A 144,179-nucleotide genomic window follows, 5' to 3' on the forward strand; every position below is an offset into this window, starting at 1 on the left:
CTCTCTCTCTCTCTCTCTCTCTCTCTCTCTCTCTCTCTCTCTCTCTCTCTCTCTCTCTCTCTCTCTCTCTCTCTCTCTCTCTCTCTCTCGGCCCACGATGACACCCAATTGGTAACGCCCCCTAATGCATTACCAATGCAATATTGGAAAATGAGGCCCTATATGCATTACCTTGCACTTGTCCACATTACATTTCATCTGCCATTTTGATGCCCAATTTTCAAGCCTCACAAGGTCTTCCTTCGATTTATCACAATCTGCTTGTGATTTAACTACTCTGAACAATTTTGTATCATCTGCAAATTTGATTACCTCTCTTGTCGTATTTCTTTCCAGATCATTTATAAATATATTGAAAAGTAAGGGTCCCAATACAGATCCCTGAGGCACTCCACTGTCCACACCCTTCCACTGAGAAAATTGTCCATTTAATTATATTCTCTGTTTCCTGTCTTTTAGCCAGTTTGTAATCTATGAAAGTACATCACCACCTATCCCATGACTTTTTATTTTTCCTAGAAGCCTCTCATGAGGAACCTTGTCAAATGCCTTCTGAAAATCCAAGTACACTACATCTACAGGTTCACTTTTATCCACATATTTATTAACTCCTTCAAAAAAGTGAAGCAGATTTGTGAGGCAAGACTTGCCTTTGGTAAAGCCAAGCTGACTTTGTTCCATTAAACCATGTCTTTCTGTATGTTCTGTGATTTTGATGTTTAGAATACTTTCCACTATTTTTCCTGGCACTGAAGTCAGGCTAACCGGTCTGTAGTTTCCTGGATTGCCCCTGGAGCCCTTTTTAAATATGGGGGTTACATTAGCTATCCTCCAGTCTTCAGGTACAATGGATGATTTTAATGACAGGTTACACATTTTTACTAATAGGTCTGAAATTTCATTTTTTAGTTCTTTCAGAACTCTGGGGTGTATATCATCCGGTCTAGGTGATTTACTACTCTTAAGTTTGTCAATCAGGTCTACCACATCTTCTAGGTTCATCGTGATTTGGTTCAGTCCATCTGAATCAATACCCATGAAATGATTCGCCTTTAAGTATTTTAGGGATGGTTTAGGCTTGTTTAATGTATAGCCGTATCCCTGGATGCAGGCCAACTAATGCGCACACGTGGGGCCCACATGCCAGTTTAAAGGTTACCATCCCGGGGGACTGGTCGTGAAGCTGAGAGGACAACTAGCCGCCCTGGTTCCAGTCAATGAGAGTGAAAACGCTTGCTAATTACCAGCTTTTTGCGAGCAGTGAGTAGCAGAGGAGAAGGCTAATAACATCAGCTGTGCCTGAGACTGACGTCATCACCAGGAGACTGGGTTTAAAACCCGAGAGACGCTGGCATACCAGTGGGGTCTGGTCGTGAAGCTGAGAGGACAACCAGCCGCCCTGGTTCCAGTCAATGAGAGTGAAAACGCTTGCTAATTACCAGATTTTTGCGAGCAGTGAGTAGCAGAGGAGAAGGCTAATAACATCAGCTGTGCCTGAGACTGATGTCATCACCAGGAGACCGGGTTTAAAACCCAAGAGACGCCGGCATACCAGTGGGGTCTGGTCGTGAAGCTGAGAGGACAACTAGTCGCCCTGGTTCCAGTCAATGAGAGTGAAAACGCTTGCTAATTACCAGCTTTTTGCGAGCAGTGAGTAGCAGAGGAGAAGGCTAATAACATCAGCTGTGCCTGAGACTGACGTCTCAGGCACAGCTGAGTCTCAGGCACAGGAGACCAGGTTTAAAACCCGAGAGACGCTGGTGCGCTGCCTAAGCCGCGCGTGCCAAAGGCGCGCGCGGCTTAGACCGGCTTTGACTGGGATTGATACGGCGCATGATAGAGGAATTGGCCTTGTTAAGATCTATGGGTCGGAAAAGAAAGGCTAAGTTTACAACATCATCGCCTTCTACGATTAGAAGCGGCCCATTGGATGCCCACGTGAGTCGGCAGGGACTGCCAACAATAGACAATTTGCGAGACTCGTCTGAGGCCTCACTTAGTCCAGGCAACCAGCCCACCCCCCCTCCAACCACAAACAAGTCTGTTAGAAGTCCAGCAGGACGGGAAGGATTCATCACACGTGAGTGCAAGAAATTTGCAGGAAGTGGTAGATGAGCCTGAACCCTCTACGAGCCTCAAAAGTGTTTCAACTGAGGCACGAGAGGAAAATCTTACTGTGACTCTTGGGGATACACAGATTAATTCTGTAGATCCTACCAAGGTAACTATCGGATTTGTGGAGGGTTCTGGTGAAGCTTGACTTGAATTTGACTCAAGTTAACTCATCTCTCTCATCATTAGTTAATGTTAATAGAGTGTCGATTGTGGAGCAGGGTAAGAAATTGAGTTTAGTAGAAACTACACTTAATGAAATGTCTGAGAAAATTAATAGTACACAAAATATAGGAAATGCATTGGTTAGAGATAATGGGGCGGATTTTCAGAGCCCTGCTCGCGTAAATCCGCCCAAAACCAGGCGGATTTACGCGAGCAGGGCCCTGCGCGCCGGGAAGCCTATTTTACATAGGCCTCCCGGCGCGCGCAGAGCCCCGGGACTCGCGTACGTCCCGGGGTTCTCGGAGGGGGGCGTGTCGGGGGCGGGGCCGGAGCGCGCGGCGTTGCGGGGGCGTGTCGGCAGCGTTTTGGGGGCGGGTACGGGGCGTGGCTACGGCCCGGGGGCGTGGCCGCGCCCTCCGTACCCGCCCCCAGGTCGCGGCCCGGCGCGCAGCAGGCCCGCTGGCGCGCGGGGATTTACGTCTCCCTCCGGGAGGCGTAAATCCCCCGACAAAGGTAAGGGGGGGTGTAGACAGGGCCGGGGGGGTGGGTTAGGTAGGGGAAGGGAGGGTAAGGTGAGGGGAGGGCAAAGGAAAGTTCCCTCCGAGGCCGCTCCGATTTCGGAGCGGCCTTGGAGGGAACGGGGGGAGGCAGCGCGGCTCGGCGCGCGCAGGCTATACAAAATCGATAGCCTTGCGCGCGCCGATCCAGGATTTTAGTGGATACGCGCGGCTCCGCGCGTATCTACTAAAATCCAGCGTACTTTTGCTTGAGTCTGATGCGCAAGCAAAAGTAGGCTGATCGCGCTTCTTTTAAAATCTACCCCAATACCTCTATACACATTGAAATGGAAAACCTGGAAAATATGTTTAAAGTTAAAAATTTAAGATTGGTTAACTTTCCTATTACTAGGTTATCTCCAACAGAGATGTTGGTTAAGTATTTAAAAGAAATTCTCATGTATGAAGATAAAGATATTCCAGGTATCTCCAAGATATTCTATTTTTCATTTCGGAAAAATAATGTGTTAAATGAAGAAAATAGTTTAGGTATTACCACCTTTTTAGAAGAATCCATAGACATCATTAATAGTAGAGCTACACTCTTTCTATCCTTTATGTCTGAGAGAGATAAGGAAATTATGCTTGAGAAATTTTTCAGGAATAAAGATATACAGTTTTGTGGGCAAAAGATTTATATGTTCCCTGATGTAGCCAGGGTAACACAAACACGTAGAAAGCAATTTTTGACACTGAAAAGTAAGACTCTAGTGTTACGTCTAGTAGTCAGATAATAGTGGAACCACAGTTTAGACCGCTTACCTGGGGATGTAGGAGTCTGGACTCAGGAGGAGAGCGCGGGTATCGGTAGGTAGTCCGAGTAAGGGCAGGCTGTAGACAGAGTAATCCAGAGGCAGTCCGAGGTCGGGGCAGGCAGCGAGCAATCAGGAACCAAAAGCAGATAATCCGAATAGACAGGCAGCAGGCAGAGTAATCCAGAGGCAGTCCGAGGTCGAAGCAGGCAGCGAGCAATCAGGAACCAAAAGCAGATAATCCGAATAGGCAGGCAGCAGACAGAGTAATTCAGAGGCAGTCCGAGGTCGAAGCAGGCAGCGAGCAATCAGGAACCAAAAGCAGATAATCCGAATAGGCAGGCAGCAGACAGAGTAATCCAGAGGCAGTCCGAGGTCGGGGCAGGCAGCGAGCACTCAGGAACCAAAAGCAGATAATCCGAATAGGCGGGCAGCAGACAGAGTAATCCAGAGGCAGTCCGAGGCAGGTCAGAGGCAGCGAGACAGCAAGCCAACACAAAGCGATGCTCCCAGGAACAATCGTGGCCGAAGCAAAGAACAGGAGAGCTACTGCTGTTTAAATAGCCCCTCTCTCCCGCGCAAAGTGGCCTCGGTCGGCGTCTGACGTCAGGGGGCGTGGCCAGTCCGAATCGCGTGAGACCTAGTCCTGCTTTCGCGCGCAGATGCCGGCGTATCACAGGGAGAAGCGCCATTCTTGCGCTGCTGACCCGCGCCGCAGCCGCCACAAAGCGCGCCATCACACTCCGTGCCCTGCACGGGTCCTCCCGCGCGGCGGCACGCCGCGCGCCCCGATCGAGGTAACAGTACCCCCTCCGCAAGGCCCCCTCCTCCGCCCCTGAGGACCAGGCTTAGAGGGAAAGCGACGATGAAAAGCCTGAAGTAACCGAGGCGCCTGGAGATTATGGGAGGGCTCCCACGTATTTTCCTCAGGACCATAATGTTTCCAGGAAATGAGATATTGGAGCTGCCCTCTGACACGTCTGGAATCTAATATAGCTTGTACTTCATACTGATCAGTCTCTGGAAGAACAGGACAAGCGGATCGCCGCGGTCGATGCGGCCAGGTTAGGACTGCTGGCTTCAAGAGAGAGATATGGAATGCATTATGGATCCGCAAGGAGGAGGGTAAACACAGGCTATAGGTGACCGGGGTGAGTCGTCTCTGGACGGCGAAGGGTCCAATGAAACGAGGAGCAAATTTAGCAGAGGGTAAGCGTAGGCGAAGGTGACGAGTGCTTAACCAGACCAGATCCCCGCAATGAAGATCAGGAGCCGGGGTCCGTAGCTTATCGGCCTGATGCTTCATAACCGCGGCGTTCTTGATCAGCAGAGCATGAGTCTCAGCCCACAAACGGGACATGGAGGAAACGGTGGCGTTGACCGCCGGACAATTGGAGGAGGTGCTGACAGGTAAAGGAAAGTGCAGATGTCTTCCATACACCAGAAAGAACGGAGAACTGCCGGTGGCCTGATGGACAAGGTTGTTATGGGAAATCTCGGCCCAGACTAATAGAGACGCCCAATCATCCTGTCGTTGATTCACGTAGGCACGAAGAAATGCCTTAACAGCTTGATTAGTCCTCTCTGTAAGGCCGTTGGACTGCGGATGATAGGCCAACGAAAAATCAAGCCGTACCCGGAGGAGTCGACAGAGATTAGTCCAAAACTGAGCCGTGAACTGAACACCTCTATCGGAAACAATACTTAGGGGAAGTCCATGGAGGCGAAAAACATGAAGCAAAAACAGACGAGCCAATTCGGGAGCGGAGGGCAACCCGGGAAGAGGAATGAAGTGTGCCATCCGAGAAAAACGGTCCACCACCACCCATATGACCGTATTCCCAGCCGAGGGTGGAAGATCAGTGATAAAGTCGGTGGCAATATGGGTCCACGGAGACCGAGGAGGGGGGAGCGGATGTAATAAGCCGAGAGGTCTCCGCCGGGGCGTTTTCTGAGCTGCACATACAGGACAGGAGTCCACAAAATTCTTAACGTCCTTTCCCCAGTTGGGCCACCAATACTGACGGGAGAGGAGTTCCTGGGTACGAGCAACTCCCGGATGTCCCGCCAGATGGGAGGAGTGGGCCCACCGAAGAACCTTTAGGCGCAACCGCTTGGGAACGACCGTTTTCCCGACGGGTACCGTGAAGGTGGCGGCCAACTGGATGTGAGCCGGGTCGATGAGGTAGCGAGGGGGATCCGGGTCATCCAGAGAGTCAAAGCTCTGAGAAAGAGCGTCCGCTCGAACATTCTTCTGTGCAGGACGGAAGCGGACAAAAAAATGAAACCTGCTAAAAAATAGTGCCCACCGGGCTTGTCGTGGGTTGAGACGCTGGGCAGTAGCCAGATATTCAAGATTCTTGTGGTCTGTATATACCGTAACCACATGACGAGCCCCCTCTAACAGGTGTCGCCACTCTTCAAAGGCCAACTTAATGGCCAATAATTCCCGGTCACCAATGGTATAATTTCGTTCCGCAGGAGTAAATTTTTTAGAAAAAAAAGCACATGTTATCCACTGCTCCTCTGCGGATTTTTGGAGAAGAACCGCCCCCACTCCAACGGCAGAGGCGTCCACCTCGAGGGTAAAAGGTCGTGCAGGATCCGGTCGTCGGAGACATAAATCAGTGGTGAATTCAGTTTTTAAACGATGAAAGGCCAATCGTGCCTCTTCCGGCCAAGATACCTTAGAAGCTCCCTTCTTAGTAAGCGCCGTGAGAGGTGCCACTAAAGATGAGAAATGGGGAATAAACTGCCTGTAGTAGTTGGAAAAACCCAAAAACCTTTGTAAGGCTTTTAACCCCACCGGTTGGGGCCAGTGGAGGATGGCATTAAGTTTTTCAGGGTCCATGGATAATCCCCGGTTCGAGACAATGTAACCAAGAAAGGGCAATTGTTGTTGATGGAAGACACACTTCTCTAGTTTGGCGAACAGTTTATGATCCCGAAGGCGTTGCAGGACTTGTCGGACATGGAGCACATGTTGAGACAATGATTGAGAAAAGATCAAAATATCGTCCAGGTAGACAATTACATGGGAGTACAGATTGTCACGAAAGATGTCGTTAATCATATCCTGAAATACCGCGGGGGCATTACAAAGGCCGAAGGGCATGACGCAATACTCATAATGACCATCATGAGTATTGAATGCGGTTTTCCACTCGTCCCCCTCCCGAATTCTTATCAAATTGTAGGCCCCCCGTAAGTCCAACTTGGTAAAGATTTGTGCCCCTTTAATCCGATCGAACAATTCCGAAATGAGAGGAATAGGATATTTATTCTTTCTGGTAATGGTGTTAAGGCCACGGTAGTCAATGCAAGGTCTTAATGACCCATCCTTCTTCTTCACAAAGAAAAATCCGGCGCCTGCCGGGGAAGTGGAAGGTCTGATAAATCCGCGCTCCAAATTCTCCGCAATATACTGACGTAGGGCCAATGATTCAGGTTCCGAGAGGGAGTAAATGCGCCCTTTGGGAGGAGTCTTTCCAGGTAAAAGTTCGATGGAGCAATCGTACTTGCGGTGAGGTGGTAAAATCTCTGCATACTGTTTGTTGAAGACGTCTTGAAAATCCTTATAGGGTAGTGGAATGCCATTAACAAGTCGTGTGGATTGCAGAGGGATCTTAGGCAGATTCTTTATGCAGTGTTGAAGGCAGAATGGACTCCACTCTGCAAGCTGTAGCGAAGCCCAATCAATGCGAGGCTGATGCATGCGTAACCACGGTAATCCCAGAATTATCTGGTTCACTGATGAAGGAAGTACAAATAATTGAATGCTTTCTTGGTGAAGTAAGCCGGTGTGAAGCAACAAGGGTTTGGTAATATGGGTGATAAGCATACCCACAGCTTGCCCTGATACTGAGGTTACCGACAGGGGAGTGGACAATGATTCCACCGGAATTTGATATTTCTGCACGAGCAGTTCCTGAATGAAATTACCCGCCGCCCCTGAGTCTATGAAGGCCTGACAGTGCAATGGCTCGCGGTTGAAGTCAATGGTTGTGGGTAATAACAGTTGTGGAGAGGGAATGGTGGGACCCAGGGAGGCCTCTCCTACCCGACCTAGGTCCGGGAGTTTCCCGGTTTGTTAGGACATTTGTTGAGGAAGTGCCCCGCTCCCGCACAATATAAACAGAGGTTCTTGGCACGTCTCCTATTTCGTTCCTCGAGAGTCAGACGAAATCTATCAATCTGCATCGGTTCTTCTAAATCTCCTGATGCCTGACCGGCCTGTGGGGCGACCATCGGTTGTTGAAAAGTCGGAGCCAACCGGAAATTTCTTCGGGTGGCAGCTCGTTCTCGGGTCCTCTCCTGAAATCGTAGATCCAATCGAATGGCTAATTGGATTAAGCCCTCCAAAGTCTCTGGGGGGTCTCTACCAGCTAATTGATCTTTAATATTCTCCACCAGGCCTTGACGGAAGATCGCCGTAAGACTTTCCTCACCCCACGCCAATTCAGCGGCTAAAGTACGAAAGTGAATGGCGTACTCCCCGACAGTTCATGCGCCTTGCTTAATCTGAAGTAAGTCATTCGCCGCAGAGGATGAACGTCCTGGCTCATCAAAGATCAGACGGAATTCTTTGAGAAATCGATCCAGAGAATTGAGGATAGGATCATCTCGTTCCCACAAAGGAGAAGCCCATGCTAAGGCCGGACCTTCTAACAAGGACAGGAGAAAAGTAGTCTTCGTCTTATCGTTGGGGAACGAGGCCGGTTGTAGAGAAAAATGCATCCTGCACTGGTTGATAAAACCTCGACATAAGGCTGCTGTTCCATTGAAGCGCGGCGGGGGTGGTACCCTGACAGGAGCCGGGGTAGCCACCGCGCTGGGCACGGACCCGGTAGGCAGGTGGGCTAAGGCATCCATGCGTGCGACCAATCGATCTAGGACCCCTGTAACCTGATCCAACACCCCCTGCTGTTGTTGGATCTTATTAGCCATTCCGGGAATGGCTTGTAAAGCGGTCAGATCCACTGGTTCCATGGCTTCGGCCAACTGTTACGTCTAGTAGTCAGATAATAGTGGAACCACAGTTTAGACCGCTTACCTGGGGATGTAGGAGTCTGGACTCAGGAGGAGAGCGCGGGTATCGGTAGGTAGTCCGAGTAAGGGCAGGCTGTAGACAGAGTAATCCAGAGGCAGTCCGAGGTCGGGGCAGGCAGCGAGCAATCAGGAACCAAAAGCAGATAATCCGAATAGACAGGCAGCAGGCAGAGTAATCCAGAGGCAGTCCGAGGTCGAAGCAGACAGCGAGCAATCAGGAACCAAAAGCAGATAATCCGAATAGGCAGGCAGCAGACAGAGTAATCCAGAGGCAGTCCGAGGTCGAAGCAGGCAGCGAGCAATCAGGAACCAAAAGCAGATAATCCGAATAGGCAGGCAGCAGACAGAGTAATCCAGAGGCAGTCCGAGGTCAGGGCAGGCAGCGAGCACTCAGGAACCAAAAGCAGATAATCCGAATAGGCGGGCAGCAGACAGAGTAATCCAGAGGCAGTCCGAGGTCGGGGCAGGCAGCGAGCACTCAGGAACCAAAAGCAGATAATCCGAATAGGCAGGCAGCAGACAGAGTAATCCAGAGGCAGTCCGAGGCAGGTCAGAGGCAGCGAGACAGCAAGCCAACACACAGCGATGCTCCCAGGAACAATTGTGGCCGAAGCAAAGAACAGGAGAGCTACTGCTGTTTAAATAGCCCCTCTCTCCCGCGCAAAGTGGCCTCGGTCGGCGTCTGACGTCAGGGGGCGTGGCCAGTCCGAATCGCGCGAGACCTAGTCCTGCTTTCGCGCGCAGATGCCGGCGTATCACAGGGAGAAGCGCCATTCTTGCGCTGCTGACCCGCGCCGCAGCCGCCACCGAAGCGCACCATCACACTCCGTGCCCTGCACGGGTCCTCCCGCGCGTCGTGCCGCCGCGCGCCCCGATCAAGGTAACATCTAGAAATTGGGGCAACCTTTTATTTGAAATATCCATCAAGATGTTTTATAAATTTCAAGGGAAAGAAATTCAGTTTCAATGAGCCTCTACAGTTAGAAAATTTCCTGAAAGATAAATCTAGTCTAGCAAGTAACCAAGAATCAATCATGGGTGAGGCTATAGAATTGAATGAATGAAGTTGTCCTTTCATATTATGTTTGTTATGTAAGTAAAGTATTCTTTAAACAGACCCCCCTCATTATTAGTTCCTAACTTGGGAATTTTGTAATTTAAGTTCAGTCTTATTGGGAGATTTATGATTTTCAAAGGAAGGATTGCCTAATTGTGATGTAACATGTCTTATGTTAAATACTTGTTAAAACTCTCAATAAAGATATAAATTAAAAAAAAAAAAGTTACCATCCCAAAGAATATATTTAGGTACTAAAGAAATATTTAAAAAAAAAGGAATTTAGAGTTTGAGAAAACTCCATTCCAGTCAAAAACTGTTAATCCAGTCCGGGTTTTTCCTAACTTGTTAGCATAGCTCAGTATGGTTCAAACAGCTACTTGAAGCTGTTGCAATAGTAACCTGACTGTCTCGTGGCAGGGACAAAAGAGTAAACAGTGAAGTGGCCAGCAGAAGAATGCTAAGGTAGGGCAGTTTCTGAGGCTTTTACAAACATTTTTAGCGGCATAAAAAGTTTTTACAGACAGTCCTCACCTGTAGCAGGGGGTGCCACTGGTTATAGAGTTAGCAAGGATTGGACTTGCCGGTCTAAGCTACTCTGCTGCTTCCTTGCTGCTGCTGGAAGCTCTCTCTGCCCTTCGGGATATTTCTCTAATCTGGGTACCCACTCCTTGGAGGCCCTGTGCTTTCTTTCAGGTACCTATCAGGGATCAGGTACTTGCTCCTCGAGGGCCTGCTCTCCCTACCTCGATGCCTGTATTCAACTACTTCTGCCTGCTGGGATCTCCATCTATACAGCTACCAACTTAGTGAGTAATCTAACTTTGTCAGTCTGTCTCATCTACATATCAGCACTGGGAACCTGCATCCTGCACTCCCTATACTATCAGTGTGAGATGGGGGCCCCTGGACTGCTACCTCTGGATCACCTCACTACTGCCACCTCTGGTGGTATTACTCTGCTGTATATAAAAGACAAATCTCTGTCAGGCCGATACAGTAAAGTCCGCCCGCTCTCTTGGCGCGTGCTCTCCCGGCATGCGCTCTCCCGCCTGCTCTCCTGGCGCGCGCGATTCTGTATTTAAATTAGGCCCGATGGTAAAAATGGGCAAAAGGAGGCGCTAGGGACACTAGCGCGTCCCTAGCGCCTCCTTTTTGACAGGAGCGGCGGCTGTCAGCGGGTTTGACAGCCGATATTCAATTTTGCCGGCGTCGGTTCTCGAGCCCGCTGACAGCCACGGGCTCGGAAACCAGACGCCGGCAAAATTGAGCGTCCGGTTTCCGGCCCGACAGCCGCGGGCTGAATTCAAATTTTTTTTTTTTTAACTTTTTTTACTCTTCGGGACCTCCGACTTAATATCGCCATGATATTAAGTCGGAGGGTGCACAGAAAAGCAGTTTTTACTACTTTTCTGTGCACTTTCCCGGTGCCGGAAGAAATTAGCGCCTACCTTTGGGTAGGCGCTAATTTCTGAAAGCAAAACGTGCGGCTTGGCTGCACATTTTACTTTCTGTATCCCACGCGCATACCTAATAGGGCCATCAACATGCATTTGCATGTTGAGGGCGCTATTAGGTGCCGCGGGTTGGACGTGCGTTTTCCTCCCCTTACTGAGTAAGGGGTAAGGGAAAATGCGCGTCCAAGAGCAGGCTAACAGTGCGCTCCATTGGAGCGCACTGTACTGTATCGTATTTGTGTGCCTAGAGTCTAGCCTGTACTGTATCATATTTGTGTGCCTAGAGTCTAGCCTAGTACTGTGGTTCCTCAAAGGGCTCCTCCCCGTGGGAGTGGTCATCACCACAGTACCCAAGAATCCACTCCAATACCTCAAAACCATAAAAGCCTCCTTGCTAGCATGACCCCCTAATTTGTTTATTGTATAGCGCCCCCCTTGCGGGCGCCATGCGCACATTAAGAAAGCAGGCCCTGAAAAGTCAGTGCCTGCTTTACGCATATAATATTGCATCTGCCCCATAGTGTTAGTATTTCGCTTGTTTCACAGACTCATCATGCCTTTGTCGACCTGCAATGATCAGCAGAGGCCTCCTCTAAACTCCAATCAGAGCTATCCAAGCCATCTCCTCACTAGTCTTCTGTATCAGCCTCTAATGCAGCCTTCTCTCCACCATGGGACCTCAGCAAACTTTATCTCCAGCCTTACCAAGCTCCTGCGTTCACACATCCAAGCTCCAGCCCTATGTAATCCAGCTTTGCCATTTCACCCTTGCCTCTTCATAGAGTCACCCTTGGTTCTCTGGCCTGGCCCTTGTTTCCTTGCTCTATGCCTTGTGGCCTTCGGGACTTCTTTTTGAACCTTATCTTGTGGCCTACTCAGGCCTTACCTTGCCTTGTGGCCTCTGGATCTGCTCTATCCTTTTATCCTGCCGTGTGGCCTATCCAGGCTTCTTTCTGCACCAAGCCACCTTCAGGCCTATAGCCTAGTGGTCTACAGGCCTTCATCTTCGCTGCCTTCTGGCTTTTATATATCTTGCTCCGTGTTGTCTTGCCTTGTCCTTGTCCATTCTTGTCCTGGTCCATGTTGTCCTTACCTGTCTCTGTGTGGTCTTGTCATGCCCAGCCCATCCTGTTCCTGGTATTCATTCCCTGTCTTGTCAGTACATTGTCCTGCCCCAGCCTGTGTCTAGTTCCTTTTCCTCTCCTGTATACTGTGTTGCTTCTGTCTCTCTCATACCTTGCTTTGTCCTTGTCTATACCCAGTCCTTGTTTTGTGTCCTGCTCCAGCATCTAGTCCAACCCTGGACCAGCCTGTACCAAGCTTTGCCAAACCCAGCTTGCATTCCATGTCCAAGTCCAGCCTGTATTCTATGTTCAAGCCTAGCTTGTACCTGTGTCCAGAATTACCTCAGAGTGACCAGCCTTACTCACTCCAGTCTGTCAGCTTTACCTAGCTTGTCTTGCCTTGGAATCACCATGTTATCCTGCCTCAGTAAAGATCTATTGACCCCAGAACCCAAGGGCTCAACCTGCAGGGAAGGGGGGCTGACTAGCTATTGTCCTGATCAGCATCCAGCCTTGCAGTCCTGTACTGCTGCCAGGATGATCTACCCAGACCCTGAGCAGAGAAACTATGACACATGGCCTCACAAAGACTGGGGAGACACTCACTGTCCCGAAAAATTATCCTTGAAATTTCATAGGAACAAAATGTGTTTGGTTTTTTTTTCAATTGCTTTTATATTGTTGCGACTGCGAGGCCTATGGATCCTGATGCGGACACGGCCTAAGGCTGGTGTTGAGAGTGCGGTTGCTAAGCTCATGGGAGAGCGTGAGCCCCTGGACCACGGCACGACTGAGGGAGGAGCCCCAAGGCACACTGTGGGAGGTGAGCACATGCAAGCATGGGTGGAGCAGGAACAAGCAAGACTGGAACTAAGGCAAGGAACGTCAAAGCAGGAACAAGGCAGGGTCAGCCCTCTGCTGGACCTACACACACCAGTGTGACCCAGCAACACAATGCTGGTCACAAGTGTAGCCCTCCGACCACTCGGTAGCCCTTTCGGACTCGCCGCTTGGGAACGACGAGTGCATGAGGCCAGATGGAGGCTGAGGGCAGGAACTGGACAAGACAGGAACTCAGGAACTAGGAAGACTGGGATGAAGACTCAGGTTACTCGGAAGATTCAGACTCAGACTTGGATACTCAGAAGACTTGGACAAGGATTCAGGTTACTCAGAAGGTCTCTGGCAAGGATTCAGGATTCAGACGAAAGTACTGGATGAGAACTGCATCACAGTGCGCCCTACACAGCCTCCCATGGCTGGTCGCGGACCACGCTGAATGTGAAGCCGACTCCAGGCGAGGAAGTGGAACTTGAGACTGGAACATGACGAAGATTCAGTAGAGGCCTGCACCGGAGCACGCTCTATACAGCCGCCTGTGGCTGGTCGCGGACCATGCTAAATCGGAGCAGGTTCTGGCAGAGTCTTAGGCATGGACAGAAGCAGGCACAAGGGACTCCGAAGACCAGGACAGGATTTAAGACTCAGGATTCCCAGAAGCAAGGCATTAAAAACAGGAGTCTTCCGGAGGCTTGTGCTGCAGACGAGAAGAAGGCCTTGTACCACGAGGTGCCCTACACAGCCCCCCCATGGGCTGGTCATGGACCACGACGATGGGACACAAGGAAAGGTGGACACAAGGAATCTGGGAACTGGTTGCAGAGGCGAAGACAAGACATCAGGACCAGAACATCAGGAACACAGAACATCTGGACATCTGAAACATCAGGATATGGAACATCAGGACTTTCAGGAACGGAACCACAAAACATCAGGACATCTGGAACATCAGGACATGGAACAGGCAACGAAGGAGCTCCGATGAAGGACAAGACCAGGAACATCAGGATGAGGAGACCAGGAACATGGAACGACAAGCCATCTAGACAAGTGAAGACCATGGAGGACCTTGACCCAAAGAGGAACACAGACAACAGTGGATTCTGGATACAAAGGCCCTGAGGAACAGGAACTGAACCCTTTTATAGGGCTGAAGCAGGAAGTTAACAGAAGCTGACATCTGGTGGGGCCACGGGCTTTTCCCGCTGCTGGCCCTTTAAACCAGAAGAAGAGGCACGCAGCGGTGCCTAGAGGAGGGCCCAGGGAGTGGAGCAGGACCAAGGACAGCGGCAGCCTCCAGGCCACGAAGAACAGGAACAGGCAGGCGTCGGAGGCGGCCACTGAGCCACAGGATAGCATCGCGGTGGCAGTGGCTTCCCTTGGCGCTCATGGAAAGCAGGAGCAGGCCTTGGAGGCGGCACTAGGCCGCAAAGAGAGGACTGGTCTACGGCTTCCTGCCGCATAAGAAGGAAGTGTGCGGCAGCTTGCCGCGAAGAATGAAGAAACAGCAGCCTCCCTGTTGCTCAGGGAGGGGGAGCTAGGCGGCCTCCCACCACGGGATGGAGGAGCAGCAGTGGCCAGGCCACGAAAAAAGGCAACATCAGGAGCATGGGATATTCTTGGTGTTTGGGTAATTGCCAGGATCTTGTGGCCTGGTTTGACCTCTGTTGAGCTTGATGGACCCTTAGTCTGACCCAGCATGGCAATTTCTTATGTTCTTATGTTCTCTGGGCCACACAAAGATGACTTCGGCAATGGTGAGTGAGGGCCTGCTCGCGGGATGAGCTCCGCAAGCAGGATGGTAACATATATTGAGCTAAAATGTTTAAAGATAATGGACTCTGAATGACTGCTAGGTTCAACTGTCAGTCTAACAGGATCTTTATAAAAATATCATTGTTTAAAACAATATTCCTGCAAAGGCACAACAAGACAAATTAGTTTTCAAAACTGAGTCCTCTTATGAATGCTGTATTTTGCAGCTTTTAACAATAGAGAGAGGAAATTTTAATGTGCTTTACAATACCAAGATTTTAAATTAAAAGTAAAATGAACTTACTCCACCATTTACATTTCTCTTCTCAGTGATTTGTATTGGATTATTGTTTGCATCATGTTATGTTCCCAGGATGGTCAATAGATAAATTTTCAGCACATGAGGTACTTAATGAGTTCCTTTCCAATGCAGTATGGCCAAGCATACATCCTGTAATAAAGGGGACTGTAGCATTCTCTTTCATAGTAATGGAAGGCGCCCCAGCACAATTGTGTGGGTGCCGGGAATAACAGGATGCCCACTGCATCCGTGTGGGTGCCGCCACCGCCGCGCCAGGCTTACCGGATGTGCACGAAGGGAGGGGATCCCTTTTCCCCCCTCCCGCGGCGGATGGCTGAATGGCGTGGGTAGCGTTTAGCCAGCGCCACGAGTGGGCACTCCTCCTTGTCATGCCAGGGAGCTGCTCGTGATATCACTCCCTCCAGTTGGTCCAGCGTCAGGTGCAGTGATGTCATCAGGATGTGCCCCAACACCAGGCCACATGATTGGCTGGGGGAGCAACATGATGACGTGGCAAGGGGGAGAAACGGGCAGGAAACTTAAAACCCACCGGCTTTCCTTTGTTTGGTCTCTTCCTCCTTGGCTCCCGGCACTGCGTGGCGTGATTCCCTGCCCAACTCACCTTTATTAGGCAGTACGAATTGTTAGTTAGCAAATTATGGTTGTTCATTGTTATTCTGTCTCGGCGGCGGCAACCAAGACCTGGAACGACTATTGTAATGCTGGAGGCTGTAAAACGAAGCTGGGAGGTGCTGGTAAGGAAGAGATGGGCCTTGGAGCCACCACCAGGCGATTGGCCATGGATGACATATGTCGGGCCCAGGGATTGGACCTTGACGAATCATTGGACAGGCACATTTGAGAGGGGCTCTGGCGGGGCCTGCTGCATGGCGGCCTGCCTGGACCCCTCCGATAACGGTACTCCGATGCCAGTCAGGGGCTCGTGAGGCGCAAGACTGCCTCCTTCTGTTTCCACTTGTGCAGAAGGAAACGGAAATATCGGCACCTGCCCTGTAGTTGAGATTAGTGTTAGCACTCACCCCGCCAGGATGGCGGAGTGAGCAATCTGATAGCGATCAGCTCCTCCCGAGATGAGGAGTTGGTAATCTGATAGGCTGGGAGAGGTTAGCAATCTGATAGTGCTCTGCTCCCCCAGAAGGGAGGAGTTGGCAAAATGTTATGCTTTGTTCCTGTAGAAAGAGTTGCCAGCAACCTGTATGATCTTCATGGGGAGTAGGCTATCTGATATGGTCAGATGTGGGTTGGCTCCCACAGAGTGGCAGATGATGATACTGCTCTATTAGTGTAAGGAGAAACACTTAGTAGAAATAGTGAGTCCCTGGACCGATGGCAGATGACAGCACCCTCAAGTGGAGATCCTGAGAGGGACCACCGGTTAGGCTGGAGTATTGAGACAAACACAGATAGTTTTTTATTAGACTGGAAGTAGAACCACCAGAGGTGGCAGTAGTGAGCTGATGTGCCCGGCAGGGCTGAAGTCCTTCAGATACTGGAATTACGATCTCTGAGTTGCTGAGCTGTAAGGAGAGACTATAGGTAGTGAGTAGACAGGGTATGCTGGACATATAGCCAGTAGTAGAAGATACACGCACACCTGTATATATCTGTAATGTCTTCTAATGCAACAGAGAGTCTTCAGTATTCAGGAACAGGAGCCGCAGGCAAATACTGGTTCCTGTAGGCAGTCTGAAATAGAACTTACAATAACTGTGTATGGGATGGCTTCTGGAATAGAAGAGAGGCTAGGAGAGATTTAGGAACATAGGCCCTCGTGGAGCGAGTGCCAGTTCCTATCTGTAAATCTGTAATAGTAATCCATAGGATATAGGTATGCGATATCTTCTGAGGAAGAAGAGAGTCTGAGAAAGGTATTAGGAACTTAGGCCCTCGTGGAGCGAGTACTGGTTCCTATCTGCAATCTGCAATGGTAACTCACGATCTCCGTACCTGCGATAACGTCTTAGACTGAAGGGAGTCCTAGAGATTAGGATCATGAGCCCTCGTGGAGCGAGTACCAGTTCCAGTCTGTAATAGGACTCCCTGTGTTCACGTCTGCGATCGTCTCCAGGCTATGGAGTCTTCTGAGTATTCGGGAATGTAGGCCCTCGAGGAGCGAGTACCGGATCCCGTCCATCAATCTGAAATCAAGAAGAGAAAGAGCGGGGCCCCCGAGGAGCGGGTACCCCTAGGTGAGTCTGTAGAGGCAGAGCAGCAGAGAAAGAATTCCCCGAGAGTTGCGAGGAAGGGGTTCCTACCCTTGTCCTTGCTAACTCTATTTGAATTAGCAATCAAAGACCTTTTATGGTGGAAGCGGATGACGTCACTACGGAGGGACGCCCCCGAGGTTCGCGCCCTTGGTACAAAGTCTGGAGCACGCATGCACGCACGCACGTGCCCTTACGTCATCAGAAACATGGCAGATCTGTAGTGTCATGCCATCCCAGGGATTCCAGGAAGAAAATGGCGAAGAGAAGCCGTGACCACATCTGTCCGTCAAACCCGAAGGGAGTCGCCACAAAGTAGAGAGGGTGGAGCGAGGGCGAGAATAGGCACGATCGCAACAATTAGGCAGTGATGGCAGGACTTGGCCCCTAAATTAGACTTCCCCAGAGGCATACCTAGAGTATTTCTATTCCTTCTATTGTTTTAGTGTGCACTATTTGGAAATAATATGTACTATTTCCGAAACCTAAGAAAACAAAACAAATTGGGGAAAAAACTAAATAACACAGAAATTGGCTGCCAAATGATATGAAATAGGGAGAAGGTTGTCCAATTTTATTAGTGGGTAAATTAATGGAATCATTACTAACCTAAAGGATGGTAGATTATCTGGGATTCAGCAGATTATAAAATGCTAGGCATCATGGTTTTATCAAATAGAAGTTGTCAAACAACTCTGATTGCTGTGACTAGGTTATCAAGGGGTCAGCAATGCTGAGATGTGCTTTGTTTTTTTATACCAGGTCAGGCTATGGGTTGGCCAACCCGTGGGAAAACTTCGTTTTCCATCGGGTCGTTTTTTTTTTCTCGGCAGTTTTCACCAAAAAACCCAAACCCTTAAAATTTTGTTAATTACAACCCTCCCACCCTCCGGACCCCTCCAAAACTTGCCTAAAGTCCGTGGTGGTCCAATGGGAGTCCCGGGAGCGATCTCCCACTCTTGGACCATCGGCAGCCAGTAAACAAAATGGCGCTGGTGGCCCTTTGCCCTTACCATGTGACAGGGGCTACCGGTGCCATTGGTCAGCCCCTGTCACATGGAAGGAGCAATGGATGGCCCGCACCATTTTCTAAGATGGCGCTGGCCGTCCATTGCTTCTTTGAAGTTCGAATTTTCCCCGAAGTTCGAGGAAAATTTGTCTCGGGATTCGGTTCCTCTGACCCATACCGAATTGGACTATTTCTTTGAAATTTTCCAATTCGGCAAAAATGATTGCACTTGTATTTAGCTTTCAGTATGCACTGCTCCAATCAGGAGCCTAGGAATAAGTAGCTTAAGGGTGGGTCCATTTCTAAAATAGTAAAGTGGGTTAGAAATTGGTTGAGTGATAGTCTACAAATAGAAGGCAAAGTCTGTCTATTTGCGGATGATACTAAGACATGCAACAAGAGTGAACATGCCTAAAGGAGTAGAGAAAATGAAAAGTGATTTAAGAAAGCTTGAAGACTGATTGAGGATATGCCAAGAAGTACAGTCCTGAATCTGGGATTCAGTAATCCAAAAGAGCTGAATGTAATGGGCAGTGAAAGACTAATAAGGTAGATTTTTTTAAAAAATGCACGGGAATCCGTGTGTGAGCTGTTCCCGGCACGCGCACATGTACACAGCTATTTTATAACATGTGCACATCGGTGCGCACATTATAAAATACGGTTCCCGCACGCACATGCACTCTGGATTTTAATGTCCGCGTGTGCATGTGCGGGCAGGTGGCCTTTCCCGCAAGCAACAGGGGGTATTTTAAAAAAATAATGCCGGCGACGCGAGTAGGGTTTTCCCAGTTCCTTCCCAGTCCGCTCCAATTAAGGAGCGTACTGAGAGGGAACTTCTCTTTTCCCCTAACTACCCTTCCTACCTTTTCCCCCTCTCATCCCCAAACCCTTACCTCTACCTAGATAGTTACATTTTTTTGTTTTAACACATTGCTCCTTCAGAGCAGAAGTAACTTCCCCGGCACAGGACCTAATGGCCGCTGTCCCGGTTGGCCCCTGGCCTGCCCCTTTTGCATGGCCCAACACTTCTGAGCTACCCTTAACAGAAATATGGGGGTTACCTGCATGGGGCAGCAGTTACTACCATAAGAAATTTGCTGGTTAGACTGGATGGACCATTTGGACGTTTTCATGACAAATTGTCACATCTAAACAAAAAGTCCTAAGAAATGAGACTAGAACCAGGGCAGTAACTTTTAAATGAGTGTGCAGCCATATATGCACATTTGTGAGCACGCACCCACATATTGTACACATGAATCTTATATCATGCACACAAGTGCACGCATATTATATAAAATATGCCTAGTGCAAATTATGCTCAAGGACAGTAACTTTTAAACAACCGCATCGGCGCGTGCATGTTATAAAATATGTTTTCCACATGCATATGTAGAAAACATATCCCTATTTTTTAATTTTTGTACTTACTGCTCCTCTGGAGCAGAAGTAAAGTCTGCATGCCAGCCGGCTGCCGGCACGCGATTCCCCAGGACAGCATCTAATAGTGCTGTCCTGGCCCGCCTCCCACCAATCCCCTCCCCTCCCCCACCCCCAGCCTGCCCCTTTCAGCAGGCCCGGCATTTGTGCACGTATTGGGGGTTACGTGCGTGGCCGTGCCCGTTCTAAAATGTGTGTGGTGCAAGCAAGGCCTGGCCACATGCATAACCCCTGATTTTTACTCACATGAGCCTTTTAAAATTTGAGCGCTAGTGTACATATGTGTGTTCCTAATTTTAAGCATTTACATGAGCAACTACTATTCATGCATTTTCCTTAGGAATTGACAAATTTTATACATGCAAGTGAACTCATTTTATAACATGCGCGTGTGAAGGAAATGACCAGTTTTATCAGTTAGTCCACCAGTTTGCCCAGTCTTTCTTTAGGGCATCAAGACTCCCCCTTGTTCTTCAGCCTGCACTCCCCTCGGTTTACCTAGAGCCCTCACGCTGTCCATATTTGGCTATAAATAGTTTTATGCAGACTTCTACCTGATAAACAGCAGAAGTAAATATGTGCAGGTTCGAGCTGCATGTGCACTGCATATATGTTGGCCCTGCCCCAGAATACCCCTGACCTACCTCAAATCCATCTTTTTTTTTATGCATTCAAAAATATTTGAGGTAGGTCTTAAGTAAGTACGCGCGCGCGTACTTTTGTTCGCACAACCGGTGCGAACAAAAGTACGCCGGATTTTATAAGATACACACGTAGCCGCGCGTATCTTATAAAATCCGGGGTTGGCGCGTGCAAGGCTGCGCAAAATCGGCAGCCTGTGCGCGCCGAGCCGTGCAGCCTGCCTCGAAGGGAACTTTCCTTCCGCGTCCCCCCATCTTCCCCTTCCTTCCCCTATCTACCCCACCCCCCAGCCCTACCTAAATCCTCCCCCCTACCTTTGTAGTGCAAGTTACGCCTGCTTGAAGCAGGCGTAACTTGCCCGCACTGCCTCGGCATTGCCCTCCCGGCTCGCCCCCGAGCCGTTGCCATGCCCCCTCTTGCCCCTTTTACGAAGCCCCGGGACATACTTGCGTCCCGGGGCTTTGCGTGCGCCGGCAGCCTATGCAAAATAGGCGTGCCGGCGCGCAGGGCTTTTAAAATCTAGCCCTTTGTGTATCAGTTCTTGCGTGCGTATATATAAGGTTTATAAAATAGCCTCAACGCGAATAAGCGCTACTTGCACGCCCATCTCTTTTAAAATTCATCTTTAAATTTGAACACTCCAGAAGAAAGAAGCGTGAGGGAGATTATGATATAGACATTAAAATATCTTAAATATATAAATAATGCACAGGAGGCAAACATTTTTCAGTGGAAAAGAAGTTATAAAACAAGAGGCCAAATGGTGATCAACTTGGGAGTAATATTAGAAAATATTTCTTTATGGAGAGATGATAGCTGCATGGAATGACCTTCTTATGGAGATGGTAGATGCAAAAAAAAAAAAACCAAATTCAAAAAAGCCTTGGGTAATAAGCACAGAAGAAAGCCACAGACCAACTATAGACTATGGCATTATAACAATAGGCAAATTATGCTGCCTAGTTGGGCCTTACTTGTCATCATAATCTATGTTTCTATGATAAATTCAAGTTTTTAAAAAGGTCAGATGAAGTTATACTGGGGCAATAAATTCTTTCTTAACAGTTTTAAAACTGGGACGAAAATGAAACAGTTTTATTTTATTTTATTTTTTTGCAAAATTGATATTCCATTCCATAGAAAGTCTTTAAGGAAAGTAAACAGAGAACACATAATTCTAGGCAATACATATAGACCTGCATCTCTAATCTCCATAGTGATAGAGTTGCAGGACTGCAGGTCAGTATTGTTTGCAAGAGATAATGATTTCTCCAGTGGTTTTATCTAGCAAACACTTTTCTAGAGCAATTACCCTCCCTTACAGTTAGTCTTTGCTCTCCAAGAATGAGGAAGGAGATACAAGGGAGACTATACTCATGATTTTTTTTTTTTTTGAAGAGCATACAGAGAAAGCTGACAGCAAATGGAATATAAAGTGTTGCCAGATAGATCTTAGAGGGACACATAGGGGAAAATATAGGGAGAACCTTCAAACTAAAGGGAAAGATTTCAAAAAAGGTAGTGAAAAGAAGCATTGTTTTGTTTATTGTTAACTATATGTCTGGGGAGTTTTGTGGGAAAAGTTATTATTTTATAATGAGACTTTGGTATTTTTATTTTGTGTATTATTTATTTTTTTAAAAATACACCATACCTAACTAGGGATTTTCTTTTGAAAAAGCTGGATTGCAGATGCTTGCACTCCCCTTTCCACTATTGTATCCCCTCTTACACATTCTCACACACACACACACACACATACACATACCCTTAAGCCACTGCATGGATTGTACCCCCGGGTTAGGGTCAGGGTCAGGCTGTATTCATTTGATGATGGAGGAAGAAGGTTTATATATTTATTTTAATTTTCTTATATTCTGCTTATAACAGACCAGTTATTCTAAGCAGATTACAAAGCAACATATGCATCATGAAACATATATGATGATAATATGAAAAATAACCCCCAAAACAACCAAAAATGAAACAAAATATTGAAAATGACTCAAAAGCTTTTGCCTTGCATGCTCCTATTAATGAAAGTTGCATGAATTCATATCACCAAGGAAAGGTCAGATAGCTTTTCATTTCCATCAGATTCTATTTACGAATAATACTTCAAGGAGAAACATTGCTATTTTATTTTACTCCTTATAAAATAAGAACTAAGACTTTTTTTCATTTACATCTATATTTATATTTATTGATAGCTGCTACAAATAGCTTGAAATAAAAGACAGATTTACATCATAAATTCATTTGCAGCATGTTGCATATGTAACCCCCCTCCCCCCTTTGGTCCAGACTAGAAATTACCCCTATGCTTGGGGTGGGGAGGACCACATGAGAAATTATAATCAATAATATGATTTGTCCTCAGGTTCGTAGCCTGAGTGGGGGATGAGACAGGGTCCCGGTCACCTCAATAGCACAATTATGTGCCCTTTCCAAACAACCTCTCACTTGTGGCACCACAGACCAGATAAAATTATCATTCCAGAATAACACAGTAGTTAAACCTTTTATTAGTATTATGCAAAAAGACAGTACATCCAACCAGAATATTAAATTGGAAAAGTACAGTAGATAAATATAAATGTAAAAGTTTTCTAATTTTATATCAAGCAATGCAAAACACTGGGTATGGTCTGTTAGCCAGGGCAACCAACATACCCATATGGATAATAAAAAAAATATAAAAAGCTAATAGAGAAAGGTTGGGGGAAAATAAGTGAAGTACACAGCTTTCAAAAATTATCTTTATGCCCTGATTACTCAAAAAAAGGGGGGGAACACAGATCCACCCCAAAGTCACCAGTTTGTAAAGGTTGCACCCTGTCCCAAACATAAAATTGTGTGGAAAAAAACAATCAAGAAAATGAAGAAGTCCCACTTGATGGTGGAGCTGGCTAGATGACAAACCAAATAGATGAGCACTACAGTATGTAAAAGGTCTCTCTCTCTCCTGGGGAGCTTCTCCATATGATTTACTTGTTACTGAACAGAAAGTGGGTCCAGTTTCAGTCTTTTACAGAAAGACCCAGTCCACCAGTTTTCTTTCCCAGTACATGCCAGCAAGGGTTTATGCTTGACCGGTTGAAAGGCTGAAGTAGTTAAGATGAGATACTGAATTTGTGACAAAAGGCAAGGAAATAAACCTTCTCCCTTATTTTCTAAGATACTCTCTGTGCAAAGTTTAGATTGCTTAACTCAGGCCTGGATTTTCTAAGGTCGCAGACCTTAGAAAATCTGGCGATAACGGGTGGCAGGGTGGCAAAGCGGGGGGCAGGCCTGCGAAAGCCAGCAGCGATCGCACTCCATGGTGTTATCGCTGTCGGCTTTCGCACCCAATAGGACCCTTACCTTTTTGCCATCATTGATATCTTCATGGTGTCCGCCCTGGTGCTACCCCGACTCCTCCCCTTCCGGTGCAGACACCGCCCAGAACCCACCCCAATCTAGGGATCGCACGCAATCCCTTTTGAAAATGACCCCCTCAGTCTCTTAGGAGTGTGATCCAGCCATGTGCTCCTGGGCCTGGATATCTCTGGAAAGGAATTCTCTCAGCCTCTCAGTGCCTGGCTTCTCTGTCCATTTTTGGGATTTTACATGTAGCTTGGCTCAGTGCCGTAGCCATGTTTGGGCCTACCCAGGCCACGGCCCACCCACTTTGGGCTCAGCCCACCCAATTAGGGCTACCCAACACTGAATGAGGCCTTGCCACTGCCGACTCCATCATTGCGGTGGCTGAAGAAGAAGGCCCCGCCGAAGCAAGGCCACCATGAGAGTTGATCCCCGTGATGGTGAAGAGGAAGTCTGGTGTAGCCGAAGCAAGGCTGCCACAGGAGTTCATCCCCATGGCAGCAAAGAGGAAGTCCAGCCCTGCCGAAGCAAGGCCACCATGAGAGCCCATCCTTGTGGTGGCAAAAAAGAAGGCCTGCTGGAGAAAAGCCATGGCAGGAGCCCATCCCTTTGGCGGCGGAAGGAGAGGTTTGGCAGTGAAGCCAGGTTCATGCATGTGAGAATGGGAACCTAAGTGTAGGTGTTTGTGTGTGAAAGAATGGGAATCTGAATGTGTGTGTTTTTGTATGAAAGAATGGGAAGAAGAGTGTGGGTGTTTGTGTGTGAAAGAATGGGAGCCTGAGTGTGGGTGTTTGTGTGTAAAAGAAAGGGAGCCTAAGTGCGTGAGTGAGAGATTGTGTGTATGGTAGAACAGAACATGTGAGAGTGAAAGCTTGTGTGTGTGGTAGAACATGTGAGAGAAAGCTTGTATGTGTAAAGGAGTCTGTGAGAGAAAGCATGAGCATTTGTGTGTGTGTATGAGAGAGAGAGAAAGGGAGGAAGAAAGAGAGTGAGAGAAGAGATGGAAAGGGAAGAGTGACCCTGGAGAAAAATTAGGAAAAGTCTAACAAGGAGAAAGTGATAAAACCAGACTGGGTCAACTGATTAGAAAAATAAAAAGATCAGATGATAAAGATAAAAAAAAATATTTTGAGATTTTAGCAATTGGAATATTGTATCTTTGGGTATGTGCATTTCTTATAATTTTGTAATTTGCTCTGAAGTAGGGATGTGCATCCATTTTCCACGAATTTGTAATCCGCAACTTATTTTGTCCTATCTGTTAAATACGTGGGGAGGCGAAACGCATCGCGACCCCCCACGTATTTAACAGATATCTGTTTTATTTGGCCTCCTAAATAAAAATTTAAACCCCCCACCCTCCTGACCCCCCAAGACTTACCAAAACTCCCTGGTGGTCCAGCGGGGAGTCCAGAAGCCATCGCTGCACTCGTTTGCCGGTTTCATCACGTCGCCGATAGCCTGTGTCACAGGGGTTACCGGTGCCATTGGTCAGCCCCTGTCACATGGTCACCGGCGCCATCTTGTGCTCCTACCATGTGACAGGGGCTGACCAATGGCACCGGTAGCCCCTGTGACATAGTATGGGCAAAGGCTATCGGCGCCATTTTGAGTCCTGGCATCGGATGGCAGGTCGCTCCGGGACCCCCGTTGGACCCACAGGGACTTTTGGCCAGCTTGGGGGGGCCTCCTGACCCCCACAGGACTTGCCTCCTGACCCCCACAGGAAGCGACCTCCTTCACGCCGGCCATCCGATCCCAATACTCAAAATGGCGCCGATCGCCTTTGCCCTCACTATGACACACATAGTGAGGGCAAAGGCGATCGGTGCCATTTTGAGACTCAAAATCGCCGTCCGATGCCAATACTCAAAATGGCGCCGGTCGCCGTCATAGTGAGGGCAAAGGCGATCGGCGCCATTTTGAGTATTGGCATCGGACGGCGATTTTGAGTCTCAAAATAGCGCTGATCGCCTTTGCCCTCACTATGACGGCGATCGGCGCCATTTTGAGTATTGACATAGGCCGGCCGGCGTGAAGGAGGTCGCTCCTGGACCCCTGCTGGACTTTTGGCAAGTCTTGTGGGGGTCAGGAGGCCCCCCCAAGCTGGCCAAAAGTCCCTGTGGGTCCAATGGGGGTCCCGGAGCGACCTGCCGTCCGATGCCAGGACTCAAAATGGCGCCGATAGCCTTTGCCCATACTATGTCACAGGGGCTACTGGTGCCATTGGTCAGCCCCTGTCACATGGTAGGAGCACAAGATGGCGCTGGTGACCATGTCACAGGGGCTGACCAATGGCACCGGTAGTCCCTGTGACATGCTGTGATGAAACCAGCAAACGAGTGCAGGGATGGCTTCCTGACTCCCCGCTGGACCACCAGGGAGTTTTGGTAAGTCTTGGGGGGGTCAAGAGGGTGGGGGGTTGTAGTTAATTTTAATTTTAGCTGGGACACTAATTTAACTCGCCGTAGTAACGTATTTAACATATTTATGTACAAAGGTGCAGAAAGGTGCACCTTTCTGCACCTTTGTACATAGCCTCCCCCTTTTCACATAGTTGTACCCCTCCCCTAACTTTTGTTACTCTCAGTTGAATGTACTAACCTAAGTTCTCTGGTTCCTTGTTATACTCCTTTTGTTTTCTGTTCTTTGTAAAGGCCATGCCTAATTTATATTTATTGTTCTAAGTTATCTGTAAACCGATACGATGTGCAAACGGTTGTTGGTATATAAAATCTTTAAATAAATAAATAAATAAATAAATAAATAAATAAATTTACAGATCGACAACTTATGGAATTCTCCATACTTCCGCATGAAACAGAATTGACCCCCCACAAATACGTATCACGAATGCAACGAAAACTTTTTGGCTGCACATCCCTACTCTGTAGCATTCCACTGTTCAGAGTCTGGTTTCTCAGGCTTTCTATTTTGGTTTTGTTTGCATGTTTCTATTTCTAAATTTTAGTCCCTTATTTCTGTAATAGGTAAGGGTTCATCTGTGTTCTGCCTGCGTGTGACTGAGGCGCAATATTGCTGCTAGTGTGTAATCTCCCTGTAGGAATTTGTGGCAATCTGGCTAGTATAGACCAATGAGCCTGACTTCAGTGCCGGGAAAAATAGTGGAAACTATTCTCAAGATCAAAATCGTAGAGCATATAGAAAAACATGATTTAATGGGACACAGTCAACATGGATTTACCCAAGGGAATTCTTGCCTAACAAATCTGCTTCATTTTTTTGAAGGGGTTAATAAACATGTGGATAAAGGTGAACCAGTAGATGTAGTGTATTTGGATTTTCAGAAGGCGTTTGACAAAGTCCCTCATGAGAGGCTTCTACGAAAACTAAAAAGTCATGGGATAGGAGGCGATGTCCTTTCGTGGATTACAAACTGGTTAAAAGACAGGAAACAGAGAGTAGGATTAAATGTTCAATTTTCTCAGTGCAAAAGGGTAAACAATGGAGTGCCTCAGGGATCTGTACTTGGACCGGTGCTTTTCAATATATATATAAATGATCTGGAAAGGAATACGACGAGTGAGGTTATCAAATTTGCGGATGATACAAAATTATTCAGAGTAGTTAAATCACAAGCAGACTGTGATACATTACCGGAGGACCTTGCGTGACTGGTAGATTGTGCATCCAAATGGCAGATGAAATTTAATGTGGACAAGTGCAAGGTGTTGCATATAGGGAAAAATAACCCTTGCTGTAGTTACACGATGTTAGGTTCCATAGTAGGAGCTACCACCCAGGAAAAAGATCTAGGCATCATAGTGGATAATACTTTAAAATCGTCAGTTCAGTGTGCTGCAGCAGTCAAAAAAGCAAATAGAATGTTAGGAATTATTAGGAAGGGAATGGTTAATAGAACGGAAAATGTCATAATGCCTCTGTATCGCTCCATGGTGAGACCGCACCTTGAATACTGTGAAAAATTCTGGTCGCCGATCTCAAAAAAGATATAGTTGCAATGGAGAAGGTACAGAGAAGGGCAACCAAAATGATGAAGGGGATGGAACAGCTCCACTATGAGGAAAGGCTGTAGAGGTTAGGGCTGTTCAGCTTGGAGAAGAGATGGCTGAAGGGGGATATGGTAGAGGTCTTTAAGATCATGAGAGGTCTTGAATGAGTAGATGTGACTCGGTTTTTTACACTTTCGAATAATAGAAGGACTAGGGGGCATTCCATGAAGTTAATATGTGGCACATTTAAGACTAATCAGAGAAATTTCTTTTTCACTCAATGCACAATAAAACTCTGGAATTTGTTGCCAGAGGATTTGGTTAGTGCAGTTAGCGTAGCTGGGTTCAAAAAAGGTTTGGATAAGTTCTTGGAGGAGAAGTCCATTAATGGCTATTAATCAATTATACTTAGGGAATAGCCACTGCTATTAATTGCATCAGTAGCATGGGTTCTTCTTAGTGTTTGGGTAATTGCCAGGTTCTTGTGGCCTGGTTTTGGCCTCTGTTGGAAACAGGATGCTGGATTTGATGGACCCTTGGTCTGACCCAGCATGGCAATTTCTTATGTTCTTATGTTCCACCAAGTAGGTGGTGTATTAATGTTCTAGGACCTGGTGTAGTATTTGCATTACTTCTTTTTCATAAGGTTGCTGTTATTTGAGTCCTGAGATTCAGTGCTGTTATGATACGGTATGGCTAGCAGGGGAGGGAGTCTTTTTTTTGGCTTAGGTGACTCCAGAATTTGTATATAGTTTTGTTTTTTTTTCATGTTGGGTAGTAATGTGATTTGTCGTAGTTTTGTTCTGCACCCACTCTTATAATTATTGCTATTTTATTGTAGTTATGGTGATCTCTACCTTTCTGAAAAGAGGATTTGTGAAAGAATACATTGATATTTGTTTTATGAAATGATTGATTGGATCTGATGTTTATGTGTTCTTTGCTTTTTACCTGATATTCTTATATAGATAAATTGCAATAAATATAAAATAAAATAAAACAAATTAATAAGAAATTTTTAATGTTGGTAAGTGCTTGAAATAAGAGTTAAAATATTCTAAAAAGTTTCACTCATGATGCAGGGCTGTTGTAGACTACTTAGGAACCCATTGGAATACAACTAGTAGGGTTTAGACTAGTATGCCTACAGCCTACCCTTGTTAACCATAGGCCTACCAAAAAAAATCAGTTCTGGCTATGCCACTAGCTCGGCTATGAAACAAGAACAGCTGTCTGTCTCTGTATTTCCTTACAGCACAGACTTCTGTCTCTTCCTCTCGATAATTAGCTCTTCAGGAAAAGAACTGATTGCATGGCAGCCAGATGCACTCCACTCTTCCTGACTCCTGGCTCCAACTCCTGGTCATCCCCATCCTGCACACACAGAGCCAGCCAAATTGTGCCTTTTCTACCTTAAGTAGTCTCCCAGCATTCCTTTGGCTTCCTCCTCTGCTGGGTATGTAGTGCTGTTCTCTGGGCAGGCTAAACAGTACAGCCCTTTTCCCAACCTGTTAACACTGTGAATGCTGGATACTCTTGCAGAACATTTGTCATTCACAGGACAGCACACAGGGGTTTTGATGTATTTTTATATTCCTTCACCTTGGCTGCAGCGGCTTACAGTCTCTGCAGGGTTGAAAACCCTTTTTTGACAGGTCCACATTACTCAGATCCAGACACAGGTCATTCCACATTACATGGCTACAATACATGATAAGCTCGTGGGGGCAGGAACCTAGTTTATAATAGCTTGCTACACATAAAATCACAATTTAGAAATAATAAATTACCTAAGAATATAGGCCAATGAATTATCTGAATATATTGAATGTGGCTTATACCAGGTCTATAAAGTCACCGGTTTGTAGGTAGGGGTAATTCATAACTCTGGTAATAAATCTGTTTTTAATTCAGTTTATTTATGTTTTCTATGTATTCACTCAAACTGTGACCATGATCTATAGGGAGGGCAATTTTCAAAGCCCTTTTTCTAGGTAAACTGGTTGTCTGAAAATTGCCATTAGAGGTGAATTTTAAAAGCCAGACACATGTCAAAATTGGGAGATGTGTACGCATGTAGGACATGCACGCGTGCGCAAGATTTTAAGCCCCTTATATGCACACGCATCTCTCTTGGTGCGAATATCTCACTCCAGTTTAAAAAGGGGTGTGGTGTGGGCATGGCTTGGGTGAGGCTTGGGTGTTTTGGAGCAGGGTCAAGAGATGTGTGCGCAAATACTTGCGTGCCAGGGCATGCACCCAGGTCACGTACCAAGCAACTTTACTTCTGCTATGGAGGAGGTGTAATTTAAAAAAAACAAAACAACAAACTGCCATTTCTGAAGGGTTTAATGAGTTTATGGTAACTGGGAGGAATATAGGCTATTAAACCAGGGGGGTTTGGAAGACTTACCTCTAGACTGGGCGAACTGGCGGATGAACTGGTGAAGCTGGTCATGATGTGTGGATACATACCAATTATAAAAATTTCCCCTACTTATGCGACTCATACCCGGATGTGCACTGCTGTGCGCACCCAGTTGCAAAATAGGGCACACATACACGCATGCCCTGGCTATTTTCTAACATGCATGTGTATGTGCGCGTATGTTATAAAATAGCCACCTCCCTGGGCACATGCTGTCACACACACACGTCAATGTGCACCCACATGCCCCTTTGAAATTTACTGTCCCTATCTGGCTAAAAGTACACATGGGGATCCATAATGTGCATATTTTTAGGACGATTAAGGTATTCCTGACTATTTGATGCAGGTTGGATCAGAAAATAACACACATGGAGACCGAGGTTCTAAAATGGCTGCATCCCTGGTTGCCCACTGGCTCCAGATTTTCAGAACAGGTTCATCCAGACCTGGTTTTTCCCCACTGCATGCAGGGATTTGTAATTCTGATTTCCTTATTGCTTCCTTAAGAAAGGAAAGACCACAAGTTCCTGTATGTGTTGCGGAGGTGGATCCTTGGCCTGAGGTGGTGTTGGCGCCACCCGTGGAAGAAACCCACACAGGTCCCCACTGTCGGGAGGCGAGGCCAAACGGGAAGCGGAGGCCAACTGGAGCTTCGCTAATACCAGCCCTCGTTTCCCGCAGGTTGAGCCCTTGGGTACCGGGGCCGGCTGGAGTCAGGTGGGCCTCCGCGTGGTTGGTCCCAGAGAGAATTTCCAAGGCAGAGCGCCAGGAAGCAGTGGATACGCAGGATTCAAAGGGAAAGGATGGATCCAAAGTCTGGGCTGACTGGAGCAGAGGCAATGTGGTTGGAGACTAAATCAAGTCCGGACTGCAAGTCAGGCAGAGCTGGAGACGAGGCCAGGGTCCAAAGTCCGGACAGACTAAAGCAGGCAGCACGGTTAGGCACAAGGTTAAGCCCAGACTGCAAGTCAGGCAGAAGTCTGAGACAAGGCCAGGTCCAAGCAAGAAGTCAGGGCAGGTGGCTGAAGACAAGGTCAGGTTCAAGCAGAAGTCAGGGCAGGTGGCTGAAGACAAGGTCAGGTCCAAGCAAGAAGTCAGGGCAGGTGGCTGAAGACAAGGTCAGGTTCAAGCAGAAATCAGGGCAGGTGGCTGAAGACAAGGTCAGGACCAAGCAAGAAGTCAGGGCAGGTGGCTGAAGACAAGGTCAGGTTCAAGCAGAAGTCAGGGCAGGTGGCTGAAGACAAGGTCAGGTCCAAGCAAGAAGTCAGGGCAGGTGGCTGAAGACAAGGTCAGGTTCAAGCAGAAATCAGGGCAGGTGGCTGAAGACAAGGTCAGGTCCAAGCAAGAAGTCAGGGCAGGTGGCTGAAGACAAGGTCAGGTTCAAGCAGAAGTCAGGGCAGGTGGCTGAAGACAAGGTCAGGTTCAAGCAGAAGTCAGGGCAGGTGGCTGAAGACAAGGTCAGGTTCAAACAGAATTCAGGGCAGGTGGCTGAAGACAAGGTCAGGTCCATGCAAGAAGTCAGGGCAGGTGGCTGAAGACAAGGTCAGGTTCAAGCAGAAGTCAGGGCAGGTGGCTGAAGACAAGGTCAGGTTCAAGCAGAATTCAGGGCAGGTGGCTGAAGACAAGGTCAGGTTCAAGCAGAAATCAGGGCAGGCGGCTGGAGACAAGGTCAGGTTCAAGCAGAAGTCAGGGCAGGCGGCTGGAGACAAGGTCAGGTTCAAGCAGAAGTCAGGGCAGGCGGCTGAAGACAAGGTCAGGTACAAGCAGAAGTCAGGGCAGGCTGGAGACAAGGTCAGGTTCAAGCAGAAGTCAGGGCAGGCGGCTGGAGACAAGGTCAGGTTCAAGCAGAAGTCAGGGCAGGCGGCTGGAGACAAGGTCATGTTCAAGCAGAAGTCAGGGCAGGCGGCTGGAGACAAGGTCAGGTTCAAGCAGAAGTCAGGGCAGGTGGCTGGAGACAAGGTCAGGTCCGAGTGAGAGCCAAAGCCAGGGAGATCCATCCGAAGGGTAGAAGGAACAGGAAGCTGGAACAGGTACTGGAACGAACAGCAACGAAGCACACGACAGGAAGCATGGAGACCTGTTGCCAAGGTGAAGTCTGAATGGCAGGGACCACCTTATATACTGAGACTGAAAGACGTCATCATTCGGGGCCATGGGAGGCTTTCCCACCACGATCCCTTTAAAGCCAGGGAAGGTGCATGCGCCTAAGTCGGACAGGCCGAAAACTAAGAGGTGGCAGCATCTCCCCGCGACACACATGGGGAGACCGGACCGGGACCGGAGGAGACTGCAGCAGCACTGGAAGGGCCTGGGAGCACAGGCGGAGCACGAGCATGTAGGCGGCTGCCTACTGCTGCCAGGGAAGACGGGCCCAGTCCGGGACCCAGGCGTCAGGGGTGAGTGGAGCCGGCCGCAGGCCTGCCGCAGCCGGGAAATGCAACAGCATGCAGTGGAGTAATACCAGCACTGGATCAACCTGACCAGCAAAAACTGATCCAGTTCGTAACCAAACTCACAACACAACAAACTGTTTAATAAAACTATGTTGAACAAGTTCACACATTGCTATTTACAGCTGAGGTCCCAGTTCTGAAATCTATTCATAATTCAACCAGTTGTTAATATAAGATACAAATGAATACATCTGTACCTACAAGTAATTGCAACCCCATAAATCAGGAGACACATGGATTCTGCTTCACCATCATTATCTGAACCCCCTACATAGGAACAGTAAAACTAGCGTGTGGGCACACATATACATGTGTATTAGGGTGGCCCTTAGATTTATATGATTCTGTGAACTGAAATATTTTTCATCTTCCAACCCAAAAATTGTTCCAATCTGTGTAAAAGTACTCTGTAAAATTTCAGCTCAATCAGATAATATTAAAATGGCCCCCAAAGCCCTGAAGTTTCAGACTTTAACAAAATCGATATTTTTTTATATTAAACTGTTTTTATCTTCTTTGTCATACTTTTTTCAAAAGAAATATAGAATATGATTGAAAGAGAATTTAATTTGCAATAAAACATGCGTCTGGAAGCTTATAGAAGGTTGTATAAGGTTTTAGAACCTTCTAGAAGTTCTACAACCATCAAGAAAGTTCTGATGCCTGTATATAGATGGCATCACTCAACAACTCTCAGTCAGTTCAATTCAATTCTTAAAGCCAGTAAGGCAGTTTTCTAAGTTCAGACACAGATTTCAAGTTACAATTCTATTCGTTAAGAGGTAGATTTTGTAATGTGCGCTTCCCAGTGCGCACACATGGACACGTCAATTTTATAACATGAATGGAATGGGAGGGAACTTCCCTACCCCCCTACCCAAATTCCCTCCCTCTTCCCCTCTTCTCCCCACCCTGTAAACCCTACCTTTTTTTGTTTTTTTTTTGTTTCATCACTTACTTCACTTCCCGAGCTGAAATAAGTTGTGCATGCCGGCCAGCTGCCGGTGCATGAGTCTTCGGGACTATGATCAATGGCGCTGTCCCGGCCCACCCCTTTGAAGAGGCCTGGCAGTTGTGCGCATACCGGGGTTAACGTGCATGGCCGGGCCTCTTTGAAAATTCGCCTGGCACATGCAAGGCCCAGCCATGCGCATAAACCCCCAGATTTACGCATGTAGGGCTTTTAAAATCTACCTGTAAGATTTTAGTAAGTTCTTGTATTAGTGAGTTTGTGCTTTGCGAAGTGTAGTTCATTTGTGTGATATAATGGCATCATCATCATCATCAAAGTCCACTTCAAGACTTTCGTGTTGCTTATGGAAAGATTATGAATGTAGTCTCAGAAACATAAAAAACCAAATTGTAGGAGTGAAACTATCTTCAAATCGGCAATTACTCTGTGTTCTTTTCTTCAATTTACATGTTGTTAAATTATCAATCACAGAAAGAGCAACCTTAGTTGTAAAAGATGTTCTTACTTTTTGGGAAAAGGGATGAATTCCCCCAAAATGAACTGATCATTGCATTGAAAAAGTTATATCACTTCATAAAGAATGGCAAGATTTATAGAAGCGGTTGGGTAGATACTCAGATGTGGAAGCGAAAAAAGAAATGAAATTCCTGGATAAATTAGATCATTTAATCGATGGTGTACATGAGAATGCGTTAAACATCATCAAGAACGAAGAGGATAAGCAGTTTTTATTATTGCAACGCAAGAAAGGACGACCAGGTTCCATGGCTGGCATTGATCGCAAATTTAAAGCCAGTGAAGAAAAAAAACAGGAATGCATAGAAAAGGAAACGGAGAGAAGAAAGAAAACGTATGAGGAAATGGAACAATCTTATTATATTTTTATTGTTATTATTTCTAGGGATGTGAATCGTTTTTGAACGATTAAAATTATCGTCAGATAATTTTAAAATCGTCCAAAATCGATAGAGTGCACGATACAATACAAATGCCCCCGATTTATCGTCAGGGGCATTTGTATTGTATCGTTAAATAGGGCGCGGGAAAACCGGCACACCAAAACAACCCTAAAACCCACCCCGACCCTTTAAAACAAATCCCCCACCCTCCCGAACCCCCCCAAAATGTTTTAAATTACCTGGGGTCCAGTGGGGGTGGGGGGGGTCCCGGCGCGATCTCCCACTCTCTGGCCACGGCTGTGTTAAGAGAAATGGCGCCGGTGGCCCTTTGCCCTTATCATGTGACAGGGCAAAGGTAGCACCGGCGCCATTTTGGTTCCTGGCTCCCGACGTCACGCATGCAGGAGATCACTCCTGGACCCCCGCTGGACCCCCAGGGACTTTTGGGCAGCTTGGGGGGGCCTCCTGACCCCCACAAGACTTGCCAAAAGTCCAGCGGGGGTCGGGGAGCGACCTCCTGCACGCGGGCCGTATTGCCAATATTCAAAATGGCACCGGCGCTACCTTTGCCCTGTCACATGATAAGGACAAAGGGCCACCGGCACCATTTCTCTTAACGCAGCAGTGGCCAGAGAGCTGGAGATCGCGCCGGGACCCCGCCACTGGACCCCAGGTAATTTAAAACATTTTGGGGGGGTTCGGGAGGGTGGGGGATTTGTTTTAAAGGTTCGGGGTGGGTTTTAGGGTTGTTTTGGTGTGCCGGTTTTCCCGCCCTCCCCCGATTTACGATTTTTAACGATTTAAAAAAAACAAAACAAAAACATGATGATCAGATTTCCCTCCCCCAGCCAAAATCGATCGTTAAGACGATCGATCACACGATTCACACCCCTAATTATTTCCATTTTAGATGTTATTTTGCATAGTATGCATTTTTCTTTTGGTTTCAATTTTTGCTCAATATGGGCCAGATTTTCAAAGGGTTACGCGCGCCAGGCCTATTTTAAAATGGCCCGGCAACGCGCGAAAAGCCCCGGGATGCATGTAAGTCCCGGGGCTTTACTAAAGGGGCGGTCCGGGGCTGGGGGCGGGGGCGGGGTTAGAGGCCTCCGACAGAACGGCCATTGCCACTGTGTTGGAGGATCACGTGCCGGCAGGCTGCCGGCGTGCACAACTTGCGCCTGCCCAGAGGCAGGCGCAAAAGTAAGATAAACATTTTGGGGGGTTAGAGTAGGGCTAGGGGGGAAAGGTTAGAGGAAGGGATGGGAAGGTTAGTTTAGGGGGAAGGGAACTTCCCTTCTAGGCTGCTCCGATTTCGGAGCGGCCTGGGAGGGAACGAAGGAAGGCAGTGTGGCTCGGCACGCAAAAGGTGCACAATTGTACACCCCTTGCATGCGCTGACCCCGGATTTTATAACATGTGTGTGCCTGCGCGTGCATGTTATAAAATCAGGCGTACATGTGTACACGCCGGGTAGCACGCGCACATGAATGCCCACGCGCAACCTTTTAAAATGTACCCCTATATTTGCTAATTTTTATTTCATGTAAATAACTGTATAAAGAAAATAGTTATAAATAAAATTGTCTTTTGATTATGCTTGACTATTATTTTCCCAAAAAATGTTTGAAAATGAAATACAAACTTTTAAAATAAGAAATACTAATTTTCGGTGAAATTTGAAACTTTAAGGCCTTTGTGGGTCACCTTAAAATAGTTCAATTGAGCTGAAATTTGGCAAGGAGCGCTATTTCATATATTGGAGCAAGATTAGTGGTTGGGAGCAAAGAATTTCAAAAGTTGAAGAATAAGGGCCACCCTAATGTGTAAATGCATGCACAGCCAGATACGCAGCAACTTTATATCCTGCGTGCGCATACGTATGCATCTTATAAAATAGCCCTGGCGTGTGTATGTGTGTGACTAATTTTAAGCTTGTACGTCTTTGAGATGTGCAAGGGAGGGAATTTTATAACAGACGTGTCCAGGCCATGACCAGTTTCATCAGTTAATTCACCAGTTTGCCCAGTCTACAGCTAGGTCCCTTCAGACACCCTCCAGTTTTTTAGCCTGCAATCCCCCCAGTTAATCCAGACCTCTAAATCAGTTCATATGTGGCAAGAACTATATATAGCAGAAGTATCATTGTGCTGAATTGGACTTGGGCATGTTCCCAGGAGCATAGATATATGTGTGCATACAGTATCTCTTGCTCTGCCCCTTAATGCCCATGCACCATCCAGATGCAGCCCCTTTTTTTCCCCGATGAGAGAGATTCACTCATCGATACTTGTGCGTGCATGTGGGCAGTCTATTTTGGCACGTCTGGCTTTTAAAATTCTCCTTTTAGATCCCTTATTTCTAGCATGAGAAGTAGGAAAGTCCAAAACTGAGGATCTGAATATCATGTACCTCTCACTCTGAAGTCTGCATTATCGGCATGAACCCAGATATCCAAGACATCATTCCATACAGTAAATGCAAGAGTGCAATACCATAAGAAAAAGAAAAAGAGAAACCTTTTTATGTAGTATTTTTCTACAGTTCGACAGCACTTTAAACCAAGGTGCTTTGCAACAAATTCTATATAGCCAAGTCCCTTCACCAATGGGCTTACAACTTAAGAGGGTACCTGAGGCAACAGGAAACAAAGAGCCTCATAAGCATTTTTCCCATAGACACAGAATGGGGAAAAAAGCCTTAGTAAATCAGGCCCAAAGTGACTTACCCAATAGGAGAAGCAGGATTTAGATGCTGTTCTCTTGGTTCCCAGCTCATTGCTCTAACCATTAGATCATGCTGTCTCCAAGTTCTGAAAACAGGGCCCCTAAGTTCTTCTAAACTAGTTTCCACAGAGTTTTAAAAATCTATCCACCACCCCAGGGAGCTGAAAGCATCATCTTTGCACTATTGATAACTGTTGTAACACCAGGATCAAGAGATCAGAAATTATTCTTGAAGTTCACTCTCACATGAAAATAGATTGCACTATGCACTCAACACAGAGTCAACCAGACAAATACATTGTACAGAAATATAATTATTTATGGTATCACTTTCTCAGCAGCCATAGTGCATGATTACACAAGACCTTTCATAAATTCATGAGCTATATTCTCCAATAAAATGTCAATTGTTTTCTGCAAGATTTTTATGATTTCCCCTTTGTTATTGTATTAAATTCAGACCTTCACATCTGAGCTTTCTAATTTCTATGACTGAAAGGGAGATTTAAATCAGATGGTACCCTGTGCCTGTGGAGGGGTTGGAAAAGGCAACAGCAGCGGTATAGATAAATATAACCCACACTGTGTAATAAGGATACTTATGGATTGTTCTTGATTTATTGTCTTTATGATCTGAAAGCTTAAGGAAAAATTGCTTTGTATTTCTGGAATAGATATTAACAAGTTCAACCAGCTCTATGTAAATCACAGCAGCATGGAGTGACTCTACCAAGTGGGGAAGAGTCGCTTGACTCAATTGTCGATAGTTACAACCCTGGGAGTCCGGCAATAGATGAGTATATAATGTGTTCTCAGCTACAGGGCTTGGTAAAATGTGCTGAATGCATTCCAGCTATTGAATTGTCATAAAGAACCCTGTCAAGCTGATGGCATTCCGTCAAATCAGCATGCTCTGACAAACTTTCCACCTTCTTCCATTCTTTTTTTTTCCTAGCAACAGAACAGTGCTGGAGATGTGTAATATCCTCTATTACACAAATAACTTGTCTCCGTGGCATCTGATTCCATTGCAGTTATCAGAATAAACCATAGCGGTGTGGAATGATTACTTCTTGGAGGAAAGTAGTTCGTGGCGGGGAGGCGACGGCGAGAGGAAAGCAGGAGCTGCATGCCTTGAATGAGGAAAGGCGTCATGTTGAGGCATTGAAAAATAATAACCTTCCCCCTTTCACTCAACGTGTTCCTGATTATTTTAGCAAGGAAAAACAATTTTTTTTTTCAATTTATTGACTTTTTTTTTAACTGACACTGATCAGCAGAAATGATCTCCATCACGTTTTTTTAACCTGTTAAACACAATTCTTTGCACTTTTCTTGAGGTACATCTCGTCACGTTTACCCCCAGGTTAATACCTGAAAGCGTCTACAGATTTCTAGCAAACATTCTCTTGTCATCTAATTCCCTGAACCAACATAGGAAAAGGAGGACCTCACCCAGGCAAATGTTTGATTGATTTGATTTATTATTTATAACTTGCTATTCCAGAGAGAAATGTTTTCGAATATAGCAGAAAAGTACAACAAAATAATCTACATGATATAAACTGCACACGGAAATGCAGAAATAAAGCATATAAAGTAATAGCAGTCACAAAACCCAATTTGCATAATGTTATTAAAACCAACACAAATTCTCCAAATAGAGGAAAAAGCAATAAACAGAAATAAAGGTAATACTCAGAGCACATTCCCTGAATTAAATCAGAATTCTCCTAATCACAAAATTAGGTTAGGTGAACCAGAAACATACCTGCTGGCACCTCTGTATACTTTTTGCTTGTTCTTTCTTTCTCTGTCTCTCTCTCACCTTCCATTTTATTTCACAATTAACTGTTTATATTTCTTTCAACTTTTTCTCTCCTACCTTTGTCTTTTCTCTTTTCCCCTCTTACCACCTATTTTTGTTCTTTTAACAATATGCAAAAATTAAGTTTCTTGCTCTGCAAATTTCATTGGAATGGGGCTGGGTTTTTTTTTTTTGTTGTTGTTTGTTTGTTTCCCCCCCAGGAAAAACTTTCATCATACTATTTAATCCAAAATCTTCCATGGATAAAGGTCAAGTCTGGCCAAAGGGTGGTTTGAGAATTATCTCTCTGTTAATTCTTGTTCTGCATATCAGCAAGTGAAGGTTGGGGTTCCACAGGGCTCAGCCCTTTCAGCAATGCTGTTTAATATCTATCTTGCCCCTATCACTAAGCTATTGGCCATCATTACAGATGGGTTTAAGATCTATGCCGATGATATTCAGTTTTATGTAAAAGTTCAGAATTCATGGCAGGAAACTGTTGATTCTCTTTCACTTTGCATGGATACCATTAATCGATGGTTGAAACACAATAAGCTTTTGCTTAACACCAGTAAGACCACAATGTTGTTAATTCATTGACCTCATTCTACTCCTCTTCAGGATACTTTGTCAATAAATAATTTTTCATTTTCTCTTCTTAAACCTATTAAGAGTTTGGGTATTTTGATTGATTCCACCTTATCTTTCAAACCTCAAATTAGATCGCTTGTTAAAACAGGTTTCTTCAAACTTCAGCTGTTGATAGGTCTACGACATCTGTTATATGATAAAGATTTTTTGATGATGGTACGGGCACTTATATTTCCTCATATTGATTATTGTAATGGACTCTACATCGGTTTACTCAAAGGATTAATTCAATCGATACAGCTTTTACTGAATTCTGCTGCTAGGTTGGTCTCTTATTCAAAGCGTTTTGATAGGATCTCGCCTGTCTTATGTAGACTTAACTGGTTACCAGTGAAAGAACGGATAGTTTTTAATATGTCCATTCACCAACTGCAACAGAACACTTCACAAAATCTCACACCTCCGTCCACTGTCAGAGATCTAGGAGTTCTCTTAGATACACAACTTAGCTTCAAATCCCACATCAAATCACTCCTAAAAGGGGGCTTCTATAAACTCCAAACCCTCAAAAAACTTAAGCCTCTCCTCCACGCACATGACTTCCGTACCGTTATGCAAACCACTATACTATCAAAACTTGACTATTGCAACTCACTGCTAATAGGCCTTCCAGCTTCCACAATCAAACCCCTCCAAATCTTACAAAATGCCATGGCTCGCATCCTTACAAACTCAAGAAAGACTGATCATATTACTCCCATATTACAAAACCTCCACTGGCTATCAATCACCTATCGCTCTCAATACAAAACACTTACTATCATACATAACACGCTATATAAAAATAACTCCCCCTGGATCGAAGATATGCCACACTTCCACCAGGCCAACCGTCCTACCAGAAACTCCCTTGCGGGCACCCTCCACACCCCTTCACTCAAAATTGCTCACCTCACAAACACCAGAGCGAGAGCCTTCTCCATCGCCGGCCCCACCCTTTGGAACTCCCTCCCCACCGAGCTCCGACTAGAACCTTCACTTAATCAATTCAAAAAAGGAATCAAGACCTGGTTATTTAAACAGGCCTATCCCAACGCCTCTCAACCCTAGCATTTGACTTCTCCTCAACACTCATTATTTCCCTCTCCCTAGTACAGTGTCCCCCCCGCCCCCCTACACACCCTCCCTCCCTCACCACCCCATCCATTTTATGGCTTCCTGATATTCAGTCACCACCTCTCCTTCCCATCGCCACCACCTGCCCCCTTGTACAGTTCCTACCCCACCCCGCCTCCCCTATGCGCTTCATCCCCCACCCCGCGCTACCCCCCACTCTGTCGCATCTTGTATATAATTAATTTATGTCCAACCTGGTTAACCACATGTAATCTCATTTAATAACTGTGGCGCCCGTTGGCTCTACAGTAAAGTTGTCACCTTTTAACTTCCTATCCTTCCTCCATCTATCATTGTAATTTCATTTCTCAGTTGTCTGTAAACCGACATGATGTTTTTTTTTTACGAATGCCGGTATATAAAAGTTATAAATAAATAAATAAATAAATAAATAAATAATATAGGCATGATAGTTTATAAGCTCCGTACGTCTGATTCCGCGTTTTGGTTCAGTGCATTGTTGCGTATACATAAACCTGCAAGATGCTTGAGATCGTCTCAACTAAATCTGTTAGAGGTTCCTTCGGTTCGTCAGGCTCAACTATTTAGTACCAGGGAGACTTCTTTCTCAATTGCGGCACCCACTCAATGGAATCTCATTCCTTTTGACCTGAGATCCTTGGAAGATGTTAAGAAGTTTAAAATGTCTTTTAAAGAATTTCTGCTCAGCCGTGCGTATAATGTTTAACAATGCGGTATGAATGAGTCCGAATTTGCTTGATAAAATAAATGCAGATGTGTCAGTAACGTGGATTTTCTCTTTTTGGAGAACAAATTATGATGTCTAAATTTAATTACTGTTCATGTATTTCGATTATTATGATGTGGAATCACCATTTATTTATGGGATTTTGTTATTTAGTTTCTGTGAAACTAAATGTGTTATTTGTATTTAGTTAATTTTTACTATGTATGTATTTCATGTACATCGCCTAGGCCTTTTAGTGTTAGGCGATTAATAAATTTTAATAAATGAAATGAAATGAAATGAAAATGAAATGAAAGGATTCACCCAAAGCTGAAAACCCCAGGAGCATAGATGACAATTTTCAAAACCATTTAACATGTGTCAGTGGCTATTTACGTGCGCAAATGGCCATCTGAAAATTTTTCCTCCCTCAATATGGCTGCACGTGCATGCGTTGCTCCACAATGTGCAGACTTTTAGCCGCAGCTAGGGGAGCCGTTCCCAGAGGATGCATTTTGGTTGCGATTGGAAATTAATGCACATAGTATGTCAAGTAATGCACGAGATCTGAAAACAATGCCTGTAGATTTTATTTTCAAGTTCATGTATGTAGTTTTTTTCCAAAAGAAATCTTCCCAGAGAAGAAGCAGATGCTTTGGGTGCTTTGTATCCCACGGTAAGTTTCAAAGTGACGGCATGTGTGCACTCCCTTTTTGAATACCGGTGCAAAGCTCGCTTGTAAAACATGCCCGTGGACGTTCTCCATATGTTGACTGTTTGAAAATTGCTCTTTAGGGTGTGTAGGGCATTTGCATATAATAACAAATAAACTGTACTGTTTATGATTTATCCGAGTTTTATCAGAGAATATCCGTTTGCCTTAGATAATGGATACTTTATTAAGGATTTTATTAAGTCTATTACAATAAGCTTAATGATTGTCAGGTGCAGAGGAATACATATTAGCAAATTTAAAATAGGAAAATATTCTGTTCTTACAAAATAAGCACAGCCTTAGCGTATCATATTAATCAGAAACTTGCACTTAAGAAATTAAACATTCTAAGTGTCCCCAAATAGGAATTTAAATGACCAAACCTTCCAGTTTGCATCCTGGGCTTAGAAGCTTTCTCAGAGGTGCCTGGGCTGCTGGTATCTGGTCTTACTGCTTCATTCGACTGGGCTTCCACAACTGTAGCACCTCACAGGAGGTCAGGGGAGGGGGAGGGTGGTAATATCAGCCACCTGAGGGGAGCCAGGATTGCTCAGCCTCAGAGATGAGGAACCACAGGGGGAGGCGTTGGTCTGCTTCAGATTGTCCACACAGCTCCTCTCCCCTTACCTTGATGATGATCATTATTTTAACTCTCTTATAAAGGGATCAATCTGCATTTCTTAGTTCATTAATGCAAATCAACTAGCTTCAAGATCATCCATTCCATTAGTTCATCTCAAACCACAGGTCATCTCTTGACCAGAGAGACATTGAGCACAAGTTTGTGGCAAACATTTCCTAAATAAGTATCTAGATTCAGATAGGCAGCTAGGCCATACACCCTGGGCTCACTGGTGCTTAGCAAAGTCCAGTTATCACAGAAACAGTATTTTATTATAATTGGGGGGGAGGGGGGTTGTAAAAAAAATAATTCTTTGCACTCTGCTCTGAGAATAGTCTTTCTTTATTCAGAGAAATCTGTCAAGCATCCCAAATGTCCTTGTGAGAGAGGTTCCATATTGTCAGCAAACGCACAGATAGAAGGATTTTCCTGGCCTTATTCCTGTAGGAGCAATTTTCAAAACTATGTGGATTGTTACAAGGACTGTGAGTACCTTTTCCCAGTGGACTCTGTTCCAGTTCTCAAATGGAAAGTATGTGCACACTTTTCTCACAGGTCAAGCAGGATGGTAGTCCTCACAAATGGGTGACATCACAGGATGGAGCCCTGTACGGAAAACTTTTCTGTCAAAGTTTCTACAAAGCTTTGGCTGACACTGGCATACTGAGTGCACTGAGCATGCTCATGCGAGCCACAGGTGTCTTCCTCAGTTTTTTTTTTTCCGCTCTGCAGTAAGCATAGCAGTTGGAGCTCTGTGATGAATTTTTAACTTTTTTCCTCATGGAAACACTTAACTTTTTACTTCAAAAGACACTTTTCCCTGCACAGGTCTTCCTCCGCGTACGTTTTTACGACGCTCGGTGAGTACTTTGATTTATTTTTTCGGTCGGTTCCTGTCACCTTCTGGCCTGCTAACCGACTGAGACCTTCCCTCTCCCTATTTTTCAGTTAGCTACACGTAGCCTGTGACACTCTGCTTGGTTATTAGCGCTAGTGGGACAGGGACTTCAACGGTTTCCGTTGCCGCCAGGGCCCCTGTACTTTTGGGTCCTTCATTCCCCGGTACCCTCATGCAGTCGATGCCCCATCGCTACTGAAGGTACCCCTCCTCAGACCACCCTGGATTTTTAGGTGCCATCAGTACCCTTTCCCCCGCGGTACCCTGATGCCATTCTCCCTGCATCATTTTCATCAGTGCTGCCAGGTTTTTTCCTCCTTCGTGCTGTTTTTTCCTTGGGCTCCTTCGGTGCCGCCTTACCCGTGTGAATACCCTCGATGCACATACTCGGGTCGATGCCACCATTGCCTGGGACACTTCCATTGATGCCAGGGTCACTTTCCTCGATGCCATCCCTTAAATTATGGATGCCATTGATGTCCACAGCCTTTCCATCGAGGTCCACAGCCTTTCCATCGATGGGCATTGATGGGCATCGATGGGCATCCATGCCAGATCGATTCCATCGGTGGGCATCGATGCCAGATTGATTCCATCGATGGACATCGATGCCAGAGCCCATTCCATCGATGGACATCGATGCCAGATGGTTTCCATTGATGGACATTGATGCCAGGTGGTTCCCATCGAGGGACATCGATGCCCAGGTGTTTTCCATCGATGGGCATCGATGTCAGATCGATTCCATCGATGGGAATACATGCCTATACCTTTTCCATGGATGCCATCGATGCCAATGCCAATTCCATGGCTAGCATCGATGCCAAAATGGATTCCATCGATGTCAATGTCACTTCCATCCTTGGGGTCCTTGCCAACATCGATTCCATCGGTGCCCGGGTCGGTGCCATCGACACCCCTATCCGTGGCGCCAATTCCACGCACACATTTGCTACCCGAGTCGATCCAATCGATACCGTCAACATCCATGGCCATACTGTCGATGCCCGTGGCTTTGCCACTGAGGATGTCAGTGCCTGCCCCCATACATCGATGCCCTCGACACCCATGTCGTTCCCATCGGTGTCTTCGACATTCCTGTTGATACGGTCTTCGACTCCGTCGATCCCGGTATCTCTTTTCAATAATGACGATGTTTTTCTCAACTATTCGATGCCACATCATTCCCATAGATACCTATGCCGATGCTATCAGTGCTTTGCCACTGGCATCATTACTCTGGCTGAGTCATCGATGTTTTTTCATATCCAGTTTTGACGATACCCTCGAGGCCGCTTCGGCCGCCATCGATACCGTCAATACCGACATAGCACCGCCACGTAATGCCCTCACCTGCACACAATGCTCCATGCTTTGGGTTCTTTTTAAAGCCCTGTATTAGCAGAGCAGGTGTGCTGACAGTCCGTCATTGATTGCCATCCAGGACAGCGAGGGCTTCCATCTCAGCGCTGGGGAAAGACCGGGCCGAGCACCGTGGCGCCCATCGTCACCGACACAGGGATCGTCCACCACTGATGCCAATCAGCACATCGGTGCTATCCTTCTCGAGGCTGGACAGTGCTCGGGCAGAGCCACATCACCACTGCCATCAGCACTGTTCCGTACAGTTTTGGCAGTCCTTGGTGATCCAGAAACACCGGATCGAGGTCCGATGGATTCTGTATTGGCGTCACGACACATCAAGCCGCTGCGACAAGGGTGGGATCACGAGCTCGTTAATCGGCTCCCCTGTTTCCGGCGTACCCCACCGTCATAGGTGCGGGATTGTGGCCCTCTGTTTTAAATAACAGTCGAAATGCCAATCATTCCCAGCCTGTCTCCTCTGTACCTGTGCCACCATACCGGGTATCAGAGTTGAGAGGACGTTTACGTCCACAGGCTACCCCTTGAGGACTCTGGAGATCGACGGAGACAGCAACCTTCAGCGGCTCGTCCTGCGGTGATCCATGTCGGATGGTAAGTACCTGCTTCTGCGGCATTCCCATTGAGATGTGTTCTCTAATTTGGGCCACATGGTTCGAAAAGTTCTGGGTCATGTGCCTTTCAAGAACTGTATTAGTGTCACATATCTCTATGCTAGCTATGTCAGCCACAATACCAGGAGAACCCCTCTATCATTTCTTTGGGATTGCGTCAGGGCTTCCTCCCTTTTCAGCAATGAGGCTCTATACTGGTTAATGCTCTGTCCTCTGGTTCCTGCTTCAAAACCAAGGTTCAGGTGTGTTTGCTGATCTGCTAAACACGAGCTTCAGCAAATATTGCCTCAAGTACAAGTCCACCTTGAAGCCTGACGTCAGGTCTCAGTGTCGCCTTGTACAGCACACAGAAATGCGGGTACAACTTTACCGCTCATACTCCCGTGGGAGCTTATATAATATCCTGATTACTTCAGCCCCTCCACTGGGACACCCCTTGGTCTCCCATCTGGCCGGATATCAGAGCGGTCACCCCCACCTTGTACCAAAGTTCCTGGTACACTCCCCCAGCCGCTACGAAGCGCAGAGGGGGGAAGGGAGGGGGGTTGGGGAGTTTTAATTGCACTAGTCTTTCTTTTCACAGAAAGTAGTCACTCTCCGCACATCCTGGACCTCAGAAATACCAATTTTCTTCAGAAGTCACAGGTACAATGGTAACTCTTGTTTCCATGCTTCCAGATTGCAGTAAGTACATTACTCTAATCTTTCCATGTGCTTTATGGTGAGTCAACAATATTACAAACCCAAGCTCTGCTTGCTGTTTCTCTGCGGAGTGCAACATCATTCACTCTTTTCCTTGCATAGACATCTGCACAACCGTAGTCAGTCCATGCAAGGAGCTCTCACTTCTTCCTGACTCACTATACATTTCCTAACTGGGATTATTGTCACTGCCATAAATCCCTTATATAACACTTCTGGACACCACAGTCATAAAGACCTTCCTGTCCAGCATACGCGCAGACATTCTAATAAATTCTTACATGTCCCTGCATGCATTTTCCATTACCTCAGGCCCTCAATTCCTCATTGTCGGGCTAGGAGGTTTTTTCACTATGCACTTTCCTCATAGAAAACTGCTTTGAGTTAGATTCAGTGAAATTCCATTATTAGTAGGTCTAAGCTGTTCAACCGCTTTCGTCCCTCATCCATATTCCAGATCTAGAACCAAAACCTAGTCTGATTCTGCTCATGCTCGCATTTACTCAGGGTTGCAAAGTTTCGCCTAAAAACTTCTCAACCCAATATGTGTCTGTCCACTCCAGGCCCAGTTTCTCTTAAACTTCCTGGAGCTTGTAGCCATGAGTTATACCCTTATGCCTTCCAATACTGCCTCTGCAACAAATCTTTGTGCATACAGACAGACAGCATAGGGACAATGTGCTTTCCAACACACAAGCACGCATTATCTTAGCTGCCCTGCTGGGAAGCTGCACAGCTCTACCCTTGGCCCTTGTTCACTTCATGCATCCTAGGGCCACTTTTCTAAGAGATTTACTGAACGCACTAGGTTTCTATCCTCTCGAATGTTCTCGGACTACATGTGTAGAGCGAAAAATCTTCTAACGCTAAGGTCAACCGAGCTTGCCCTCTGCGTCTGAATCGGACCATACGGTGCACAGATTCTACTCCCTACACATGTTTCCAATGCGTTCCCTTAGACGCCTTTCTTCCATCAAGGGCCTCTTAAATGTATCTCTTCTGCTGCCTCTCATAGCCAGCACTCTTCTAATATTGAATCGAGACGTGATTCACTATTCCTCCAATCCACGCCCTGACCGAGACCAGTATGCTTCACAAACTTCTCATTCTATCACACCAGTAACCACTTTACCTTCTCACCAGTCAGTCCCAAATCGTAGACTAACTGATGTTCTCAGGTTCTGGTTGCATCACAAAACCTTCCACACATAAATCCTACCATTCAAAATGTCATGATTTACCACATGACGCATACAAAAGGGTATTCCCCTTTCTTCTATACCACTCTTTTCTCTTGCTCCCTCGGATTCTGCTCCCCAGACATCCTCCACATAGGTACACCTCTGTTCCAATTGGTGTATCATTTGTGAGTGAGGATATCCGTTTTACAGTAAATCCCTTCTGAGTCAGCTTACCATGGATCATCCACTGATCAAGCCGCCTCTATTTTCACTAGTCATGGAATGGAACCTATATCTCATGGTTATAAGTCTCATACGTTCTCCGTTCGAGCCTTTCCATTCCTCTCATTTCATAGTTTGGCATGGGAAATTCTTCCCTCATAAATGTAATTTCTGCCAGCAGTGTCAATGAGTTACACTCTTGTAGTTACATACTCATCTGACCCTGCGTTCCTCCGTCACCGAGTGGTTTTTACGTATTCAACTTTCTATCTTTTTTAAGGTAGACGTTGCATCTCACCTTACTCAGAATATATTCTGCCCATTTTTCCAACACCTCTCTCTCACCAGAGTGAGAGGGTTCTTTCCACTTCTTGGACAGTAATAGTGCACTTGCATTCCACCTAACTCTTTCCTTCTGTGGCAAGAGTAAACCTGCGAGTTCCAATTGGCAAACAGACCTTTTCCTCCTAATAGACAGTCTGTATCTCTTTTCCTACCAACCAGCAGGCATTTCACTCCAACACTGTGTGTAACCACACTCTGTTGCATCCGCCTCAGCCTTAATAGCTTCCCTTCGGCCGCTGCTGCTTGTACACGTATTATCAGGCTGCAACCTGGAGTTCTCTCCATACCTTCGCAGCCCATTATTGCTTACATACGGCTAGCCGGCATGCTCCATGTTTGCCCAATCCATTTACTCCTATTCCTTTTGGGTTAACGACCCAACATCCTTCCACCAACCCTTTAAGGGTTTCAGGATGCCCTCCGTTCCAAACTCCACCCACATCATTGCGCCCTTCGCGCGTCTCGAGTGCATTTGGTGCACTCTCGGGCATCCTCAGCTCGGTACTCACCCATTTGTGAGGACTACCATCTGCTTGTCCTGTGAGAAAGCAAATGCTGCTTACCTGTAACAGGTGTTCTCACAGGACAGCAGGATGTTAGTCCTCACGAAACTCACCCGCCACCCCGCAGAGTTGGGTCTCTATACGTTTTCACTTTTATTTTAGTTTTGCTTGCGCTTTTAGCTATAAGACGAGACTGAGGGAGACACCTGTGGCTCACAGGGATAATTGCAGGCTGAGCATGCTCAGTGCACTCAGTGTGCCAGTGTCAGTCAAAGTTTTGTAGAAACTTTGACAGAAACGTTTTCCATACAGGGCTCCATCCTGTGATGTCACCCATTTGTGAGGACTAATATCCTGCTGTCCTGTGAGAACACCTGTTACAGGTAAGCAACATTTGCTTTCCTTTGAAAATTGCCTAAGGAAAGGCCATCAGTAGAGATTTGCATCTGCTTTTTCAGCAGATACTTGTTCCTGAAACATAACATGTGTAGTTTTGAAATGGCAAAGTTATGCACATTGCCATCTCTACTGTCCTAACCCACGCCTCTGATTCCACCTCCTTTTTCCATGGCTAAATGTATGTGTGTTGGTGATCCCCGTGTAGATTTTTACCCATGTACATGGTGAGCAATTTTCCACAGCCTACTTACCCAGGTTAACGATGTTTGAAAATTATTCTTGCTGAGGATAATTTTCAAAGCCATTTCCATAGGTAAAACAGTGACTTACCCACAGAAATGAGCTTTCTAAAAACTGCCCACCCGATAAGCAGGTGGGCATGCATGCATGTTCTATTACATGGGGTTGGGTTTGGGTTTCAGAATTATGTGCATCCTTTTGCATTTTCCGATACCTGTGTGTAATTTTCCCCAAAAATACTATGGGCCAGATTTTCTATTCTACACGTGGGCGTAGATATGTGAGCGCAACCCGGCGCACACAAATCTACGTCCGATTTTCTAACATGCGCGCGCAGCCACGCGCATGTTATAAAATCCAGGGTCGGCATGTGAAAGGGGGTGCGCACTTTCTCCATTCCTTCCGAGGCCGCTCCGAAATCGGAGCGGCCTCGGAAGGAACTTTCCTTTCGCCCCCCCGCACCTTCCCCTCCCTTCCCCTATCTAACCCGCCCCCCAGCGCTACCTAAATCCCCCCTACCTTTGTTATTTAAGTTGCGCCTGCCTCTGGGCAGGCGTAGGTTGCGAGCCGGCCTAGTGCCGGTGAGCGATTCCCTGGCCTAGCAGGCCTTCGGAGGCCTCTCGCTACGCCCACGCCCTGGACAGCCCCCACCACGCCCCTTTTTTCAAGCCCCGGGACATACACACGTTCTGGGGCTTGCTCGCGTTGCCGAGCCTATGCAAAATAGGCTTGGCACGCATAGGAGCGGGTTTTCGGCGTTAAGCGCATAATATACACACGTAACCCTTTCAAAATCCGCCCCATGCATACATATTAGCAGGTGTAAATGTGTGTGGGCAATTTTGGTGGGGTAATTTTCAAAGGGAAAATACAGCCATACTTTCAACTTTGAAAACTGGTGTAAAGTTTGTGGATAAAAAGTACCTGTAGACTCTACACCAGTATAGGCAGTTACACAATTACACCCATAATATCTAGGATAAATGGAGAAAATAAGAATTACAGTGTGCTCCTGAGACAGAAGCTGCAAACTTGGTCATTCACAAAATCCCTCCATGAGCATGGCATGAAAAATTCCAGCCAAGAGGGAAGATTATTGCATGAACCAGTCCCAACTCCAGGGTTTACACTTTTTTGTTTTTTGTGTTCTTTTTCCCATGCTATGATTATGGAATATGATCACTTTAATAATTATGGAAATGATCTTTTAAAAAGGGGGTTGTTTTCTATCCATATCGCACGTGGAGGGGCGGAGTCGGGGCAGGGAGGGGAGGAGTCAGGGCGGTGAGGAGGCAGACGTGGCGGTATCTTCGCTGGCAGCGATAAGATAAGCCACGTTATCGTTTCCAGTAGCGCGCCCAATAGCACCAGCTTTCATGGTGGTGCTATTGGGTGTGAAAGCCAGCAGCGATAACACCGCGGTGGTGCGATTGCTGCCGGCTTTCGCAGGCCCGCCACCCCCTTTGCGCCCCCCTCCCCATTACCACCGGGATTCACCATTCTCTGTGAGAATGGAAAATCCAGGCCTAAGAGGCCTACTTACTAAGGGGTAGATACTGAAAAGTCATTTAGATGGATAACTGAAAACTTATCCTTCTTTTGGGGCAATTTATCAAATCATGTTAGGGCCCTATGTATGCAAATTTTTAAATTACACCTTTGTTTTCTTGGTGTTATGCCCAAAATGGGATTTGCAATATAATAATATACATTGTATATTGTATAATATATACATTGTTTATTATTATATAATAATATACAACTCCCATTTTAGGATGGAGAGACAAAGAACACCTCCACGGTGGTACACTTACTAGTCAACTATTTATACCACTGTAGGAGGGTCAACTAATAACTCGACGTGAGTTTTTGGTGCTGGTCTAGGATTTGGGGGGCAATTTTACATGCACAGTCAGATGTACGAACAGCACAGTAGACATCAATGAAGATTTGATGTGATTTGGAGTGAGGATAGGTACACAAAGATTAGATTTGTACATTGTACTCTCAACCTAGTTTGATGCACTCTCTACCTAGTTGACCCTCCTACAGTGGTATAAATAGTTGACTAATATGTGAGCCTTATAAAGAGTCTCATTCTCTCTCTTTCTCTTGCAATATTTTTTTTTATCACAGGCTCTATTCATGCAAAATTTATATGGCTAGAATTTAGCCAAATATGTCAGGGGCATTTGTAGAGTAGGCGGTAGACGTTCCAGGGAGGAGTGTAGTTAGCCTTTAGGTTTACTGGCTAACTCTGATATTCAGAGTTATCCGGTGAAGCTAAAGGATTAATTCTGGCCACACTGCAGGCAGTTAACCACTGAATATTCTGGTTAAGTTAACTGGATACACCTCCGTGATTATGGGGAAAAATGTTTAGTAAGTAAGCCCCTAAGGTTTTGTCCCATAAACACAGAATGGAGAAATCAAGCCCTGCATACCTTAATTCCTAGGGAAGGGTTTCTCATCTCTTGTCCTCAAGGGCCTCAGGCAGGTTTGTATTTCAGGATAAACAAGACATGCAAGTTAGCCTTGCTCTTAGACCATACATATGCAAAATACACCTGAAGAATATTTTTTAAAAATAGCCTGAAAACCAGACCTGCCTGCAGCCCTGGCCAAGGACCCCTTTAATGTGTGGCTATGTGTCCTCTTTTGTTCTCTATTTCTGTCATTGTTTCTGTTACTCTTCCCAATTGAACCTCTTTCTCGCTCTCTTCGTGCATTTTTCTGCTTTTAGTCTGTTCTCTTTTTAGCTTTTATCTGTCTTCCTGTGTTGTTATTTCAATGCTGGTCGTGGGTTTTTTTTTTTTTTTTGGGGGGGGGGGGCGCAGGTCCATTTTCTTTGCAGCTAACCTAGGAGACTTAAGTGCTACAGTCGCTCAGTGCTACTCTTGGCTCCCACCTCCCCCAAAGGGGCAAAGGAACGCAACACAAAAAGCCCCCAATTTTATCCTGAGATGCTTGACCTCAGTACTGACCTAGCAAAGTGCACACAATTCTCTGAAATCGTCCTTCCAGGTCTGACTGTGCTGGGAGTAGTATGCTGCCTTTGAAATAGTGAGCTACCTTTGCTCAACGCCAGCTCCATTTCTTCCAAGTCATTTGAGTCTTTAGTGACAGCAACAGGGCCCTGTGTCATCTCTCTTTAAAGCTACATTTACAGCAGAAAGCAAAATAGTCCAGCTGATAAGCAAAAGGGTCCCATGGCTTTTTATAGTGCCCTTCACCATATTATATATTCTGATCAATACATGCTGCACTGTCAATGGTCTTATTCTATGAAATAGAAATTCCACTCTTGTAAGATGCCTTTTCCAAGAACTGAAGCCCGATAAGAGGATAAAAGCAAAACAGTCAGTACAGCTGAGTGAGATTCTTCTCTGCCTCACATGGAATTATTGGGTTTCAAGTTGGCAGTAACTGGATTCCACTGTATGCTTGAAAGATTCTGTATAAATCCAATTTGCTTATTAACTTTCTGATCCGAAATCTAATGAAGTGCCCCTGCTGAGATGCCTTGGTGACTCAGTGGCAGCGCTGTGCCTTGTCATGTGTGAGTTCCCCCGTTCAGTCCCCAAATCAGTTCTTCTGCTTCCCAGGTCGGCTGGGGCTGGGAGGAGGGCATCAAGGTCATCTGTCAAGGGTGAAATCCAGTGACCAGATTCAGAGTTCTGGAAGGATTGCAAGGTTCTGGAAGGAGCCCTGGTGCATGGCCCCCAGTCCAGGATTATCATTGCAATGACTACATTGTGTAAATGGGGGAGGAGTGGGGGGACATAAACTGGGGAAAGGTCCCCAGGCTAATAGATGCCATACTGTAGGCAGCACCTGGGGGCAGGGGATCCCAAACTGCCCAGCCAACACAAGGCCTCTCATCCACCGGGGATCCCATCTCACCAAGCGGCAGAGGAGGAAGAGGCCTGTAGCCAGGACCAGCGCTACCGGGTGTGCATACCCGATGGGGGTGACGATGGCTGAGAAGAAGAGGAGGCTGCCAGTGGACACCATCCTACCAGTGACCAAAATGAAGAGAAGGGCCGCAAGGCTGCCGGAGGGATGGGGTTCACTAGCGACCTTACGGGTCTCTTTTCATTTCAGCCACAGTAGAATGGGGTCCACCGGCAGATGAAATGAAGAGGAAAGCTGCAAGGTTACTGGTGGACCCCATCCAACCAGCGGCCGAGAAGAGGAGGAGGAGGTCTGCAAGAAAGATGCCAATTCTCCTGCTCCTTCACTTTGCTGGCGTTCAGGTGCCAAACCATCAGGCTGATACAGTACAGTGCGCTCTGACGGAGCGCACTGTTAACCTGCCACTGGACACGTGTTTTCCCTTACCCCTTATTCAGTAAGGGGCCAAAAACGTGCGTGCAATCCACCGAAGTTAATAGCGCCCGCAACATGCAAATGCATGTTGATGGCCCTATTAGGTATTCCCACACGATACAAAAAGTAAAATGTGCAGCCAAGCCGCACATTTTACTTTCAGAAATTAGCGCCTACCCAAAGGTAGGCGCTAATTTCTTCGGGCACCGGGAAAGTGCACAGAAAGTTGGAGGTCCCGAAACTTTCCAAAGTAAAAAAAAAATTAAAAAAAAAAAATTTGAAGTTGACCGGCGGCTGTCTGATCGAAAACCGGATGCTCAATTTTGCCGGCATCCGGTTTCCGAGCCCATGGCTGTCAGCGTGCTCGAGAACCGACGCCGGCAAAATTGAGCGTCGGCTGTCAAACCCGCTGACAGCCGCCGTTCCGGTCCAAAAGGAGGCGCTAGGGACGCACTAGTGTCCCTAGTGCCTCCTTTTGCCCGTTTTTTTTACTGCCGGGCCTCATTTAAATACAGAATCGCACGCACAGGAGAGTGGCCTGTGTGCACACTGGGAGAGCGGGCGTTCACCCGCTTTCCCGCGAACTTTACTGAATCGGCCCGCTAGTGCAGCTAGCACTACTCTATGCTGATCTTGCAATGCACAATATCAGCATAGAGAAAGTGCTAGCCCTGCAAGATTTGACTAGTGCAGGTGCTGACACACATAAAGGAGCAGCAGAATGGGCTCCCCTGTCTGCTCCTGTTGGGGTGTGTGTGTGTGTGTGTGTGTGTGTGTGTGAATGAATGAATGAATGAGAGACTGACTGGATATGTGTGTATGAATGGGAATCTGACTCGGAGTGTGTGAGTGTGTGAATGGGAACCCAATTGGGTTTTATGTGCGTTTTAGTGGGAACCTGACTGGGGTGTGTATTAGGGATGTGAATCGTTTTTTGACGATTTAAAAAAATCGTCAGATATTTTTTAAATCGTCAAAAATCGTTAGAGTCGCGATACAATAGAAATTCCCCCGATTTATCGTGAAAAATCATAAATCGGGGGGGGGGGGGGGGGAGGGCGGGAAAACTGGCACACCAAAACAACCCCTAAACCCACCCCGACCCTTTAAAACAAATCCCCCACCCTCCCGAACCCCCCCAAAATGTTTTAAATTACCTGGTGGTCCAGTGGGGGGGGGGGGGGTGTGTCCCGGCGCGATCTCCTGCTCTCGGGCCATTGGCGCCATTTTGGCTGCCACTAATATAAATGGCGCCGATGGCCCGATAAAAAAAAACCCACCCTACCCTTTAAAATGATCCCCTTGACCCCCCCCAAAACCTTTTAAAATTACCTGGTGGTCCAGCGGGGGCACGATCAATGGCTCTCATGCCATCGGCTGCATTAATAAAAATGGCACCGATGGCCCTTTGCCCTTACCCTGTGACAGGGCAAAGGTAGCGCCGGTGCCATTTTGAATATTGGCAATACGGCCTGAGTGCAGGAGATCGCTCCCGGACCCCTGCTGGACCCCCAGGGACTTTTGGCCAGCTTGGGGGGGGCCTCCTGACCCCCCCACAAGACTTGCCAAAAGTCCAGCGGGGGTCAACTGTCGGCCGACCGTCGGCCCCTATGACATAGTGAGGGCAAAGGTAGCGCCGGCGCTATTTTGAGTACTGGCAATATGGCCCGAGTGCAGGAGGTCGCTCCCGGACCCCCGCTGGACTTTTGGCAAGTCTTGTGGGGGTCAGGAGGCCCCCCCAAGCTGGCCAAAAGTCCCTGGGGGTCCAGCGGGGGTCCGGGAGCGATCTCCTGCACTTAGGCCGTATTGCCAATATTCAAAATGGCGCCGGCGCTACCTTTGCCCTGTCACAGGGTAAGGGCAAAGGGCCATCGGTGCCATTTTTATTAACGCAGCCGATGGCATGAGAGCTGTTGATCGCTCCTCGCGCTCCCGCTGGACCACCAGGTAATTTTAAAACCTTTTTTGGGGGTTCGGGAGGGTGTTTTGATTATCGGATCGGGCGCAGTCAATAATCAGAACTCAAATCGGGCTGGGCGACAAACATTTTAAGATTTGGATCGGAACCGGAACCGATCTAGTGTGTATGTGTGTGAATGGGAACCTGTCTAAAGTGTGTGTATGTGTGAATGTGAGTCTGCCTATGTGTGTAGGAAGAAAATTTGTGCTGCCCTCTAATCCATGACAAGCTCAGGGTGGAGAGTAGTGAATTTTCCATCCTTGTTGTTTTAATTGTTGTGTATCTGTGTCTGCCATTCTGAAATATTTTATTACTGTTTGGAAACATTTTTAAATTTTGTATGAGCTCTTAATTATTGGATGTTATTCTGTTCTTAGCTTGTTGGAGACATTCTTTTTTATTAGTACAGTTTTACTAATAGGATTGATGTAAATTCTTTGATTTTATTGTTTGACTAGCTGTACCCGGCCACGCGTTGCTGTGGCTCAGTCTGGTTAAATGGAAAAGAAAGAAAAGAGAAAGCACACGTTTCTAATATGTTTAATTTCACAATGCTTGTGGGTATACAATATTTTTTGTTGTTCCATTGTCTGTGCAGATATAGAGATTGTCTGGTTTGCCGACTCTAGAACACGCAACATATAATTGTCCATGTGAGAAGCAATTCGTGTCTAGATGTAAACTGCATAATTCTAGAAATTAAAAAGAATGAAAAAAGAAAAAAATAAACTATAGTCAGTAAATGAACAGTATGGTAAACGACACAGCTCAATTCCAACGCAATATCACATGAAATAATTAAATCAAAATGAAAATAAATTGAAATCTATGAAAATTCAATTTAACAATGCAATCGGAAACATTGAAATGGAATCGTAAAATATTTAGTACAAGCCGTTAAGCCCGTTAAAACGGGCGAGATTTTTGTCCCCTCTCCTCCTACGTCTTTGCTCTGCTCCACTCCTCCCCCCCAGCACCACGAAGGGCCAGAGGCGGCGGCAGTGGTAAGAGCTGCAGCGGTGGCCAAGGGGGATCTCGCGAGGCATAATGGTCCTGCCCTCCCAACTCCCTCCCCCCTTCCCCAGTGATGGAGGGACAGGCTCAGACCCCTTTCACTCTATCCTTACAGGCCCCAACTCCTTTGCTCTCCCATTCCCCTCTACACTCAACCCCTTCCACTCTAAACTATAAGTGGAGAGGTGGGGGGGGGGGGGGGTAAGAGACTCTCTCTCTCATACAGCTCCCTACATAGGCTTCCTCTCTCTCTTGCACATACACTTTCCTCTATCCTTCACACACGCACGTCCAATCCCTCTCACACACATACACAATCCCTCATGTAGTCTCCCTCTCTCTCTGGCACTCACACTCGCCGTCAGCACACATTAACACACTTCTCTCTCACACAGTTAAAACGGGCGATATTTTTGTCCCCTCTCCACCTAAGTCTTTGTTCTGCACTCGCAAGAGCTTGCAAAGTTCCCATGCCCATTGTGTCTGGGAGAATGAGGAAAACACTCCGTCCCCCCGTTCCCCCCCCCCCCCTCACAAAGGGCAGGCAGCAGGCACTGCAACAGATTTGGGACACGTTGCCTACCTTACTTTGCTCTTTCTGGGAGACCTGTGTCTTTAAGAAATCCGATTGGGGGCTTGAGAGGGAGGAGGGAGCAGGGCTCTGGCTTTCACTTTCGTGACGGTGCTTTGCTGGGAGTGGGGGTGGAGTGATGCCCATGTAAACTGTTCACGTGATGGCTGAGACCCACGGGCGGCTTGACAGCACTGCCTCCCCCCCCCTGCAGTTGCGGGATATTTACTTGGCTTCTCCTTATCTGCGGGACTCAGGGGCGGGGGAGGAGGGTGAGCTGTTCTCTGTTCTGCTCTTTGCGCTTTGGCTGCTGCAGGTTGCAGCTGCTTGTGATCTCTTCACAGCCGCTTTCTACTACATTTGCTCTGCTCTGGCCGTCCCAACTCCCTCCCCCCCTTCCCCGGTGGTGGACGGACTGGCTCGGCGACTCTTCTACCCTTTCCTCCTCCTGTGTGTAACTGTCCGGCAGTCCCTACTCCCTCCCCCCTTTCCCAGCGGCGGAGGAACAGGCTGAGCTGTTTCTTGGAGCGGCAACTCATCTGCCCTTTCCTCCTCCCCTCTGTGACACCCAGCACGTAGCGCAGAGCTCTATGGTCCGCACATGCGCGGTAAAGCTGCTCTCTACTGCGCATTTGCGGTCCGTCGGTCAGAGCCCATTTATATTGTAGATAGTGTGTGTTGCTTTTACGTCCAACAGATGGCGCTGTTTTTCCAAAAAAGCATGTTTTTACCTGTCACATAAAAACACGCGCATATTCGAATGCAACGTTGTGTCAAAATTTCATGGCAATCGCTGAAGAACCTTTGGAGATTTAAGATTTTGAACAAATGAACATTTACATTTTTATAGATTATTTATGAGGAATGGTGGTGTTTGTTTCTCTATTGCTGCATTACATACATTCTGACTTGTTGCAGTTTCCATTTCAGTTTCTGTGTATATTATTTCTATTTATACTTTGTTCTCTTTATTCTGTATTTGTTGAAGGTGAGTCTGTGCTCTACGTGTTTAACAAATGTGGGGTATTCTGCTAGCTTGCAGTTTCTATGTAGGGATTTATAGCAGCCTGGTTTGTTCTGTTTTTCTCACAAGACATATATTGGTGTTTTAAGTCCTGGTGTAGTGTTTACAGTGTTGCCTTTTCCTATATAGGATTGTTCCTGTTTGAGTTCTGGCAGTTAATACTGTTTTAGTATGGGAGGCTTACTATATCATTATTGTCATTTAGTTTATTCGACTTTCTGAGGACCAAACCCACACCCAACATATTACAAAAGGCCTAATACCATATGGGTTTAGTAGGTGGTACCATAGAAGTGCATGCATTTCTGTACAACAAAATGGTATCAGATACAAGGTCAGCCAGCATCATTTTTACATTCCAGAGTGGATGACTCCTGCCTAATTTTGTCATTGAGGTTCAGGAGGGGGTGTCAATTTTAAAAGTTTAGATTGCTGGAAGGGGCATGGCTTTTTTCGATGGGAAAGGGGGCCTGCGACAGAGTGTGGGACTGACAATTTTCTACTGTGTTACTGGGAAAAACAACATTCTGGGGCAGATTTTCAAAGGGGTTCGCGTGTAAGATACACGTGTACACCCCAGAAACCTGCCCCAAGCTCCCCCTGCATGCACCGAGCCTATGTTGAAAAGGCTCGGTGACGCGCGCAAGCCCTGGGACATGCATAAGTCCTGGGGCTTTCCTGGGGGGGGCGTGTCAGGGGCATGTCATGGCGGCGCGTCATCCAGGGTGGGGCAGCGGGTGTGGTTCCAGCCCGGGGACATTTCGGGGGTGTAGCCGAGGCCTCTGAAACTGCTCCTGGGCAGGAGAATCGCGCGCCGGTGGCTGGCTGGCGCGCGCGAGTTACATCTGCCTCGGGCAGGCGTAACTTTTATAATAAAGGTAGGGGGGTTTAGATAGGGCTGGGGGGTGGGTTAGGTAGGGGAAGGGAGGGGAAGGTGGGGGGAGGCGGAAGGAAAGTTCCCTCCGAGGCCGCTCCAATTTCGGACAACGCGTGCAGGGCTCGGCGCGCACAATGTGCACAAATATGCACCCCCTTGCGCGAGCTGACCCCGGATTTTAAAAGATATGCGCGGCTACGCGCATATCTATTAAAATCCGGCATACTCTTGTTTGCGCCGGGTGCGCGAACAAAAGTATGCGCTCGTGTATTTTTTTAAATCTGCCCCTCTGTGTTTAATTTTTAAAAAAAAGGAATGAGATGGGGGCAACACAGTAATTGTTTACACAGGGCAGCAAAAATGCTACCACTGGCCTTCTTCCTTTGGGTCAGCTGTTCCTTTATCCTCAGCTGTTCCTTTGGGGATTTCTCTTGTGAAAAAAGTAAGGGAGCAGGCTAGGAGGAATAGCCTAGTGGTTAGAGCAGTGGGCTACAAACCAGGAGAGCAGGGTTCCAGTCCTTCTGTTGCTCCTTGTGACCTTGGGCAAGTCACTTTACCCTCCATTGCCTCAGATACAAACTTAGAATGTAAGCTCTCTGGGGATAGGGAAATACCTACAGTACCTGAATGTAAACCAATGTGATATCTCAGATTGAATGTTGGTATAAAAATAAATACTGCAATCCCAGTGGGGATGGGAAGTCCAAAAACCCTCCCCACTTAACTCAAAGTCCAAAAAACACTTAGGGGTAGATATTTAAAAGCCATTTAGATGGATAACTCATAAGTTATCTGGGCCCACTGCTTCTAGGGATCCTTCTGCCATTGTTAGGCAACTATGATGTGGAAGTGTATCAGGCTACTGCAATCTTGGCCATCCACCTTAAATAAAGGTTCTAGGTGGGAGAAGGGAAAGGATTGGGTGATTCAGAGGGTCACTAAATTTAAAATGTACACATTTAAGGGGAAATTGGTACAGCGGGTGGGGGAGGGGGTTCTCCTTCCAAATAGACTCCTCCAGCCTTCACAATCTCTTGCAGCAGGGTCCATCACTGGTGCTTGCCTACCTAGGATTCAGAGTAGGCTCATAGGTCTTTGGTCCCCTGGTGAGAGCCCTTTTGCTCCTAAAAGGCTCAACAATCTATCTCTCTATAACTTAAAAGTAAGAAGGGCCCTCTGGCAGGGAATGCATGATGAGGTATCTCTTCTAAAAGAAAACTCCTTTAGACAAAGTTGAGAGATCCTACCAGGGTGGGAAAAAAGAAATACATCTTTACTCTCTGACTGCTTTCTCAAACTGAACACCCCCCGCCGAGTGTTAACATGGCTGAACTAAATGGCACTGAGACAACCAATCCAGAGCCTCCAGGTGAGAGGGACTGAAGGGTATGGATGACTCCTATGAAAAAGGTATTAAGGACAAGGATAGTGGCATCTAATGGCTAGACCAGGAGGATCTGCCATGCCAGCAGCTACATCCTCCTGTCTCTTGATGTCATCCTGTCCTCCCCTCCTTCCTGCATGAGTTTGCCTGTGGATCCCTCAGGTGACCGATTCTGAGACCAGCTCTCAAGACATGCAGTGTGGCTCAGGAACTTGCCTGGATGCTGGCAGCAATCATTAGCCCTCTACATCTCCGCATCAAATCTCATTCCGGATTCGACTTTTCCTCCCTCCCATTGGTCAGTTTAGTGGGCACTGCGATTTGTGCCATGCAGGGCAAATAACAGGCATTAGAGCAAAACCGCTGCAGCACTTCTGGCCATAATTTTACAGAAATCAGGTTCAGACAATTTGACTGAAGAAAATCATTTGAAGAACACAGGATGGAAAGGTGAAAGAGAACTCGCCCCCCACCAGATAATAAATATTAGCAATGGAGAGCATTTTGGGTTTGCTTGTTTTTAGAAACTCTTATTTTTTGTCGAGGTATTCTCTGTGCGAGAACATACTGCCCTCTGGCAGACACACCTGCATGGAACAAGGCGATTAAGACTCATCAAAAGCAGTTTCCATTACCAACAGCCACTGTAGAAGTTTAGTGAATAAATAATATTAGAAAAGATGGGCAAACTAGGTTTTTATTCAATAAAGCTCACTTGTGAGGAGTATATGCCCCAGGGGTCTCACGCAATGGCATCTCTGTTTTGTATTTTAAGACCACTCTTTTGTACCCTATCAGGGACTCCTCAGAGATGAAGCTGAGACTCTCTTCAGCCTGGCTAGCTATGACATCATCTGATGCTGACAAATGTGATGATGCCATGAGCAGGGATAACCAAGACTAAGCTGAACAGCTGCAGTTTCACTGAGCAGCAACTGGCAAGGTGCAAGCTTAGGCAGGTGGACGTCCTCTGGATACTGTTAGACCATGGTCATATTTTCCTCTCATTGGGGTTTAGAATTAACACACACAGACACACAGACACACACACGCGCGCGTGCTGAGACATGCCCAAGTATCTTTATCCACAACACTTTATTAGAAGCAAGATGGTTGCTCTGTCTCTGTCCAGCACTGCCTTCCTTTCAGCTAGGCAGGTACAGTTATACCCTAGGCTTCCTTATTATTTATCAGCCAATCATGTGTAAACACATGAGCAGTGCAGCAGCAGCATCAAAATGACCACATACAGCAAATTGGAAATGAGTGGGTGTTAGTCAATCAGTCATGAGTAATATGGCAGTAAGTGTTGCTTCCATACTTGATGCTTTGCTATTGGATATTTTTGGTCACCCTTGTCACTAAAGATATGCATGAAAAATGTTTTTTTGCTTTGTGTCATTATGCTGTTTTGTTTTGATTTCTCATTTATATATATATATATATATATATATATATATATATATATGTATTAGTGTGCATTATATCTTTGCTATGTGCATATTTAACTAGATTTGTGAATAGCACATGCTGAAACACTTTATAAACAATATTTCATTAATATTTTTGTGTCATTTTGCATATAACAAATATCATTCATGTTTTCTTGCTGCTTTAAAACACTAGCACGTCCCTAGTTGTCACTGCCCCAAGGACAGATGGTCTCTCAGACCATTCTGTTTGTTTCCCTTTGGACTAGCAGATGTTGCCCATGTATTCTTTGGTTTGGCAGATGTTGCCCATGTCATATAAGAACTTAGCAATAGAGAATTGTCACTGAGAGCTGACTTGTGAACCATTGTTCATTTTTGTAGGCTTGAGGCCTTATGGTAGGCTGACAGAAGATGATGTCCTTAAAAATAAAAGCACAGATTTTTCTGCTGATAACGAACCAGTTTCTTGTTGCAGACTCAAGAGATCTGGTGATTGCTCTGATGATTTCCCTGGAGTGAGCTGCAGGAGGATTCCCATAGGCTTTGCCGTGACCACAGCTGGCACCATCAATCCACAGGCTTTTAAAAGAAGATCACTATGTACCTGGGGAGCCCAGGAGTCTTGCTTGGGTAAAGTGACTTTTAGCAGTGTAGAAGTATCTGAAGTAACATTTCCAGGAGTTTATAGGATTAAAGGCACTCCTGGAAATTAATGACACCACATTTTGTGTCAAGAGACAGTTTGCATGCACTGCCACCATTGTATGCAAGTCTGTCTCATGCATATTCATTGTGGATATCCTGAGAGCTGTGGATGTCCTCGAGGACCAGAGTTGGCCACTTATGACCCAGTACATTGAAGCTTTTTCCTCCAGCTCTGGAACTGGAGGTGGAAATCCTAGGCACTAGATTAACAACTGTGGGCCACAGTTGTCCTTTGTAATCCAGTTAAAAGTATGTGTAGTTTCTTGAAAGATAATTTTTTTCTTTATCACTTTTTATTTATGCAGAAATTTTCCATCATATAACAAATGCCTCTGCAGTGGGGAATAAAATGTGAGCTAGACAATACCATTCTATGACAGAGAAACAATTATTGTAAGAATACAGACACGGTAATTAACAAGTCAGCGAGCTGGTTACTGCAGTCTGGGTTGAGCAAAGACTTTGTTTTATAACTCAGTGCGTTCAAATTGAGGCACCATCCATAGGCAAAATGAGAAGGGCTGGGTGACTTGGTTGTGGAGAGAGCAAGACAGAGCATTACCAGAAGCAATATACTGCAGAGCTGCATAGTTACCCAGTTCCAGGAGGGAGACTTTTGGGCCAGCCCTGGATTTGAACTTATATCCCAATGCCATGTGGTATTCTACTCTTTGAAATCAGTGGTGCAGGTCCCATAATGTACGAGGATGGGGGTTGTCAAAATCCAGGATTGGCCTCAAATCTCCATCCTGAAACCTCAAATCTCCCTCCTGGAACTGGGTAACTTGGCATCTTGACATTGGAATTATTCTGATACTATGGGCCTCATTTTCTAAAGTATCACAGGCCTGCGATACTTTAGAAGTTGAGGGGCGGGGTGCCGAAACGGGAGGCGGGCCTGCGCTAGCCAGCAGTGATCGCAGTGCGATCGCTGCCGGTTTCACACCCAATAGCGCCACCATAGGAGGTGTAGCTATTGGGAGTGAAATAGGCAGCGAAAAGGCACCTACTTTTTTGCTGTCCGCGGCGTCGGCGCAGAGTCGGCCCTGGTGATGCCCCGACTCCTCCTCTTCTGGGGCCGACTCCGCCCCAACTCCCCCCCCATCCTGGTATCGCTCGCAATAAGGGACTTTTCGCGTGCGAAAGGTCCCTTATCGCTTGTGAGCGGCTTGGAAAATGAGGCCCTATATTTGCTAAAATAAAATCCACAGACAAAGCTAATGAGCATTGTGTTCTCTGACTCAACTCTTACACTATTTTCTGGTTTTATCTGGTCTTTGTTTGCAGCTTTCCAAGCTTTCCTCTCCAGAAATGCATGCCACGTACATTTAAATATTTGGCATTCATGCTGCACTTGTGCCCGTGCATAAGTTTTTTTGTTCACCTAAACAAAATTAACACCATTCCTCAATAATCCAGAAATGGACCAAAATATTGTGAATATCTATAATCTCAATGAGTGGCCTTATATTCCATCTAAAAACTTTTTTTTTTAGAAGAGATGGCTGCTTCCATCACGGTTCTCAAAACCTCGCAGGTAAATATAATCATGAACCACCAAGCACCTTCCTCCCTATAGCGTTCATTTTTTATAAGCAATTTTTTAAAGAAATTCAAAACGTTTGTTTGAAAGCTGTGCAAAAATGGTGCTCCTATATTGAACTGGTACCTGTGTCAAATACATGGCAATCTTACAACGGCAAGCTGATAACAAATAAAATATGGCATCAAAATGATAATATCTTACCGCCCTCCCAATGAGGCCACATTTCAGATTAAACCCTTCGTCAGGGGAAATTTCTTCTTTATTTTAGTGCAGATTAATCGCCACTATGGTCAAGATCTCCTTCGCTTGAAAATGCTGAATGCACAGATTTTTTGTTGCCATTTCCACATAGAGAGCACGTGCTGCAGAGCACAAGGAGTCCTCTCGACAGTGCTGACTAATAAAATACATTAATAAATCAAAGATTTCTGGCTGAGCTTTGAAAGTCCATCTTCAAGCTGTAATCTGCATACCCCAAGGCAGGGAGCTTACCACAGGCCACAGTCAGCTAACTGCAAGTCGCAGACCATGTATTTGGCAGCTGGAGACATGCGCTTGACCCTGTCTCCCCCCCCCCTCCCAAAAAAAAAAAAAAAGATGATTCTAGACGACAGCAAGAATTATTTTCAATTGCACCTGGGGGATCTGCTCTCCAAGCCCATTGCACATTCTTCACATCTCATCCATTGATTTCACAAAGTCCATCACTATCAGGTAGAGAGTGAAAATTCAAGTTAATGATCTTTTGCTTTATGCAAAGTTGGAACAGCAGACAGATACATAATACATATAACCATTTTCTTTACTTTTTACTTCTCTGCTTCATAAGAAGTCATTGCTGTCCTTCGGATTGTTTTACATAGAAACCACAGAAGATGCTGGGAGAAAAAGGACCACATGATCCATCCAGTCTCCCCATTTGTAAATGCCTGCGGTATTGTCACAGATTTTACTTGATCTGTGGTGATCTCCTTCCCTCCATCACCAAAATCTCTTTGTGTCTATTCTATGTGTTCTTGAATTCTAGCACTGTTTTGGTTCCTATCACATCCACTGGAAGCCTGTTCCAGGTGTCCATCACCCCCTCAGTGAAAACATATTTTCTCTAGATGCTTTTGAGTTTCTACTTTAAGGTTTTGCTATATTTACTTCTTTAGTTAGTTTCTTTTTGTGGGTTGCATTGACTTGGGATGTTTGAGGATAAGTGAGAGAGGGCTGATGGCTGGCAAGGCTGGTGATTATTTGGATTGCTGGTAATGGTGATGGTTTGCTGCTAATTTGTGGTGCGGTGTCTTGTTTGCTTTTGATTTTATCATGCTGCTGGTTCAGCCATATACATTCTTTGGGCAGTCAGATAATAGGAGGATACCCTGACCCAGCCTCCGATCCATTCTCGTTCTCGCTTAATCAAACATAATTAATTACATAATACAAGTGTTGGGAAGGTCAAAGGCCGCAGCTTCTATTCACATTCAGTACCTGAGCCAAATAACATAATATAACTGTATTTAACTAAGCTATCCCTAAACCAGCCCTGGCAGCTTCGCTGCCATAGCTAGCAAGCTAAAACTACCCCAGGTCACTCGAAGTGCAAGTCTGTTTGAACTCTGGCGCCTGCCATAGCCAGCAAGGAGCCAAATCTCAGGGTTGAACTGAACCCTACAATACATCACATCTACCAGAGACTCCAAATACTGCTAATTTTCCTTATCACCCCAGGTACTCCACCAGCTATGACAAGAACCAAAACCACAAAAAAAAAACAACAAAACAACAACAACAGAAAGGCAATAACCACAAGCAAGCAGCACAACACAATCATAAAAAACAGGAACAAGGAAGGGGGGGGTGGACAGGGAAAAAAAATCAGGGTAATAATTGTGCAGCAGTGAGAACCCTGCCTGTTAATATAATGTAATAGGGGAGGAGCTTCTTTCAAAAGAAGCCCCACCCACAGCCAGATCAATGGGAGCCTGTTATGGCTCAATGCCCTAGCAACCCACGAGGAGCAGTGAGAGGTGAGAGGGAATCTCCTGGCTGGCCAGGAGTCCGCATTATCATTGGCAGCCCAGGACAAGCCTCAGCTGCCTCTCTATTCTCACCAGGGACGTTGTGAATATTAATAAGACTATTAAATAAATGATTAAATACATATAGGCCTTGACTGACTGCCCTCAGGAGAGTAACGGGGAATAATCAGGAAGGCCAACTGGTGTAAGAAGAGATGTTCACAGAAATTTGAAAAAAAAAAATTCATCGCGCCCTAAAAGATGGATTTGGATCTAAGAGAGAACCAGCATAGATTCTACATCAGTGCTCACCACTGTGCTTAAATAGACGCACCCCTTACTCACCTCCAGCATTCCCCAAACCTAAATATATTTACTCTTGCTTGAAGCTAATGTAAGTTTGGGTTGGAGCACTGATGCAGCTGTGCAGCTTCCCTTTTTCACAGTGAAGCTGTTTTGGCATGTTTAAAACCTGATAGTTTGATCAAACCCTCTGTTAGATACCTCAACCCATAATTTCAACATCCTTCCCATGTTTCTAATGATTGGCTAATATTTCTGTTGCATGCAAACACTTCTCCACATATGCACATCTCATCTACTCTGACACAGAGCACACATCAATAGGATTATTATGTATCCCCGTGTTACGAGTATTAAAAGGTGCATACAGCCTCTTAACGTTTAGAAAGTGGGGCACACCTTCATCATAATAAGGGCCCCGCAGAAGTGGGGGGGAGGGGACTTCATTTCAATTTATTTTATGGCTTTTTAAATTATGCTTTGTTTTTAATTTTAAAGCAATTAAAACAAAAAAAAAGTTCTCCTTCTTGGCTTGGCAACAGCCTCTCCAAAACACATCTTACCCCATTTGTGGGTCTTCATAGGGCAGGGCTGAGCCCCAGTCACTCCTGCTCCGCCGGAGGGGGAGATAGACTCTGTGGGGGCTATCACTAAGCCTGGGGGAGGGCAACTTTTTTATTTTTTGCTGGCAGGCGGTGGGGGGGAATGGGAGTCTTTTAAAATGAATTGAGAAATTAATGAGATTTTATTCATTTTTCTTTTCTTTCATTGCAAAAATAAAAATAATTTAAATAGGAAATTGCATTCAGGTTTCCTATTTTGTTGCCAATGAAAGGACATTCCTATTTCAGAGTAAGCCAAAGGTGTGCTTTTAAGAGTCAGCATTCTACCTTTCAAGTGTAACTCAATGTAGAATGTATAAAATATAACCAGTGGCTGGGAGTCCAAACCTTTCCCTAGCAATCAGGTTCTTAAAAACTGGTTGAGCAATGGTGTAGAGCTCCAGGCCCAATACAAATGATCTTACTGGACAAGGAAAAAGAAAGAAAAGAAAACTTGTCTTCACGGTGGTTTGAACTTACCCCCTTTGGATACAGGCTTTTGGAAAACCAAATGAAGAGTACCTCTTCAAACCCTCCTCCTGTACAAGTCTGCAAGGCATCTGTGCTCCACCTCCAAGACCCTACTGGAAGTACAATCACCAGAAGCAGAGTTATAGCCATTGCTGGTCCTCACTTATAGAACTCCATCCTAGAGCATTTGTAAAATGCCCCTTATTTAAAGACTTTTAAAAAAGCATTGACAGCTTATCTTTTCTCTCTTGCCTTTAACACCAACTCTCTGGAGACAATAGAGTACGCCACCTTAGTGCGGCTTTTTTGGACTCTGATATTCAGATGGACTTTGATTTTATCTTTTTCTGAGTACCAGTGGCTTGGGGAGTAAGGTATTGGTTCTCTCCATGGCAAGGGCTGTGAGTTTGAATCCAGCTTAGGGAGAGAAGTAGAAAACAAGTACTAGTCAAGCTCTTTAGGTTCTATCTTAGGAGTTACCACCCAGGAAAGAGATCTAGGTGTTATAGTGGATAATATATTGAAATTGTCAGCCCGGTGTGCTGTGGTGATCAAAAAAGCAAACAGAATGATAGGAATTATAACATAGGGAAGCAAGGCTAGCAGCTTTCTCCCCATTTACACCCCCCCCCCCCCATCCCCTTACAAAACACAGCAATATCAGTATGGCTTTAAAAACAAGGCTGCAGTTTATTACAAAACACAACCCGAGCCCCACAACTTATTATACATAACACCAAAACATATTCCCCCTCCTCCTTCTTCATCATGCCCCTCTTCACTTACCACCATGTCCCAATGGTAAGACTACTTCGACACCCCGCCATGGCACCAGTGAGGGTGAGCATCAGCCCCCCCCCCCTCCTTGCTCTTAGGCCTTCCCGTGAAGCAGCCCCAAACTACACAAGCATTTCCTCCCCCCTTCAATGTCCTTCACAATCCAATCCAATCCATTACAACTTAGGGCTTGGGATTTCCGCCACAAAGGCAAAGTATTTGCCTTTGTTCCCCCACTGCGGCCATCATCTAATGCATTTGTTGCTCAAATCCTTCCTCCAGGGCATTGTTGAATAAATCCATACCAATGTCCGAAAGATGTACCCCGTCGCCCAAAATTAAACCCCCCAATACCTCCCACGACCAATTGTGCCGTACCCAAAAACCACCCTGTTGAATCAACCATTTTCCAATTTGGCGATTCAATTTTTTTGACACCTTTATGCCATAAGGGCTCCGTACAGTGTCTAATCCGAACTATAATATCGGACCAACCCACCTTCGTACCCGGCATTCTGTTTATAATACTCGCCAAATCTTTTCGTATAATCGCCACCAATTCACGGCATGACACTTTACCAATGTCATTTCCCCCCAAATGAATAATCATTAACCGTGGGGCACCCCAAATTTTAACCCTCCCTTGGAGGAAAGAGAGCAACTCCCCCCATCACATGCCCCCTTTTCCGAACCAACGCACAATCCACTGGCTGGTATTCAAATTCAAATGTTCGCCATAAGGCCTCTTCACAGCTCTTTCCTGTGCATGGTGGACAAAAGAATGGCCCATGACCCAGGCACATTGCCGATTAGATGCAACCCCTTCCGTGTCTGCAAAGCAAAGAACTGGATTAGTCAAAGCCGTAAGAGCCCCACCCCCCACCCCAATTTATTTATTTATTTATTTTAAAACTTTTCTATACCGTCGTTCAGTGATATACCATCACAACGGTTTACAAATAGGCACGTAAATAATATTAGAATGGATTATAAATTAGGGATGTGAATCGGGCTTCGGACGATTGAAAATATCGTACGATATTTTCAAAATCGTCAGAAATTGGGGACTCCCCCAAAACGATAGGAAAACCCCACAAAATTGTTTGTGGGGGTTCTCCTATCATTTTGGGGGAGGGCGGGAAAAACGGCACACAAAAACGCCCTTCCCCCAAATAACTCCCGTTAGTGGACACTAACCTATTAACGATTTTTCACGATAAATCGGGGGAATTTCTATTGTATCGCGCACTCTAACGATTTTTGACGATTTTAAAAATATTGGATGATTTTTTTAAATTGTCAAAAAATGATTCACATCCCTAATTCTTATGCTGTTGTTGTACCATTGATTTTGATGTTTTGGGTTTTTTATTGACTTTATGATGGTACGGTCTGCTATAGCTTTGGTAATGTTGAGCCATGAGGTTGTGGCTGTTTCTGAGTTTGTTAGGTCAATGTTTGTGAGTTCTTCTTGCAGATTTTGTTGCAGTGTTTCAATATCAAAGGGAGGGCGGTATGCGATGGTTCTTATTTTGTTTTTGTCTCTGGTAGGTTTCATGTTGAAGGTCAGGGTGGATTGGATGAGGGAGTGGTCTGACCAGGGGATTTCAGTTATTTTTGCTTGGTGTGTGTCGCAGGTGTCGGTATTGATAAAAACTAAATCTAGGGTATGTCCTGCTTTGTGAGTTGGTCCCTTGATGATTTGTTCTACTCCCATTGTTGCTAGTGCATCCGTGATTGTTTTTCATGTGGCTGTGAGGGGGCGGGTGTCCATATGTAGATTGAAATCGCCCAGGATGATGATTGGTTTATTGAGTGTTAAGTTGGAGATCATGAATTCTATAACTGGGGAGCAGTTTCGTTCTAAAGAGCCTGGGGGACAGTATACTAGACAGATTTGTAATTTTAAGAGTCGAATAGTGCAATTTTGAAGGGGGAACATATCTTAGATGTGATTAGTTTCATCTGTAGACTTTTTTTGATGATTAACATGAGTCCTCCGCCTTTTTTTTTTTTTTTTGGTCTGGGGATTGAGAAAGTTTTGTATGTTAGGTCTTCTATTTGATTAATTAAAACATTGTCAGAGTTTTTTATCCAGGTTTCTGTGATTGCTATGAAATCTGGTTTGGCATCGGTGAGTAGATCTGTGAGAATGGGCATTTTTTAAATATGGATTGTGCATTAAATAGTATGAATGTTAGGAGCATGCATTTGGTGTAAGTCTTCAGATTCCTATATGTAATGTTTGAGAGATTGTACTCACTTTTTTTTTAGGTTTTTGCCGTTCTTCATGGGGTGTGGTTTCTGAGTAAGAAATAGTGGTTTCGATTTTGCTTCTTGCGTTGGTTGGGATGTGGTGGGTTGGCATGATTGTTGGTGTAGTACCAGTGGTCCGGAGATGCTAGTAGTGTGTTAGGGAATTCACTAAGGGGCGCACAAAGGGGTATGCCCCTTTGTCGCGCTCCTTCGGCGTGCGACACCCGGCGCGCGACGCAAATGTCTGGCGCCGGATTTATCCCTCACTCGCGGTGCTCCCAATGACATTGGGGAGCAGGCATGGTCTTTGCGGCTTGGGGCGGTGTGGTGGCTCGGCGCTCCGGTGGGGCTCGGGGCCTCAAGGGGAGGCGGCCGGCGATGCGTCGTTGTCGTCTCGGGGTCACAGCGCTCCTCAGGTTGCCGGTCTGAAGATAGAGGTGAGGCAGAGTGGAGTGGAGTTGAGTGCCTTAAGGACTGGTTCTGGGGCCTGTTCCATTCAATATTTTTGTGAGCAAAATTGTGGAGTCATTAGTAGGAAAAGTTGGTCTTTGAAAATGACACTAGGGTCTACAATAGAGAAGACACACCTAAAGGTGTAGAGAGAATGAGAAGCAATCTAAGAAAGCTTGTGCAATGGTTGAAGGTTTGGCAGCTAGGATTCAATGCCAAGAAGTGCAGAATTATGCATTTGGGGCAATGTGATAAAAAGCAGTAACTATAGCCAGAGGGATGTGGGGCTGTATAGAGCTATACAGGTTGTTGGTGATCACTCACCTGGGGTACTGAATTCACTTCCAGAGACTGTATCCCAAAAAGGGTACAGACATGATTGAAGCAGTCTAAGAAAGCAATCAAGACAATGTGGTTCTGCACTAAAGATGAGATGAGACTGAAGGGCCTAAATTATGTATACCCTGGAGGAGAGGAAAGACATGGGAGATATGATTATAGACTTTTAAATACCTGAAAGATATTAGTGATGCATATGAATCATACATTTTCTGCTGGAAAAGAAATTGTAGAACTAGGTCATGATATGAAATTCCAAGGGGGTAGAATCAGGAACAATGTCAGGAAATATTTCTTCATGAAAAGGTGCATGGAATGCCCTTCTAGAAGAAGTGATGAAGACAAATACAGTAATGGGATTCAAAAGGGCATGAGATAAACCAGAGGATGGAAATGAAAAAAAGAGGATAACCTGTGGTGTCTTTCAGTGTAACATTTCTCTGCACGTAGTGGCAGTTACAACCTTAAAGAACTTGCTGGGCAGACTAGATGGATGATTTGATCTTTATCTGTTGTCATTTACTAGTGTCTTGCCACTGTTTCTTTTCCCTTTATATTCTATGGAATTGGGGCAAATAAATGTCTGAGAGAGTTTATAAATGAGCTTACAGGGGGTGATTGAAGTGTGGGCAAGCATTTTTGGCTTCTTGACTTTAGTTCATTTTGAAATCATTCATTGATCAGGCCCATTGCACTTCCACTGCTCTTTTCTAAGGAGAACAATGTTATCAGTGTGATTTTTCTTGTCCAAAAAAGGTATGATAGCTTACATAATTTATTTTATTTATTTCAAAGATGTGTTTGCCTTCTAATCTATTTTGCTAACAAACAATAATGCATAAAGACATATATGTACTCACCAGCCGATGCAGAAAGGTGGTTCAGGCAAAGCACTTTTTTTGTCCGCACTTCAACACGCATTTTCTGCACACAAAACTTACTGCAGATGCAACAAGGAGTTTTGCACGCAGAGAACGTGTGCTTCTAAACGGGAGTACTGCTTAGCACCCTTGCATGGAAATCCCATGCAAATGAGGACATTAAGCATTACCTCCCAGTGCAGGGAGACCTCATTTGGCCAGAGGTCCTTTATTAGCGCTGGAAACACAATCCCTGGTTAGAGCTGGAGTTAAGTTTCCAGTGCTATGAAAAAAAAAGAATAAAAATGTTTTTTAAAAGTTTAAAAAAATAGTCAAAAACTCTGGTTAAGTAGCAGCAGCTGACGTAATAACTGATTTATCTGAGTAAGTGGTGGCAGTGGCCATCGCCACTTACCCAGATAATTACTGATTTATCCATCTATCTGGTATTGGAAAGAAGCCGCCAGATAGCCACATAAGTCAGTACTTATATGGCTATCTAACACAGTTCGCCCCTTAGCTGGATAAAGTACTTGTCTGTCTACTTCCGATCGATTCACGTATTCTTTTTAAAGTTTTATGTATCCTACATAAAGTAATTTTTGGGGACCAGAATGACTGGCTGAAAGCTGCCATAAGATTACATACTCCTCAGAGAAACCTCAGATCGGCAAATAAAGGCCTTCTGACAGTGCCATCTATTATTTCGGCGAGATTTAACTCTAGTGCGTGAGAGAGCCATCTCATTAGCAGGCCCAAAACACTGGAAAGAGTTGCCCCCTGAAATAAGAATGGAATCCAATTTTAAAGTTTTTAAAAGAAATTTGAAAACCTGGTTATTTAAGAGAGCTTATAGCAGTACTGGCTGAGTCATATTTCTAATCTTATCCTTTTACATTGCTTTATCTCTGTTTTATGTATCTGCTTAATTTTAACCTTGATAGTGAATCATATTGGTACGATTCTTTTATAATTAGTTTTACCTTTCTATTCTTATGTACTTACAAGTTATTTTATATTGAAGTGATATATTTATTTTCTTAATCATGTAAACCATTGTGAAAGTTGGCTCAAAAGAGGTTTTAAAGGTCACAATAAGCATAATTTAAAGAAGACTACTCTAAGAATTAATTCTATATGTTTGCGGAAATGTACATTCTTATCAAAACTCATGAAAAAACTTTTCACCTGTATGCTCACTGGGATCTCCAGATTCTCAAAGAGAAAGGAAGATGAAATAGCATAATTCCGGCAACACAGCCACTTTGATTTTCCTAAAATTCAATGCAACCCTGTTGTGCGGCATCCATTATTTTACAGTTGAGAGGCAGATAGAAATTTCAGCAATAAGGCATGTAGAGGCAATAGGGACAAAACTGTATATCATATGTGTAAAATCTATAATCAGCACAGGACCCTGCCAAAAGCCTGCAAATAGGTGCCATATAAATATTTAAAAGAGAGGCAGATATAAGTGAGCCCTGCAGGACACCAGAAGTCAGGGTATACCATGCAAAGCAATTCATGTCATTGTTTATCCAATGGCTTTGCTCTGAAAGACAGGACTCAGACTAATCCAAAACCATATTCCTTCAAACAATACAACATGATTTGATGATGGAGGGTATAAAACATAGATGAAACGTCAAGTAGAAATAAAACAAAGCTTTATTTATTTATTTATGTGTTTGTTTGTTTAAAGACTTTTCTATACTGTCGCTAAGTTATATACCATCGCAACGGTTTACTTGTAGGCACATAAGTAAGTTTGGAGTAAACGTACTATAGTACATTCTAACCAGTGCCATTAAGTTTCGGTTACATTAAATCATAAAAATACGTACAAATGTTTAGTGATGTAGGTTCTGGCCAGGTGTACCTAGAAGGTACTTTTACAGGTCAAAAAAAAATCACATTTACATTAACAAACGTGCCTTCATTTGTCAGGGCTTGATAATAATAAAGTATTCATGCTCAAACCCTTTCTAAATGCGAATCAAAACTGGTCCAAGATCTGATGATCTTGCATGAAAATATCTAATTGTCTCAAAACAGCAATTTCAATAATCTTAGCAAGAAAAGGTAGAGAAGAGATAGTGCCAGTAGTTTGAAAAATCTAAAGGATCAAGATTAGGTGTATTAAGCAAATATTATACAGAGACTCACTTAAGAATACCTGGCATTTTCCCTTATGTTAAAGAAAGATTCTTAAGGCTGATAACTAAAGAAATACTATATCTGACACACTTCAAAAGTGAGGTGTGGCAAGGGCTCAAACAGCAAGAGGATGAATTCATCGAGACCAAAATCTGCATAATTGTGACACAAACTGAAATTGGTTCTACTTAATATCAGCAGACTTTGATATATCTCTAAACCAGTCACAGTTCGCAGAAAAGGAAGAACAAACTTTGGAAACCTTCTTAGCAAAAAAAAAAAAAAAGCCATTATATTATCATATCAATCTGCAATGTTGGACTTTGCTTGAGGCAGAGGCCCTGAAAACAAGGTTAAAGATGTAATTGTTCGAAATAGCTCAGGAAGGTTGCACCCTGCAAAATAAAGATATTTTTAGCTGTATCAGCCATCTTTCTATACTTCTCAAGCTGATCCCTATAGATCTGGAATGCTTCAGGGCCTCGTAAATAGCACCATATCCGCTGTAGCCTCTGAAGCCTCCTCCGGGCAATCTATAATTCAATGTCATACCATTTTGCATTTTTCCTGCAATATACCTTATAAGTCCTTAGAGGAGCAAAGTTAGCCAAAGGCTCACAGATGGCCCTGTCCCACCCCGCGACGGCAGTTGCCACATCTCGTGAATCAAAATCATCCAAGGCAGGTTCCAGAGAGACTTTCAGCTGTTCTCTATCTGTTAATGCATTCCATTCCTCGGAGCCAGGTCAGCATCACATTTCTCATTCATTCATTAACAGCATAGTTGCCACTAGTCAGGCCCTTGATGTCACATTTTTCCAGTATAGAATAATATTTAAAATATTCAGACAACCCTCCAGAAATGCCACTTACCACAACCTCCTTTCAGGCCTCCAATTGAATGAACTGACTCTAGTAATGATGATTTCCTTCAGGCCCTTTTTTGCCATGAACAATTTAAAAAAAAAAAAAAAAATTATATATATATATCTACCCTTGCATTTTTTAAAAAGCTCTTGTTACAAACCATGCAGTAGGAAGAGCCCATTATAGGTCTTATAAACTACATCAATATTTTGATGGCTTTTTACTTCTTATACAATAATAGTTCCATTTCTTTCTGCCCAGCATCTTGAAGTTTTAAAAGTAATTGTGGCACTTGGGACCACCTGCATTTTTACCAGTTTGACAGCTATTATGAGTAAACCACTGTGCTTAACAGTCAAGTTCTTCGTCTGGATTAGGCAGCCTTTCCCCTTACCTCTGGGAGCTCTAACATTTACACAGCACTGCTGAATGCAAAGTTTTTAATAAACAGAATGCTTCTGAGTTATGTAATTCTAAGGCAAACTGCAGAACAACAGATAAAAATGCAAGTTTATTAAAGATCTGCAATAAAATTACAAAACTGTGTGTGACACAGGAGTGAGAAGCTGTTGTTGATTCGGGTCTTGTTTCTCAGAGTCGGAGCATTAGGAGCGTGTATTCTTTTAGGAGCTGGATTTGGAGGAGGGTTTTGGCCTTGCCGTTATCCATGCTTTGCAGAAAACTCAGCTGTTCATATTGCAACAACTGCAGAAGGCAAGACAAAGGGAAGAAGCTAAAAAAAAATAAAAGCAAACAGGACAGACACAGGCAAAGAAAACTACAGAAAAGGCAGTTTGAAAGGAAGTTAGAGAGGCTTTCATTATGAGGCAGTACAATTGAAGAGACTTTTTAATGCTAAATCTATTTCTAAGTAATATTAAAATCCAGATGGATATGTTCTGATATGGAGGTAGTCTAATATATCCGTCTATCTAGCTATGAATAATCGAACAATTCTTTGTCATTCTGTCCCTCCTTTTTTGGGCTTGAGGTCAACTTGTTTGCAATTGTGATGGCACTGATATTTCTATTTTAAAGTTTAAACAATTCTATGCTAAAAGGTTAATAGGAAAAAGATGGAAGTTCAGTGAGGGAGGGCTTTTGGTTATTGTAGTCCTTTCAGTTGCAGACAGATTAAAGGGCCAGTGCACTTCCAAACAACTGCGCGTGGCGGCATATACATGTGTATGTGGCTGCATGTAGTTTTACGACTGCATTTTATAACAGGCACATATCACATTTGTATGCATTATAAAATGTGCATATGTTTACCCCACAATTTTCGCATATGTAGGCCACTGCGCAAATACATGCAATGCATTGAAACCCACTGAATTAAAAAATAAGCACACATATTCTACGTGCGAAAATAAGTATGCCTGAGTTGTATAAATTGGGATTTACATGTGTACATCAGTATATTTTAAAACATATGTGCGTGAGTGAAATAACCAGTTTAACCAATCAGTCCATCAGTTTGCCCAGTCCTTTTCCAGGTCATTGAGACCTCCTGGTTCTTCAGCTTAAACTCCCTCCAGTTTACCCAGACCTCACCCCCCCAGTCAGTACTACACAATAAACACGTTTACTATCACTTACGCCAGATAATTAGCAGCTGTAAACATACACGAGTAAGTCAAAAAATATACACACATAAGTATCTTTTAAAATAATAATTTACTCGTGTAACTGTTGTCCCCGCCCAGAAATTCCCCTAGACTGCCCTTTTTGTATGCACAAATATGTGTGCAAAAGTGAAAATATGCATGTATTTTGGACTTTCATAAAATACAGAGTATGCAAGTAGAGACTACATATGCACACATATGCTAATTTTTACATGTGTAATGTTTTGAAAATTCACTTTTAAGCTATTTTTTTCCTAACAACACTGATTGAGAGAAAAACTTTACTTAATCAAGTCTTTAAAACAGGGAAGCAATAGCCATATGGACAGGTACAGTTTGAAAACAAACAAACCAACCAACAAAGGAATGAAATCTCAAAATAGACAATTCATAAACCCCCAATCTAGCTGGAAGACATTGTGCCCATCACACCCATCACCCATGCTAATTCTTTTCTGCCTGCTCCTGTGGGATCCCTACATGGGATGCATCCACCCAAGTTCCAGGTTCTCATCACTATTTGCTTAGACCATGGTGGATGTATTTCAGCCAATGAGAGTCAGCCTATGAAGAGCACCCAGTGTGGGAGATATCACCTGATACATTCCCTGAGCAATAGGGAGCTGCATGAGGAAGTGGACAAGCTGAGGGGCACCTGGGAGAGCAGAAGGCAGGATATACATGGATACCTCAATGAAGAAGAACCAGCTCAAAAGGATGGTGAAAAGAAGGAAGAAGATATTTTTGAAATCCACGGAAACTAGAAGAAACTAGAAAGTCACTTTCTAGCGGTATTCAGTGCACTATCACCAAGTTGCCATCAATTCATTAAAAAACAAAAACACACATTTATAGAATAAGAAGAGAAGTATCATACTCCAAAGAAGAGGGGAAACATAGCACTCCGGAAGCCACAGCAAAGAAGAAAAGCAAGATTGTTGTTGGCGGTGACACTCTCCTAGAAAGGACACAAGAATTCAGCTGCCAACTAGCCCTGTGTGCTGTATGCCAGGAGCCTAAATTAAAGGAGTAGTGGAAAGACTACTGAAACATATCAGCCCCTCTGACCACTTCCCTAGGCTGACACTGAGCAGATCAAAGGGTGCTGGGAGAATGGGTAAAAAAAGGCAATGGTCGTATTCTTGCCTATACTTCCAATCAAAGGTAAAGGCATGGCAGACAGATACATTCTGTGATAAACCTATAGCTGCAATGGATTGTGTCAACAGCAAAGCTTTAGTTTCTTGGATCATAATATAGTGTTTCAAGACTAAAGTCTACTGGAGAAAAAGTAGATACACTCTATGAATAGTAACAGCATCTTTGCCCATTATCTTTCCAACTTAGTAATGGGAGCTTTAAACTAGGTTCAGCAAAGGATAGTGGCAAAATCCATCAGGTAAGCAAAAGACAAAAGGGTCTATGCACTATACAATAGTGTGCATTCTAAGGTTTAAGTAATGGGGTGCAGGAGTTTTAATTTTGTTTCATTTTAGTTCTGTATTGTTATCAGGTGTAGCAAGCTACTATAAACCAGGCTTCTATCCCCACAGCTTATTATGTGTCGGAGATTTACAGTGTGGACCGAGCTGCATCTGGATCTGAGTGATGTGTTTTGGACGTGTTAAAAAAAAGGTTTTCAACCCTGCAGAGACTGCAAACTGCCACAGCCAAGGTAAAAAAAATAAAAACATGTCAAAAATAATGTTCTGCAAGAACCAGCATCTAGCACTCACAATGTTAACAAGTTGGGAAAAGATTTGTACTGTTTAGCCAACCCAGAGAATAGCCCTACATAGCCAGCAGAGGAGGAAGACAAAGGCATGCTAGGAGACCATTTAAGGTGGAAAAGGTGCAATTTGGCTGACTCTGTCTGTGTGTTGGGGGTGGGGACAGCCAGGAGTTGGAGCCAGGAGCCAGGAAAAGAAGAGTGAATCTGGCAGCCCTGCAATCAGTTCTTCTCCTGAAGAGCTACTTATTGAGAGACAGCAACAAAAGTCTGCGCTCTGATGAAATAGAGAGACAGACACCTGTGCTGGCTTCATAGCCAAGCTACATGTAGGATCCCAACAAGTGACAGAGGAGCCAGGAGCTGAGAGACTTCCTTTCCAGAGATATCCAGGCCCAGGAACACATGGCTAATCACTCTCCTAAGAGACTGAGTTAAGTAATCTAAACTTTGTACTGCAGAGGAGGGAGAAGACTTATTTCCTTGCCTTTTTGTCACAAATTCAGTATCTCATCTTAACTACTTCAGCCTTTCAGCCAAAATCAAGATGAACCCTTACTGGCAGATATAGCCACATGAGATAGATCTGAGAAAGAGAAGGAGATGGACTGTGGTCTTTCTGCAAGAGACTGAAACCAGCAAGCTTTCTGTTTAGTACAACGTGAACTATTTGGGGAAGCTCCCCAGGAGAGAGAGGCTATTTACATGCTACAGTTCTCATCCATTTGGGTTGTCATCTAGCCAGCTCTACCATCAAGAGGGACTTCTTCATTTTCTTGATTTTTTTTCCCCACATAATTTTGTGTTTGGGACAGGGTGCACCCTTTGCAAACTGGTGACATTGGGGTGGTTCTGTGTCCCCCCTCCTTTCTGAGTACTCAGGGGTAAATACAATTTTTGAAAGCTGTGTACTTCACTACTATTCGCACAACTTTTTTCTATTAGTGTTCCCTATTTTTTTTTACTTTTTCTATATGAATATGTTGGTTGCCCTGGCTAACAGGCCATACCCAGTGTTATTTTTGCATTGCTTGATTTAAGATAAGAAAACTGCAAGTTTATATTATACTTCACTGCTGTACTTTTCCCATTTAATGTTCTGGTTGGATTTACTCTCTATTTACACAATACTAGTAAAAAGGTTAATTAGTTTTATTCTGGTGTGGTGATGTTATCTGGTCTGTGGTGCCCCAAGTGAGAGTCTGTTTGGGAAGGGCACAGAATTGTGGTATCGAGGTGACTGGGACCCTGTCTCATCCCCCACTCAGGCTACAAACCCAAAGATAAATCATATTAGTACATATAATTTCTCATGTGGTATTCCCCAGCCCAAGCGTAGAGGTAATTCATAGTCTGGACCAAAGGGTGGGGCACACAGGTTTTTTCATTTCCTTTCATTTTTAAAAATGTGTTTTTGTTGCATTTCAGTTTAAACTGGCTGCCACCCCCCCGATTCAAATATTTTAAAGATACCTCCCATCTGGGTTTCTCTTATATCCCTCAAGCTCTCCCTTGACACCTCCTGTATTTTTATTATATTCTTTATATTCTCTGTATTTGTAAATGTTTTACATGTTATGGAAAATCTTTGAATGTTTTGAAACTGTAGTACTAATTGTCAACTGGATGGCATTTTTTGTGACATGAGATGTGGTTTCTGGGATATTTTAAGGCAATGTAGGTTAAGTGGTTTTGATGTGGTTGCCCTTTAAGAGTATTGGGAGGACATGATTGGTGGGGAAATGGATCAACTTGAAGGGATTTTCTTTTTCTAATCTGTAGTTTCAGAAGAGAGGGGCCTGGAGTAGCCAGCCCATGGGCTAGTGGGGCCCAGGGATCCCACCAGTATGGAGTGGGCCCTGCAAGGGCTTTATCCCTCAAGGGAGAATACCTGAGGCTGAGGAGAAGAGAACAGGAAATTCCTCCCCCTAAGTTAAAAAAAAAAGGCCTGGAACAGGAGGTGAAGGGGGAGATCCACAGAGAAAAGTGTCCAAGGAAGACTGGCATGTGAGAGAAACTGGGGGAAGCCTGCACAATGCTGGAGGGAGAGGCTCAGGACAGTAGAGCAAGGTGCTGAGGTTGAGAGGTTGTGAGTGGCTCATGGGGTCAGGTGTGAGTGGCCTCAGGAGGTAATTGGGCCTTTGAGCTCCATGCGTCCCAAAGAGAGAGAAAGATACCTGGGGTATGGAGAAGGAGTTCTGTGACTGAAGGATCCAAATTCTCAAGTATGGACTGGGAATGTGGTATTTCAAACCTTGGGGGTGCCGGATAGTTTTAACTATCGTGTGTTTTTTTTATTCTGACTGTGTATCCCATGAACTCTGAGAATTCAGTACAGAATGTTTACCCTCTTCTAAATTTTATATGGTTACTGGCTGAAAAATCCAGAAAAATAAAGAGGAGTTTGGTGAAGTCTGTGAGAGGTATGGCTTTGCATGTGAAACTTTATGTATGCCAACACTAAGGGGGGAACAAGTTCATGCAGGAGAGGATACCAGTCAGGAAACAGAGTTCTGCCTCACAGCTTCTAACCACGTCCACTTCATCATCTGCATGACCCACATTGTTGAACCCACAAAATAAATGAGAGAGATTGACCCTCACTATATGGGACAGATCTTTTTATTATTTTATGTGGCCAGGGATTGGGGTTATATTAACACACAAACCCCTCCCAATGAGGAGTGGTACACTACATTAACACAGGGCTGCTCAAACTGGTCCTTTGAAAGGAAGAGGGCTTGAGGACCAGTACTGCACTAACACACCTACAGTAAACTGACCTCACACATATAGGCAGGGTCTGAATGGAGACCTCTGACTCACACTACTTGTAGGATGGACCTGTTGAAGCCACAATTGCCATACAACCTGGGCAAACACTGCTAGTAAAGAACATATTTTGAGATTCTGTTACTCTATTCTATAAGAATACTCTATTCTATAAGAATAGAGGTAGAGATACTTTCCATGTGAGTTTTACCAAAAGGATAGTAGTAGGATGTATTAATTTTATCCTTGGGTTAGGTTATAGCTGTGATTGTTTATATGATGTTAGTACTATGGAGCAGAGCCATAGCATGCCTATGGCCAATATGGCCACGGCATAGGCGCTGCTACCAAAAGGCACCGACGAGAGCCTTTTGCTGAAGTCCGCTGCCGGCAGGTCCTCAGCAAAAGAAAAGCAGTGCTGCCCGTCGAAATTGACGGTGTGGTCAGCATAGCCTTAGTAAGTGTGTAAAGCAGCGCAGCCCCGCTGGCAACGCTGCTGATTCTGGTGGGGCTGTGCCGCTTTTCTGCTTACTAAGGCAACATGTTCCATGCTGACAATTTTGGTGGGGCCGCACTGCTGAGGAGGAGGAACGTGCCCTGCGGAAGTAGTCCAATGCCCTGTGGTCAGAATTCGTTCCCATGGCCACAGGGTCTGAAGAAGGAGATTGCTGCTGCTACATCAAGGAGGAAGTGGATGAGAGAGAGAGTATGGATGTGTGGGAAAGTGAGAGAGCATGTGTGCCTGTATGTGTTGGAGAGAGAGAACATGTGTACATGTGTGTGGAAGAGAGAGAGAGCATGTGTGGTTGTGTGTAGGAAAATGAGAGAGAACATATATGTACGTGTGTGGGGGAGTGACAGTGAGCATTTGTGTGTGTATATGAGAGGGAGCATGTATGTGTCTGAAAGGGAGCATGTGCGTGCTAGGGATGTGCATTTGTTTCATTCATTTAATTCGTTTCATACGTTTCCCATTACATGTCAATTAGATGTATATTCGTTTCATATGTTCCATACGTTTCATAGTACACGCTTGTACTCTCATTCAGCTTTCTCTGATCAGGGCTTATAGAATTACCATGCTTCATTATTCTCTTACCATTTACTGTCATAGATTTTTCACAATCCTAGCTGCTTTTTAGTGCAGGTTTGTGATTTTAGACAGCAGCTCATGGCACACCTTGAATACTGTGTACAATTCTGGTCACCACATCTCAAAAAAGATATAGTTGCGATGGAGAAGGTACAGAGAAGGGCAACAAAAATGATAAAGGGGATGGAACAGCTCCCCTATGAGGAAAGGCTGAAGAGGTTAGGGCTGTTCAGCTTGGAGAAGAGACGGCTGAGGGGAAATATGATAGAGGTCTTTAAGATCATGAGAAGTCTTGAACGAGTAGATTTGAATCGATTATTTACACTTTCGGATAATAGAAGGACTAGGAGCATTCCATGAGGTTAGCAAGTAGCACATTTAAGACTAATCAGAGAAAATTCTTTTTCACTCAATGCACAATTAAGCTCTGGAATTTGTTGCCAGAGGATGTGGTTAGTGCAGTTAGTGTAGCTGGGTTCAAAAAATGTTAAACGCGGGGCAAAATGGCAGGGTAAAATAGCGATAGTCGGGGCGCGCATTACTGTATGGGAGGGAATAGCTAATTCGATCGTTTACATCTGATATACATGCCGCGTGTGGAAGGGGTTACCCGGTGATTTAAAGAGGCAGTAAGAATGGGTTAAAGGGGATAGTGTATCGCGGGTTGGACTAACGTGGCCGAAAAGTGAGTAGAAAGCGGGTTAGGAGCAGGGTAACCGCGGCCCCACTTTACTGTATCGAGCTATTAATTTGGTATTTTGCTGCATCTCAACTCCAAGTGCTTCTTGATTTTCATAGATCTCCTGCAGTAAAGCAGTGCATTTTTTAGAACGAAAGAGGATAGGCACTTTGCTGCTTTCAGCAATTCCTTGGCAGCCTCGCCATACATGGCGAGCTCTGTGCTGTTATACATTAGCTTTACAGACAACTCTGCGAGAATGGTCACAGAGGATAATTAAACTGGTGGGCACAGCAACCTACTTTTATCTTTTGCACCTTTTCCATAATGTGACCTTCCCCACATGCTTACCCTTTAAAGAGTATGAGAAATGGAAAGTGCATGGAATAATGCGAGTGAAGCATCTATTCCACTGTGGTGATCTTATGCAACCATGAGATATTATTGCTGAATACCATATGGAGAAACTGACATTTTCAGAATATGCTCGAATCAGACATTTTATTTTAGAACAACAGAAGGCCTCGGCCTTGTGACAGAGTAAATCATTGTTTGAAAATTTCTGTGGTCAGGTGCATGAGATAAAGGGCCTGGTTTCTAAAGTACCGGTATATGCTCTTCTTGTGGGTGAATAAATGTAAAATTCTCACAGATACGTGGCCTGCGAGATGGATTTGGGTGATAATTTGAGTGCAGAAGATTGGAATTGCATATTCTTCTGTGCTTGTAAATGTTCTATTTCTGCTAGCCTTCAGGAGGACTGTTACAAAATGCTGTTTCACTGGCACCTGACCCCTGCCAAGCTCCACTGTATTTATCCCTCTGTGAGTGATTCATGCTGGTGAAATTGTGGAACTACAGGCTCTTTTATACATGTAGGTGACATTGCCCAGTGATATCTTCTTATTGGCGTAAAGTTGCTGACTGGACGTCCACCATACTGGGCACGGGGAACTTATTTTATGCTCACTTCATGTTGTTAGGGTTGCCAGGTACAGGTATCACTAAATTTCAACAACGTCTTTGTCAGCAAATTTTTATAGCAACCAGGTGTGTGATTGTTTTATATTGGAAACACACAGAGGTACCATCTCTTCAGGATATCATATGATGTTTATACACTCATTCAGGCCGATGTAATATGGTGCGCTGATCGCAGCGCATGGCTCAACGCATGGCTGGACGTGCATTTTGTACACGCGGCCATAAACCCCGATGCAAAACGAGGGGTCAGCACATCCAAAATGGGCGCCCATCCACCCATGTAGATAAATTCATGTTGATGAGCACTATTATGTATTCCCTTCAATGCAGAAAAAAAGGCTTGTACTGGAATAATATGAATAGATGATTCTAAAAACATCAGATAATGAAGGGCTCACCAAACATGAAATCAGAGGAAATAGATGAAAAATTCCCATCAATTGCAGGCATAGGGTCAGGAAGTACAATAGGGGCATTAACTGCCACTGGAGTACTAGTGACTTCAGGCATACCAATATCTGTAGATGGCTGAGGAGGGGGGTAGACCTACACCTGGACTTAAGAAAGCACCAGAGTATAGGGCAGCCTCCTTACCTTTGTCAATAATGATGTTCTCTTATAATTGTCAAATATGCGGTCCATAGGACCCTGGATCAAGATAGGAGAAGAAATAACAGTTTTACCCTTCTTCTTTCTTCTTATTGGGGTAATCCTCAGTCATTCAAATTCTGGCAAAAATTTGACAAGGGTGCATCCTTTTGGTGTGCAACTTTGGCTATGCACTATAGCCTTGTTGGATATGAAGCCTCAGGCCGTTGATGGCAGATGACATTGAACGGCTGCTCTCCAACAAGGGGGTGGAAAGGAAAGGTGAGCACTGATGCCAAGATCTCACTGGCTCACCTCTACTGAAGCAATTACCCCCCCCCCCCTCACAGGCTTTTGAATATACTGTATATATATCTATCTTTATGCAGTGATTTTATAAACTAGAAAAGGTTTAGAGTCAGGACCAACAGTGGCACACCACCTTCCAATCAATTTACCACAATTCAAGAAAACTCTAGGTTGGCGATCTGATGTAACCTATCTAGTCACATAAATTCATGCAGCTATATTCATCAAATATCTATATCATACTGTTTTGTTGCGGTCCCGGACGCGGCACTCGCGACTGGGGCCTTACCTCTTGGCTCCTGGCATCGGGTGCAGTCTCGCTGGAGGGCTTCGCCGGGTTCCGGGCCTGTTTGGCGCTGTTCCCGCAGGGGCAACGCCATCGGGATGCCCAAGCCAGCCGCCCTCCTCCTAGGTGTGTGCGCGCGCAAAGAGGTCGAAGATATAGGCCCATTCCCGCCACTCAATGCTCCACCCGCTCCCGTGACGTCAGACGCCAGCGGGTATGTAAGGTCGGCTCCTGCCTCTATCAGATGCCTTGCAACGAGGTTACCTTGTGGTTCCTAGTTGCTGAGTGCCTCGGAGTTTGCTAACTTCTCGCTTGTAGCCTGCTTCAGTTCCAGCCTGGTTCCTGCTTCTGTGTCTTGCTTCAGTTCCAGCCTGGCTCCTGCTTCTGTGTCTTGCTTCAGTTCCAGCCTGGTTCCTGCTTCTGTGCCTTGCCTCAGTTCCTGCAAAGATACATGCTTGATCCTGGTTTATCTTCACAGTGTTCTCACTCACCTAAGTCCCAGCGGCCGGGCTCCTACGGGCTCTTCCCGGGGGAGTCTCGGCTTCCAGGGTGAAGACACCTCTTCTGTTCTCCTAGCTCTAATCCCTCAACTCCCACAGGCTCCTCCTGGGGAATACGGGCTCCCTGTGTGAAGGCCAGCTCCTTCACCCGGCCTGGTGTCCCCTCCCGGCCTGCTCCCTCTCATACGGAGACCATAGTCCACCTTACCCTAGTCTCCGGTAGGCCGGCCCAAGGGTCCATTAAACAGTTAAATCACAACACTGTTTATCCACATATTTATTCACATTATTCTACCCATTATCTAGAGCAATTCATCCATGTAACCTACTCAGTCGTACACATTATCCATCTATTTGTGTTCAGTTATACATTTTCATCATCATCATCATCGTTTGTTTATTTATTACATGCTTTTCCAAAAAAAAAATTAAAAAGTTCAAAGCACATTACACCACATATAGATCTACAATATTATTTTCAAGCATTTTTGATGTAAACAAATATAAGTTTCAGGATGATACAAAAGTCAGGAATAATGCCCATTCTGAATCCACTCACCTAACATTAACTAATTCTTCTTTCTTTCTATATTTCATATCCATTTAATTATCTATATCCACATTCCATCTAATAGGTAACATAGTAACAAATATCTATGTCAAAGCAGATTGCACATAGCTACTTAACCATCAAGAGAAGAGAATATCTCTTTAATCAAAAAGTAATTTAAAATGTCAGCCTTTTTAGTGGAGGGAATTCTTCACTCAAATAGGCTGATGCAATATCATGTGCTTAGGCTAGTGCACAGGTTAACCCGTGGTTGGATGTGCGTTTTGGACACGCATCCATAACCCCTTATGCAATAAGTGGATTAGCGTGTCCAAAAACACGCATCTAAACCAGCGGGCAGCTAATAGCGCTCATCACATGTAAATGCCTTGTTGATTAGGCTATTAGCTAATACCCCCTTATGTAAAGGACAAATGTGCACCTGATGTGCACATCTTTACCCTCAAAATTAACGCCAGCCCCGGAGCTGGTGTTAAGTCTTGAGAAGCCCCAAAAGTTTACAGAAAACCAGAAAATACTGCTTATCTGTGATATCATGGTGATATTAAGTCAGAGGAACCAAGAAAAGAGCAACGAGAAAAAAAATGTCTTGCCGGAGGTCTGGTTAGGGAAACAGATGCTTAATTTTACGAGTGTCCTTTTTCCTAACCTGTGCACAGCCACGGGTTAGGAAAACAAATGAGCGCTCAGGAAAGGTGATTGTGCACACATTAAAAAAAAGTGCGTCCAGTTTGGAGACACATCTTTAGCACATTAGTATTGCATTGGCTTGATTTGAGTGGTAAAATTATGGACCACTTCACCAATGGAAACAGTTAGACCTCCAACACTGAATAACTTCAAAGGAAAGCTAGACCTTTTATTTTTCAGAAAATGTAGGTTTGATGAAGTAATAAGCCTAGAGAAAAATACTGATCCTGGGGCATTGAGCTATTCACCATATTTGGTGCCTGGACAGACATACCTTCATTGTGCTGAAGAGCAGACTACATGGTGTTGCGAGCGCGGAGGCGCGGTCGCTTCTAATGGAATATGTGAGCTCTTGGATCGCCACGCCACTCAGGGAGGAGCCCTGAGAGCGCAGCGAGAGGTGAGCCAGTGCAAGCATGGGCAAACAAGAAACAGAAGAAGGCTGAAGTGGAGACAAGAAGATAGAAGGTCTGACCCTCTACCGGACCTGCACGCCCCAGGAGACCAGCAATGCAATGTTGGTCAATGAACAGTCCTCCAACCATTCCAAGCCCTTTCGGACCTGCCATTGGGTAACGGCAATAGGCAGCAGGCCGGACAGAGGACGAGGGCAGACAGAGGCCATGGAAAATGGAAGGCTCTTGGACGTAGACATAGGCAAAGACTCTTGGATGAAGACATAGGTGAAGACTCTTGGAAGACTTTTGGACAAAGGTTCAGGAGCAAGGTACTGCAGACAAAAGTATACAGGAGCAAGATCAAGTACTGGGTTGAGACTGCGTTGCAGCACACCCTACACAGCCCACCTGCGGGGCTGGTTGCGGACCACGCTGGGCTCGAAGCAGGCTCTAGACAAGGTGTGAAGTAGATGAGACTGGAACATGGCGAAGATCCCGAAGAGGCCTGCACCAGGGCGCGCCCTACACAGCTGCCTATGGCTGGTCGTGGACCACGCTGAACGGAGCAGGTTCAAACAGAGTCTTTGGCATGGATGGACGCAAAGCAAGGGGCTCCAAAGACTGAAACAAGATTCAAGCTTCAAATACAAATACAGGATTCACAGACAACTCGGGGTTCAAAACTCAAGAAACAAGCAGACGTCTTCCGGAGGTTTGCACTGCAAAGGTGAAGATGGCACTGTGCCATGAGTCACCCTACACAGCCCGCCCTTGGGCTGGTCACGGACCATGATATCAGGAACACGAAGATATCTGGAGGCATGGACGAAGAACATCAGGAACACGAAGACAAAGCCATCAAAGCAGGAGAAGACCACGGAGGACCTGGACCGAAGAAAGGACACAGATGACTGTGAGACTCGATCCGAAGGCCCTGATGAACTGAGATAGGGCCGTTTTATAGAGCTGGTCCAGGAGCTGGCTGTTGATGTCATCAAGGTGGGCCACGGGGCTTTTCCCGCCTCTGGCCCTTTAAGAGAGAAGGAAAGGTGCGCGCCCACGCCTGTGGACAGACAGGAGAGAAGACAGATATGTCGGCGGCATCCCTGCCGCATGGGAGTGAGGCCCGGCAGCGGCATCTGCCACAAAGATGAACAGCAGACCGGCAGGGGCAACACCCTGCTGCAGGAAGCAAGTGTCCTAGTGGCAGCACCAGGCCGCGAAGAGGAGAACTGAACGGCCTCCCTGCCGCTCAGCGTGAAGGCAATGCTGGTGACCTCCAGGCCGTGGAGGAAGAGTTCTTGGCGGCGGCAGCCCCCCCACGAAGGAGGAAGACGAGGCATGCTGCAGGAGCAGTTTCGTGCTGCGAGAAAACCTCCACCAGTAGCACTAGGACCGCAGGGAGGCCCAGAGCATTGCGGCTCTACCTGCCGTGGAAAGGCGTCGGCCGAGGCCTGGCTGGTCGCGTTTCAGCTGGAGAGAGCTAGGGGGGGCTGTCCGCGCCTCGCGGGCAGTCCCACAACACATGGTTCTTTTACTTCCTCTAGATTATCATGTAGACAGAGGAATTAGTCAATTAGAAGGAAAGTGGAAATTTTATGGATCTCTGGTTTTCCTTCAGCTTAACCAGGCATCTACATGTGGCACCTTCTTGGGTCAGCCATTAGATGGACCTAGGTCCCTGCTTAGACAGTAGGGATGTGAATCGGACTTCAGACGATTGAAAATATTGTCGATATTTTCAAAATCGTCAGAAATTGGGGGCTCCCCCGAAACAATAGGAAAACCCCACAATATTGATCGTGAGGGTTCTCTTATCATTTTGGGGGAGGGCGGGAAAAACGGCACACAAAAATAACCCCTAAACCCACCCCGACCCTTTAAAACTAATCCCTTTGCTTCCCCCATCATCCCGACCTCCCCAAAAACATTTTACAGGTTCCTGGTGATCCAGTGGGGGTCCCGCGAGCGATCTCCCGCACCCGGGCCGTCAGCTGCCACTAATCAAAATGGCGCCGATGGCCCTTTGCCCTTACCATGTGACAGGGTATCCATGCCATTGGCCGGCCCCTGTCACATGGTAGCACTGGATGGCCCGCGCCATTTTTAAAGAAGGCACCGGCCATCCAGTGCTCCCTCCATGTGACAGGGGCCGGCCAATGGCACGGATACCCTGTCACATGGTAAGGGCAAAGGGCCATCGGCGCCATTTTGATTAGTGGCAGCCGACAGCCCTGGAGTGGGAGATCGCTCCAGGGCCCCCCCACTGGACCACCAGGTACCTGTAAAATGTTTTTTGGGGGGTCGGGAGGGTGGGGGAAGCAAAGGGATTAGTTTTAAAGGGTCGGGGTGGGTTTTTTGTTTATCGGCTCGGGCGCAGCCGATAAACAAAACCGCGATCGGGCCCGATGAAAAAAACCCCACATGTGAATCGGAACCGGAATCCGAACCGATTCTGGTTCTGATTCACATCTCTATTAGACAGTCAACATCCCTACGAGCTTTCCATTCTTTTCAGCCCCTTCCAAACTGGAGGGTTGAGATTGGTTGCCTTAACCTCTTTAGTGCAGCTAGTTCAATATTAGGGGTGATCACTTCAGTTAGCCTCAGAATAGTGAGGATGCATTTGTTCTACTCCTTGGTGAGGCCTCCCAGCCTCATCATATACTTTAATTTTGAAGAGGTCTCTCACCTCCCTGCTGGAGTGGAGGATCCCACTCCTATTAGTTGCAGTGAGATAGATTTTTGTGCCAGATTCCCTCCTGGGACTTTCATCCAAAGGGCTGAAGACCTATGAGCTCCACTCTACTCCCTAGGTGGGCAAGACCAGTACCTTCTGCATTAGATTTTTGATGGCAAATATGTTTCCTGGTTTTTACGAAGGGAAGGCTGCTTAAACCTTGCTCCCTTTGGAGAATATTCCCCTTGACACAAAGGACAAGGGCTGAAGACCTGTGAACCCTAATCCACTCCCTGGATGGGGCAAGACCAGTGACAGTAAAGCAGCAGACCTGAGTGATTTTCACGTCAAGCAAGAATTCCTATATTGTTTTGGGGATCCAGAGCTGGATTAGTTTGGTTCACACATTCTAAAGACTTTTCCTGCAAGAGAAGTCACAGGCACCAAGACCGAGAACTAACGATTCTCAACCGGATCTCCACCATATAGGCCCAGGACAGGCTGGGTGGCAGTGAATAAACTGGACTCAGGTAGGACTTTTCCTGTTTGGCCCACTGTAAAAGTTTTGTGCACTTTAAAATCACTATGGGAAACTTTACCCAGATACCTGAGATAGATACCCATTGAGAAGAAGAAAATTACCTTGGTACATCAGTCAGCTGTAGTTTCACCTTTATGGATAAATGGACTTTAATTTAATTGTTAAAGAATCAGTAAACATTTAATTTAAGACCCAGTGCATTGCCAAGTCTGGTTTGCCCCAGCATCTCATCCCTTGAGATGCAGCACCTACCCCACACAGGGAGAAACACACCATCGCCTGGGCCATATGAGACTGCTTCCCCACACAGAAAGGATCCACTTTTGGTAGGTACAGAGAGTCATGTATGGGAGGAGTGCTAGCATGCTCCGAAGAGTAAAAATAAGTTTGTGTGCTCTTGGGACCTAAACCTCCCCAAACAAGGGTTACATACATAATACATATCCATCTCTTGTGTATATATACACACGAGCCTATCCATCTAGCAACTACTATTTATCTTTCCGTATCTACCTCGTGATTAGAACACTTCATGTCTATTTAAGCTCCGAGTGCTGCTGTGAAAAGGCATGGGGAATGGAAAGAGAGAGGGACAGGGAATAAAGATGTTTAACAGGAATAATCAGGAAAGAGAGGCTGGAAGTAATGCTTCATGCCTGTGATTGCCTACTTTTTGTTTCAGGGAAATTGGATTCTCTGTCACTCAAAGCTCAACTGATTTTAGGGTTTTCATGAAAGCTGCATTACGACTTTCCATAACAAATGAGACAACACTACAGCCCCTTTTATTTAATAACAAGCAGGATATGATATGGTGAATTAATTATGAAGATAATTTGATGTAGCAGAATTGGACAGACATAAGAAATAGTTTACATGGATTACCTGGGGGGGGATACAAAGCTTAGTATGTTAAAAAGATCTCAGAGCCACATACTGTATGCTTTGCCAGTGCTGGTATTTTATACACAAGATTTATGGCAGTTTAAATGACAGCTACCAGGCCAAGGAGTTAAAAAAAACAAATATGTATTCCAAATTGATAACTGAAAGGTTGCAAAAGATGGATTTCTCAATCTATGCAAACCAGAATGCTACTTTATTTGGCTTCTCTAAATCAATATTTCAGAACAGAGACATAAATCAATGTACAAAACTTTTTCAATCACGCAGTTTGCCATCTCCTCATTTTCTTTTCCATGCAGTACTCAGAAGTCAGAATGCATACTACAAAGCAGGAAGATGCGTACAGCTGCTAAACTGGCTCCTCCCCCTTACTACCTCAAAGACCTTAGGGACAGATGCCTCAAATAGTCAACATACTTACATCCTTCTGCCTGCAAATAACCTGCATTCTTTCTAAACTAGTCTGTGATTTTATGAGTTAAACTTTCCTGTGCTTAGTTTTCTATTCTCGTTAATGTTAATTAAAAAAAAATTGCTGTGCTGGCAGATTATTTATTTATTGAATTATCAATTACAATACAAAGCAATAAACACTCTTTGCAATGGAAACAACTGGAGATCAAAACGAACAAGTTAAAATACACTTAGTAAATAAATACAGGAAATAATTCCAATTCTAGGTCAAAACAACAGAAAGGAGGAAGTAGGAAACAAAGGGGAGAATAAGGAAAAAAAAATTAAGAAAAATCACTTAACATTTTCTCTGCTTAAAGCATTGCAATTTTATATGGTGCAGAACAGTCATTCACAGTTTTTATGCCAAAATCACAGTCACAAAAGCACATTGATCCATTTCCCCTATGACAATCTATAATAGCACTTACAAGTTTTAAGTCATAACACATTATAAAACCTGAATGACACAGCAATCAGAGCTGACAATGCATGGGAAAAAAACAGCAACAGACTTCAAGAAGGCATAAGGTAAGCCCAGAGGATCCTTAGTTGTAAAAATGTGATTACAAAGCAGAAGCATGACCTAATGATGCCTTATACAATGGGTGTAACTGGGATGGTGCCTGCAAGCTACAACTCAAGAGTAAAGATGAAAAGAAAAAAAAGGACAGTGGCCAGGTTGTTCTAGCAGGTTACCATTTAGGGAACTAGCCCAGGTCTGTAGCAGGTTCACCAGAGATGATGAGCTTGTCTGGCAGGCTGTGTAGAACTAGCTGTGTAGAATCAACATTGACAAACCTTAAGAGTGAAAGTCCTAAGTAGGTTTGTCTTTTTGCGGATGACACTAAGATCTGCAACAGAGTGGACACGCCGGAAGGAGTGGAGAGAATGAGACGGGATTTAAGGAAACTGGAAGAGTGGTCGAAGATATGGCAGCTGAGATTCAATGCCAAGAAGTGCAAAGTCATGCATATGGGGAGTGGAAATCCGAATGAACTGTATTTGATGGGGGGGGGGGGGGGGGGGGAAAGGCTGATGTGCACGGAGCAGGAGAGGGACCTTGGGGTGATAGTGTCTAATGATATGAAGTCTGCGAAACAAGGCGATAGCAAAAGCCAGAAGAATGCTGGCTGCATAGAGAGAGGAATATCGAGTAAGAAAAGGGAAGTGATTATCCCCTTGTACAGGTCCTTGGTGAGGCCTCACCTGGAGTACTGTGTTCAGTTCTGGAGACCGTATCTACAAAAGACAAAGACAAGATGGAAGCGGTACAGAGAAGGGCGACCAGGAAGGTGGAGGATCTTCATCGGATGACGTACGAGGAGAGATTGAAGAATCTAAATATGTACACCCTGGAGGAAAGGAGGAGCAGAGGTGATATGATACAGACTTTCAGATACTTGAAAGGTTTTAATGATCCAAAGACAACAACAAACCTTTTCCGTAGGAAAAAAATCAGCAGAACCAGGGGTCACGATTTGAAGCTCCAGGGAGGAAGATTCAGAACCAATGTCAGGAAGTATTTCTTCACGGAGAGGGTGGTGGATGCCTGGAATGCCCTTCCGGAGGATGTGGTGAAGACCAGAACTGTGAAGGACTTCAAAGAGGCGTGGGATAAACACTGTGGATCCATAAAGTCAAGAGGCCGCCAATGAAGAGTGGGTGACTCGCCAGAATGATGGCTACTGCCTGGAGACAATACCCTTATTCAATAAACATATACATGCTTACTGTGACTCCAACATCGCTCTAAGCTTCAACAGCAAGAGGAAACGTGGAAAAAAGGATTTGCACTCACAAAGAGGGGAATAGCTGGCTTGTTACGGCGGTTACTACCCCAAACCAAATAAGCCTGATACTTCACTTTCAATGCATATACAGCATAGTTCTCTGCTTCAACGGCAGGGGAGAAGAAAAAACTGATACTTCACACATCCAGCAGAGCTCTCTGCTTCAACGGCAGGGGAGAAGAAAAAAGGGTTCGCACTCACAAAGCGGGGAGTAGCTGGCTTGTTACGGCGGTTACTACCCCAAACCAAATGTGCCTGATACTTCACTTTCGATGCATATCCAGCATGGCTCTCTGCTTCAACTTTCGATGCATATCCAGCATGGCTCTCTGCTTCAACGGCATGGGAGAAAGGCTGATACATCACGCATTTCCAGCATAGCTCTCTGCTTCAACAGCAGGGGAAAAGAAAAAACTGATGCTTCACGCATATCCAGCATAGCTTCAACGGCAGGGGAGAAGAAAAAAGGATTCACACTCACAAAGCGGGGAGTAGCTGGCTTGTTACGGCGGTTACTACCCCAAACCAAATGTGCCTGATACTTCACTTTCGATGCATATCCAGCATGGCTCTCTGCTTCAATGGCATGGGAGAAGACTGATACATCACGCATTTCCAGCATAGCTCTCTGCTTCAACGGCAGGAGAGAAGAAAAACTGATACTTCACGCATATCCAGCATAGCTCTCTGCTTCAATGGCAGGGGAGAAAAAAACAAAAACTGATACTTCACGCATATCCAGCATAGCTCCCTGCTTCAACGGCAGGGGAGAAGAAAAACAACCAATAAGGGCTGTATAACATAGTCTGGGTAAAACAAATAAGCATGGGTGTAGCTTGCTTATTGCGGTGGTTACTACCCCTACTACCCCTAACTAATCAAGCTAGATATTTCACTTGGATGCAGCTCCATCACTGCTCTCTACGTTAATGGTGGGGGTGGAAGGGAAATAGAACCAAGAGCTAAGAGAAACAGATAAGTATGAGAGAAAAAATGTGTGAAGCTTGCTGGGCAGACTGGATGGGCCGTTTGGTCTTCTTCTGCCGTCATTTCTATGTTTCTATGTTTCTATATATTTAAAAATGTAATATGATTACAGATACTTATCCTCCCCCCCCATGCAAAAAAACCCAAACTATTTATTAGATAACAGTGGAAAAACACCACTTCCCCTAGCATTCTCTCACCACCTTGTTTGCCTACCCTAGATCCTCTGCTTTGTTTTTGTGCCTTTTCCATGCTAACAACCCCTCAGCTGCATAATTGTATGTATTTGGTTCAACCGGAAATGGTATCCAATAATAGTACCTGCACCGCAAAAACACCGATAAACACTGATTTTTGCTACCCCCAAAGAACCCTTAATTAGTTGGAAAATAAACACCTAAAATCAGAAGTGTGGTATGATAATTATTTTCAGTGATTGTGAAAATTGCAATTAGGTAAATAAAACTAGAGAGCACAATCAAGCTATGGAATTCATTGCCAGAGGATGTGGTGAAAGTGACTAGCATAGCTGGATTTCAAAGGGATTTGGACAAAAAAAAAAAGCCATAAACCATTATTAGCCAGGTAGATTCAGGAAAGCTACTGCTAATCCCTGGGAGTGAATAGTAAGGAATGAATCTACTCTTTGGGATCTTCTGGGCATTTGTGATCCAGATTGGCCACTGTCGGGGACAAAATGCTGGGCCTGATGGACCTTTGGTCTGACTCAGCATGGCACATCTTAGATTCTTATAACAATTAGAAGAAACACAACAGGGCCTGTAAGTATTTACTAATCTCAAATCGGAGTATAAAATAAATGATTAACAATCTCTATTATCCTGAGCAGACAACATAAAAATCCCAAATCTTTCCCCACAGTCCAGAAAGTGGAGGCATGGGACTTTGGCTCATAGATCAAAAACCATTAGCAGCAGAATAAGTAGGTTTTGTCCACTCCCCTCAAAAACTTAATCACCTTAGTGTTGTCCTTTAAAATTAGCTGGTGACATCCAGGCTTTCAACTGTGGACAAAATAAAGAAACATTGGTGCCATCTACAGGAATGTCTTTCATCTTCTCTTAACTATCTAGACCTAAATCAAATTTCCATACTTCAACCATCTTTTGGCCAGTGAATCTAACTTACTACAAGTCCTTTCTTAATTCTAATAGCCACACTTAGGTAAATAATGACATTCACTCTTTAGCCTATTTATTGATCGAAAGATGCTAGAAGATTGCTGATTCTACTTCCACCTGAAGGTCTTTGAAAGATTAAACCTGACCTGAAAGCACGGAATCGTCAGGACAGCCTCCATGGTTTAGGCTGCACCTCTGCAATGGTCACCAGGCCTGGCCATACTGAGAAAGCTGTGCGCGCTCCGCACTGGAGAGGGCGGGAAGGTGGCTGCTTCTACCGAGGCTGTTCCTGCTGACCCATGAACAGTGCTGAGATGCCCTCCAGCCCTCGAGTGGCAAGGGTTTCCCCCAGAGTTGCCCATGCATGCTGTCCGGGAAGATGGGGTGGGGTGGAATAAAAAGTGCGTAAAGGGATGAAGAGAGATTTCTTTAACTAAACTGGAAGAACTGTCCATTATCGGGGTAGCTTTGTAACTGCCTACATTGGTGTGATGTCTGCTAAGTACTTTTTACCTGCAGACTTTACATGTGCATGTGTACTTTTCACTTTGAAAATTATCCCAGCAAAACTACCCACACACATTTACACCTGCCTCCTTTTCTGGGGAAAAATGAAGTACATACATTGGAAAATGCAAAGGATGCATGTAATTGCAAACCCTATTCGCAAAAATGCCTTCTTGATCTATGGGTAAACGTGTACGTGTATGACTAAAAGTGTACACATACTTTTATCTGCCTAGCGGGTGGGCAGTTTTAAAAAAAAGAAAACAATTTCTTAAGCTTAAGCACTATTCTGCCCACAGAAATTGATTTGAAAATTACCCTCCCTGTGAGAGTATCTATCCTCACCTCGTAAATAAATGAGGGGACAGAGAAGAGAAAGCCTTGGTGTACTTCAAGCAGATACTGATATATCTATTCTATGCTTGCTGTTTTCTTCTTCCATTTCCAGATTTTTCTCTTTTTCTGGTAATTTTTTTTTCTTTATGAATTCATGAGCTGTGATTGTGCAATAACAATTTACTCTTAGACATTCCCTGACTTTTAAGATGTGCAAACTGTTAGATCTTCCTAGGGGCTAAACTCTTTCTCATTATTTCACATACCCTGCACTGTCTGTTAACAAGCTGTGGGGTCTCATTGCCTGCGATTCACTGTGGTGTGACTGAACGGTGGGCATGTCAATTTACCGACATGTTGAGCAATTCATATCCTGGAAGGACAGAAGGGAGAAGGGCAAGGACATGAACACGGTGTTTCTGCAGAGGCAGAGATGCATACGCAGTTTGCAATTCCTTTACACTTGGATTCTATCGACTGCTGCATCGCAGGCAAAGGAAGAGTGATGTCAAGTCTCAAAGCCATTTAAGCAGGGAAAAAGTTATTGAGTAAAAGCATAAGATGTGCTGGGTACAGGTCAGAACAGGGTCCATTGAGCCCAGCATCCTGTCTCCAACAGTGGCTAGTCCAGGTCACCAGTACCCAGCAGATCCCAAAAATTAGATCTACTTCTTGTTACTCACTAGAGATGTGCACAGATTTTTTTTTGTGTTGTTTTTGTTATGGGGCGTTTACTGTCAAATTTAGTTTTTATAACGATTTGGGAGCTAGTTATTTCGTGTTTCCCTTGTTTCGGAGTTAGTGCTCACTAACGGGCTTAGTCAATTTCTAAAGAGACAGTAAGGAGACAGCCAATGGGAATGCAGAACCATACCTCTAGCTAACGAACTACTCCCCAATTGACACATTTTGTAACTTATTGGTAACATGTTTTGTTAGTGCGCACTAACTTTAAGTCCTATTAGGGCACACTAACTCCAAAATTAGAAAACTAGGTAGTGCCCACTAACGGGACTTAATGCGCACTAACATTAGTGTGCACTAAGTCCTATTAGTGCGCACTAACATGAAATACAAAATTCCATGAAATTAAGTCGATTTTTTTTTTGTTTCAGGGCACTCTCAAAACACGACGAAATAGACAATTTCATTGCCATTGTCTATTTCATTAAAAATGAATACACATCCCTATTACTTACATCCAGGGATAGCAATGGTTTTCTCTAGTGTGCCTGGTAAATAATTGTTTATGGATTTATAAACCTCTATCATATCCCCTCTGAGCCATCTCTTCTCCAAGCAGTAGAGCCTTAACCAGTTTAGCTTTTCTTCATAAGGGAGCCAATCCATCCCCTCTCTCATTTTTGTTGCCCTCCTCTGTACGTTTTCAAGTTCCTCTATATCTTTCTTGAAATGGGGGTAACCAGAATTGCACACAGTACTCGAGTCGATACAGAGGCAATATGATATCTTCAGTTTTATTTTCCAGTCCTTTCCAGCTCATTCCTAACATTTGATTTACATATATGACTGCCTCTGCACACAGGGCTGAGTGGCATCAATTTGCTGCCTAAAAACCATCTTCCCTCCATATGGCTTACAAATTCGTGCGTATGCACTTTTATCCACATTTCGGGGAGTTGTTCCCAAGCATGCTATCTTCTTTATTTGTTTGTTTGCTTGTTTAAAATCATGTATCGCCTAACAGACTAAAAATCTTCCTAAGCGATAGAAAATCTACCCACACAGTGAAAACCGGGTGCAAATGTCTGCAGCCACTTTGTACCTGTGGTTGGTTTGAAAGGGAAGGTATATGTGCATTTTCTCTTTGAAACTTGGAGCGAAGTTTACAGGTAAAAGTAACCCCAGGCGTCATCCCAGAGTGGACGCTCTGAAAACTCTCGTCACTGTTGCCAGCTCCTCAGGCTGGTTCTTAAAGAAAATGATCCCACAAACTCTGCAGCACCAAGATCTACTATCTTTACAATGAATAAATAACACAGAAAGTCAATCAATCAATCAATCAATCAATCAATCAATAAGCTCTCACTGAAACGAGATGCTTTGATTTCAGCACAGTTAAACCTTTTGTGAACATCATCTAGTCTATGGTTTAGACCTGCCAGTGGCACCAGTCCTTCCCATTGTTACAGGGAAGTTGGAACACTATTTATATAGTGTGGGAAGGGGTGCAGAAAACGTTTTTTGATCAGTGTATAAGGGGAGTCTGAACACTGAGGGAAGGGGAGGGTGCTGCAGTGTCCCCTGCATTCCGTCTTCCCAATCCTTAAGCATTGCTACAGTGCCGTGCTGCTTCCCAATGCACACACACACCCGCACATGAGCTTAGTGCTTGGTTTTGTAAGATGCTATATTTTTCAAATTCTAGGATTGTTGCTTTGGAACATCGGTGGAGCTCACAGTCAGAGTAAACACAAAGAACAATGCACCTGTTTCATTTTCAAGGTAAAATAAACACTGGAAGCTTCTGGAAGCTCCCTGAAATATACTTAACATTTCTGATGCTGGAAGCAGCTGCTCGCAGTGTCCAGTCTGGTGGGGGCAGCATCTTAATATGTCCGAACAGCTGGAGTGCGATTTTACAGGAAAAGATGGTAAAAACAGCCCCAAGAAAAGCACAATGAATGAATGGAACAGCATTGCTATTAATAAAACAAAAACAAGCAAAGCTGAACCAGGAATAAAACCAAAAGAAACAGGAAAAGAGACAATAAGCAGCTGAGTGGATATTTTTTTGAAAAACAGACTATTTTTGCTTTAGGAACTGGGGTGGGGGGTGATAGTGTCTGATGATTTCCAGGTAGAAAAACAGTGTGACAAGGTGGATGCTGGAGCAAGAACAATGTTGGGATGAACAGAAAGAGAGAGAGGCATAACCAGCAATCAGTTCTGGAGAGCATATCTCAGAGAAGAGGCTGGATGCAGTCCTGAGAAAGGCAACTAAAATGACGTGAAGCTCTTCATCAGAAGCCATATGATAAATATTAGGGATGTGAATCGTTTTTTGACGATTTAAAATATCGTCCGATATATTTTAAATCGTCAAAAATTGTTAGGGCCACGATACAATACCAATTCCCCCGATTTATCGTCAAAAAATCGTAAATCGGGGGAAGGGGGAGGGCAGGAAAACCGGCACACTAAAACCCCCTAAAACCCACCCCCAACCCTTTAAATTAAATCCCCCACCCTCCCGAACCCCCCCCCCAAATGCCTTAAATTACCCTGGGGTCCAGCGGCGGTCCATAGCTAAATCGGGGGAAGGGGGAGGGCAGGAAAACCGGCACACTAAATCCCCCTAAAACCCACCCTCGACCCTTTAAATGAAATCGGGGGAAGGGGGAGGGCAGGAAAACCGGCACACTAAATCCCCCTAAAACCCACCCCCGACCCTTTAAATTAAATCCCCCCAAATGCCTTAAAGTACCCTGGGGTCCAGCGGCGGTCCGAAACGGGCTCCTGCTGTTGAAGCTTGTTGTCTTCAGCCGGCGCCATTTTGCAAAATGGCCACCGCAAAATAGCGGCGGCCATAGACCAACACGATTCGACCGCAGGAGGTCGCTTCCAGACCCCCGCTGGACTTTTGGCAAGTCTTGTGGGGGTCAGGAGGCCCCCCCAAGCTGGCCAAAAGTCTCTGGGGGTCCAGCGGGCGTCCGGGAGCGATCTCCTGCCGCGAATCGTTTTCCGTACAGATAATGGCGCCGGCCATATGCGTATGGCCGGCGCCATTTTCCGTATGGAAAATGGCGCTGGCAGGAGATCGACTGCAGGAGGTCGTTCAGCGGAGGTCCGGAACCCTCGCTGAACGACCTCCTGCAGTCGATCTCCTGCCGGCGCCATTTTCCGTATGGAAAATGGCGCCGGTCATACGCGTATGGCCGGCGCCATTATCCGTACGGAAAACGATTCGCGGCAGGAGATCGCTCCCGGACGCCCGCTGGACCCCCAGAGATTTTGGCCAGCTTGGGGGGCCTCCTGACCCCCACAAGACTTGCCAAAAGTCCAGCGGGGGTCCGAAAGCGACCTCCTGCGGTCGAATCATGTTGGTCTATGGCCGCCGCCATTTTTATTTAAGTAAATGGCTTTTGAAAATTGCTACGATAGTATGCCTCATTTACTCATATAACTCCTTTGAAAATTATCCCCTTTTGTTTTTTCACAGAAAGGGTAATGGATACCTGGAATATTTTCCCAGTAGAGGTGGTGGACAAATTGACAGTACCAAAATTCAAGAAGGCATGGGATAAACATATAGGGGCGGATTTTTAAAAGCATTTACATGCGTAAATCTGGGTTTTACGCATGTAAATGCACTTTACTCGAGTAAGTGGGCTTTTGAAAATTGCTACAATATATTATTCATTGAATCGTCCATAGGATTTATTCGCATAAGTGCACTTTACGTGAGTAAATGGCTTTTGAAAATTGCTACAATAGTAGTTACATTTATGCGCGTAACTCCTTTGAAAATTACCCCCATAGGATCACTTGGGCTGATAGTGAAGCAGGGGGTAACGTGCACAAAGCGGCAGTTACAAACTTGATCAGAAGGTAAGTTGGTAACCTACACAGAGCAGCAGTTACAACCTTGAAATATCTTGCTGTCCGGACTTGATGGGCCATTTATATCTTTTTTTGCCATCATTTACTATGTTACTATATTAGGACAACTCTTTAATACGTCCAAAATATGAACAATGCTGCAAATTATATGTAAATTTCACATTTTACTGAATAGAGAATGACAATTTAACATTTATCCTACAGTAAACAGTAAAAAAGGCAATAGATCATAAAAATGGTGAAATCTAACTTTTATCCATTTTTTTGTTTTGTTTTGTGCTGTAAAAGCTATAGCTTCACATGCGTTATTTAAAAAAGGCAGCATATATTTTTGATCTGGAAACTTCAATAACTTATTAAACTGTGTCATGAGCACAACAAATCTTATTTGTTCACCAGCATTCATCAGCTTGAGGCAAAATAGCATTCTAAAATTCATTTCTGCATGAGATTTTGAAATTGGCGTTTACTTTCTGATATTATTTTTTGAAACACCAGGTGGCGACAAAGAGGTGACAGGAGCTTTGCAGGTCAAAGGATATTCTTTATATGATCATCACTTAAACTGAAAATGTATGTTAAAAAAAAGCATAGAAATAAACATCAAAAAAAGTTTTCTTAGCAGTTTCTTAACTTTAATTTACACTACTCTATGCAAGTATAAAAAATAAACAATTTGCTAATTAGTCTTCATAGAAAGATAGTTAATGACATTGTGGTCATGGAAATTCCTTCAGCCACACCTGCTAATTAATGTTTACCATAACCATGAGCCCTTAAAATACAATGTATTGAAACACAAGTAATACTCATCTGAAAAATGCTAAAGTTCACATCCCATTCATCATTCCCTAGGCTGCATTATGACTTGTTTCAAGGGGGAAAATTCTTTTTTTTATTTATCAGTTTCTCCAACCTCCCTCCATCTAATCTGTAAGTGCTATTATGCACTTTCTTTAATATCCGGTGATACCATTTCCCTATCATGAAATCATATGACTTTTTGCTGCACGCGTTTCAGTTAGCAGATTCCTCTCCACATTCCTCTCTGTTATCTGGGTTAGCGGACTCTGCTAATGGCATGCTTCTGGTCTTGATATAATGTTGTAGCAATCCATGCTGACACTGTGCCTCACTAGCCATCCTTTCCTCTACCCTCTTTTCTTCAGCTCTTGAGAAAACTGCCAATTAAACAGGCAATTTCAACAAAGGACCTCACGAGGGCAATTTTCATACATCACTAACCCTGATAAATTGGCTGTTTGAAAATTGTGCAGCCCCTTACCCAAGGAAAGATATGTGGGGGGGATCCATAATGCATGTACTTTTACCCAAATAAAAATTTAGGCATTCCTGGGGGCATATTTAGGTCAAGAAAGGAAATAACAAACTTAGGGGTTAATTTTCAAAATGTTTCCTTGAATAAAATCAGCATATATGGGTATAAGCAGGGTGTATGCATATATACATGCTATTTTGCAAACAAAACGAGTCTTTGCATACTTGTGGTGTCATACACATATGCTAACAGTGAGGAAAAAGGGGCAGCTGGGGGGTGTTTTAAGGATGAGTTTGGAAGTACGTGCACAAGTTGCAATTTTGGAAGTGGTGTACAAGCATACATTACCAAACTGGTTCATAAATTTTTACACTTGCTGATTAAGCTGCAGATGTGAAATTGTGATTGCTTACCTGTAGATTTCGGTGGGAGGTCTGGGCTAAGTGGTGGAGGGTGAAAATGAACTGGCAGATGTGTTGATGAACTGCTTATTCCAAGTATGTGCACAAGTAAGTTTTTTCGGAAGCAGTGTGGGTTCATTCCTAATAAAATACATATCACTGTGTATGACTCAGGGTTATTATGTACATATTTTGCAACTATTATGTGAGCAAAATATATGCGCATAATTTTCTAAATGATTAGAGAAAGTGGGGTAGATTTTTAAAAAGTACGCCCGCTCGTACTTTTGTTCGCACATCAGGCGCAAACAAGAGTACGCCGGATTTTAATAGATACGTGCGTAGCCGAGCGTATCCTTTAAAATCTGGGGTCGGCGCGAGCAAGGCTGTGCAAAATCGGTAGCCTGCACGCGCCCAGCCAAGCAGCCTGCCTCCTTTTCCTCCAAGGCCGCTCTGAAATTGGAGCGGCCTCGGAGGAAACTTTCCTTCCACCCCCCCTGCACCTTCCCCTCCCTTCCCCTACCTAACCCACCCCCCCCAGCCCTATCTAACCCCCCTACCTTTGTTTGAGGCAGGCGTAACTCGCACACACCGGCTGCGAGTTTCCCCGGCCCGGGAGCAGTTTCGGAGGCTTCGGCCATGCCCACAAAATGCCCCTGGGCCGGAACCACGCCCATGGCCCCAACCCGGATGACGCGCTGCCGCGACATGCCCCCCGACACGCCCCCCCCCCAGGAAAGCCCCGTGACTTATGCGCGTCCCAGGGCTTGCACACGCCGCTTGCACACGCCGCCAAGCCTATTCAACATAGGCTCGGCATGCGCAGGGGGAACTTGGGGCAGGTTTTTGGGGGGTACACGCGTATTTTACACGTGTACCCCTTTGAAAATCTCCCCCAGTGTGTTTTCCTGCATTTACACACAAAGGAGGTAATTTTAAAAGGAGTTGCACGTGTAAATGTAACTTACTATTGCAGCAATTTTAAAAAGCTGTTGACATGCATAAAGTGCACTTACACGTGGATATCCCATAGATAATTCAATGGCATATATTGCAGCAATTTTCAAAAGTCACTTACATGAGCAAAGTGCAATTACATGTGTAAAACCCATTTTTAAGCATGTAAATGTTCTTGAAAATCAGGCCCTAAGGGGTAGATTTTCAAGCATATGCACGTGCGTCCATGTACGCGTGGTTCCCAGCACGCACACATGGACATAAATCAGGAGGCCACGCGCACATGCATGTCAGATTTTACAATCCGCGTGTGCATGTGTGGGAGGGTTCGCGCAAGGGGAGGGGTCAACGTTTGCAATTTCCGTGCAGTGATGCCATCGGGCCTTCCCCAGATCCCTCCCAGTCCACTCCAATTAAGGAATGGAGTGGACTGGGAGGGAATTTTATAACATATGTGTGTATATGTTATAAAATAGCCTGAACACGTGCACATGTGCAAGTTTAAGTGGACGAGAGCTAATTCGCAAATACCGCTTTTACTGCATAATTTGGGGGGATTTTAATAGTCACGCGCTCCAAAGCCATTACCCACCCAGTTCGTTCCCAGTTTGCCCAGGTAAGGGATAGGACTTCCAAAACCCCTAGTTTAATAGCCTTCCTTCTTCCCTGTTATCCCCAACCCTTAAAACCCCACCGATCTATTTATCTTTATTTTATTACTTACACCTCCTCTGTAGCAGGAATAAAGTTATGCAGCAAGGCACCCTGGTGCGCATCTGTTTAAGTATTTACCTGTTAATTTGAAGTTGAAGTCGAGGAATGGTCATGCCCCCTCCCAGACCATGCCCATACCAGGCCCTTTTTTGGAACTTTTCATTTGTGTGTGCAGTGGGAGATATGCACTTACTCGGGCGGCTTTTAAAATCCGCTCAGCCGGGCGGATTTTCAAAGCCCTGCTCGCGTAAATATATAACATCATGTTATATATTTCGTCATGTGCGGTGTGATATAACATCACGCCGCACATGACGAGAAGTCCGGACGGCAAGTGGGTTCACTGCCGTCGTCTGGCTTGCTGATGCGGTTGTACACATTCTCAAAAACATAAATTTGTCAAACACTTTCTCAAAAATTATTGTCAAATTGTTGTGGAGAGTAGCACATTGTGGATAAAATTCGGATACCTTGTTTTTTTGGTTGCTTATAGTTAGACATACAAAACAAGAGCTGCGGTTCTTTGTGCTTTGATCTATTTTGTATGGAAACATGTACCTGTAGAAAAAAGCAGGTGCAAATTTACGAGGGTACTTTTTCCCTTGGACAATTTTCAAAGTGCAAAGCTTGCAGGTAAAAGTACCCACGGATTGTGCATCAATGTTGGCAGTTTTGAAAATTGCCCCCAAAGAACATTGAATTTGAACAAAAAAGTCTCTGCCATTTGAATTGTTAACCAGAGTTTTTATAAATTAGGTTTTATTGAAAATGCCCATCTTCGTGAACAAAAGAAATCTGATATGAAATAAAGCAGGCTTAGTGGAGAGGATTATCAACATGCTACGTGCGCAAAAATTAGCATTTACATGTGAAAGTAGCCTCTACTAGAGTATTCCATATATTATAAAATTCTTAAATACACATCTATTTTCACTTTTGCACGTACATATACACATGTCAAAAAGGGACAATGTAGCCGGCATTCCGGGGCATAGCTAACATTTAAAGGCGTAAGTTGCTATTTTAAAAGACACATATGTAGATTTGGCAACTTACTTGCCTAATTTTACAGTTACTAATTATCTGGCATAAATGATATTAAATGTGTTTATTGTGCAGTACTGACTTGCGTGGGACATCTGGGTGAAGTGGGGAGAGTTCAGGCTGAAGAACCAGGAGGGTCTGTTGCGGAGTAGAGATACATGTATTTTATAAAACATACATATAGATTATAAAAAACTAGCATAAATCTACTTGAGGCCATATATGCGTGTATACGCCGCCATGCACATTTGTTTGAAAGTTATCCTCAGTATTACTAACTGGGAATAATTAATATAGGGGAAACCGTTAAAATAATTCTAAAGGAATCCTTGGGATCCTCTTAGCAGAAACATAGAAATATGATGGCAGAAAAAGATCATATGCCCATCCAGTCTGCCCATCTGCCCAATTAATTTAGCATCACTTCCTTAGAGATCCCCTATATTTATCCTATGCTTTCTTGAATTCAGTTACTGTGTTTGGTCTCCACCACCTCCACTGGAGGTCATTCCATGCATCCACCACCCTCTCTGTAAATAAATCTTTCTTAAGATTACTCCTGAATACAGAAGAACGACATTGAAAGCTCATATACAAGATCATCATTGGATAATTCTTATGCTGGGCAAATTAAAGTATTACAGCCTGCAAAGAATAGTTTAATCCTAGACCAATATGGCTACAAGAACTCTGTATTTCATAATAATAATGAAATTGTAATGGAAGCAAATTCACATCTGCAACATTGACAGAAGCTCATGATGCTACCACTCAAGTAGGATCTCTTGGCAGGAATACATTGGATTTCCTTCTTTCCATCAAGTATTAAATATATGCTGCTTTCGTTTTATCACATGGACCAGGATTTCCAAACCTTTTGAACTGAGGGTTGCACGTGTGATGTCCTGCTTCACCAAACTGACGGGAGATATTTGAGGAGGAGTGTGTGCGTGTGGAGGGGTTGGGGGAACTGGAATGCTATGGTGGCTTCCTCCCTCTGTTCCCACTTCCCCAGAACAGCTGGAGGAAGCAGGTACCACATCTCCACCAAGTGCTGCTGTGACCAGAACTTGAATAATTGATTCTAGGCTGGATTGAAAGCCAGATGCACTCTACAGGCGGTAGTTTGCCCACCTCTACAGTATCCTCTACAGTAGGCATTACAAAGAGCAACTGTGTGAGAAAGCTGAGTGCATATGTATTAGCCTCAGAAAAAGATTCCTTTGTCTTCTTAAGATGAATTATGTGCACTGAAATTGACCAAAGAAGTTGGTGCTTATTTGACTAAATAATCATCCTGAAAACAGTGATCTTTTTAAAGCAAACTCAAGGGTTGTTAAAATTGAAAGCAATTTGTCAAGATATTAAGGAATACGAGCTCAGATTTTTCCTTAAATGCAAATAAACATAAATATTAGTGGCAGATGGTAGACCGCAAGAACCCAAATTCTAGCCCAGTGCTGATGCTCTCCATATTTTGTTATCTCAATTGCAAACCTGGTAATGTGGAGTCACTTCACAGCTTGGTGGGAAGAGCCTCATTAACTGATTGCTGTTCATTTTGAGTTTTGCTTTCTCTAAAAATGTCTTGCACATTCAGAAATTTTACTGAAATGGGCAAGTTGCCTACTTTTTAAATCTAAGCTCAGTACTTTTGATTTCTAATCACCCCATGGAATTAATAACTCAACCTGATTTCACCCAAACCACAATCTCACAATTCAGCTCATCGAAGATACGATTGGCTTTTCTCCAAGAGGCATATAACCATCTTATTGGGCTGTAAATGTACCATTTTACCACTTTCTCTTTTTAAGATGTTCCCTTGCTTCAGTACATTTCAATGAAGAAGCTATAGATTTTCCTCTTTCATTATAGGAACATAAGAATTGCCATGCTGGGTTTTACGCTTGCCGGCTGCGAAGCTCCACAACCAGCTTCTCTCATCTCCTGCTGCCCTGCAATGGCAGCAGTGGGCCCAAACTTTCTGGCAGCGTCAGGGAACTGCTGGCGACGCGAGCCGTCCCATCCTGGGGCTTCGGGAATCTCCTCCTCTCTTCTGCGGCTGGGATGCCGCCAACTCCTGTCCCTCTGCGGGCTCCTCCTAGGTGCTCACTCGTGCCTCCACCCAGGCCTTAAAGGGCCGGCGGTGGAAAATTCTGCCAGCCCTCCCTGATGATGTCACAGCTCCAACCTTATATAAGGCTGCATCTGGCTCCCAGCAGATGGCTTGCCAACAGGTCTCCTTGCTTCCTGTGAGTTCCTGAAAGTTCCTGACTTCCCGCCTTCGCTCCTGTCCTCCTCGCCTCACTGCTTGACCTTGGCTTGACTTAAGACCGGACACTGACTACGAGCTATGCCGCCTGCCACGACTTCACCTGCACACTGACTTCAAGCTATGCCGTGTGCTATGACCTCAGCTCAGACACCGACTTCGTTCTGGGCAACCCTCGGACTCCATCCTTACAGAGGCCCCATGTAAGTCCAGCTGGCCCCAGTACTCGAGGATAGCTGAGGGGAATGCGGGCTGGTAGTGGTGAAGCCCAGCAGGGGTCTCTGCTACCCTCCAGCCTCACCAGCCGATGGAGGGGACCTGTGAGTCCATGAGCAGAACACTGGGTTAGACCAAAGTCCATCAAACCCAGCATCCTGTCTCCTATTTGAAAGCTGGCCAGGCAAAGAATACCAAGTAGCGCGGTTTTCCTGCTCTTATGTTGAATTGGTGGAGGAGATCGAGATATAGGGATGTGAATCGTTTTTCAACGATTAAAATTATCGTCCGATAATGTTTATATCGTCTTAAATCGTTATAGAACACGATACAATAGAAATTCTAACGATTTATCGTTAAAAATCGTTAAATCGTGTTAGTGCGCACTAACTCGAGTTAGTGCGCACTAACTCCCCGTTAGTGCGCACTAACTCGATTTAGTGCGCACTAACTGAAAATGATACAAATAAACACTTTCCAGGTCACTGAAGGTCAGTTAGGAATGAATATGTGTTCCTATTGGCTGGCTGCCCTCTTATCTATTGATATTACCAAGGTTACCACTGAGGTGATGGTTGGGGGGATGGGAAATGGAACTGGAAACTAACGAACACCAACAGAAAATGAAACAAAGTGTTCACACTTCCCAGGTCAGTAAAGGTCACTTAGGAATGAATATGTATGTATGTATTCCTATTGGCTGGCTGTGCTCTTATCTATTGATGTTACCAATATGGTTGGGGGGATGTGAAATGGAAACAGTTGGAAGCTTGACAAAAAAAGTAATGTAATGATCAGCACTCACGTGACTAGAACTTGTTTGTTTATTATTTTTGTTAGCAGGCACCTGAAATGCTAGTGCATGTTGAATTTGCCAATCACTGTGCATTTTAGAAAGGTGGTCCTGGCTGGAACTGTACACAGTTCAAATATATGTAATTGATTGTTGGTAAGTGTATTTTTTAAGTAGCCACACTGGCACCAGTATGTTTACTTTTCCTCCTACTTAACTCACTAGCTCAGCTTTGTAAGAAGGGCTTCTCTGCTTGTGTGCTGTTTTTGTTTGGTGTGAGGAGAGCAGAAACATCAGATCTTTATTCAATCTACTACAGTCATCTCTTACAGTGCCCTATCCCTATTAATACCAGGAGTGTTGTGATCTTCCTGCACACAGTGCCCTAACCCTGATACCAGTCTGAGACAGCTCCCTCCCTGCATTACTAGTGAGAGGCTGGCTTCACAGACAGGGGGGAGCTGCCTGACCCTCACTCCTGACTTCCCCCATGTCCCAGCTAGTGAATGGTGTGTGGGTGAGGGGGGGGGGGAGGATGGTGAAGTCTGAGACAGCTCCCTCCCTGCTTTACTAGTGAGAGGCTGGCTTCACAGACAGGGGGGAGCTGCCTGACCCTCACTCCTGACTTCCCCCATGTCCAGCTAGTGAATGGTGTGTGGGTGAGGGGGGGGGGAGGATGGTGAAGTCTGAGACAGCTCCCTCCCTGCATTACTAGTGAGAGGCTGGCTTCACAGACAGGGGGGAGCTGCCTGACACTCACTCCTGACTTCCCCCATGTCCCAGCTAGTGAATGGTGTGTGGGTGAGAGGGGGGGGGGGGAGGATGGTGAAGTCTGAGACAGCTCCCTCCCTGCATTACTAGTGAGAGGCTGGCTTCACAGACAGGGGGGAGCTGCCTGACCCTCACTCCTGACTTCCCCCATGTCCCAGCTAGTGAATGGTGTGTGGGTGAGGGGGGGGGGGGAGGATGGTGAAGTCTGAGACAGCTCCCTCCCTGCATTACTAGTGAGAGGCTGGCTTCACAGACAGGGGGGAGCTGCCTGACCCTCACTCCTGACTTCCCCCATGTCCCAGCTAGTGAATGGTGTGTGGGTGAGGGGGGGGGGGAGGATGGTGAAGTCTGAGACAGCTCCCTCCCTGCATTACTAGTGAGAGGCTGGCTTCACAGACAGGGGGGAGCTGCCTGACACTCACTCCTGACTTCCCCCATGTCCCAGCTAGTGAATGGTGTGTGGGTGAGGGGGGGGGTGGAGGATGGTGAAGTCTGAGACAGCTCCCTCCCTGCATTACTAGTGAGAGGCTGGCTTCACAGACAGGGGGGAGCTGCCTGACCCTCACTCCTGACTTCCCCCATGTCCCAGCTAGTGAATGGTGTGTGGGTGAGGGGGGGGGGAGGATGGTGAAGTCTGAGACAGCTCCCTCCCTGCATTACTAGTGAGAGGCTGGCTTCACAGACAGGGGGGAGCTGCCTGACCCTCAATCCTGACTTCCCCCATGTCCCAGCTAGTGAATGGTGTGTGGGTGAGGGGGGGGGGAGGGTGGTGAAGTCTGAGACAGCTCCCTCCCCGCATTACTAGTGAGAGGCTGGCTTCGCAGACAGGGGGGAGCTGCCTGACCCTCACTCCTGACTTCCCCCATGTCCCAGCTAGTGAATGGTGTGTGGGTGAGGGGGGGGGGGGAGGATGGTGAAGTCTGAGACAGCTCCCTCCCTGCATTACTAGTGAGAGGCTGGCTTCACAGACAGGGGGGAGCTGCCTGACCCTCACTCCTGACTTCCCCCATGTCCCAGCTAGTGAATGGTGTGTGGGTGAGGGGGGGGGGGGAGGATGGTGAAGTCTGAGACAGCTCCCTCCCTGCATTACTAGTGAGAGGCTGGCTTCACAGACAGGGGGGAGCTGCCTGTCCCTCACTCCTGACTTCCCCCATGTCCCAGCTAGTGAATGGTGTGTGGGTGAGGGGGGGGGTGGATGGTGAAGTCTGAGACAGCTCCCTCCCTGCATTACTAGTGAGAGGCTGGCTTCACAGACAGGGGGGAACTGCCTGACCCTCACTCCTGACTTCCCCCATGTCCCAGCTAGTGAATGGTGTGTGGGTGAGGGGGGGGGAGGATGGTGAAGTCTGAGACAGCTCCCTCCCTGCATTACTAGTGAGAGGCTGGCTTCACAGACAGGGGGGAGCTGCCTGTCCCTCACTCCTGACTTCCCCCATGTCCCAGCTAGTGAATGGTGTGGGGGTGAGGGGGGGGGGGAGGAGGATGGTGAAGTCTGAGACAGCTCCCTCCCTGCATTACTAGTGAGAGGCTGGCTTCACAGACAGGGGGGAGCTGCCTGACCCTCACTCCTGACTTCCCCCATGTCCCAGCTAGTGAATGGTGTGTGGGTGGGGGGGGGGGGGGGAGGATGGTGAAGTCTGAGACAGCTCCCTCCCTGCATTACTAGTGAGAGGCTGGCTTCACAGACAGGGGGGAGCTGCCTGTCCCTCACTCCTGACTTCCCCCATGTCCCAGCTAGTGAATGGTGTGTGGGTGAGGGGGGGGGGGGGTGGATGGTGAAGTCTGAGACAGCTCCCTCCCTGCATTACTAGTGAGAGGCTGGCTTCACAGACAGGGGGGAACTGCCTGACCCTCACTCCTGACTTCCCCCATGTCCCAGCTAGTGAATGGTGTGTGGGTGAGGGGGGGGGGGAGGATGGTGAAGTCTGAGACAGCTCCCTCCCTGCATTACTAGTGAGAGGCTGGCTTCACAGACAGGGGGGAGCTGCCTGTCCCTCACTCCTGACTTCCCCCATGTCCCAGCTAGTGAATGGTGTGTGGGTGAGGGGGGGGGGGTGGATGGTGAAGTCTGAGACAGCTCCCTCCCTGCATTACTAGTGAGAGGCTGGCTTCACAGACAGGGGGGAGCTGCCTGACCCTCACTCCTGACTTCCCCCATGTCCCAGCTAGTGAATGGTGTGTGGGTGAGGGGGGGGGGGAGGATGGTGAAGTCTGAGACAGCTCCCTCCCTGCATTACTAGTGAGAGGCTGGCTTCGCAGACAGGGGGGAGCTGCCTGACCCTCACTCCTGACTTCCCCCATGTCCCAGCTAGTGAATGGTGTGTGGGTGAGGGGGGGGGGGGAGGATGGTGAAGTCTGAGACAGCTCCCTCCCTGCATTACTAGTGAGAGGCTGGCTTCACAGACAGGGGGGAGCTGCCTGACCCTCACTCCTGACTTCCCCCATGTCCCAGCTAGTGAATGGTGTGTGGGTGAGGGGGGGGGGGGGAGGATGGTGAAGTCTGAGACAGCTCCCTCCCTGCATTACTAGTGAGAGGCTGGCTTCACAGACAGGGGGGAGCTGCCTGTCCCTCACTCCTGACTTCCCCATGTCCCAGCTAGTGAATGGTGTGTGGGTGAGGGGGGGGGGGGTGGATGGTGAAGTCTGAGACAGCTCCCTCCCTGCATTACTAGTGAGAGGCTGGCTTCACAGACAGGGGGGAGCTTCCTGACCCTCACTCCTGACTTCCCCCATGTCCCAGCTAGTGAATGGTGTGTGGGTGAGGGGGGGGGGGAGGATGGTGAAGTCTGAGACAGCTCCCTCCCTGCATTACTAGTGAGAGGCTGGCTTCACAGACAGGGAGGAGCTGCCTGACCCTCACTCCTCCGGGGTATTGTGATCTTCCTGCACACAGTGCCCTATCCCTGATACCAGGGGTGTTGTGATCTTCCTGCATGCAGTGCCCTATCCCTATTAATACCAGGAGTGTTGTGATCTTCCTGCATGCAGTGCCCTATCCCTATTAATACCAGGAGTGTTGTGATCTTCCTGCATGCAGTGCCCTATCCCTGATATCGGGATGTGTGCAAGAAGATCACAACACCCCCGGTATCAGGAATAGGGCACTGTGTGCAGGAAGATCACAACACCCCCAGTATCAGGAATAGGGCACTGTGTGCAGGAAGATCACAACACCCCTGGTATTAGGGATAGGGCACTGTGTGCAGGAAGATCACAACACTCCTGGTATTAATAGGGATAGGGCACTGTGTGCAGGAAGATCACAATACCCCTGGTATTAATAGGGATAGGGCACTGTGTGCAGGAAGATCACAATACCCCTGGTATCAGGGTTAGGGCACAAGTTCTAGTCACATTGACTGATCACATTACTTGTTTTGTCAAGCTACCAACTGTTTCCATTTCCCATCCCCCATATACTGTCAGTAGGAAACTTGGTAACATGAATAAATAAGAGGGCAGCCAATAGGAATACATATTCATTCCTAAACTGACCTTAACTGACCTGAAAAGTGTCAAATTGTATCATTTTCAGTTAGTGCGCACTAACTCCCAGTTAGTGCGCACTAACTCCCAGTTAGTGCGCACTAACTCCCAGTTAGTGCGCACTAACTCCCAGTTAGTGCGCACTAACTCCCGTTAGTGCGCACTAACTCGAGTTAGTGCGCACTAATCGGAAAAAACGATTTTTTAACGATTTTTTAACTAAAAAATCGTGCCTAAGACGATTTTCTTGCCCTGCCACACGATTTCTATCGTTAAGACGATATGGAAAACGATTCACATCCCTACGAGATCAATCTGCCTGTCAAGGCAGGGATTGACCTACTCACCACCCAGAATTGTGTTGGCATGCTTAAGGGATTCCTACTCTTTTATGGACCAGGACATAATTGCACCATACAGAGCTTCATTGGTAAACAAAGACTGTATTGCAGGAAAACCTGAGGGGTGAGGCTTTGATGGCCTTGTGTCCCCCAACAATGCTACATTGTTACAGCATGACACTACTGAACATTTAATAATTGAAATTCAGCAGGCGAGGGTGAGGTGATCCCCTGGGGTTTGGGAATATGTTTAATAATTGAATTGTTATATTCAATTGATCTATGCTATGGCCATATTCATCCACTAAAGATCTTCCTTTTGAATAACAATGTGATAGAAATGCAACAAGTAAAATGGAGAACTGGGTATGGGCAATTTTAGTTAGGTGAGAGGAGGCGGTCACACCTGAGATGGTTGTGTTTTTATTTTGTACTTTTATTTCTCTTTATATTCACAAATTGCTTGATAGCAAATGATGTAATTAGTTTAGAGTCATTCACATCTGGGTGCTATTTGTCTACATGCAGCTGGGCTATTTCAGCCTTAAACACAACCTCTCTACTGGGGTAATCTAATTTCCCTGTTTTGCAAGCATCTCCAAATCATGCACTTCTCAGCGACGGTTGACTTTCCCCCTTGGTCTAGTTTAAAAGCTGCTCTGTCTCCTTTTTAAATATTAGCGCCAGCAGTCTGGTTCCATTCTGGATAAGGTGAAGCCCATCTTGTTAGAATAGGCTCCCCCTTCCCCAGAATGTTCCCCTAGTTCTTAACAAATCTAAAACCCTCTTCCCTGTATCATTGCTTCTTCCACACATTGAGAGTCCCAAGTTCAGCTTTCCTCGGGTCATGCACGTGGTACAGGAACATTTCTGAGAATGCAACCCTGGAGGCTCTGGATATTTCAGTTTCCTACCTAAGAGCCTAAATTTAGCATCCAGAACCTTCCTATGTCATTGGTACCTACATGTACCATGACAATTGGATCCTCTCTAAAATTTTCAATTGTGGTTTCTTGGTAAGAAATCTTTATAACTTCTGTGTCTCCTTCAGTGCAGCTTTCACTTCATTTCATGAGCCACAAATAAAGTAGTCACATGTGCTTAAACTCTCTCTTGCCCTACAGCTGACATTCTCTAATTGTCTCTTTCCTCTGCCTCCTGGCAGCAAAATAAGTTTCTTTTAATTTAGGGTGAGAATTTTAGGGATTGCTGGTGCATGCTCATGCTACACCCAACTCCTCTTTTGACAGCCAAGGAAGTGCATGCCTAGCTGAGGTAGACTCCACTCCTTTCTTCTCCAGCTGGACAAAACATCAAGAGAAAGGGATCTCAGTCAGGAGGTGGGACACTTGGGCCTGAGGCATGAGTCATCTGCCCAAATCAGGAGCACTGGCATGTTTGAAAGTCATGGAAAGCCGGAAGGGAAGAAGAAGTGCCTGAAAAGTTGAATATAAATCACATAAATGAAGACGGCTAAAAAAAACTACATGCTGGAAATGATTATACCAGTCAGTTTTGGGCAGATGAAGCAGTTCTAGTAAAACTGAACAATTACCAAACCTGGGATAATGGAATATGGATAAGCAGGCTGGGATGGATTAGAAGAAAACTGAAGTATTCACATTGCAATTTGGATAAATCCAGACCAGTCATCACACTTGAACTGAAATCTCCACAATCCCCTGGTTTAGATGCAAATATTTGCATATTCTTACTTATGTAATTGTTATGGTTTGTGGGTATGTGGACCCTTGGTCCGAGGTGTGAGTTGTTACAACCTGTGGGGAGGAGCTCCACAGGTCCGCACTGTCAGGAGGCGAGGTACAGGCACAGCGGGGGAGCTCTGGGCACAGTAGTGGAGAGATCCCCAGGGACCAGAAGGTGACCCCCATAGGGCGAAAGACAGTTGGTTGTACCTGGAGTGAGACCCAGAAGAGAGAGGCGCCAGGATTAGCCATGCAGAAGCTTCTCTGGGAGGAGAGCGAGGGGCGGAGCTGCAGCATAGTGGGCATAGACTTGGAGGCACAGGCCAACCCATGAGGCAGGGAAGCCCAGGGCCGGTCTCAGCTGCTGATGTAGGCAGGAACCCGGAGAGCAGAGGAGTGCTGGCAGTCTAGTAGAGAAGCAGGCCCGAGGAACAGGACAGCTGACAGTCGTTGAATAAACCGGAGCAAGCCCTGTGGAGCGGGGAGGCGCTAGGTAGTCTCTTGAGTAGAGAGTGTGGCCCAAGGAGCGGGAGAGCACAGACAGGCTTGCTAGAACACAGGCGCAACCCTGAGGAGCGGGGAAGGCTAGCCAAGGAACTCACAGGTTGCTGCAGTATTCCAAGGGAGACCCAAGTAACAGGAGCTTGTTGCTGAGTAGGACCCAAGAGGCGCAGAGTCAGTCCGAGAAGCAGGGTAGGCCAGAGGAGGAAGACCCCATAGGAGCACATAGTGACCCCCGAGGAACGGGTGCCAGACAGGGTCCAGGAGCAAGGCACATAGCAATGTCTCAGGAACACAAGACAGGAGTTGAGGACTCATATGGAACTTGTTGCCAAGTCGGCTAGCTGAAGGCGAAGGTGGAGCTTAAGTACGAGAGTCCAATGACATCATCAATCAGGGATGTCCCCGAGATTCCTGCCGAAGAGGTTTCAAAGGCGGGGCCTGTGACGCGCGAGCGTGCCTAGGAAGGCCTGACATCAAAGTAGGAAGTAGCGGCATCCATGCCACAGTGAGGAGTCCTGAGGAATGCAGCGGTGTAGGCAGGCCCGCGCTGCAAGCAGACCCGGGGAGGGCAGGAGAGCGGTGCAAGAAGTGAGTACTCGCAGTCGCAGCCGTCTGCCACCGACAGGCATAACAGTAATCAACATTTATTCTATCTTTGCTTCAAATCTAAGAATGTTCCCATAAATCTGAATCAATTTCAATAAATTCAGATTATTTAAAAAAAATGGCAATTGTAAAACAGATTGAAGTTCACTGATTGAGTGGACATGAAAGAGTATTATAAGAATGAAAACAAATTTTTTTAAAATAAATTTATATTGCATTGATTTACAATTCTGAGTGTATTACATCAGTACATACATAGTTTATTTATTTATTTATTTATTTATTTATTTATTTATTTAAAGGTTTTTATATACCGATAGCTGTTTGCACATCGTATCGGTTTACAGAAAACTAAAACTTTTTGACAGTGTCATTAAAGCAAAACGATATCAGCAATATAAAACAAATAAATACAACAGAAAAATTCTAGAATCCCCTATCCATACATAATTATTTCAGTGTAACAATACTGCAGGGTAGGGATGTGAATCGTGTCCTCGATCGTCTTAACGATCGATTTCGGCTGGGAGGGGGAGGGAATCGTATTGTTGCCGTTTGGGGGGGTAAAATATCGTGAAAAATCGAAAAATCGAAAAATCGAAAAACCGGCACATTAAAACCCCCTAAAACCCACCCCCGACCCTTTAAATTAAATCCCCCACCCTCCCGAACCCCCCCCAAATAACTTAAATAACCTGCGGGTCCAGCGGCGGTCCGGAACGGGCTCCTGCTCTGAATCTTGTCGTCTTCAGCCGGCGCCATTTTCCAAAATGGCGCCGAAAAATGGCGGCGGCCATAGACGAAAAAGATTGGACGGCAGGAGGTCCTTCCGGACCCCCGCTGGACTTTTGGCAAGTCTCGTGGGGAGGCCCCCCACAAGCTGGCCAAAAGTTCCTGGAGGTCCAGCGGGGGTCAGGGAGCGATTTCCCGCCGCGAATCGTTTTCGTACGGAAAATGGCGCCGGCAGGAGATCGACTGCAGGAGGTCGTTCAGCGAGGCGCCGGAACCCTCGCTGAACGACCTCCTGCAGTCGATCTCCTGCCGGCGCCATTTTCCGTACGAAAACGATTCGCGGCGGGAAATCGCTCCCTGACCCCCGCTGGACCTCCAGGAACTTTTGGCCAGCTTGTGGGGGGCCTCCTGACCCCCACGAGACTTGCCAAAAGTCCAGCGGGGGTCCGGAAGGACCTCCTGCCGTCCAATCTTTTTCGTCTATGGCCGCCGCCATTTTTCGGCGCCATTTTGGAAAATGGCGCCGGCTGAAGACGACAAGATTCAGAGCAGGAGCCCGTTCCGGACCGCTGCCGTTCCGGACCGCCGCTGGACCCGCAGGTTATTTAAGTTATTTGGGGGGGGTTCGGGAGGGTGGGGGATTTAATTTAAAGGGTCGGGGGTGGGTTTTAGGGGGTTTTAGTGTGCCGGCTCACGATTCTAACGATTTATAACGATAAATCGTTAGAATCTGTATTGTATTGTGTTCCATAACGGTTTAAGACGATATTAAAATTATCGGACGATAATTTTAATCGTCCTAAAACGATTCACATCCCTACTGCAGGGTTTTGGTGTCATTATATTTTTACTTGCTCAGACCAGATGTGACTAGCATGGTTACAGCATTACTACAGCTGGCTGAGGATACCGATATTTTATATTAATAGGAATTACACAGAAGGATATAGAAATAGATTCTTGAGTTGCTGATTTGGTAGGAAATCCCACATATAAACCAACAGGCATCAATGGGCCCTTCATGGTGTCAGTAGTACAGAAAAACTATGATAGGGTCTCCTATCAAATCTTGCTAAAACACAAAATTTAAGACCCTCGATCAGTTTAAAAAATGACTGAATTAAAAAAAATTCTCCTTCCTCATGGCTGACCAGAAGAGGCAACTGAGCAGTAATTTAAAGCCATTCACAGAAGAGATAAAACCCAATGCTTCTTGAATCATCTCTGGATGAAAATTTGTGGCATTAAGAAACTGAAGGTGGATTTGGGCCTCAGCTATTATACTCCAGAAAAAATCATTTATTTGACCATAGCAAAGGCTTCGTGGGAAATGAAACCTTTTCCTGGACATCAAAAAAGATTTTCTTTCCCAGCTTTATTGCTTTAATTGAGTAGATTTAGCAGGGGCATAAAGTGATATAGGATTTCATTTCCTTTTGTCCAGAGGATAACAGAAAAGAGCAGAGGCTTGAGTTTTATAATACATAGCAAGAGCCTGTTCAGTGTGTGTATGTGTGAGTGTATGTGTGGGTATACCCAGTAAACATACAAACACACACACACACACCCATATCTAAATACACCCACTGGGAGGAATAATGAAAACGTTTTGAGAGTAAAGACATTTAACTCTGTAAAAACATATTTAAAGAGAACGTGCTGTTCCAAGTGCAGATACTTTTACCTGCATTAAATAAAGGGACGGGGACAGGTGGGTGGGTGGTGAGTAAAAATGTGTACAGAGATCACATTTACCAATCTCTGGGGCCGATGCAATATAAAGCGCGGAAAGCGGGCGCTGAAAAGTCAGCACCCGTTTTCTTAACATGCGCATGGCGCCCGCAACGGGGGCGCCATGCAATACCCAAATTAGGGGGTCGCTAACGTGACCCCAGCCGTGGATGCTGGTTATGAAAACCGACGCCGAGTTTACCGGTCTGCCGAGTTATTATATTTTTTATTTTTTACTTAAGAGAAGAAGTACAGTAAAGCAGTTTTTTCTGCTTTTCTGTACTTCTTTTATCTGCGCTCAGCTATTAATGCCTGTTCCAGGCAGGCGTTAATAGCTGAGCGATAAATGTGCGTCTGAGACGCACATTTATTTTATTGCATACGAAATGAATGAGTAATAGCCTCATTCACATGCATTTGCCATTTTGATTAGTGGCAGCCATGGCCCAAGAGGGAGAGATTGTTTCCAGGACCCCACTGGACACCAAGGACTTTCGCTAAGTCTAGGGGGGTCGGAAGGGTGGGAGGTTGCAATTAATTAAATTTGAAGGGTTGGGTTTTTTAATGTGCCCTTTCTCCCCCCCCAAAAAAAATGATAAAAAACCACACCAAATTTCGTGGGTTTTCTTATCATTTCGTCACCCCCCCCCCAAAACGTGATGAAATAGGAAATATCATCTCTATTCCCGATTTAGTCATAAACGAATGCACATCCCTAAACCTTACACAGCAGACGCCCCAATCACTGCGAAGGGTTCCAAGGCTTTCACAGGGAAAAGTCTCCTAGAGCTAAAACAAATCCAAAGTGGGTCACACAGGCAGGCAGACACTGAAGGAAAAAAACAAACTTCTTTCTTCCTTTAAATATAAAACTAAAAGAGCAGGAGACAGAGAGCTCCTGTTCTCTAGAAAGAGTGACTAAAAATCCACGAAGATAGATGGTGTTTTGAGGTGATAAACAGCTAAGACACACCATCTGCTATTCTCACATGAGGGAGCAATACCCAAACCTCACTCCCTAATTTCTACACAGTACCTCCCCAGTAAATTGGTATACTCCTTTTAGTTAGGGAAACCCCTACATTTGTGGTTATACGAGACTCCTGCTGCCATCCACCCCATGATCTGTCAGGCTGCTAGGGCAGACAGACAGAGAACTCAGTAGCCACCAGTGGACCTCTTCCAGCTGGTGGCTGAAGACAGAGGCAGGCCATCACGGAGCCCATCCTGTGGCTTCAAAGAGAGAGGAATGGAGCCAGCAGCTGCCAGTGAACCCCATCTCTCTTGCAGCAGAAAGAGAGGCCCAGGCCCTGATTGTATATGTATGAGCCTGTGTGTATGTGTGTGTCTGCCTGTGTGTGTGTATGAGAGTATGAGTGTATGAAAGAGCATGTGTATATGAGAGAGCGTGGATGTGGGTGATTGTATGTGGGGGAGATTGAGAGAGCAAATGTGTAATTGCATGTGGAAGGGAGAAAGAGAGCATATGTGTGTGATTGCATGTGGGATGAGAGAGACAGAGAGCATGTTTATGAGATTGCATGTGGGAGGGAGAGAGAGATCCTGAGTGTGATTGCATGTGGGACAGAGAGAAAGAACATGTATGTGATTGCATGTGGGCAGGAGAGAGAGAGCATGTGTATGATTGAATGTGGGAGGGAGAGAGGGAGTGTGCATGATTGAATGTGGGTGAAGAGAGAAAGCTTGAGTGTGATTGCATGTGGGAGGGAGAGAATGTGTATGTGATTGCATGTGGAAGAGAGAGAGAGCATGTGTGTGACTGTGGGGGAGAGAAAGAGAGCTTGTGTGATTGCGGGAGAGGGGGAGACAGGGAGCGTGTGTGTGATTGCTTTCGGGGGGGAGACAGAAAGAAAGAATGTGTATGTGTTGGAGAGTAGGTATATATAAGAAATCTTCATCCACCCCAACTAATTTATGACAATCTCAGGGTGACTGGAAATCAAATGTTCCCAGGTATAGAGAGCAGATTTTTTTATTCTTAGAAGTTTTAATTATTGATGTGTCTGCTGTTTTGAAATTTTTATTGGTATTGGAAAATGTTTTAAAAAGTGTATATGAGGTTTTAATTAATGTATGTTATTCTATTTGTCAGCTGTTTTGAAATATTTATTCTTTTTATTGGTATGATTTTACTATTATGATGTTTCATTTACTATTATATGTTTTATATTTCTTAATTTTGTTGTTTTATGAGGTATTGTAATGTTTCTGTTTTTCCATAGTTGTACTGCATACAGAGTTTTGCTTGTTACAGCTGCCAGTTCAGTTTTTGTCTGCATATTTCTGTTTAAACTTTTTATATGGTCACTTTGTATTATACTTGGTGAGATTCTTTATGTATGACTGAGGTGAGGTATTCTCGTAGCTAGCATGTCGGTTCTATGTAGGTATCTCTAGCAGCCTAACTGCTCCGTTTTCCTAATAGGGAGTGTATTGGCAAGGAGTGGGAAGGGAGTGAGAGACATTTTTCTCTTCTCCTTTTTATAATTTTGTTTTTAAGTGAGGAAAAAATATCAGTTTCAATTACAATTTTACATAACACGAATATATTTACTGAAAATTAATGTAAATTAAAATTAATATTCAAGGGTTGTGTGAAAGGAATCTGGTAGATCAGGGTGCTGACCAGCTTGTGGCACTTGAGGACCAGAGTTACCTAAAAGGTTGCCTACCCCTGTTCTATAGAACCCACTAGAAATTCTTTCATAAGCTTCTATTGGTTTACATACACAGTGTTCTGTTATATAATAGCAACAAACATAAACGCTAATGTCCCAAAGGTTTTGAGTATTATATAAACGTGAATTCACAACATCATATAGAATACTTCTAATGAAAGACCTCATACAAGGCATACAATGATCAGTGCTGATTAGCATCAAAGTATACCGCCAATATAATCATGGGTCTGTAGTGTGCTGATCAACTTTTTTTCATTTTTTTTGCTCAAGTGAGTGTGTGGCCCATTTTAGACCCGTGTTTCATATTGCATAGTAGCACTTAACTTGATGAAGTTGAGGAACGCCAAGAATATGGTCGCGAGGTCGTATCCAAAGCCAAGCCCGACACGGACCGTGTCGGGCTTGGCTTTGTTGAGCCGCTATCCCTGCCTTATACTTAGTGCTATAAGAGATCAGTTTTCTATTTTCTGTTATATAATAGGCCATCTAGTGGCCTATTATATCACAATAATTGAGTACCCATTTCCAACAAAACATTCAGGGGGAAAGATACAGTAAGCCAGTTAATGGACAAGTTATTCGGCTACAGTTAGCCAGATAACTTGTCTTGGATATTCAGTGGGATAAACATTCTCCAAACCAAATAGTTAATGAGAACTTTATTTTCATTAGTCAGATTGCTCGGGGCCTTCTGTTTATTAGCTGTCACAGGTTTTATAGGGACCAATGGCTTCTAGTCAAGATATATTGCATTATAACCCAGCAACCTAGTTACAAAATGTCATGACATCATGATGTCCCTACTTGATATTCCAATGTGCTTCTCGTAAAATAAAAGTCAATATTCATCAATAATGAGAATAACTTGCTGTGATAAAATGGCTGAAAGTAACAAACTACACTGGGGCATTGTAGAAGTAAACTATATAGAGTGGGATTTACATAGTTGAATTCTAAAAACATATCCTTCTATATTTATCTAACTAGCTAGTGAAGAAAACTTTAAAAAATGATATGTTTTTTTTTTGTTTTTTTTTATAGATTATATACTCTAGGTAAAAAGTAATCCTCTACTATTAGCTTGACTAATTTAATGTTTTCTTTATTCTAAGTACTAAATGTAGAAAACATAAAATCTGTCAACAAATTACTTCTTGAGTAACTGATGAATTAACTGAATTACTCCAAATGTACTGTATGCAGTTATGTAATTTAATAACGATAAGTCTGCTGAATAGGCTAGTAATTAGAAACTAGTAATTACTTTACAAAAAAGATGCAGCTTTTGAGGTGTTTTCCAACCAAGCAGACTGAGCATATTCTAGAGCGGTGGTTCTCACCTAATGGACAGTGCTCACGTGTAACACACCATACAACAATCCACAGCTAAACTAAAAAAAGCCTCAGTATTACTTTTATTTTTAAGAATGACACAAGAGAAAGATAAGAGTACTCTCTTTGAACAGAAATAACATAAATTTTTGTACAAGCTGTGTTCTCTGTCCCACGCAGGCTAACAACCTTTTTTCTTTTGCTGTCACTTTCAGGCCCAGCAAGGGACGATAGAATCAGTTATCACTAGCCCGGAAGAGAAAGAGAGAACATAAGAACATAAGAACATGCCATGCTGGGTCAGACCAAGGGCCCATCAAGCCCAGCATCCTGTTTCCAATAGTGGCCAAAACCAGGCCACAAGAACCTGACAAGTACCCAAATACCAAGAAGATCCCATGCTACTGATGCCAGTAATGATGGTCCCTTAGATCTTCAAAAAATTTTTCAAAAAATTGGACCAATGATTAAAAGTGTACCCCTTTGATCTATCGATAGAGCATAATGTAAGGCTCTAAAAGATATCAAAGTGAGGGGTTTATATGAAGGTTCCTTAGATCTTCAAAACATTTTTCAAAAAATTGGACCAATGACTAAAAGTGTACCCCTTTGATCTATCGATAGAGCATAACGTAAGGCTCTAAAAGATATCAAAGTGAGGGATTTATATGATGATCCCTTAGATTATTATTGTAATTCTTTTTTTGTATTTGATTGTCATATCATATTGCCCATTAAGGCTTTTTCTATATTACTGATGCCAGTAATAGCAGAGGCCATTCCCTAAGTCAACTTTATTAATAGCAGTTAATGGACTTCTCCTCCAAGAACTTATCCAAATCTTTAATGAACCCAGCAACACTAACTGCACTAACCACATCCTCTGGCAACAAATTCCAGAGCTTAATTGTGCGTTGAGTGAAAAAGAATTTTCTCCGATTAGTCTTAAATATGCTACTTGCTAACTTCAGGGAGTGCCCCCTAGTCCTTCTATTATCCGAAAGTGTAAATAACCGATTCACATCTACTCATTGAAGACCTCTCATGATTTTAAAGACCTCTATCATATCCCTCCTCAGCCGTCACTCCTCCAAGCTGAAAAGCCCTAACCTCTTCAGCCTTTCCTCATAGGGGAGTTGTTCCATCCCCTTTATCATTTTGGTACCTTCTCCATCGCAACTATATCTTTTTTGAGATGCAGTGACCAGAATTGTACACAATATTCAAGGCGCAGTCTCACCATGGAGCGATACAGAAGCATTATGACATTTTCTGTTTTGTTAACCAGTCCCTTCCTAATAATTCCTAACATTCTGTTTGCTTTTTTCACTGCTGCAGCACACTGAACTGACGATTTCAAAGTATTATCCACTATGATGCCTAGATCTTGTTGCGTCTGTCGGTCTCAGACGGCTTCGACCTCTGTGCCTCACCTTTCTCTCTGCTCTCCCCACTAGCCTTGGGAAGATTGCTACCGCCGTACCTGTATACCGCTCTCTCCGGTGTCCCCGGAATAGCAATGGCAAGGCTATCTGCCATGTTTCTCCTGAGAGTCTCCTAGGGTGCGCGCGCGCATGCCATCCATGTCTTTATCCACGTCATGGCGGGAACTTCGGGGGCATCTCCCTCGAGTGACGTCACGCCATCTGGGTATTTAGCCTGCCCTTCGTTTGCTAACAAATCGAGTTAGCAAGGATTGGATATGCCTCTGGTCTAAGCTACTCTGATGCTTCCTTGCTGCCACTGGAAGCTCTCTCTGCCCTTCAGGGTATTTCATCTAACCTGGGTACCCGCTCCTCGGGGGCCCTATGCTTTCTTTCAGGTTCCTATCTGGGATACCAGGTACTCGCTCCTTGAGGGCCTGCTCTCCCCTACCTTGGTGCCTGCAATTCAACTACATCTGCCTGCTGGGATCTTCATCAATACAGTTAGCAACTTATGGGCAGATTTTCAAAGGCTCCGCGCATAACCTGAGGAAATCTGCCCCTGCGCGCGCCGAGCCTATTTTGCATAGGCTCAGTGGCGCGTGCTAGCCCCGGGATGCGCGTATGTCCCGGGGCTTGCAAAAAGGGGCGGTTTGGGGGTGTGGCCAGGGGGCGTGGTGACAGCTTGGGGCGTGTTCGGGGGCATAGCAGCGGTCCGGGGCAGTCCAGGGACATGGCCGAGTGCCCCGACACAGTGGCCTGTGTCGGTGCCTGCCGCGCCAGCAGAAATTCGGCATGCGCAAGTTACGACTGCCCGGAGGCAGGCGTAACTTCCTGGATAAAGGTTAGGAGGGGGATTTAGGTAGGGCTGAGGGGGTGGGTTAGATAGGGGAAGGGAGGAGAAGGTGGGGGGGAGGCAGAAGGAAAGTTCTCTCCAAGGCCGCTCCGGTTTCGGAGCGGCCTCGGAGGGAACGGGCAGCGCGCACAGGGCTCGGCGCACGCAAGGTGCACAAATATGCACCCCCTTGTGCGCGCCGACCCCAGATTTTAAAAGATACGCGTAGCTATGCGCGTATCTATTGAAATCCGGCGTACTTTTGTTTGCGCCTGGTGCCCGAACAAAAGTACGCGCTTTCGCTTTTTTAAAAAATGTACCCCTTAGTAAGTAATCTAACCTTTGTCAGTCTATCTCACCTACAGCTCAGCCTTGGGAACCTACATCCGGGACTCCCTATACCACCGAGAACTGCTAACATCCACCATTGTGTAACGGGTCTCCTCTGCCGAGAGCCCCTGGACTGCTCTTATGGATCACCTCACTACTGCCACCTCTGGTGGTATCATCCTGCTGTATAATAAAGACAAATCTGGGTTTACGTGTCCAGAGTCTAGCATAGTACTGCGATTCCTCACGGGGCTCCTCCCTGTTGGAGTGGCCATCACCGCAGTACCCAAGAATCCACTCTAACACCTCAAAACCATAACAGATCTTTTTCCTGGGTGGTGTCTCCTAATATGGAACCTAAAATTGTGTAACTACAGCAAGGGTTATTGTTCCCTTTATGCAAAACCTTGCACTTGTACACATTAAATTTCATCTGCCATTTGGATGCCCGATGTTCCAGTCTCGCAAGGTCCTCCTGTAATGTATCACAATCTGCTTGTGATTTAACTACTCTGAATAATTTTGTATCATCCGCAAATTTGATAACCTCACTCGTTGTATTCCTTTCCAGATCATTTATAAATATATTGAAAAGCACCAGTCCAAGTACAGATCCCTGAGGCACTCCACTGTTTATCCTTTTCCACTGGGAAAATTGACTATTTAATCCCTGTCTTTTAACCAGTTTGTAATCCACAAAAGGACATCGCCTCCTATTCCATGACTTTTTAGTTTTCTTAGAAGCCTCTCATGAGGGACTTTGTCAAATGCCTTCTGGAAATCCAAATACACTACATCTACTGGTTCACCTTTATCCACATGTTTATTAACCCCTTCAAAAAAATGAAGCAGATTTGTTAGGCAGGACTTCCCTTGGGTAAATTGATGTTGACTGTATTCCATTAAACCATGTCTTTCTATATGCTCTACGATTTTGATCTTTAGAATAGTTTCACTATTTTTCCAGGCAGTGATGTCAGGCTCACTGGGCTATAGATTCCCGGATTGCCCTGGAGCCCTTTTTAAATATTGGGGTTACATTGGCCACCCTTCAGTCTTCAGGTACAATTGATGTTTTTAATGGTAGGTTACAAAATTTAACAAATAAATCAGAAATTTCATTTTAGAGTTCCTTCAGTATCCTAAGATGCATACCATCCGGTCCAGGTGATTTGCTATGCTTTAGTTTGTCAATCTGGTCTACTACATCTTCCAGGTTCACAGTGATTTGGTTCAATTCATCTGACTCATCACCCTTGAAAACCATCTCCGGAACTGGTATCTCCTCAACATCCTCATTAGTAAACACGGAAGCAAAGAATTAATTTAGTCTTTCTGCAATGACCTTATCTTCCTTAAGAGCCCCTTTAACCCCTCGGTCATCTAACAGTCCAACCAACTCCCTCACAGGTTTCTTGCTTGGGATATATTTTTAAAAGTTTTTATTATGAATTTTTGCCTCTACAGCCAACTTCATTTCAAATTCTCTCTTCACCTGTCTTATCAATGTTTTACACTTAACTTGATATTGCTTATGCTTTATCCTATTTTCTTCAGATGGATCTTTCTTCCAATTTTTGAAGGATATTTTGTTTGGCTAAAATAGCCTCTTTCACCTCACCTTTTAACCATGCCGATAATCGTTCTGTGTTCCTTCCACCTTTCTTAATGTGTGGAATAGATCTGGACTGTGCATCTAGGATTGTATTTTTAAACAATGTATATGCCTATTGAACACTTTTAACCTTTGCAGCTGCACCTCTCAGTTTTTTTCTAACTATTTTCCTCATTTTATCAAAGTTTCCCTTTTGAAAATTTAGTGTTAGAGCTGTAGATTTACTTATTGTCCCACTTCCAGTTATTAGTTTAAATTTCATCTTGTTATGATCACTATTGCCATGTGAACAATTCTGAAAAACTTTGCAACCCTTTTATTAATTGAAAACACAGGTAACTCACACTACAGACTGACCTAATAGAGAACTACCATTATCGTGAACGTATATTACTCTGTCAGAACTGACCAGAAAGAGTACTATATACTTATACACAGACATGTTGCTCTACATAAACTGACCAAAATGAGGACTAAGCCACCTCATCAAAATAAACTATTCCCCTTAACTTCATGGTTTAGTCCGTGAGGGACAACTGCATTCCAACTAAATATAAGACGCTCTTCCACTCGATGGCGTCTAACAGGTCTCTAGAATAACTGATATACTTACAAGATGAAAAATTTACAAGATGAAAAAAACTGAGAAAAACCTTTGGAAGCTAGATGTTTTAAACAACCCTGCAAAGCTTTACAACCCTTTTTTCTATTGAAAGCGCAGGTAACTCTCAGTACAAACCAACCTGATAGAGAACAACCATTATCATGGCCATGCATCACTCTGTCTTCACTGACTAGAAAGGAAACTAAATCCTTATACACAAGCATACTGCTCTAACTGACCAAAAGAGGACTAAGTCACCTCGTCGTAGTAAACTGTTCCACTCAACATTATGGTTTAGTTCGTGAGGGACAACCATATTCCAATTAAATATAAAATGCTGTTTCCTTTGGATCAACTGATGAGAGTCATCACCTCCCCGAGATAAATTACATTGATATATTACAAAAAATTTGAGGTCATCAATAGAATGTTGATGAGTGATCCAATACTCAGCTACTGATGTTGTTATTTTCCTCATTCGAATACAGTTTAAATGCTCACATATGCGGGTTTTAATGCTGCATCTAGTCTGACCAATATATACAAGTTTGCTTGGACAAATAATTAGATTAAATAACTTGTTTGGTATCTCATGTAAAATGGGCCATCAAATTATTCTCATGGACCATATTTTCTGTATGGAATGAAGATATACATACAGGTCGATTTTCAATGGGCCACATGTGCAAAAAACGGAGGTTATGTGTATGGCTGGGCCTTGCGCGTGCCGCCTGCATTTTCTAAAGGGCCCGGCTACATGCAAAACCACAAGGGTCAGGCCTCTCAGAAGGAGTGGACCGGAGGAGGGGTCTGGGTAGGGAAGGGTGGGACAGCGCCATTCATTGCTATCCCAGGGAAGCACGCACTGGCCCAGCTGCGGGCACACGGAATCTACTGCTGCTCCAGAGAAGAAGCAATGTAAAAAAAATTTTTTAAATGTAAGTTAGGTAGGGGGTAGGGGCAGGGGAGGAGAGGGGAAGAAGTAGGAAGGGTAGGGTTAGGCATAGGAAAGTTCCCTCACATTCCACTCCTTAATGGGAGCATTCTGGGTAGGAACTGGGGGAGGCCCGATTGCGTCGCCGAGCAAGGGCTTTTAAAATCCCCCCCCCCAGTGCATGGAGGAGGCCATCTGCTCGCACATGCACACACAGATGTTAAAATCTGCGACGCATGTGCGCTGGCCAGGAACCACGTGCAAATGGTCAAGCCCACACTCCTTTGAAAATCAACCCCATAATGCATAAGGACATACGCTACAAGACCCACATGAGAACTGTCCCAGAGCATGTTGATCTCCCGGTGTTGTGGGAGAGCGGCATGCACTAGTTGATCTTGTAGTGATCTATTTTTTTGTAATGCAAAAATAGGGAGTGTCTGTGAATGTCTCATAATCAGAAAGTATATGCCAAAGTTTATATATGATGGTAATGTGCAAATAATCCCTGATATTGGAGATCAATGATTTATTAATTATAGGCTTTCTCGATTGTAAAGTTTTGCAGGATTGTTTAAAACATCTAGCTTCCAAAAATCTTTTTCATTTTATAATTTTTTTTCATTTTGTAAATTTTTCATCTTGTAAGTACTTTAGTTATTTTAGAGATTTGTTAGATATCATCAGGTGGAATTCGGAGATTTCGATTTCTGGTTAGCTAATTTTAGAAACCAGAGTGCATCAAAGCGCATGTACAGCGCTTTTTGTGAATATGCAGTGGTAAAATCTCTGGTCGATTTTATTTTTGAAATTTGACATAAGGTTAGTACATTGGCTATATAATTTTTGTGCAGGTTTCTACAGTAGTTGGAATAATTTTCATAGATCATTATTTTCTTTTTTTTGTAGATGTTACCGGTTTTCAGGCTGATAAATTATTATACATCTTGAGGGGTAAGTTAGTTTTGAGATTTGGTAAAAGCATTAATATATACATATTTAGGTATTTAATTAGTTTTTTAAATTTTTAGATTATGGAGAAGTCATCTTTATTTAATTGGTGAAGTGCGCTGCATTCAGAGAAATAGACAACATGAAGTGACTAACTACACATTCCAAAGATAAATTAAAATTTATTTTCAGTTCAAAAACTGTGAATAATCGACAGTTTTCAGGCTGGAGGGAGAAATACATCAATCCCCCTGAAGAAGTCAATTTGGCGAAAAGCAGGGCTCATTGTCAGGGTTCAACAAGGATATTTAAGGAATTATATAAAGACAACCGTTTAGTGCTTAGCTATGTCACAAGCTGGATATGTTTTTATAAATGAAAATGTATGGGTGTGAGTGATAGTTTGATTGTTTTGATATTATTGTTAAAAAAAACTTTTAGTACATTTTTGTATTTTTATAAATGTAGATATATTACTGATAAATGTGATTTTTGATTATTCTTGAATTGTTTTTGGATTTAAGTTCAATAAAGCAACTTTGTGTGTTTAATTTAGTTTATAGCATTAAATCCTTCAAACACCAATAAAAATTTTCAAAATAGCATACACAAACATCCAATATTTAAATCTAATATGGATAAAAAACAAAATCCCCTACTTTCCATACCTGGGAACTTTTGATTTCACGGTGCCCTGAGAGAGTCTTGGATTAGCAAGAGGAGAGGAGGGGGGTTGTTGCTCAAACGTTCTCCTCTCTCCCATATATGCACGTACACGTGCTTCTGTGCATGAGTCCCGGCATGTGTGCACATGGATGCGATTATTTTATAACGTACGCGCATATGTGCATCGGATTTTAACATCCTCACATGCATATTCAGGCGGCCCGCGACTTGCACACGTGGGGGGTGGGAATTTTATAACCTACGTGCGACAACATGATCGGCTGGTTCCCAGTTCCCTCCTAGTTCGCACCGCGTGGCTGGGCCCTTTCCAAAATGCACGGTGCATGCAGAACTCAGCCACGCACGTAACCTCTGATTTTTATGCATGCAAGGCTCTTAAAATTTGGGCGATACTGTCTCCCTCACTCTCACATGCTCATTTTCACTTACACAAACATACAGGCTGTCTGTCAATAGCTCTTGTTCAGTCTTGCATGCACACACACACACACATATACACACTCAAGCTTTATTTCTCTCATGTGCTGTCTCACACAGGCACACACACACACACACACACACACACATGTGCTCAGTTTCACACAAGCACACACACACACAAGCTGTTTTTCTTCTCCTAGGAGCACAAGCAACATCAGCAGTAGCTTGAAGCTTCAACCTGTCCTACTCTAGTCCCTGGGACCAACAGGGCTCGTTCTCTTTCTTGGGGCCGCAGGGGCTGACATTGTACCTCTTCAAATTTGGCTCGCACGGCTCCTTCTCATGTTTCCACGCGGGTCGACCTCATTTCCTCTTCCAGACTTTACCAATAAATACCGCCTCCATGGTTCCCCACCCCGACATCTTCTTTCCAGATGGCCACTTAGTGCTGAAATCGGCTCTGCTGTTAGCATTCTTCCTTGGCTTGAAAATGCTGACATCCTGGGCAAAGGAGATCTCTGCATTCTGCTGGAACAAAGGAGGGCGGTAAAGATTAGCTGCATCAGCAGGAGACCAAGGACCTCAGTATTCTGGCCACAGAGGTGGCAACACACCAGCTTGTGATTTGCAACACAGTGGTTGAGAATTGATGTTCTAGAGTAATACTTCAGCCCTAGATTTTGGAAATATTTGGGAAAGTTCAAAGTTAATTTTACAGCTAACATTCAGTTTTTAAGATGAATAAGCCCATTTTATGGCAGAGGTTCTAGAGAGCAAATTTAGGATTCCAGATGGGAGACTGAAGTCCAGAAACTCCAGGGTAGCATTCTCAGAAATGCTTCTCATGTCATGGGCAGAATCCTAGACGCAGGCTGAGCTCCAGAGCCTCCAAGTATGGATAAGGGAATGGTGCAGGGAAAGTGCTTTATATTCATTAGTGTAATGCTCCCTCAGATTATTGTATTTGCCAAGGAAGAGGGATCACATTAAAAAATATATTTATTTATTTATTTATTTATTTATTTATTTATTTAACAGCTTTTTTATACCGACATTAAAATATACATCATATCAGTTTACATCATAACGAAAGGTAGAAATTACATTGAACGGGGAGGGGGGTAACATGAGAACAATACTCCGAACACAGATATAGGGGTAGATTTTAAAAGGAGCGCGCTCGCTATCCAGCTCACACACATGTACGTGCGAGTTATAAAATCAGGGGTCAGCGCACGCAAGGGGGTGCACAATTGTGCACCTTGCGTGCGCCGAGCCGTGCTACCTTCGCCCGTTCCCTACCCCCCCCCTCACCACCTTCCCTTCCCTTCCCCTACCTCCCCTGCCCTTTCCCCCCTACCTTTTTCTTTTTTGGAGCTTGTTGCAAAACTAATATGACCGCTGTGCCGGGAATCTGACTCCACCCCGCCCACGCCCCTCCCAGATCCTTTTTGCAAGCCTCGGGACTTACACGCGTCCCGGGGCTTTACGTGCATCGCCGGGCCTTTTTAAAATAGGCATGGCACGCGTAACCCTTTTAAAATCCGGCCCATGGAACACACCTGAAGTAGGGGGATCCCCTGCTCCATACCTGCAAAATTACCCTAATCTTCTGCTTAGCACTGTACCATTTTAGGCTTTCCTCAGCCTGCGTCTAGGATTCTGCAGTATAGCAGAGAATAATAATCAATCACACAGTAAAATAAAGCAACTTCAATAAATGCAAGCTACGACAAATCTCAGCAATATTTTTTTCAGGTGTAGTGGATAAAGGAAAAATTTGAGAAACCATCACGGTCTGATTAATTCACTGGTACAGGCCTCTAATCTCTCCTTCTTCTAACCTGGAGACATTGAGGCTGCAGTTCTGTTTCACTGAGTTATCATGCAGCCTGGGGTAGACAGGTGTTTTTTCAATCTTGGGGCAATTTGGTATCCACTGGAGGGACTGCAAAGCAGCCACATTCAAGGTGCAAGGTCCAATCTCTCTCTATCCCCTAGATTCATCAAAATGCTATAATTTTGCATGGATAATGCCTGCGATAAGAAAAAGGGGCGTGGTTATGATAATTTAACAATTATTGGACCATCTTACTGCTTTGCAAAGGTACTTCACCTGATGTGCACGGAGCAGGAGAGGGACCTTGGGGTGATAGTGTCTAATGATGTGAAGACAGCGAAACAATGCGACAAGGCGATAGCAAAAGCCAGAAGAATGCTGGGCTGCATAGAGAGAGGAATATCGAGTAAGAAAAGGGAAGTGATTATTCCCTTGTACAGGTCCTTGGTGAGGCCTCACCTGGAGTACTGTGTTCAGTTCTGGAGACTGTATCTACAAAAAGACAAAGACAAGATGGAAGCGGTACAGAGAAGGGCGACCAGGAAGGTGGAGGATCTTCATCGGATGACGTACGAGGAGAGATTGAAGAATCTAAATATGTACACCCTGGAGGAAAGGAGGAGCAGAGGTGATATGATACAGACTTTCAGATACTTGAAAGGTTTTAATGATCCAAAAACAACTACAAACCTCTTCCGTAAGAAAATAATCAGCAGAACCAGGGGTCACGATTTGAGGCTCCAGGGAGGAAGATTCAGAACCAATGTCAGGAAGTATTTCTTCACGGAGAGGGTGGTGGATGCCTGGAATGCCCTTCCGGAGGAAGTGGTGAAGACCAGAACTGTGAAAGACTTCAAAGGGGCGTGGGATAAACACTGCGGATCCATAAAGTCAAGAGGCCGCCAATGAAGAGTGGGTGACTCGCCAGAATGATGGCTATTGACACAATACCCTTATTAAATAAACATACACATGCTTACTGTGACTCCTACATCGCTCTAAGCTTCAACAGCAAGAGGTAATGGAAAAAAGGATTTGCACTCACAAAGAGGGGAGTAGCTGGCTTGTTACGGCGGTTACTACCCCAAACCAAATATGCCTGATACTTCACTTTCAATGCATATACAGCATAGCTCTCTGCTTCAATGACAGGGGAGAAGAATAACTGATACTTCACACATCCAGCAGAGCTCTCTGCTACAACGGCAAGGGAGAAGAAAAAGGGTTCGCACTCAAAAAGCGGGGAGTAGCTGGCTTGTTACGGCGGTTACTACCCCAAACCAAATGTGCCTGATACTTCACTTTCCATGCATATCCAGCATGGTTCTCTGCTTCATCGGCATGGGAGAAAGACTGATACATCACGCATTTCCAGCATAGCTCTCTGCTTCAACGGCAGGGGAAAAAAAAAAACAAAAACAAAAACAAAAAACTGATGCTTCACGCATATCCTGCATAGCTTCAACGACAGGGGTGAAGAAAAAAAGGATTCGCAATCACAAAGCGAGGAGTAGCTGGCTTGTTACGGCGGTTACTACCCCAAACCAAATGTGCCTGATACTTCACTTTCAATGCATATCCAGCATGGCTCTCTGCTTCAACGGCAGGGGAGAAGAAAAAAAAAAACAAACAACAAGGGCTGTACAACATAGTCTAGGTAAAACAAATAAGCATGGGTGTAGCTTGCTTATCGCGGCGGTTACTACCCCTACTACCCCTAACTAATCAAGCTAGATATTTCACTTGGCTGCAGCTCCATCACTGCTCTCTACATTAATGGTGGGGGTGGAAGGGGAATAGAACAAGGAGCTAAGAGAAACAGATAAGAATGAGAGAAAAAATGTGTGAGGCTTGCTGGGCAGACTGGATGGGCCATTCGGTCTTCTTCTGCCGTCATTTCTATGTTTCTATGTTTCTATAACATGTGATACTTGATCAAGCTAGGGCGAGAGAACATTGAAGAAATCTCATCTTTGTGAGACTTTCCTTACTCCAAATGAAATCAAATCTTCACTGAGGTCTACAGTGCTGTTCGTACATCTCACTCTGCATGTAAAACTGGCCCCAAAATCCTACACCACCACCAAAACCTCACCTCGAGTTACTAGCTGGCCCATAACACCATAACACATTTTGATGAATGACCCTGTCTACTTGCTGCACCCAAGAATGCACAGATCTGGTGTCCCGCAGCTCCTTGCTCCCTTCACGTCTACTGAAACCATCACTGCATGAATGGGGGTTGCTCTGACCAGCTTGCAAACGCTGCTTCTCTCAGCTCAGCAAACGCTCGATGCCGTGCTTTCTTCTCATCCCTCTCCATTTGATGCTGGCAGGAGAGAGAAAAACTGAACAGCCAGAGGGGTGAGGAGGGATGAATCTTACATGAAAGAACTGCTATCAGAACACTACTGGACATGGCCAGGAGAATGGTTATGAGTCTACTGTCTCTCACCTTAGCCTTGGGGAATTGGGGATTCCAGGTGTGGGACGAAAGGGAGCCCAGAGCCAGCCCTTTTATTTTAATATCTGGGGCCGTGCTTCAGGGCTGCCATGACCTGTGACTTGTTTTAAATATTTGGGAGGGATCAGACACTGCCACAACATTTTTTCTTTTTTACATATTTTGGAAAATGAGAGTAGGGGATGAGGACTGTTACCATTAAAACTTTCTTTTTTGATTTAACTAATATATGTTGAATATAGCTGGCTAGGATTCAAGTTATCTGCATAAACATACCTAGATAGCTTTAGAGACTTTCTCTCCAGCATGATCAGGTTCCACTGATATTCAGGCTAAGTTAAAGCCTTGCCCCCAGAAAGGTCCTGTGCTGCTTCTTTCTTTATCCAGACAGTTTTTCACTGGGAAATGTTATCTACGCGAGGGGAAAAGGGGACATATTTATTCCCCAGATTTGTTCTCTTAAATATGTACCTCAATATATTTAAATGTCTGTATGCAAATGCCAGAAGTCTGAACAATAAGTTTAGAGAGTTAGAGTGTATGGCTCTTAATAAAGATATAAAGATAATCGTATCAACTTTCAAAAGCCATTTATGTAAATCAATGCCTATTTACCCAACTAACCCCTAGATTCATCAAAATGCTATACATATAGCAGAAATAACACCTGTGATAAAAAAAAATGGGTACATAAGAAATTGCCATGCTGGGTCAGACCAAGGATCCATCAAGCCCAGCATCCTGTTTCCAATAGTGGCCAGTCCAAGTCACAAGTACCTGGCAAGTACCCAAACACTAAGAAGATCCCACTCTACTGATGCCAGTAATAGGAGAGGCTATTCCCTATCAACTTGCTTAATAGCAGTTAATGGACTTCTCCTCCAAGATCTTATCCAAACCTTTTTAAACCCAGCTACACTAACTGCACTAACCACATTCTCTGGCAACAAATTCCAAAGCTTAATTGTGTGTTGAGAGAAAAATAATTTTCTCCAATTAGTCTTAAATGTGCTACTTGCTAACTTCATGGAGTGCCCCCTAGTCCTTCTATTATCTGAAAGTGTAAATAACCGATTCATATCTACTTGTTCAAGACCTCTCATGATTTTAAAGACCTCTATCATATCTCCCCTCAGCCGTCTCTTCTCCAAGCTGAACAGCCCTAACATCTTCAGCCTTTCCCTATAGGGGAGCTGTTCCATTCACTTTATCATTTTGGTCACCCTTCTCTGTACCTTCTCCATTGCAACTATATCTTTTTTGAGATGCGGCGACCAGAGTTGTACACAGTATTCAAGGTGCGGTCTCACCATGGAGCGATACAGAGGCATTATGACATTTTCCATTTTTTAACCATTTCCTTCCTAATAATTCCTAACATTCTGTTTGCTTTTTTTTGACTGCTGCAGCACACTGAGCAGATGATTTGAAAGTATTATCTACTATGATGCCTGGTGGTAGCATGGTAAGGCTAATTTCCTATCTTCTGCATCACCAATTTCCACAAAGTATGATACAGTATAACAGCACATGTCATTTTAATCAGCACACATTGATTTATGTGTGGCGCGCTATTTGGTTTATGTATATACCAGCTGCCTCGTGAGAAGAGAGAGAGAGAGAACTGTAATAGGAAGAATATATATATCTAGCACTGTAGCTGGGCACATTCCAGTCAGGGTGGGTTTGGGGGATTGGTGTTACATACACAGTCAGAGGAATTAACTGCAAATTTGAAATCACCGAATAATTTCTATCATTTGAATCGATCAAAGGTACAAGAGGAATTGATTTGTACAATGCAGTCTCTAGAAATTCTTCAGTGATTTCAGATTTGCAATTAATTCCTCTGACTGTGTATGTAGCACCACCTCCCCAAACCCACCCTGAGTTGAGTGTGCCCATCTACAGTGCTACAATTATATAGAGTACTAGTCTCTCCCTATTATACTTCTCTATCTCTCCCCCCCCCCCCCCCCCCCGATAGTGGCTGCACAATAAAACTGTTTTCCCCTCTACCACAAAAAATTATATCTGACGTTAAATTCCGCAGTAGACGACTCCCAATTTGTACTACCTACTCTGACTTGCATAACAAATTTAAAATTTGCATGCTAACTTTCATTGCGATAGCATTTTGATGAATGACCCGGTAAGCTGTCTGTCTGAAAATTACCCACCCCTTAGCCGGGTAAAAGGATAGGTGAGGATCAACAGTGCGTGCACTCTGAGTCAGGTATGGAGCAGGCACTGCTGGAGATGGAGGATGTTTAGTGCAGGGGAGGAGAATAACACGCGCAGATTACATTTTCAAATCTATGCGCTCTAGCCTGGATTTTAAATGTTTTACATGCGTAGGAGGCTTTACGCATGCCGGGCCTATTTTAAAAAGGCCCAGCCACGCGCGAGTAAGTCCCGGGGCTTCTCGAAAGGGGTGGGGCAGGGTCAGAGGCTCCCAGCACAGTGGCCATTTGTCACTGTGCCAGGGGATCGCGTGCCGGCAGGCGCAAAAGGTAAGATAAAGGTCAGGGAGGTTTAGGATAGGTCTAGGGGCGGAAAGGTTAGGGGAAGGGGTAGGCAGTTTAGATTAGGGGTTGGGAAGCTCCCTCCCAGGCTGCTCCAAAATCAGAGCGGCCTGGAATGGGGGAAGGCCGTGGGCGTCAGCGCGTACAAGTTGCACTAATGTGAACCCCCTTGTGCGTGCCGAACCCCGATTTTATAACCTACGCGTACCTCTTAAAGTCTGCCCCTCTGTTTTTAATGTAAAAAGCGGGTGCTAATGTCTGCAAGTGCTTTTTCCTCCCAGGGCAGTTTTCAAAGTGACAGCTTGCTTATTATTTTTGTTTTTAAAATGAGTGCAAAGACTGTGGGTTAAAAAGTAACCATGGGCTTTGCATCCATGTTGGGGCTGCTCTGATAATTACCCCAGACAGGTATCTCAGAGACCCGATGAAAAGAAGGAGAAGCATTCACACACTGATACCAGGCTGCAATTATTCAGATTGAACTGGTGGTGGAGTGTCACTATGTGTTGTAAATGGCACAGAGTTAAACAGGATTAAAGATCTGCAGGAAACATTGTATACTGGCATCTCTAGGAATAGAAATTTCATGCGTGACAGGGAAGTGCATAACAGAGGGACGTAGATGGTTCAGGGATTTTGGAAGGGAGAGGTATCTGTGGTGGCGTTGGAGGAGGACCGGCTGGCCACTGCTGCATCATCATTAGAGGGATCTCCCCTGGTGGGTCACAGGATCAGAGGAAAATCCCCCTCTGACTGTGACATCAGAGCAGGATGCTCCCCCTCAAATGCCAGAGGCCTCATTTAGCTCAGCAACGGTCCTGATACTATTGTCACTCTGACCAAAATGGTGAGATGGACCGTGAAACATTAATAGAGATTAGACAGCTTACTAAAGTCAGAAACAGCAATAATGGGAGATTTCAATTACCCTAACATCGATTGGGTGAACGTCTCATTATGGGACATTATGGAGATGAGGTTTCTAGATGCCATAAATAACTGCTTCTTGGAGCAACTGGTCCTGGAGCCAATCAGAGTGCGAATCCAGCCCTCAGTAGAATGCAGAACCTGCTATAAGGGGTAATGTTGGCGGAGCTGCTTGTCAATAGGGATGAAATCTGACATAATTACCAAATGGAGAAACTACAGTAGCATTTAACTTTAAAAAGGGAGACCATGATAACATGAGGAAATTAGTAAGAAGGAAACTGAAAGAAGCAGTCCTAAGAACAAAGAGTCTGCATGAATTCTGTAGATTATTTAAAAACAAGCTTAAAAAAAAAGTCTCCAAAATGCTGCAAAATTCATCAAATGGGAAAAATACATAAATACATAAAACAGAAAAAAATAAATAGTAATTAGAATATGCAAAGGGAAAATCATACAGAGGGAGTAATAAGTTCATTAAACACAAAAATCCTCATGAATTCTTATATCATTCTGCTCCAGGATTTTACAAATTTCTCTGTAATTTTCTTATTTGTTTAACATTTTTTGAAAATTCACCTAAATTTAGGGCTCAAAACCAAGTCATTTGCCTAGATTTAGGAGCCTAAGAGCCTGATTTACAGAGACTAACTTTTAAGCAGGCGTGCGGACACAAATGTGTACACGTTCGTCGGCCCGCACCCAGGAACCCATTTTATAACATACGCACGTACATGTGTGCATGTTATAAAATAGCCTAACTGTGCGCACTTGTGTACTCAGTTTTAAATGGATGTGCGCCTATGCGCAAATGCCGCTTCTACCGTGTAAGTGGGAGGATTTTAAAAGACATGTGCGCCGACACCATTACCAGTTTTACCAGTTCATTCCCAGTTGCCCAGGTAAAGAATAGGACTTTCAGATCCCCCTAGTTTAATAGCCTCCTTTCTCCCCCATTAGCCCCAACCCTTAAAACCCCACTGATCTATCTATCTCTATTTTATAACTTGCACATCATCCATAGCAGAGGTAAGGTTATGTGGCAGAGAACCCTGGCATGCGCCGATTTCCATGTGAAATCCAGGAACTACCATGCCCCACCCAGACCACACCCACTCCCCAACCTTTTTTTTAAAAAACTTTTCATTTGTTCACGCAGTGGCAAGTTTGCACGTACTTGGGTAACTTTTAAAATCCACTCGGTGCTGCCAGCCCAAATTGTGCGCACATCTCCCGGTTTTGGCACACGACGGGTTTTTAAAATTCATCATTAAGGCTTCTGTGCCTATGGGAAAAATGCTTAGTAAATGAGGCCCTAAGTTAGATGCCTAGTGCTGAAAATCAGTGCTAAGTGGCTACCCAATTTTTAGGTCCCTAGATTTAGGATCCTAATTTTGGGAACAAGTATATCTCCAAAAGGGCCAATTTAAGAGACTAACTCTAAAGGTTAATGGCCTAAACCTTTGGAAAATTCTCCTCCTAATGTCTGTAAGAGGCAGCAATACAAAAGGTGTCTTACATGCAAAACTAAATGGAAGGATCATAAACATGTTACTATATCTATCAGTCAAATCATAAAACCAGAAATATAGGGGCAAATATTCAGCCACGGTGCACCTAGTTAAGTTAGTCAGATATAGCTTTCCAGTTAACTTAACAGGGTTTTTCAGCAGTATGGCTGCACCATTGACTATCTTAAAATGTGGTCTTTATAAGAGTGTCATAGTAGCAAACTATTTATATCTCTATAGGAGGGCCAGCTAGTAACTCGAGGTGAGGTTTTGGTGCTGGTGTAAGGTTTTGGGGCCAGTTTTACATGCAGAGAGAGACATACGAACAGCACAGTAGACCTCAGTGAAGATCTGACATCATTTGGAGTGAGGAAAGTCACACAAAGATGAGATTTCTTCAATGTTCTCTCACCCTAGCTTGATAGACTCAGGGTTCTATCAAGCTAGGGTGAGAGAACATTGAAGAAATCTCATCTTTGTGTGACTTTACTTACTTCAAATGATGTCAAATCTTCTCTGAGGATTATTGTGCGGTTCGTACGTCTCATTCTGCATGTAAAATTGGCCCCAATGTTATGAACCTGCCCATGAGGAGCGCGGGCAGGCCCCCTACCTCCCACGGCCAGTTGGGCCGCTGACGCTGCTCCTTCCAAAGCGACACGGGAGCAGCGTTCTCCTGCCCTCCATGGCAGGGCCGAGTGACGGGAGCCTTCCCTCGCAGCCGGGTCAGCCGCTGCAGCTCCTGCTCTCCTCTCTTCATGGCAGGGACCGCCGCTGCCACTCCTGCCGCTTCCAGGGTCCTAGGACGGCAGGGAGCCGTTCTCACCATTGCCAGGGTCCTCAGCTGGCAGGGAGGCCAGAGTTTATAACATGTGTGCACCTGCGCACGCTTGTTCTAAAATCAGGCGTACATGTGTGCGCGTCGGATAGTGCGCGCACATGTACGCATGTGCGCTCCTTTTTAAAATCTACCCCTAAGTCAATTTAATTAATAGCGGGAGAACAGTTATTTACCCTTCCAAACAATACTAAGACTAGGGAGCACTCCATGAAACAACTGGGAGCAGATTTAAAACCCATTTAGCAGAGTATTTCTTCAGGCAATGCACAATTAAATTCTGTAATTCATTGCTGGTGGATGTGGTCAAGGCCAGTAGGATAGCTGGAGTTTAAGAAAAGGTTTTGGCAAGCCATCCCCGTTTCACACACTACCCACACATACATCTCATGCACATCACCCCCCCCCCCCCACACACACACACACACACACACAAGCATGCCCGTCACACATAACTCCACCTCCATCCATCTCCCACACACAATCACCACCACTCTCCACATACACATCTCTCATATATATAACCACTACCACCCTCACATATACTCACCTATCTCACATTCACAACCTCCACCTCCATACACTCACACATCTCACACATCTCACGCATAATCTCTACCTCACCCCCCACGCACACATTACCACCACCACCACCACCACCACCCCCACATACACAACCACCACCACCACAAACTCCCACACGTGCACACCACCATCATCAGCATCCCTCACATATGCACATACCGCCACTGCCAATCCCTTCCATGTGCCACCACCGCCAACCCCTCTCCCACACACACACACCGCTACTAAGACTTTTGTCCTTACCTCCACACAGGGTGAGGAGATAAGGACAAAATCAAAAGTGCAAAGTAAAAAGAGTGCCCCCAGCCATAGATATACAAATCCCCCATTCACCCTCTCCCCTATACCGCATACAGGGCTGGCACTTCCATTAGATAGACAGTTGCCCTGAGTGCTAACATTTTGGGGGCAGCAAAATCCCACTAGCACAAGGCCCAGAGGGGTACTTTGCCAGTGCCAACACCAAAGAAGGCAGTGCTGTGCTGAAGCAACTGCCACCATTAGAAGAAAGTGCTGTTCTGGAGCTGCCGCCAGTAGGTAAGTTGGGGGAGGGACTGCATGACCAAAGGTTCACCTAGGATTCCAATTATTTCTGCACTGGTCAAGACCAGATACATATAGAAACATAGAAATGACGGCAGAAGAAGACCAAACGGCCCATCCAGTCTGCCCAGCAAGCTTCCACACTTTTTTTTTCTCTCTCATACTTATCTGTTACTCTTGGCCTTTAGTAACCTTTTGGTTCTATTTCCCTTCTACCCCCGCTAGTAATGTAACCTTTTGGTTCTATTTCCCTTCCACCCCCACCATTAATGTAATCTTTTGGTTCTATTTCCCTTCCACCCCCGCCATTAATGTAGAGAGCAGTGCTAGAGCTGCATAAAAGTGAAGTATTAATGTAACCTTTTGGTTCTATTTCCCTTCCACCCCCGCATTAATGTAACCTTTGGTTCCATTTCCCTTCCACCCCCACCATTAATGTAGAGAGCAGTGCTTGACTGCTTCTAAGTGAAGTATCTAGCTTAATTGGTTAGGGGTAGTAACCACCGCAATAAGCAAGCTACTCCCACGCTTATTTGTTTACCCAGCCTGTGCAATTCAGTCCTTGTTGGTTGTTATATGAATATAAATCCACTTTTCTTCATTTCACCCTGCCGTTGAAGCAGAAAGCTTCTCTGGATAAGTATTGAAAGTGAAGTATCAGGCTTAATTGATTCGGGTAATAACCGCCGTAGCAAGCAAGCTACACCCATGCTTATTTGTTTACCCAGACTGTGGAATTCACTCCTTGTTGGTTGTTATCGGAATATAAAAATCATCTTTTCTTCATTCCCACTGCTGTTGAAGCAGAGAGCAACACTGGATATGCATTGAAAGTGAAGCATCAGGCTTGTTTGGTTGGGGTAGTAACCGCCATAACAAGCAAGCTACTCCCTACATTTTTTGTGAATGCAAATCCTTTTTTTTCACATTTCCTCTTGCTGTTGAAGCATAGAGCACTGTTGGAGTCACATTTATCTTGTGTATGTCTATTGAATAAGGGTATTATCTCCAGCAGTCTTTCCCGCAAGCATCCCTCTCTTCCTTCACATCCTCTAGACTTTATGGATCCACAGTATTTATCCCATGCCCCTTTGAAGTCCTTCACAGTTTTAGCCTTAACCACTTCCTCCGGAAGGGCATTCAGGCATCCACCACCCTCTCCGTGAAGAAATACTTCCTGACATTGGTTCTGAGTCTTCCTCCTTGGAGCTTCAAATCGTGACCCCTGGTTCTGCTGATTTTTTTCCAACTGAAAAGGTTTGTCGTTATCTTTGGATCATTAAAACCTTTCAAGTATCTGAAAGTCTGTATCATATCACCTCTGTTCCTCCTTTCCTCCAGGATGTACATATTTAGATTCTTCAATCTCTCCTCATAAGTCATTCGATGAAGACCATCCACCTTTTTGGTTGCCCTTCTCTGGACCGCCTCCATCCTGTCTCTGTCCCTTCAGAGATACGGTCTCTAGAACTGAGCACAGTACTCCAGGTGAGGCCTCACCAAGGCCCTGTACAAGGGGATAATCACTTCCCTTTTTTTACTCGATATTCCTCTCTCTATGCAGCCCAGCATTCTTCTGGATTTAGCTATCGCCTTGTCACATTGTTTCCCCGACTTCAAATCGTTTGACACTATCACCCCAAGGTCTCTCTCCTGCTCTGTGCACATCAGCCCTTCACCCCCCATCGAATACAGTTCTTTTGGATTTCCGCACCCCATATGCATGACTCTGCACTTCTTGGCATTGAATCTCAGCTGCCATATATTTGACCACTCTTCCAGCTTCTTTAAATCCCATCTCATTCTCTCCACTCCTTCTGGCATGTCCACTCTGTTGCAGATCTTAGTGTCATCTGCAAAAAAGACAAACTTTACCTTCTATCTCTTCCACTATGTCGCTCACATAGATACTGAACAGGACCGGTCCCAACCCCGATCCTTGCGGCACTCCGCTTAACACTGTTCTCTCTTCAGAGTAAGTTCCATTTACCATCACACATTGTCTTCTGTTCATCAACCAGTTTGCAATCCAGGCCACCACCTTGGCACTCACTCCTAAGCTTCTCATTTTACTCACCAGCCTCCTGTGCGGGACCGTATCAAAAGCTTTGCTGAAATCCAAGTAGATGACAT

Source organism: Rhinatrema bivittatum, chromosome 8, assembly GCF_901001135.1.
Source record: "Rhinatrema bivittatum chromosome 8, aRhiBiv1.1, whole genome shotgun sequence".
NCBI lineage: Eukaryota > Metazoa > Chordata > Amphibia > Gymnophiona > Rhinatrematidae > Rhinatrema > Rhinatrema bivittatum.